Source organism: Cervus elaphus, chromosome 18 (assembly GCF_910594005.1).
Source record: "Cervus elaphus chromosome 18, mCerEla1.1, whole genome shotgun sequence".
Taxonomy (NCBI): Eukaryota; Metazoa; Chordata; class Mammalia; order Artiodactyla; family Cervidae; genus Cervus; species Cervus elaphus.
In genome coordinates, this window is record NC_057832.1 from 24,454,266 (window position 1) to 24,598,444 (window position 144,179).

A 144,179-nucleotide genomic window follows, 5' to 3' on the forward strand; every position below is an offset into this window, starting at 1 on the left:
ATGCAGTATTTGCTTTTAAAATCCTCTTAACCCGTACCATAAAATAGCCCTCTGAGTATGAGTAACATTATTATTATTATTACAACTCTGCAAATACAAAAGAGAAGACCTGCACATATTTAGTGCTTTATCGAAGATGAAAAATGAGCCCTGTCACCTTGTTGATTCTCAGCTTGCTTTATATTATGTGAGCACATGTGGTGTCTCATTTTTCTGCATTTTTCTTAACTATGGGTTTTCAAGGCACTTCCAGGTACCTTGCTATCTTAAAAATCAACACATGTTCATTTATCTGTCTAAAAGCTCCAGTTTTTAAAAAAAAATGTTCTTTATTTTGGAATGGATAACAACTATGTATACATTTTGAATGAGGAAATGGACAGCATATCACAGAAATCAAGACCTTTTCAAAAACCTGCTTGGAAATTCTACTCCTTTTACATCTAGTTTGTCATATTTTGTTCATATTGACAGTAGTTGATGACAATTTTCATGAAAAATGTTTGTTAGGAAAGAAACCAATCATGATTTCTTTTTACCACATTTACTATGTGGAGACTCTACAACTGCAAAAAGACAGATGGCAAAAACTATGTCTGCTCTACTGAAAACATGAGGTTTCTTAGCATTTGTTTAATTAAATACGGCTGCTTCCACAGCTTCTGAGCTGGTGTTTTAAAGAAATAAACTCTCTTTAAAGAAAAACTTATTCATTTCATTTTATTTGCACAGTTGATGCCAAGTTTTCCAACCAACTCTCTTTCCAGAGCTGTAATAATATCCAGGGGAACTCAGGGAAATATGTGAAAAATGGATTGACTACAGAGTGTTTAGAGTAGGGATTTGGGTTCAGCTCTGGGTGCTCACAAGTTCATATTTAGCACTTGCTGGTGGCATTTACAGCTTGCCTGATTTCTTGCCATTGGAATGCACACCCAGAAAGATCCAGTTGCTGAGGTCGTGATGCTTGTTGGAAGGATTTAGTGGATTAGACTAGAGGAAACAGGATTTTGGTTTCTGGCTCTGTTAGTGATTGTCTGTGTTACTTCAGACAAGTTACTTAGCTTCTTTGTGTACCCCTTTCCCACTTTTCACCCCAGCAGTGAAAGGGGCAGTGAAAAATCAAGGGGAAGAATATAACACTAACTTACATTTCAGGGCCAACAAAAGTAAATCTGAACTGATGCTTGGTGATATCTTGTCTCTTTGTGATCAAAACAGAAAAAAGTATGATTAGTCAGACAAAATAAGAAGTCATGTTATGTAGGGTTTCCCGGGTGGTTGCAGTGGTAAAGAATTCACCTGCTAGTGCAGGAGATGCGGGAGACCGGGTTCGGTCCCTGGGTCAGGGAGATCCCCTGGAGGAGGGCATGGCAATACACTTCAGTATTCTTGCCTGGAGACAGAGGGGCCTGGCGGGCTGCAGTCTGTGGGGTCACAAAGAGTGGGACACGCATCTTATGTAACATGGTCCTTTTGTTTACACTTTGAGGGGATTCTTTTATTATATACTTCCCTGCATTGTTGAACAGATTCACATCAGTCAGCTTCTCATGGTTTATATATATCTGAACCCCATAAGCTGGAATGTGTATCTGTTTTCAAGAGATAGTTTTCTATTATTACTTTTTATAAAGGCTTTTTTGTTCACTTTCGTGCCATACAAATTTCACTCAGAGGAAAAGATAATAGTGACTGACGTGTCAAAGGAAGTTTGTCTGGGTGTGCATTAAGGATCCAACTTGATGTTTTCATGAAATACTGTGCACAATAGATCTAGCCCAGTGCTTGCTTTTAGCAGTTGCCTAGTTCTAAAAGAGAGCATTAGCTTTGTCTGTGGGCAGTAAAGCGCTTGGTAATTGATCACCTGCAAGTATATTCTGCCTGTTATAAATGACCACTTGGTGATTATTTGTTCCGCAATTCCCTTTAGCCTAGGAGCATTTACCTAGTTGAAGGCATGGAAAGACACTTGTGCCATGTGCCATGAGGTCTAAAGTTAGGGACTGTGTGATTTTCCTTAGTCCAGCTCAGGGCTATGATGTTTGCTGCTCCCCGCTCAACTGGGTTGACTCCATCCCTTGGCATTATGATTGGCACATGGTCCAGGCCTCACAGATGAAGGTGCCACTCTGTTCCTTACCCATGGTGACTGGCTCTGTGTCTGTCACCCTATCCAGGCCAGTGATAGTCAGCTTGGCAAAGAAAGGCTCTCTGAGCGGGCACTGCTATGCTCGTAGGAGGTAAACCTAAAGCTCATATTGCCCATCTTTGCCATCATAGTCTATTCATTTTTGTAAAGGGACCTAAGTTTTTAAGGTAGAAATTTCAGTAATTTTTTCATACCCAGGACTCATTTATTTTGTAACTGTAAATCTGTACCTCTTAATCTCCCTAATCTATTTTGTTCCCCTCCCCAGCTTCCTCCCCTCTGACCAATCTGTTTGTTCTCTGTATCTGTGACTCTATTTCTGTTTAGTTATGTAGATTTTACAGAGAAGTGAAATCATACAGTATGTCTTTCTAAGACCTTACTTCACTGAACATAATACTCTCCAGGTCCAACCATGTTGTCACAAATGACAGAATTTCATTCTTTTTTATGATTGCATAATATTCCATTGTGTATATTTATAACATCTTCTTTATCCATTCATCTGTTGATGGACACTTAGGTTGCTTCCACTTTTTGACCATTGTAAATAATGCTGCAATAAACATAGGATGCATATATCTTTTTAAATTAGTGTTATTTTCTTTGGATAAATACCTAGGAGTGAAATTGCTGAATCATATACTGTTTTCCATAATGCCTGTTGTAATGTTTTTTGAAAACAGTTGAAAATACTTATTAATATTCTTTGTCAGTATCATATTCTTTGTCTGGGAACAGACAACTGGGAACCTATTCTAAAAAAATAATTCTAAATATTGAAGAATTTTGGGCATAAAACTACACATAACTATTGTCCAAAAATAAGAAACTACTAAGTAAATTAAAGTAAATTACATTTGACATTTTAAGGTCAAGTGAAGAAAGAATAGAAAAATTATAATCTCATAGTCCCTAAGTATCATTTATATTATAGTTATAATTGATTTGCTATAATATGATTTGAGATATTATAATATAATATGAGATGGTTAGAGAGCATCACTGACTCAACAGACATGAATTTGAGTCAACTTCAGGCGATAGTGGAGGACAGAGGAGGCTGGCATGCTACAGTCCATGGGATTGCAGAGTTGGACACAACTTAGCAACTGAACAAATAATATAATTTATCTCTATGATATTTTGCTTTAAAATATATATATTAAACAACTGTTGTACACTTTAAATATCTTTCCCCACATATTCCAAGCTCTAGTATGCTGTCTCAGCCAGTGGTACTTAGTAGAGTCTTAGGCCAAAGGCCTCTAGTCTCAGCTTGCCCACATTCAGCATATTGTGCAGTAGATGATGTTTATTCTTCCAGGGTCTATCTTCTGCCATTCAGTTTGTACTTAGGGAATAGTTTTGCCTTAAAATGGTTGACAAAAGTGTGTACTAGTCATAGTGGAGCAACTGTTCCCAAGCATCAGATCTTAAAACTAAAGTCTTCTGGAAGCTCAAGGAGTCTTCATGGAGATGGGCAGGGGCAGTAATAAATAAAAATAAAGAGGATCAGGAGATTAGTAGTTGGTGGAAATCCTTCAACCTCTTGAAAGCATATGCACGTCACTGCAAGTCAGCAAAATTTTTTAGGACAGCATTCCTCTCTCTGTGGGAAAACAGCTCTTTCTGGTTGTGTAACCTGTAATACATAATAAAAAACAAAACCCATCTATGTAATACATACCTAATATCCTACGTAATAAAAACTCTTTCAGACTGCATACTTTGCAAAATAAAAATGTGGAGCCCTTGTTTAGAAAGCAGGTGGAAAAGTGCTCTTACAGGTATATAAGAAGTATTTTCCTTTTTACCACCCGCTCTCTTGACCTTGCCATGGTGTTTTATTTTTCTTAATTTGCTCTTTTAATGTCATTCTAAGTAGAGAAAAAAGATACTAAATTAGATATTAAGTGAGTATTCCCACTTGTCTTTATATTCAGTGATTGACTTTGCTCAGTCGTGTGCACTCTTTGTGACCCCACGGACTGTAGCCCACCAGGCTGCTCTGTCCATGGAATTCTCCAGGCACGTTTACCGGAGCAGGTTGCCATTCCCTTCTCCAGGGTATCTTCCCACCCAGGGATCAAACCTGTGTCTCCCACATTGCAGGCAGATTCTTTACCATCTGAGCCACTGGGGAAGCCCTCTCTTCATACTGTGCTGTGCCAATTTGAAATACAAATATCAGAGCACAGTATAAAAAGGAAGGGGAAATATTTCCTGGCTCCTAGGGGCCAGAAGAGACAAATACCAGCGGTACTCAGGCAGAGTGGAAGGAGGAAGAGAGGACCCCCAAACAGGAGGTGGGGGTACTTGTGGGGTGAGTGCAGCCCCTCACCGCCTCCCGAGGCCTGACAGTTACCACCTTCTGCTCCTGACAGCCCAGGACGCAGGCTAGTGGCTGCAGTTGGGGGTGGGATCTTGGGCTTCCCTGGCGGCTCAGCTGGTAAAGAATCTGCCTGCAATGTGGGAGACCTGGGTTCAATCCCTGGGTTGGGAAGATCCCTGGGAGAAGAGAACGGCTATCCACTCCAGTATTCTGGCCTGGAGAATCCCATGGATTATATAGTCCATGGGGTGGCAAAGAGTTGGACTGAGCAACCTTGACTTTCAAGAGGGAAGTTGGGGCTTCCCAGGTGGCGCTAGTAGTAAAGAACCTACATGCCAATGCAACAGAAGTAAGAGACAAAAAAAAAAAAGAAGAAGAAGAAGAAGTAAGAGACACAGTTTCGATCTCTGAGTCTGGAAGATCCCCTGGAGAAGGAAATGGCAACCCGTTCCAGTATTCTTGCCTAGAGAATCCCATGGATAGAGGATCCCAGCGGGCTACAGTCCATGGGGTCGCAAAGAGTCGAATATGACTGGAACAACGTAGCACGCTAGGGAAGTTGAGGCCAGAGCAGAAGGATGACCGCCTGAGGTCTTTAAACCACAGGGCCGGCACGTGCCTCGGATCTGCACTGGGGTAGCAAGGAGGCTTGCCTGCGCCCAGACATGGCCTCTGGCGCGCTCACTGCCCAGCAGATGCAATGCCCACCGTCATCGCCTCAGTTCCCCTGCTGAGCCCAGACTCCTGCCAGTGGCGAGGGTGGCAGCCGCCCTGGGGCGCGAAGGGGGAGGTGGGACTGCGTGGTGTGGGGGGTGCGTGTGGGGGACAGCAGACCCCTGAGAACCCGCGCTGGGGAGATGCAGGGAGGCGGGATCACACCGGAGCTGCGGCGCTAAGATCCTGGCGCATGCGCCGTTACCCCACTGGACTTCACTCACCAAACCCACATCCAAAGATAACATTATTAAGAATTTCAAGACAGTAACCACAGAGCGTTAAACCCCAGCTATGGGGCCCTTCCAGCACCTGGTCCTGTGTGACTGCGCTGGTTTCACAGCCGTGACTTTTTGTGGGAGGCACCTGGGCGAGGTAATCTTGCCGCAGCCTTCCAGTTTCAGGATAAGTGGTCCCAGCCTGGGGCACGCTTCTGTCTCTCTGTATGCATATGGCATTCAAGATTCTATAACCTAAGTCAGTACTTATTAAAAAAAATACAGCCCCAGTGAAACCAACTGGACACCAGTTAGACCCTTAGGTGTTCAAGACAGTGTGGATATTACCTGTTCTTTTCTTATACTGAAGGTTCTGTCTCCCCGACTGGCTTGTTAACGCCTCGGAGGACAGAAACCCTGGTTTATACTTCTGTAATCCCCTTGCCTGTCATCATCACCTCCTCATTGCCTAACATGTGACCTGAGCCTTCTATGTATGGTGGTGGCAAGATGGTATGTTTGAAGTTTTCTCTCTCCAAAGGAGGTAGTTCCCTTCTTTAGAACAACAAACACAAGCCTAGTCTTAGAGAAATATTTGTGATTCCTTAAGAAAGGATATTGAGTCTTAGGATTTTAAGGTTGGAAGGAAGATGGGGGATCCCAGTGGATTTGCACTATTGGTCTAGAGTCACACAGCTTATTATTGACAGGTCAGGACTAGAAAACGTCTCAAAATTCCAACTCAGACGCTTTTTATAATATATGATACCTCTTCTGCTGCAAGTTAAATTAGCAACCAACTTTGAATCTTCATAAGCTCCGAGCTAGTTGTACTGTATACAGTGGGGAGATGACTTAGAGTGTATCTGAGAAGAACAGATTATGAGAATTATTTGTGTTAGAATGTGATTTATAAGCAATTACTGAGAAGGATAATGAGAAAAAGGAATGGCTTGTTCACGTAATATAAGTAATACTGCTGTCTGTATTTTTTCTGTTAAACCTCTGTGGCCTCCATGAAGTATATTCTTTGTGGTATAGAAATGGAAAATGTAAATTCCAGATCAGCTTCCTCCATCATTCTCCATCTGGCTGGCAGCCTTCCTTCACCATTTATAATGCTAATGTTAACATTAATTTGCTGCTCCTCGAAAGATATCTCAGCTTATATCCCCCAATTATCCTGTGAATGTAACTGAACATATTTTTGCTGAAAACCTGTACTGTGTTAGATACTGGGCAGGATGTAAAAGTAATTAAACAAACAAACAAATCAAAACAGCCCCAGGGACTTCCATGGTGGTCCAGTGGTTAAGAGTCTGCCTTCCAAAGCAGAGGACATGGGTTCGATCCCTGGTTGGGGAGCTAAGATTCCACATCTGTGGGGCAACTAACCTTGTACACCACAACTGGAGAAGCACCTCCTTGCTGTAACTAGCGACAGCATGAGCCACAGCAAAGACCCAGTGTAGCCAAAAAAAAATTTGAAGGGCCCAGGAACAAGGAAAAGGAACACTGAGTTAATTTGCTATTTTGTTTAATCCAGGTCACTGCTACCTCTTACTAGGACTAATCAAAAGTTGAGATGTAATGGAAAAAACAAACAGCAGATGGGGAAGCTGGAGACATGGAATCTAGTTCTTACTCAACTTCTAATTAGCTGTATGACCTTGGGCAGGTCACTTAATCACAATGGACCTCCGTACTTTTTTTCATCTCTAAAATGACAGGTTTAGATAGGAAATAATTTCAAAGCTCCCTTCAAAGTCTAAAGTCCCAATTTATGATTACAATATATTTATGTGAACCAAGCAATCATCTAATTTATTCCAGATTATGTCAAAATTAACATATAATTAACTGATGTTACCCTGACTTTAATTCAAGAGCTCTGAATAACACTGAAATTACAAATTGAAATCAAAATGAAACAAAGGTTTTAGTGTTAGTGATGTTGGCAAGAAAGTTGATACTTAAGGTTCAAATGACTACTATATTCTTTTTGTTTAGCTTTTGCCCAAGCCATAGTTGCTGAGTGGGAAAGCCTTACTGTCTGATGTCTTTTTATTCTGCTTTAAGGTACAAAGCACATGCATGTACACTCGCGTGCATGCACATACGCGTGCACACACACCCCCTATTTAAGGAAGAGAAAGGTAAAAGAAGGCTTTTGGACCCAGGGCTCACAATTCACCTATTCTTTGCCCCAAGCGAGGGTTTCCTCTCTCGGCTGTGGTTGGCCATGGGTTCTGTGTGGAGCCTTGGGCAGGCTGGTACAGATGCATATACAACTTTGCCCAGATCGTGCCCTCACAGCTAAAAGCTGTGCATTGGTGGTCCTGACCCTTAGGAGCCCTTTTTGACAGGGTACGGTATAGGAGAACTCACATTCTTGCTGGTGCGCTAAAAAAAAAATTTTTTTTTTAACATTTCAGCATATCTTTGCTTTCCTTTGATTCTTCTGAGGTTTAAGGGTGGTCATTGGCAGGATCACACAAATAGAGTGTTCACAGCTCAGCAGTCCTTGGAGCCACATTTGGAGTTCTACGTGGGTGGCATGAGAATAAATGCCAATAAGAAGCCAGGACAGATCTGTTAACAGAAATTAAGTGACTCGGGCTACAGCTCTGAAAGCTTCCATTAAAAAGCCTGAAACACTTAAGGATTATCATCGTAGGAAAAAGGCTGATTTAAAAATTGCTTTGAATCCATTAATCTTTTCAAAAACATATATCTTTTCATATGTCCAACAATTAGTATTTTTAATACTTTTAAAAATGAGAGGCAAAGTAGCCTTTAGCATCGAGTTTTGCTTCACATTAGATTTTTAAAAATTGAAGCCAGAAACAAAATTTCTTTGTGTTCCTCCGCTGGCAAAAAAATGGGGTTGTGGAAAGTGATTTTAAAAATGAGGAAAATGTTACTCAAAACATAGCCTATGAAATACAGCCTGTTTTTCTACCTTTATATCTTTCTATGGGATGTTATCAGTTTATATTCATGCAATCAAAATCAGTTTCTCTGATTCAACATAAGTATTTAATTAAATTTCCAGAATCCTAATTAGTGCAGTATCAATGATCTGTGCCCATCTTTCTTTTTTCAAAAATATTGAGCTTGGCTGGCCTTACTGTTAATAAATAGCTTGTTCAAGAATTTTACTCAAAAATTATAATGATTGAATGATTCATTTTGCATATGTGTAGAAGTATAGACATATATCTTTCAGAAAGTAGTCTCAATTTTAGCTGTTAGGGTAGCAGCTATTTCTGGTTCTGCTTCTGTCTGGGTGCGGGCAGGATAAATATTGAAATATACAGTGAAAATAATTAATTTTCAATATTTTCCTTTAACCATTGAATATTAGAAGCATCCTGCGTTGAGAACTGTCCCCGCAGTTGCTGCCCACCTGGTTGGCTGGCCACCCATGCTGGGAAGCCACAGACCCTGATTTCTATATCAAAGCACTATTTTCCTTCAGTAGTCCCCATTCCATGCTAGGACTGGCATTAAACGATGGCCTCAGACAAGGCTTTCCTGGGACACTGTAATGTGTCCTTCCCTTCCTCATTGGCAGGGTGATTATTCTCAGTGAAAAAGAGCTATTTCCAGAGGGATTATAGGAGACTCGCTGGCTGCCCAAAGAGGAATTTTGAAAAGAAGTGTGATGCTGCTGGAAGAAATGATCCTGACCATGTGTGTTCCCTGAGATCTCACAGGGAGCAAAGTTGAGAAAAAGAGGTCCTTTAGAAAGAAGACTTATTCTACTGTTTCACCCATTGAAAACCCCTGGGGCCTGCTGCCGAAGAGTTTGTGTTGTTGTTTAATGGCTTCCGTCGTCTCTGACTCTTTGCAACTCCATGAACTGTAGCCTGCCAGACTCTTCTGTCATGGAATTCTCCAGGCAAGAATACTGGAGTGGGTTGCCATTTCCTTCTCCAGAGGGTCTTCCCAACCCAGGGATTGAACCCATGTCTCCTGCACTGGCAGGATTCTTCACCACTGAACCACTGCGGAAGCCCCACTGTGGAGATGCAAAATAGAGATTTAGGATGGGAAGCAGCCTTTAGGATGGGAAGGGCTTGTGCCATCCATCTGTAATCAGAAGGTAACTGATATTGAATTGAACTGGGGTCTATTGACTCTATTTGCATCTGTGGAGAAGCACTACAGACAGTTTGCTCATCAAACTGTTTGATGAGATAAGTGGGCATGAGGATATGAAGCCACAGTGACATTTACTGAACACTTGCCTTGGGAGTCTTGTTCCTCCTATGTCCTGTTGATCCTCACAGCCTTCCTGAAAGCTCCTTAGGCTCTTTGTAGATGTGGAATAAAAAAAACTTGGGTGAATTTCTTAAATCCATCCTCTTTAGGCAAGGTGGAGCAAAAAAAGGTAAAGACTAAGCATCTTACCTCCAGACTCTGTGGTCTGTATGTGAAAATTCTCAGGCAGCAAGGCTGCAAGGCTTCTGGTCAGAAAATCTTTTTCCCTCATGGCCCCAGCAGAATCCGGTAGTGAGCGCTGTACTTCTGATGACTGTTCCAGTTATCTATGCTGTGTAACAAACTACCCCAAAACTTGGTGGCTTAAAACAACAACTTATTTTATAATATTTTGTGGGTTTTGTGGGATAGCAATTCAGAAAGGGCTCAGCTAGGTAGTTTCTGGCTCAGAATTTCTCATCTGATTTTAGCTAGACAGTGGTTGGAGCTGGAATAGTAGAAGATTAGAACATCTGGGAGCTAGCCAGTCATCTGCCTCTTTCTATAGTCCTGGAGGCCTTTCCCTGTGGACTCACTGTGGAGGTTTAGTTTGGGCTTCTTTACAACATGGGCACACACAAAGTAGAACTTCTTAACATGGCATCCCAGGGCTTCAGCACACGTGTTTCAGCAAACCGGGTGGGCGCTGTATCTGAAACTGTATCCTCGCTGGAATCTAGGCGTGTGCCTCTCCCTAAGTGTAAGGAGAACTGGACAGTATGATGTCAGCTTGGCAACTAGGTGTTCAGCTAAAATGTGAGATTTCTCAAAGGGAGAAGTGAGGATAGAATTAGGGACAATAAATAGTCTCTGCCACAAAATTATCATGGAGTTACAGAGTCCACATAGAAATGCTAGGAGACGGTGTGCTTACAATGAAGATACTGTGCCCTCTTCATTCACATCTGACCCGCTGCAACCACGTATAATTTGAGTGTATTCAGACTGTAAAGGGGGTCTAGCTGAGGGTCCAAAAGGAGTGAAGCCCGATAGCTGATCAGCTCCAGATTTACAAGGGATAATTTTTTACTTTGTGGTATTTCTTTTTTTTTTTTTTTTTAACTCTATTGAAGTATAATTGATTTACAATGTTGTGTTTAATCTCTGCTGTTAAAGTGACTCAGTTATATATACACGCACAGACACATATTCTTTTCTGTTATGGCTTATCATAGCATATTGAATGCAGTCCCCTGTGCTGTTCAGTAGAACCTTGTTGTTTATCCATTCTGTGTATAATACTTTGCATCTGCTAATCCCCAACTCCCAATCCTTCCCTCCCTGACCCTAACCATCTCGGCAACCACAAGTCTGTTTCCTATGAGTCTGTTTTGTTTTATGTACCTGTTCATTTGTGTCATATTTTAGGTTCAGCATATAAGTGATACATGGTATTTGTCTTTCTCTTTCTGACTTACTTAGCTTAGTATGATAAATCTCTAGGACTGTCCATGTTGCTGCAGCTGGCATGATTTCATTATTTTTAATGGCTGAGTAATATTCCATCACACACACACACACACACATACCCCACATCTTCTTTATACATCCATCTGTTGATGGACATTTAAATTGTTTCTATGCCTTGTCTATTGTAAATAATGCTGGTGTGAGCATAAAGGTACATATATCTTTTAAATTATAGTTTTGTCTGGATATATGCCCAGGAGTGGGATGGCTAGATCATTCAGTTCAGTTCAGTCGCTCAGTCATGTCTGACTCTTTGCGACCCCATGCGCAGCACGCCAGGCCTCCCTGTCCATCACCAACTCCCGGAGTTTACTCAAACTCATGCCCATTGAGTCGGTGATGCCATCTAGCCATCTCATCCTCTGTCGTCCCCTTCTCCTCCTGCCCCCAATCCCTCCCAGCATCAGGGTCTTTTCCAATGAGTCAAGGCTTCACATGAGGTGGCCCAAAGTATTGGAGTTTCAGCTTCAACATCAGTCCTTCCAATGAACACCCAGGACTGATCTCCTTTAGGATGGACTGGTTGCATCTCCTTGCAGTCCAAGGGACTCTCAAGAGTCTTCCAACACCATAGTTCAAAAGCACCAATTCTTCAGCACTCAGCTTTCCTCACAGTCCAACTTTCACATCCATACAATGGCTAGATCATGTGGCAACTCTATTTTTAGTTATCCAAGGAACCTATATACTGGTTTCCATAGTGGCTCCACCAGTTGACATTCCCACCAGTAGTGTGAGAGGGCTCCCTTCTCTCCACACACTCTTCAGCGGTTATTAGACTTTTTGATGATGGCCATTCTGACAGGAGTGAGATGATACCTCCTTGTAGTTTTGATTTGCATTTCTCTAATAATTAGCAGTGATGAGCATCTTTTCCTATTAGCCATCTGTGTGTCTTCTTTGGAGAAACGTCTGTTTAGGTCTTCTGCTCACTTTTTGATTGGGTTTTTTTTTTTCTGGTTATGGAATTGTTTGAGCTGTTTGTATATTTTGGACATTAAGCCCTTGTTGATCACGTTGTTTGCAAATATTTCCTCCCATTCTGTAGGTCGTCTTTTCATTTTGTTTATGATTTCCTTTGCTGTGCAAAAGCTTATAAGTTTGATTATGTCTCATTTGTTTATTTTTGTTTTTATTCTATTGCTTTGGGAGACTGACCTGAGAAAACATCGGTACGATTTATGTCATAGAATGTTCTGCCGGTGTTCTCTTCTTGGAGTTTTATGGAGTCATGTCTTATGTGTAAATCTTCAGGCCATTTTGCAATGACTTTTCTGTATGATGTGAGGAAGTGTTCTGTCTTCATTGATTCACATGTGGCAGTCCAGCTTTTCCCAACATCACTTGCTAAAGAGACTGTCTTTTCTTCATTAAATATTCTTGGCTCCTTTGTCAAAGATTAACTGTCCACAGGTGTGTGAGTTTATTTTTGGTCTCTCTATTCTGATTCATTGTTCCATGTGTGTTTTTGTGCCAATACCACACTTTTGACTGCTGTAACTTTGTAGTGTTGCCTGAAGTTTGGGAGAGTTATGCCTCCTGCTTTGTTCTTTTTCTTCAAAATGGCTTTGGCAATTCTGAGTCTTTCATCAGTTCAGTCACTCAGTCATATCCGACTCTTTGCAACCCCACACACTGCAGCATGCCAGGCTTCCCTGTCCATCACCAATTCCTGGAGCTTGCTCAAACTCATGTCCATCAAGTTGGTGAGGCCATTCAACCAGCTCATCCCCTGTCATCTCCTTCACCTCCTGCCTCCGATCTTTCCCAGCATCAGGGTCTTTTCCAATGAGTCAGCTCTTCACATCAGGTGGCCAAAGTATTGGAGTTTCAGCTTCAGCATCAGTCCTTCCAATGAATTTTCAGGACTGATTTACTTTAGGATGGACTGGTTGGATCTGCTTGCAGTCCAAGGGACTCTCAAGAGTCTTCTCCAACACCACAGTTCAAAAGCATCAATTCTTTGGCACTCAGCTTTCTTTACAGTCCAACTCTCACATCCATACATGACTACTGGAAAAACCATAGCTTTGACTAGATGGACTTTTGTTGGCAAAGTAATGTCTCTGCTTTTTAATATGCTGTCTAGGTTGGTCATAGCTTTTCTTCCAAGGAGCAAGCATCTTTTAATTTCATGGCTTCAGTCACCATCTGCAGTGATTTTGGAGCCCCAAAAAATAAAGTCTGTCACGGTTTCTGTTGTTTTCCCATCTATTTGCCATGAAGTGATGGGACCAAATGCCATGATCTTAGTTTTCTGATTGTTGAGCTTTAAGCCAACTTTTTCACTCTCCTATTTCACTTTCATCAAGAGGCTCTTTAGTTCTTCTTCACTTTCTGCCATAAGTGTGATGTCATCTGCATATCTGAAGTTATTGATATTTCTCCTGGAAGTCTTGATTCCAGCTTGTGCTTCATCCAGCCCGGCATTTCGCATGATGTACTTTGCATATAAGTTAAATAAGTAGAGTGACAATATACAACCTTGACGTAGTCCTTTCCCAATTTGGAACCAGTCTATTGTTCCATGTCCAGTTCTAACTATTGCTTCCTAACCTGCATACAGATTTCTCAGGAGGCAGGTCAGGTGGTCTGGTATTCCCATCTTTCTAAGAATTTTCCACAGTTTGTTGTGATCCACACAGTCAAAGGCTTTGGCATAGTCAATAAAGCAGAAGTAGATGTTTTTCTGGAACTTTCTTGCTTTTTGATGATTCAACAGATGTTGGTAATTTGATCTCTGGTTCCTCTGCCTTTTCTAAATCCAGGTTGGACATCTGGAAGCTCACGGTTCATGCACTGTTGAAACCTGGCTTGTAGAATTTTGAGCATTACTTTGCTAGCGTGTGAGATGAGTGCAATTGTGTGGTAGTTTGAACATTCTTTGGCATTGTCTTTCTTTGGGATTGTAATGAAAAGTGACCTTTTCCAGTCCTGTGGCCACAGCTGAGTTTTCCAAATTTGCTGGCATATTGAGTGCAGTCCTTTCACAGCATCTTTTAGGATTTGAAATAGCTCAACTGGAATTCCGTCACTTCCACTAGCTTTGTGTGTAGTGATGCTTCCTAAGGCCCACTTAACTTCGAATTCCAGGATGTCTGGCTCTAGGTGAGTGATCACACCATTATCGTTATCTGGGTCATTAAGATCTTTTTTGTATAGCTCTGTGTATTCTTGCCACCTTTTCTTAATATCTTCTGCTTCTGTTAGGTCCATACCATTTCTGTCCTTTATTGAGCCCATCTTTGCATGAAATGTCCCCTTGGTATCTCTAATTTTCTTGAAGTGATCTCCAGTATTTCCCATTCTATTGTTTCATTGTTCCATATAAACTTAGTCTTTCAAGGTTCCATATAAACTTTAGGATTAGTTGCTCTTGTTCTGTGGAAAGTGTCATGAGTATTTCTATGGGACAACTTTGTCATTGATAGTATTGAATAAAAACATCAAGAAGCACTTAATCTGTTGAGCACCAAAAATATGCAGAGTGCTGCCTTGGGAACCTGAAAGATAAAAGGAGTTTGAGATGATACTTGTCTCCAAAGAACACGAAGTCTACTTGGATGGGTAGACTCAGTCTTGGAAAGTTAAAGAGGCATGAGTTTATAAAATGATTATTTAACATTTCTTGGGTTACTCGTCACATGCTCTGTAACACAAAAGGACCCTACTTCCCACTGAATATCCATCTAAGCTCTCTATTAGATGGGCTAAAGATAAGCAAAACCAAAACAGCAGCACTGAGTGGTAAGGAGCTGGAGAGAGAAGATGCTCTGAGAGTGTGTGGACCGGGGACTGACCTGACCGTCTCACCCAATCCCAGGTATTTACCCCTGAGTCCCACTCACGGCCTCGTGAGCTCTATAGAGAGAAGCATGGTGGAGTCCAAGGACAGGGGGCAGTCTGGAGGTTCAAGTCCTCTTAGGGAGTTTCTCATTAAGAAATAAATGTCCCCTGAAGAATGGATAGAATGGAGAGAAGAAATTTTTTGAGATTAAGAGACAAGAGAAAGAGAGGGGCATATTCTAGGACTCGCTAGTTACGCCGGTTGACGGGAGTGAAAGGTTTTGCAGACACAGAGTGTGAGGAACAAGAGTTGTCATCAGGGTATGAAGGACCATGAATGCCCGTTCAAGAAATGTTTTTCATATGCTGTCTGTTGTGGAAAGCAGCAGGGTGGGCTTGGCCGCAGATGTTTTTAAATAACACGCTACACCTAGACAGTGAAGGCACACCACTTAGCTACATTAGAATTTAAATGTTAGCTGGAAGTTGTTAATCACAGTGGTTTCTTCTGGAACCTGGGGCATACACAAAAGTTCCATTTTGAAGATCTATATTTAACTAGCTAAGCATCTTTTCCAGACTTTGGTCTTTGAGCGTTTAATCAGTTTTTGTTTATCCTGTTTGATGAGCCTGGTCTCACAGAGCCTTGGTGGGGGCTTCCTAAATGTGAGTGTCTTCAGAAGGGCGAGGGGCAGGGGGTGCACAGGACGTCTCTTCAAGCATGCCCCTGCCTCAGAGGTGTGTGGGGACTACTGTACCACTACTGGTTCTTGGCACAAAGCCACAGAAAGACGAACACGAGGCCTGTGGACCTTTGTGTTTTCATGGCTAAAGGCAGTTACATTGGCAGTATCAAGTGACATTACTGTCACTAAAGATCAGAGCAAAGTGATAAAAAAGTGTTTCCTTAGAGTGAGTCTGCTCTCCATGACAATAAGAAAAGGTGGAGAGGGAGGCTTTAGAGCAAAGGGGTGTATATGTACAGACACACACATACATATGGCTGATTTGCATTGTGGTACAGGAGAAACCAACATAATGATTGTAAAGGAATTATCCTCCAATTAAAAATTAAAAAAATAAAGAATGGTGGAGAATAAGGAGAAATTTATTAGAGGATCAGGTATAACTTGGAGCCTACATTTCTAACACCTTTCTGTAGGTTAGTGAAGAGCATTTGGCTAATACTTGTTTGATAAAAGCATGTATGTATAATAGTACATTCTTACGCCAAGCACAGCACCTGGGACATAGGAGATTCCTAATAAATTGTGTTGAATGACTGAATTAAGTAATCTATATAAAATAGATTCTATATAAAATATAGTAATTTATATATATATAGTAACTTTATATATATTTTATATATATAGTAATTTATATAGTAATCTATATAAAATAGACTTCCCTGGCTGCTCAGACAGTAAAGTGTGTCTACAATGTGGGAGACCCAGGTTCCATCCCTGGGTCGGGAAGATCCCCCGGAGAAGGAAATGGCAACCCACTCCAGTACTCTTGCCTGGAAAATCCCACAGACGGAGGAGCCTGGTAGACCATGCAGTACCCCAACTGACAAAACAAATAAAAGAAAGAGGAACACTACTGCAGGTCTTACAGACACTGTGAAGATAGTTGTGGAACAAGTATCAATAAGAGAAATCATTAATCATGCTTCTGCTTGTGGAATTTTTATATTTGCTTGCTTTTGTTTTAAATGGCTCAGAAATTTAGGGGGAGAGAAGAAACACATAATGAAAAGAATCACCTTTAATTTTACCTTTCAAAGGTAGTCACTTTTATCATCATAAGTATATTTCTTCTCTGGGCTTCCCTGGTGGCTCAGTTGGTAAAGAATCTGCCTGCAATTCAGGAGACCTGGGTTTGATCACTAGATTGGGAAGATCCCCTGGAAAAGAAAATGGCTACCCACTGCAGTATTCTTGCCTGGAGAATTCCATGGACAGAGGAGCCTGGTGGGCTACACTCCACGGGATCACAAAGAGTTGGACGTGACTGAGTGACTAACACTTTCTTGTAGTCTTCTTGTAGTCTTGTAGTATTTCTTCTTTTCTAATATACCTTTGTTCATGTATAAATTCTAATTTGTTTAAACCAAGTGCATAATCTGAAGAACAGAAGCATAAATTAAAGAATACTGTATAGATTTATGGGCTTCCCAGGAGGCACTAGTGGTAAAGAACTCACCTGCCAATGCAGGAGGTGTAAGAGACACGGGTTCAATCCCTTGGGAAGATCTCCTGGAGGAGGGCATGGCAATCCACTCCAGTATTCTTGCCTGGAGAATCCCGTGGACAGAGGAGCCTGGCAGGCTATGGTCCATGGGGTTGCAAAGAGTCTGACACTACTGGAGTGATTTAGCACACACACACACACGCATATAGATTTATTAAGTCTTCTTCTCTGCTGTAGCCTTAAGACATAAACATGATGTGTAAAAACATACCTATATTTTATGAGTCACCATTCACTTAATCACACATTTGGAGCCTGCTATATCAACACACAATTCATATTATACACGTGTTCATTTTTGCTCTCTCTTTTAGCAGTGTTCATATCAAGTCTAATGTTAAAACTCAAAATCCACAACAAAAAGGCAGGCAAAAACTCACTCTGTTTTGAGGCCATTCAGCCTTCTGTTAATAATCCGGCAGCTGTTCAGCGTGTGACCATTTGTCGGACCTTGCCTTCCTGGCTGAGACTTGAACAAAAGAAGTCAGAGTCCTGTGCATTTGCTGAGACGTGATTACAGCCTCTGAAATTGGCCGGCAGAGGAGCCTCCAGGCCAGAGATCTATAGTGAAGATAGCGTGAGGGCCAGTGAAATATTCTAGTACATTGGCACTAGAAAACTGGACACTGTCCTTGTTTTCTATAAGCCTTAGAAGGCTGTTCATGTACTTGATGTTAAGGGTTTTGAGTGTCTCCCATTCTGTCCATATGGTTGGAAAATAATGGACTTTTCTTAGGTGAACTAAGGGGGGTTCCGTGAAGGGCACGTATTGCAGTTGGGAGGTTTTGCCCTCTTTTTTCTCTTGCTTTCCTACTGAGCTGCACAGGAGGGAGGGCCATACGAGGAGGCTGGTATGTGCTCTCCTAACCCTTCACCACAAACCCGGCTGCCTAAGCTGAAGCAGCCACACAGAGAGCTAAGGAAACTTTAAAAACTTAATTAGGGGAAAAAAGCAAACAAAATAATGCTGTAGTGGATTTACTTAGGGCTGTAGCCTTGCCAGGAAAACCACAGAGTCTGCATGTATATGTTTCTTATATAAGACATATCTAATTAAAACGGGAGACGGGACAGCAAGCTTTCTTCTAAGTTCATTTAAATACATGTTTATGTTGTGTTTAAATTCCCTGTGGGGTAATGTAACGCTGATCCAAAGGCATAAGAGCAATTTGATTAGGCAACTGTAGGCCTCTGTGAATACTTTGAGCCCTAAGTACTTAAGACTTAATCTCCTCCGTACCCCGTACCCCATACCAAGGTTACCCACGGAGGCTGGGCCAGCCCCACCCCTGACGGCAGCACGTCTGGTTCATCTTCCATTTGTAATGCCCTTTACTGTCCTGCCTTGGCTCTTTAACTCAAGGTTATCCTACTCAAGCCTTCTTTGTGCTTTTCTCTCCTCTCGATGATTTATGTTATCCTTTCAGATGATATTTTAATTTTAAAAATTTTAAAGAAAAGAGTAATTCTTTCTCTTTGCTTCTCATGCCACTTCTTTCTGAGGGCAATGAAAATATTCTACATAGAACTTCAATTTGCAGAAATGTAAAATGTTTCCAAGTCAACCAAAATCCCCACATTATATATGTCTAAACAAGAAGATGAAATTTGGGGAAGGAAAAGGTCATTCTCTGTTTGCTTGTGATACGGAGAATCTCAGGGCCATCCCCAGGCTGACTGAATCAGAGTCTGCACTTTAATAAGAAACCCAGGTGATTAGTGAGCACGTTATCAATTAGGCACCAATTTAGGCACCACTTTAAGCACCCGCTTAGGATAAATTTGCCTGCTGGACACATCATTCTTCCCTCAGGCCCATCTTCTTGAAATTTTATATAGATTCTCCAACAGGAAGACTATGGAAAATGTTCTGTGTGCTCAGGTTGGATTCTTCCTTGGGCATGTTGAATGGCCTTTTTACGGACTTATTAGAAATGTGGTATGTGGAATAAAAATGAAGAATCACTGCCCAAGGTTTGAAGTCCCCCCTTTAATTGTGTCTGAATTTAATTTATAATAGTTCTGGACTGAAATTAGTATATTAAAAATTGATTTACTATGCATTTATGAATATATTTAAATAGAGTACTTGTGAGCAAAAAATTTTATTTAGTATAACATACCTGGATATACCAAAGTAGATTCTCTGTAGAATAGTTATTCTGCCATAGTTCTTGAAAAAGGCTATAATTCCATCATATATCCATAAAGGAAGGCTAGAGTTATGTTCTTTTTCTATCCTTTCCCTCTTTATATTTTCCCCATTATTTCATTTTTTTTTTGTTTTTCTACTTTTTTTATTGGAGTATAATTGCTTTACAGTGTTATATTAATTTTTGCTGTACATCAAAGTGAATCAGCTGTATACGTATACATTTCTCCTATCTTTTAATTCATTTTTAATTGGAGGATAATTGCTTTACAGTATGTGTTGGTTTCTGATCTGCAACAACATGAATCAACTTTAAGGATACATAACCCCCTCTCTTCTGCGCCTCCCCCCTACCCGCCACAGCCGATCCCCCCGTCTAGGTCATCACGGAGCCGTGAGCTGAGCTTCCTGGGCTGCACGGCGCCTTCCCCCCAGCTCTCTATTTCATGCGTGGTGGTGCATCTATGTCAGTGCGGCTCTCTGCATTCGTCCCGCTCTCTCCTGCCACCCTCCCGTGTCCACAGGACCATTTTCTGTGTCTCTGTTTCTACTCCTGCCCTGCAAATAGGTTCCCACATTGTAAAGTTGCATCTTTCCTTCCTCTGTTAATCTGATTATGTCCCATCAACCATAAGTTTTGGAAGCTCCAGTTCCAGGCCCGTTTGTTTTAAGCCCCTTTCTTATCAAGTCCAAGGACTGAGATTCATACTTCAACACTTACTGTTGTACTCTCTTCCATCTCAAGTTGATTTGGTGGGTGTGTCCTCTGATTTCTCCTTGACAGTCTCCTCTTCCTTCATGTAGTCTCTTAAATGTTCCTTCTTGAGCTTTCCATAGCCTCATATTTTCAGCAGCGGTAGGACCTCGGTTGGAATATGGTATTGATACCTCCTGTGGTTGTTATTGGTTTTTAAAATTTATTTAGTTTTAATTGAAGGATAATTGCTTTACAATATCATGCTTTTTGCCATACATCAGCATGAATCAGCCATAGGTACACACATGTCCCTTCCCTATGTTCTTTTTCTTCTTAAAATTTGTGTTAATATAGACCCTATCTGATCTAACTGAAATGGATATTTCATTACTAACTGAATATGGTGTCACGTTCTTGAAAGAGTCCCCCCCCCCTATAATTCCAGCATTTGTCCATTTTAAATTAATCTCATCTGCTTAAAAACATTATTGTACTATCTGAAAGGCCATTTGGGGTTCAATTAAACAAGTGACTAAAACATGATTTGTTCTAAAACTTGAGTTGAATTCTAACACCTATATGATATTTGCTGTTACATTTTAAAGAAATACAATAACCATTCACTTCCGAAGTCTGGTTTTATGGAGGAAGAACAGATGCTTCTTTGTTTAACCACTCTTATTGCAATCTTGAAATTAATTTTTAAGAAGTTATTGGTTCAGAATTATGTAGTTTCCAGAATTATCCAGCCCCTCACTCTTTATTCTGTAAGTGATCCTCGTTCCTTATCCTCATGGCTACAAAATCATAGTCAGAGACTAAACACTATTTTTCATTTAATTTGTCAGTAAAATAATAGCCATCATGAATAATAGCGATTCAAGTGATTTCAAAACACAGGACTGAACAGTTCTGTTCCCATTGTTGATGCTGAGGGTCTATCAGATACTCATAACGTTGTACAGGAGGTGGTGACCTAAACCATCTCAAAGGAAAAGAAATCAAAGAAGGCAAAGTGGTTGTCTGAGGAAGCTTTGCAAATAACAGAAGAGACGACAAGTGAAAGGCAAAGGAGAAAGGAAAAGATATACCTAACTGAAGGCAGAGTTCCAGAGAACAGCAAGGAGAGATAAGAAAGCCTTCTTAGATTAACAAGGCAAAGACATAGAGGAAAACAATAGAATGGGAAAGACTAGAGATCTCTTCAAGAAAATGGAAGATACCAAGGGAATATTTCATGCAAAGATGGGCTCAATAAAGGACAGAAATGGCAAGGATCTAACAGAAGCAGACGATATTAAGAAGAGGTGGCAAGAATACACAGAACTGTACAGAAAAGGTCTTAATGACCCAGATAACCACGATGGTGTGATCACTCACCTAGAGCCAGACATCCTGGACTGTGAAGTCAAGTGGGCCTTAGAAGCATTACTACGAATCAAGCTAGTGGAGGTGATGGAATTCCAGTTGAGCTATTTCAAATCCTAAAAGATGATGCTGTGAAAGTGCTGCACTCAATATGCCAGCAAATTTGGAAAACTCAGCAGTTGCCACAGGACTGGAAGAAAGTCAGTTTTTATTCCAATCCCAAAGAAGGGTAATGCTGAAGAATGTTCAAACTACCATACAATTGTGCTCATTTCACATGCTAGCAAGGTGGTGCTCAAAATCCTTCAAGCTAGGCTTCAGCAGTATGTGAACCAAGAACTTCCAGATGTTCAAGCTGGATTTAGAACAGGCAGAGGAAACCAGAGATCAAATTGCCAGCATCCATTGGATCATAGAGAAGGCAAGGGAATTCCAGAAAAACATCTACTTCTGATTCAATGACTACACTAAAGCCTTTGACTGTATGGATCACAACAAACTGTGGAAAATTCTTAAAGAGATAGGACCTTACCTGCCTCGTGAGAAACCTGTATGCAGGCCAAGAAGCAACAGTTAGAACCAGACGTGGAACAACAGACTGGTTCCAAACTGAGAAAGGAGTACGTTAGGGCTGTATATTGTCACCCTGCTTATTTAAGTTATATGCAGAGTACATCATGTGAAATGCCCAGCTAAATAAATGAAACAAGCTGGAATCAAGATTGCTGGGAAAAATATCAGCAACCTCAGATACGCAGATGATACAACTGTAATGGCAGAAAGTGAAGAGGAACACAAGAGCCTCTTGAGGAAGGTGAAAGGAGAGTGAAAAAGCTAGCTTAAAACTCAACATTCAGAAAACTAAGATCATGGCAAATAGATGGGAAAAAGTGGAAACAGTGGCAGATTTTATCTCCAAAATCACTGTAGATAATGGCTGCAGCCATGAGATTAAAAGACACTTGCTCCTTGGAAGGAAAGCTATGACAGCTATGCTGTCTATGAACCTAGACAGCATAGTAAAAAGCAGAGAAATCACTTTGCTGACAAAGGTCCATATAGTCAAAGTTATGGTTTCCCCGATAGTCATGTTTGGATGTGAGAGTTGGATCATAAAGAATGCTGAGTGCTGAAGAATTGATGCTTTTTAACTGTGGTGCTGGAGAAGACTCTGAAGAGTCTCTTGGATAGCAAGGAGATCCAACCAGTCCATCCTAAAGGAAATCAGTCCTGAATATTCATTGGAAGGACTGATCCTGAAGCTCCAATACTTTGGCCACCTGATGTGAAGAGCTCACTCATTTGAAAAGACCCTCTTGCTGGGAAACATTGAGGATAGGAGGAGAAGGGGGCAACAGAGGATGAGATGGTCGGATGGCATCATGGACTCAATAGACATGAGTTTGAGCAAGCTCCAGGAGATAAAGGACAGAGAAACCTGCCATGCTGCAGTTCATGGAGTGGCAAAGAGTCAGACGTGACTTAGTGACTGAACAACAGCAGATCCTCGGAATTTATCTTGCATCAGTAAACACTGTCCAGATTTACAGGAGATGCTCACCCCAAGAATGATTGTTCTTGTTGCTCAAAGAAAGCCATCGTGCTTGTAGGAGCTCAGGCACAAACTCGGGTTTAGAATTTTAGATGTCATAGTATAATTGCATTATATAATTTCAGTTCATTTAAGTTTCATATCGCTAAGACTGTTTCATTCTGAAGCAGCAAAAAGTTTAAAAACCTTACTTTTTAAACTAAGATTCACAGTTTTTACTGGCTGTCATTTTACGTCACCATCATTATTCATAACACCTCTTGCACTTTCAATGTGTTGTAGACAAGCTAGTCTAAATCCCTTTTACATATCAAATCACTAAAATACATAAGATATTTAGAGGCATGATATTTTTCTCCTTTTAAAAGAGGGAAACTTGAGACCCAGAGAGCTTAAGCCTCTAGTTCAAGGTCACATAGTTAAGAAACAATAAAGCTGGAACCTAACTGTATATGAATATAGAATTTATTCCTCTTAAATTTGTGAGCATGAAAAACACATAATGTGAAATTATTCCAGTTTGGGGTGGTGGAGAATGCCTTGTCTTGGAGGACAGTTGCTTTTTGCATTTGTTTATATACTTTACTTTTGCTTTCTGCAGGTTAAAAATATAATGGCATTATGAAGTTGAAATCTGTCTGAATTTATCATTAAAAAATTTTTCCTTCAATTTTAAGAAAATTGGATGATATACAATATTATAATGAAAATATACTTTTATACATGTATAATATAATAAAAAAGTGGATTAATAATAGCTGCTAGTCTTGCCTTTGGTTGCAGCGTGATTTTTTAAATCCAGTTTTATATCCTAGTAATATATATTTTACCCCAGAAAAGGACAACGGAAAATCTTTCAAAGATTTTGAACACAGGAAATCCAATTAGAAGACTGTTGCAATCTTTTAAACAAGGGATAGAGTCTGGAAATGTGGAAATGACATGGAAAAAAAGTGACTGATTTTTAAAAAGTCTCAACAGAGTTTCCTCAATAACAAGATATATGAAAAGGGTGAAAGATGTTACAGCTCCTTCGTAAGCCTTGAGTCTAGGTAAATTTAAGAATGGTGGATAGAGAAACATCTTTGGAGGAAAATGATGAGTATAATTTGGGACACAAACTCTGAAAGGTTGACAGAGCATCCAGTTTGAACTTATTCAGTGGTTAGAAAAGGAAGGTTGAAACTGGAGATGTCAGTGGTGTGTGTGAGAGAGATGGGTAAGATGCCCTGGCATTTTTCCAGGTAAGGGTCCTACGAGGGCTTCCGGAATGGTTAGAATGGGGTTGGCCAGGTGGGGGCAGCAGAGCCTCACCGGTTACTGAGGACGGCTGGCCGGGACTAGGGCCCTGACAGTTGATGTTTGGACTGAGCCTTTGGATGTGTTCTCATTTGGAGGCAGGAAGAAGTGCAGGTAGCAGAGGCCGCTGAGACCATGGGCCCTCAGAAGTGGATCACCTGTACAGTACAAACTATGGGAGCTGAAAGATGGACCGATTTCTAGATGGTCGGGGGAGAGTAGATGTGCCATCAGAAGCAAATAACCAGTGACTCTGAAGAAAGTGATTTTAAAGGAGTAGAGGGGCCAATAATAGATTAAAAGGGGTTCAGCAGGGAATGAGAATGGAAATGGAGAAATATCTTTTTCAAGTTTGCAATGAAGGAAGTGGGGTGATAGGATGGTAGTTTGAAGGGGAGGAAGGATAGATGGAGGGTTTTTTTTTTTTTTTTTTTTGAGTTATTTTTGTGAATGTTTGTGAGCTGAATGGACTAATCTGATAAAGGGAATAGTTGAAGATTCCAGTGAGAGAAAGAGTGAGGGATAATTATGAAGCTCCCTCCCAGAGGAGTTGGTATACAATCGGGAGTTCTGGTGGAAGGCCAGGGTTGCAGGAGAGCACAGAGAACAGAGGTTTTGTGACTCTTTATTAAGAGCACCAACTATGGGTAAGAAAGCTGTGTTTCGAATGCTCATTACTTATTTGGAACGCTTACACCATTTCCTTGGGGAAAGGCGGAAGTGTTGTGATTGTGGCATGGGGAAAGTGGGATGACTCTGCCATGAACTCTTCAGACGGCCCTTAAGTTATTAATCCCCTCCTGTCAATAAATGTGCATATAGCCTGGAGTTACATCATTTCTTTTTTCACTCTTACACTCTTTCTCAGAGGCGTTTCAGTTTTTTTTCCTTTCTCTCTGCTTCCCCACCCCCACCCCCCAAAAGGGAGTCTGATGACTTTAGTTTTTAAAAAATTGATTTATTTTAATTAAAGGATAATTGTGTCAATGTTGTGTTGGTTTCTGCCATACATCAACACAAATCAGCCATAGGTATACATATGTCCCCTCCCTCTTTCTCTTTTTGATTATATTTAAAAATTTTTTTATTGGAGTATAGTTCATTTACAATGTTGTGTTAGTTTCAGGTGTCCCGCAAAGTGAATCACTTATAGATATACATAGATCCACTCTTTTTTAGATTCTTTTCTCATATAGGTTATTACAGAGTACTGAGTTCCCTGTGTTATATAGGAGGTCCTTATTATTAACAGTTATTTACTTTATATATAGTAATGTGTATGTATCAACCCCAATTTCCCAGTTTCTCGCTTCCTCCATTTTATTTTTAGGATATTTTTAGCTGTATCAAAATCTTTATCCCCATTATTGCAGGAACAGTTTAGTATTATTAAAGCACTGGATGTTTAGTAACCAATTTTTAACAGTGTCTTAATATCTTGAATACTCTTCCTAGAACCCAAGTGTCTCCACGTTGGAAATTTAGACCACTGGTTCTCAATCCTGGCTGCTCATTAGACTCACTTGGAGGGGCTTCTAAGCAAAAGCAATGCCTCTTCCCACTCGCAGAGTTCTGATTCAAGTGGTTTGTAGTGGGGCCCTATTATCAGATTTTTAAACCATTTCCCCCTAGTAACTGTGATATGCAGCCAAAGTTAAAAAACCACTGACTGAGGCGAATGGCAATTTGTGTGTCTGTGCTTAGTTTCTCAGTGGTGTCTGACTCTTTGCGACCCCTCGGACAGTAGCCTGCCAGGCTCCTCTGTCCATGGGATTTTCCGGGAAAGAATACTGGAGTGGGTTGCCATTTCCTACTGCAGAGGGTCTTCCCCACCTAGGGTTTGAACCCGCATCTCCTGCATTGGCAGGCAGAGTCTTATACCACTGAGCCACTTGGGAAGCCGTAATGGCAAATTACAGTTACTATTAGGTAACTTGTTCAGTGCATCTTTTAACATAGGCTGTCCCTGTGAACTCAGTATGACTAAAGTAAAATGTGTTTCCAAAAGCAATTTCCCCTCCTGATTTTTCTTTGTCAATTACACCTCCATAAAGGAAAATATGGAAACCTCTTTGATTCGAGTTTTGAGGAATTTTGCCTTTGTTTTTAAATAAAAATCTTTTCAACCCAGTTATTTCAGAGTGGGTTACATATCTGCTTCTGTGTGCTGAGTCGCTCAGTCGTGTCCAACTCTTTGTGACCCCATGGACTGTAGCCCACCAGGCTCTTCTGTCCATGGGGATTCTCCAGGCAAGAATACTGGAGTGGGTTGCCATGCCTTCCTCTAGGGGATCTTCCGACCCAGGGATCGAATCCAGGTCTCCTGCATTGCAGGCAGATTCTTTACCATCTGAGCCACCAGGGAAGCCCTATCTGCTTCTACTTTTGCAAAAAAAAATTGGAAGGGAATGGGTAGAAATGATGATTAGAGTAACAGAATTGAAACCTGAGAATTAACCTAACCCCACTTTGACACATGAGAAAATCTAGGCCCAGAGTGGTTGAGTGACTTGCCGAGTAACACAGAGGAAAACGAAATACATGGAGGAAGGATAAGGAAAGGTTTGCATGAAGTGTACTTATCTGGATTAGTGGCCAGGAATAGAACTCAGATCTTAGCTTTAGTTCATGGCTATTTTGACCACAAAAGGAAAACTGGTCAGCCTAAACTGGAAGGTGAAAGAAACAGAAAATTTTGTCCTCAAAACATAACCCACTGTCCAGCCCACCATAAAAATTAAAGGTCATATACCATTATTCTCAGTGTTATTCTGGATTCTTCTCCTCAAGTCCTAACCACACCATTACGTCTTGGCTTCTCTCTTACCCATCATTTGCCATTTTTGAGCATTGATTGCCCAAAGCTTTCTGGACCTTTCCTGCTCCCTTTATGCTGAATTAATTCTTTTATTGTTATTTTTTTATTAATTTATTGGCAGAATTTTCCCCACATTTTTATAAGAGCTTTGGCTCTGATAGAAGTATTTATTATACATGTACTTTAACCCCAAAGGAAACCAGAAAAAAAGTAAACTGGAACAATAAATTAATTTTTAATTTACAGGGATATTAGGAGATGAAGTATGGTTAGAAAAAATTTCCTGAAGTAAAATAACCATGCTGCCATTCAATCCTTGCCATGAATGTGGTTTGTCAAAAAACCAAATTAAATCCATTTAAAATTTTTTTCTGTGCTATTTTAAACAAATATTTTTCCAAAATTTAAGCAAAAGGAAAAAGTCCATTCAAGGTAATAAATGTTAGAGTGCTTACTATTTGTAAGGCACTGCTGCTGTGGGGCCTGAAAAGAATACTAAAATGAGTACACCCTTGCCTTTGGAAGAGAGATGTGCGTCTTTTTGTCTTTCAAAAGTCTTCGCATAAACAAAACTCTGGAATCTGGGAGGGAATCACATAAATTTCCCCCCACTCTTGCCCCTTCATCACCAGCAGGTCATTTAAGTCACTGACACACTCAGAGTCACAAAGTCCCTGCTCTGCTGGAATTTGTAATCTAGTGGGGGCAAGGGGGAGGGCAGGCAATAAGCGAACAAGTAAAATATCTAAGTGTTATAGAGCAAAATAGGGCTTCCCTGGTGGCTCAGTGGTAAGAATCTGTCTGCAAGGCAGGAGACTGGGGTTTGATTCCTGGGTCGGGAAGATCCGCTGGAGGGGAGGGCATGGCAACCCGCTCCAGTATTCTTGCCTAGAGAATCCCCAAGGACAGAGGAGCCTGATGGGCTACAGTCAGACACGACTGAAGTGACTTAGCAGCAGCAGCAGCATAAAGAAAAAATAAAGCCGAGAGGGGCTCAGAGAGGTTTTTGCATGATGTGGTAGCAATATCAAATATGGTTGCCAGGGAGGGTCTCATCAGAACCAGACCTGAAGTAATGAGCTTGTTAGTAGAAGACTATAGAGACCATTTCTCCTGTGGACCTCACTTCTTGGTAGGGAAGCAAAGAAGAATCTAAGGTCTTACCTGTTGCAAGGAAATTTATTAACCATAAGGAAAGAAAGACCAGGTGGCAAGGAGTTGGATATGATTGAGCAACTTGAGCACAGCCAAAGGCGCGAACGACTCAAGAGAGAAGTGGGCCACACCAAGGGAGGCAAATGGCCCCAGAGGTCTGGAGTGAGTCTTTAAGGCACAGTCATTTGCATAATCCAGAGGGGGTCCTTGATTGACAGTCTTGATTGACAGCTGCAGGTTATATAAAAAGATGCGCTATCATGCACGTCCCATAAAGGTCATAATTAAATGTATGCATTCATGGAATACTTATGAGCGGGTAAAGAGTCCAGTGGCCGCCAAAGGTTACTTTAGTACAGGATAGTGTGAGGTGAGCGCATGTGCCAGAGTAGGAAAGTCCCGGCAGTCTCTGGTGAGTTTTTTTTAAATTTTTTACTGGGCCCCTCATGTGACAAGAGTGATAAAGAACCTGCCTGACAATGCAGGAGATGTAAGAGACGCAGGTTCAATCCCTGGGTGGGGAGGATCCCCCTGGAGGAGGGCATGGAAGCCCACTCCAGTATTCTTGCCTGGAGGATCCCATGGATAAAGGAACCTGGTGGGCTACAGTTCATGGGGTCACAAAGAATGGGACACGACTGAAGCTACTTAGGATGCGTTAACTAATTTCGGAGTACTGGTGGGGGTGTAGGAGGGGCCAGGCTGGTAAATTGCTTGGTGAGATCAGGCGGCTATTGGACGGCAAATTGAAGGCGCAACAGGCTCGCTGGTGCCCAGCTAACTTCCTGACTATCAAGTTGAATGAAATAAAGGTGCTAGCCAAGAAGATGCCTGAGGCAGAATGTTCCAAGCAGATGGAAGAGCAAATATCTAGACACTCAGTTGGGATTGTGCCTGGACTGTTCAAAGCTGAATTGGGGGCATAAAGATCATGTGGCTGGAATTGGCCGACTAGGGAGAGAGCAGCAGGAGAAAATTTAGAGAGCTAAGAAGTGTAAAGACTTGGGGTTTTACTCTGATGAAAAGCCACTAGAGGATTTTGGTGAGCAGACGAGTGACATGATTTTTTTTCTTTAACCTAGAAATGTAATAAAAAGCTATGTGAAAAGGTGTGGTCAGAGTGATGGGAACCAGCAAGGGACAGCCAGGTACTACACATAGCAAAGGCCATTACCATTTAGGTGGATTATGACCAAAGATCAAACCAGTCCATCCTAAAGGAAATCAGTCCTGAATATTTATTGGAAGGACTGATGCTGAAGCTGAAACTCCAATACTTTGGCCACCTGATGCAAAGAATTGACTCATTGGAAAAGACCCTGATGTTGGGAACAATTGAAAGCAGGAGGAGAAGGGGAGGACAGAGAATGAGATAGTTGGATAGCATCACCAACTTGATGGACATGAGTTTGAGCAAGCTCCAGGAGTTGGTGATGGACAGGGAAGCCTAGCATGCTGCAGTCCATGGGGTCCCAAAGAGTCAGAAACGACTGAGCAACTGAACTGAACTGACTGATGACCAAAGTTGATCATGGCAGAAGCAGAAACACAAAAAGTGACTACCACACCCAATAAACAGAGACGATAGTGGTGGAGGGACTAGTGAGAAATGATCGAATTCTGCGTACATTTTGTTGGTGGAGCCATCAGTTTGTTGAAGGACCAAACGTGATGGGATAGAAAAAATGAGGCCAAATTTCTGCCAGCTTTGATTAGTCACACTTTACCGCTTTTGTAAAAGGTGAAGATGTGTGTACGTCCTGATTCTACATTTTCCTCTCAGACTATTTAATCATAATCTCCAGTATCATGGCCTTGGAAGCAATACATTGAAAAAGTTCCCTAATGATTCTTCTTCAGCCCACCTGACTTCAGCTAAGGGTTGCTACCTGCTGGCTCAGATCTCACTCGAGTTACAGGAAAGAATCCCCTCCTTTTGGGCACAAATTAGGAGCACAAGACTGTGCACGGTACGTAGAGGTTGGGCTTGTGGAGGAAGAGATTCGCCTGAAGGCAGGAACACTGTAAGACACCGTAAATGGCTTGAATTTAAGGCATGGAAGGCTTCCTGTAGGAGCCCGGTTTTGACGACGGCTTTTAGAGAAAGGGGTAAGATTAATGGAAAAGATGATGGAGTGTAACTGAGGGGTGACAAGCGGTCCAGGTCAGACTCTTGGTGGAGGACCCCTCGGCTCGGGACTCGGTCCTCGAGTGGTAGCACCCCGAGCTCGCCACGAAAGCCACGCCCCTTTGGAAGGAGGACCGGCCCGTATCCCGCCTGCCGGTCCCTCGCGTGTTTCAGGAAGGTCCTCTTATTAGAACGGACCAAACCGGATGAAGGTCGTGCCCTCTTCCGCTTGTGTTCGGGTTACTTATATCCGGCTTGGAAAGGGAGGCAAGAGGGCGCTGACCTTCTGCGCAGGCGCGGCTTGAGGTCCACGCGCGGCGTTATGTCTGCGCTGCACGTCTCGCGTGTCCGGGCCTTGTATCGGCGCATTTTGCTGCTGCACCGGGTTCTGCCCCCAGACCTCAAAGACCTTGGCGACCAGTACGTGAAGGACGAATTTAGGAGGCACAAGACCGCTGGTTCTAAAGAGGCCGAGCGATTCCTGCAGGAATGGGAGGCAAGTAACTCTGGTTTTCATCGCCCCAGACCTTTGGGGTCCCTCAGAGGTGTCCCGGTTTGTAGTTAGGCGAGACCGCCTGACCTGGCTGGTCTCCCGGGCTCCACGCAAGCTCGGACGGAGCGGCAGCCTGTTCCGTTTGAATTGAACAGCGCAGAGCCGTTTAAACAATACCTCCCAAAGTTACAGCCCAAGCCGGTCTCTATATCCCACGGGTCCTTGCAGCAGCACATCCCATACACCAGCGCGTCAAATTCAGTCGACTTTTGCCTGTCGCTGGAGGGGTGAGAATGGAGGTTACAAAATTGCCTAAGTCACCGTCAGGTTTTTAAAGAGCTTCCCGTTTGGCAGCCCTTTGCCCCCTCCAGTGCCTTGTACTTAGCAAGCGCCTGTTGATCATAGTTTTCTCCTTACGAGTTTTCAGAATTTTAGAGGCTTGTTTCTGTAATCACCATTTAAAAAATCCCAGTGCTCTTTGTTGGATCTTAATATTCTCATATCATGACTGATAACAGAAATTGGAAAAGCCTGAGGTGTATTATTACAAGCGGTGGGCAAAAATGCTGGGCAGAGTTAAGTCAGGTGAAAGTTGGTTTCTTCCTAATCATATACTTCGTTTCACGTAGTCACGTTACTTTTTTAATTTGCAGCATTGCACTAGATCTTAAGCAGACAGAGGCATTAGCTCCTTTGATTTCCCTTCCCTTTTTTTTTTTTTTTTTGAGTGAAGTCAGAAGATATCAGAGTATATATTTTTAAATAACTTTATTTTTTTGCCATGCTGGGTCTTCGTTGCTGCGCGGGTGTTTCTGTAGTCGTGGCCAGCGAGGGCTGCTCTCTAGTTGCAGTGCGTGGGCTTGAGTGCCGCGCCTTCTCTTGTTGGGGCCTCGGGCTCCAGGCACGCGGGCTTGGTAGTTGCCCGCAGGTGGGCTCAGTTGTTCCGGCTCCTGGACTCCGGAGCGCAGGCCCAGTAGCTGTGGCCCACTGGGCTTAGCTGCTCCCTGGCATGTGGGATCTTACCTAGTCAGAGATTGAACCGTGTCTCCTGTATTAGCCGGCGGATTCTTTACCACTGAGCTCCCAGGGAAGCCCCCAGAGTATTTACAGTATTTCGTGGGGTTGGGAGCCATGCAGGATTACCCCCAGATACGATTTGCAAATAGCAAGAAAGGAGTGGAATTGACTATTAAAGGGACAGGTATTGGAAAGCAGGTAGGAGGTTGAAGAACCGAGTTAAACAATTTCTTACCCTAAAAAGTTGATGACTACAGAAACTACTGAAGGCTGTTTTTTTTTTTTTTCCAAACAAAATGCCAAAAGGGTGTACGTTAGGGTGAACACAGAACTTTTTAACTGAGTCGCACAATTTTTGGTTGTACAAGCCTCATTGATGCTTTCAAGAGGGACATTTAGGATGAGGGTGAAATGTAGAATTTGCCTAAAAATTATATGTATTAGATGTAATAAGGTCGCCTAGAGCCAGGGAAGTTGAATCTTTTTAAATGCAGACTGCTTTCTTTTAATATGGTAACTTGATGTTGAAGTCAGGAGAACTAGATTCAAATTAAAGTATTGGCATTTATTAAATGTTGTATTGCTTTTCCTAGTTTTATTATCTCATCTGCAGAATAACAACAGTATCTACAATATGCATATCTAAGTTAGGGCCTCCCAAGTGGCTCAGTGGTTTAAAAAAAAAAAACAAACAACCACCTGCCAGTGCAGGCAATGCATGAGAGATGAACTGGATACCTGGGTGGAGAAGATCCCCTAGAGGAGGAGATGGCCACCCGCTCCAGTATTCTTGCCTGGAGAATGCCGTGGACGGAGGAGCCTGGCAGGCTACAGTACTTTGCGTTGCAAAGACTGGGACCCGACTGAGCACACACTCAAACAGCTCTAAATTAGTGTGTGTAAATATAAGTGACATCTTTTAAGCCAGATCAGCTTGTGGCAGGACCAGGAGTTTAGCTCTATGTTGGGAAGAAATAAGGGCATTTTGGGAGGTCCTAAAGCATAAAAACTGGGAAACATTTTAGGGAAAGAATAGGAACCCAGAATACCAATAGGCTGAAAGTGAAAGTTGCTCAGAAGTGTGGGACTCTTTGTGACCCCACGAACTATACAGTCCGTGGAATTCTCCAGGCCAGTACACTGGAGTGGATAGCCTTTCCCTTCTCCAGCAGATCTTCCCAACCCAGGGATCGAACCAGGGTCTCCTGCATTGTAGGTGGATTTTTTTTTTTTTTTTAAAACCAACTGGGCTATCAGGGAAGCCCGATAATAGGCTAGAGACATTAATAAGAATAGACATTTTTAAAAAGCTAAAGTAAAAAAAAAAGCACTGCTGATCAACCCATTAGACTTGGTGTCAGGAATTCAGCTTTAAAAAAAAAATTATTCCAGTGCTGTGTGGCATTTGGTCTCTGGGATTCTTTCGCACACTTCTAAAATTACTTATGAACCGGAATTTGTTTTAAAGAGCAAAGTTGGGTGTGGGTACTACTGGGGAAGAGAAAGGGGAAGGATCAGGAATGCTAGGGGCGCTCAGTATTGGGAGGAGAGTTCTCTACTCCCTTCTCTGATCCCAGAAAACTGTTATAAATATTAGAGCGAGTTCAACTGGGCAAATTTCTGTTCACGGACCATTTGAGGGATGGTAAGAGGAAAGTATTTCATTTTATCTTAAGGATAAAAATGTAAATGCATATTTGTAAAGTAGTGAATTTATGTTAATTCCTTACCATAAAATAAAAAATGTTAAGTTCAGGAGAATATTTTGGGATTCTATGGAGAATGGTAACTGGTTAGTAAAATACCCATTGTAGTCTTACTCCCAAGTCTTTTAAGAGACAACTCTGCAAAGAGTGGAATTGGGGTTGGGTAGATCAGGTGGGTTTCTTATTATAGAACTTTAAAAATTCTACCTATGCTCACTTTTGAAGAATAGCTGATTTAGGTAATACTTCCCATTTTTCTTTCTGTGCTGACCCAGTTGCAGAGAGAACAACTTTTTACCACTTATTTTCCTGGAAATCACTGAACATTAAATAGCAAGTATGACATGTTTGTGTTAGAATGTGAGACATTTCTCAGGAAAGGCTTTGAAAAGTGTATTTAATTTTTCATTTTTTGGGCCCCACTTACTGCTTTCTTGCCAGTTTTCCGTTGTTTTCCTTAAGTAGCTGCTTTGTTCTGTGTCTTTGGGCAAGGTTTACGGTGAAAGTTTCTGGAAAAAGCAAAAATTCTTAAACATTCTTTAGTTATTGATCGCTTAGTGCGAGGCAGAGTGCTAGCATTGTTGGACACAAAAATGAATAATATATGTATTTCACTTTTATGGTATCCAAGTTTCAAGTTAATAGACGTTTACAGTACGGAAGGGTGTCTGTTAAAATGCTGTGGGACCAAAGAAGGAATGGAAGCTGAGGCCACATGAAATGTATGAGAGGACATTTGGGCAAGTCAGAGTTTTCTTGTCAAAAAAAAAGACCCTGGGAAAGTGGAAATAACATATGCAGAGGTATTGAGGTAAGAAACAGTATGACTTTTTCCAGGATCTGCAGTGATCAGAATTTAGTGTATTATAAGGGAGATGAGAAAGAGATTAAAGCTAAAGAGGTGACAAGAAACAGGATATTCTTCTAAGGATTTTAAGTCTTTATTTTGAGTCATTGAAAGATTGTAAGCAGTGGTGGCAAAAATGATTCAAATTATATTCTAGAAAGATCATTTCAACAGGAATAGAAAGGAATGATTGAAGAATTAAGCCAGATTGAAGGCAGGGAGAGCCTTTAGGAGAGATGTAGTAATACCAAATATGAGTTGGAAAAAAAAAGTTCGCTTGAGTTTTTCTGTAAGATTAAAAAAAAAGTTTTACAGAACTTTGTATAAACCTTAATATATATATAATACATATTAATGTAACTTATATATTTATATATAATATATTTATAAATATTAATTTATGCCAAATATTAATATTAATACAATATATTTAAATATGTAGTGTTTATATATTTATTTAAATAAGACAATTTATATTAATATAACTATAATATAAATGTTAATACAATATAATTTAATATATAATATTTATATATAAATATATATATAAGATATATATATATATGATATATATATAAAATGTAACTAACAACCCTAATATATTTATGTAACTGGACCAAGACAGGGCTGTTGAGGATGGAGAGTATGGATTTTTGTGTTACCTTGTTTACAGTAGACTAGAACTTGAGTTTGTGACCAATACAAGATTAGTTAGAGGGGAGGAAATAGAATGGATGACTCTTAAGTTTTGGAATATGATACCAATAACCAGAATAGGGGTGTATGTGTATACACCCCTATTGTATACAGAGGGGGCAGTGTCAGATGACTTCATTATTGTTCATTTTTGTGTTAAAAATTCTGATGGGACAGTCAGGTGAAGATGTTCTGAAATACATATTCCTCTGATACTCAGGTGACAGATTGTGACTGGAGATAGAGAATTAAAATTTATTATTTGTCATCAGTCGGTGGGCCAAGGATGTGAATGAAAGTGCCCAGACTGGGTGTAATGGGAAGGTGGTCAAACATAGACCACTAACCTTGAAGAGAATGAAGGTCGTAGTGTAGTGCTGGAATGTTCTCTGCTTCCCTTTTTCTGTATTCTCTTGTTCCTAGCTACTTCTGCAAAGCAGCGTACTGTTTCCTTTCCTGATGATGTTTAAGTCTTTAGGTTTGTATGATAGTCCTTATTATAATATTTGCTTTTTTTATTTTGTTGTACTCATTTCTGAGACAAGGAAATACTTCAGATTCATGTGATTGTCCATTGGTAACTCACATGAGATATCTTTTTCTTATTTATAACTTTAATTATCAGATTTAACAATGTATGATGAAGTTGCATATCATCTGTATTTAGAGTTTCTTTAACTTCATATAATTAGGGTTAGATGGGTATTTTGCAGTTTTTATAATTGTACAACTCTCTTACCTAATTTGAAAACCTCTTTCTTTTTTTTTTTTTTTTTTGCTTTTGAACATCCTGATTTGTACTTTGTATTTTAGTTTGTGGGAGAAAGGGGGTGAATTACCTCTGTTCAGTGGATGGATTATACATATGGGGAATCATCTTCCAAGTATGAGGCAGTCACCTGGGAGCCTCTTAGCCGCACTGTTTGCCGTGCGTGTTACCCTGCTTTTGTGATGGTTTACTGGATGATGATGGTTGGTTGAATGGTGATGTGTACACATGTGTTTTCAGCATTAAGCTTTACCATTTAAAAAATTTTAGCTGGGCTGTGGTTCTTAACTAATGGTTAAAAAAGGGTTAAAGGAGAGGATTTAAAACAGTATATCCTTGGAATATAATATGTTTCTGTTTTAAATTTCTGAAGCATTTGGAAGTTTTTAAGATAGTGTTTGTTTAGAGAAATACTTTTAATTGGTGGCATGAGATGTGTTGAAACAGTGCTTATCTTATAAAGTAGCTAAAGATGTTTTTAAAAAATAATAGTTTGATCAACATTGCATATATTATCGACTTTATACTATGTTACTGGAACACAGAGGTATGTCTTTTTATTTAAATGATTTTAAATGTATTTGAATTTATAGATTTAAAATAATGATAATAGCATGATAATGTTAATATGCTAGTGGTTATGGTTCTAAAACAAGTCTGTATGTGTGTGTAGAAGTGTGTGTATTTGTATACCACACAGGGTTAAGAATTTGAAAGTTTTGTGTAGAATTTAAAGATTTTGTATGCATAGTATTAATCTTACTGGTTTACTTATTTTATGACATAATTTTACAGTTGCTTAATAAGAGCAAATGCCTGAAATTTTACATAGGGAGAGTATTAGAATTGATTGAAAGGACTTCAGTAAACTTTTTTTTCAGTTAATGCACTTAAGCTTTTTTGCAAAACCGAAAATGTGGTTAAAAAAACTAAGTGTAGAAGGGCTTATAACAAGGACCAATATTCTTTTTTATTCCTTAATTTATCTCTTCTGGGGACAGTTTTCATTTTGGTGTCTTTTTTCAGTTTTCCAATATCTTGTGAATTTTCGTTATCTGTCCAAATTTATAAGTAAAGCAATAAACTAAGAACTCTGCATGTACTGAGGTATGTTGATTAGAAAATTAACATTTATTTCTTTATTCTTAGAAAGTTATTTTTTGAATTGCAGAGTCTCAGTGAGTCTCCCTTGCATTTGCTTCTGACTCTTCTTTACCTCCCTGGTGTTCACGTTCAGCTGATTCTAGCAGTTTGGCTTTATCCTCAGAGCTTTTCTGTTTTGAAGCTGTGACTGCTTTTATCAAGGCTATTTTATTAATTCCACTCCTCAACCTGCTTTCCATCTTGAGAAATTTATTGAACTCTGGCTTCTAATAGCTCCTTTCTTAGTTATTATGGATTGCTCCTTTAAAAGTGTCTTTGTTATCAGATCAGAGGAATTTTGGAAGGGTGAAGAAGTAAGAAATAAGCTTCTGTGATTTCTCTAGTCTGCCGTCTTGAATTGGGGATTCTTAGATTTTTCATTTTAAAGAGGAAGAAACTAAGGCTCGTAGAAGTAAAATGACTTGCGTGGTATAACACAACTAGTTGCAATGAAAAAACCTTGTGCTTTTATCTCATGATAATCAGTTACTTTTGAAATGTTTCCAAAAAACTATTAAACTTTCATTTAATAAATGATTACATATTTTTTTTCTTTGAATTTTTCTTACTACAATTTACTTGTATATTTGGTTTGTTTTCCATTTTGGGTATTTTTCTTAAGGGACAGGGAAGCTTTTTAAAATCATATTTCTATCAAATACACCTCTAGCTTAATAGGGAAATGTTTAGGTGTTGTGTAGGTAATAATTTAATGTTTATTAACCCAAGATGCTAATTGGGACACATTTCTCTCTCAAAGGTTGTTTCCATTAACAAAATGAGAATGGAAGCTACTGCAGTGTAACTAGTGTGGTGCTAGTCAGACAGATGTGTCCTGTGTGATTTTTGGAAAGTTTCTTTGGGTCTCAGCTGTCTTAGTAGGGGAAGTAATATTTTACCCTTGAGGTTAAGGATGGATCGAGAAGTTCTCTTTTCCCTAGGCTATGATTATATTAGGAGATGAGTTAAAACTGTATCAAATGTCTTAACCTACTTTACACCTTTCATTGGCACCACTGATTTTTCTCTTTAATCTTTTCTTTTAGTTTCAGGGCTTTGTATTACTATAGTGATAGAATGGATAATAAAAATGAAACATATATTTTTTGTCTTTGTAATAGTTACCATTAACATAAAATTAATACTTCCTGAATTTAAAAAAATAATAAAAAAGCAAATGAAATATATTTGGGATTAATGTGATAGATGATTGATAGCATTAGTATAAGAAGAGCTTAGCTTGGATTAGGAAAACACTAGTAGCTTTAATAAAGGAATGGGCAAAAGGAACTCTAATTAAAGAGGTCGTTGTGATTTATTTACAAATTTAACTGCTGTGCTTAATGTATATGGTAATAGTGAAAACTTTAAAGCGGCGTAGATGTCCAGTGATGGGAGAAGACTGAAATTATAACATAGCCATATGGTGGATGGAGCTCTTAGCAATGGTGCTTCAGAAGAATTAATGCTGTAGAAAACTGCTCATGATACAATTAAACATAAACAGTGTTTATCTTTGGGTGATAGGATTAAGGATAATTACAATTTTCTTCCTTGTATCTCAAAATTCCAGATCATGTGCTACTTTAGTAATTATAGGAAAGCCAATAAATGTGATTTTTTAAAAACTGCAGTTGAATATGCTCAGTATTTCTGTTTCAGATTATATCACGAAGCACAGGCAATCACATTTAGTGAGTCAACCAGCATGTTATAAATATATTTTGTAATTTTACCCTTTAAATTATTTAGGTTAAACTTAGACTTTTTCATGTTTAATGAATCTCAGTGATATATTTTATATTTCTTGTTGAGCTTTGTAAAATTAAAGCAATCTAATTGTGTAGACTTTGAGTATTGTAAATAGCCACTGAAATAAGACAAGAGAAGAAATAAAAGGCATCCAGATTGAAAAGGAAAAAATAAAACTGCCTTTATTTACAGGTGATATAATTATGTAGACAATTTGATGTAATCTGCAAAGAATCTTCTGGAATTTAGTAAGTCAGTTTAGCAATGTTGTATGATACATGACTAATATATAAGAATTAACTGTACTTTTTTATACTAGCAGTGAAAACTTGGAAAATAAAATTTTAAAATACAGTTTACCTAAAACTATGAAATACGAAAAATAAAAAATTAAAAAAAAAAAAGAAATACGAAGGGAAACTTCAGATAAAGGATGTACAAACCTGTACACTGAAAACTATAAACTGTTGCTGGAAAAGAATAAATGTGTGTGGATTAAAAATTAACCTTTAGTTATTACTCTTTTTTCCCTAACCACTAGAAGATATATTAAGAATTTAGAACCTTGAGAGCTGTAAATTGAGATTAGAAAAGAGTCAGCAGGGCTATCTACCTCGTATAGTTTTATAGGTGTTTTTTGTTTGTTTGTTTGTTTTAGGTGTTTTTAAGCAATGTGAAGAATCTTCTCTTGTTAATTTCTTAGAGATCATGTTTAAATAGTGATAATTCTCCAATAACTTAATTTGATCAAAATTGTTACTTAATAACTTTGAAATCCATTTTAATTTTTTACCTTTTCTTTTTCTAACTATTGTAGAAGGTTGCATGAAGGCTGACAGTGAATTAAACTGGCAGAGGAGGTTGGTTAACTGTTGGTTTGTCTTCTGGCAGGTCAGACAGGGGATGAAAGGTGGCTTGGAAGCCAGTAGGCTTAGGATGGTGATTCTAGGGTGGTGATTTGTGCCACCTGGGATTGTCAGCATAAACCCTGCTAATTTTGTAGATTTGGAATTGGACTTTTATCAGTATTCCCAGAGATGATAACATATTCACACTAACTTCAGTTCAGTTCATTTCAGTCGCTCAGTTGTGTTTGACCCTTTGTGACCCCATGGACTGCAGCATGTCCGGCCTCCCTGTCCATTACCAACTCCCGGAGTTTACTCAAGCTCTTGTCAATTGAGTTGGTGAAGTCATTCAACCATCTCATCCTCTGTCCCTTCTCCTCTTGCCTTCAGTCTTTCCCAGTATCAGGGTCTTTTCCAATGAGTCAGTTTTTCACATCAGGGGGCCAAAGTATTGGAGTTTCAGCTTCAGCATCAGTCCTTCCAATGAATATTCGGGACTTACTTCCTTTAGGATTGACTGGTTGGATCTCCTTGCAGTCCAAGAGACTCTCAAGAGTCTTCTCCAACACCACAGTTAAAAAGCATCAATTCTTTGGTGCTCAGCTTTCTTTATAGTCCAACTTCCACATCCATACATGACTACTGGAAAAACCATAGCTTTGGCTAGACAGACTTTGTTGGCAAAGTAATGTCTCTGCTTTTTAATATGCTGTCTAGGTTGGTCATAACTTATCTTCCAAGGAGCAAGTGTCTTAATTTCATGGCTGCAGTCACCATCTGCGCTAATTTTGGAGCCCAAAAAACTAAAGTCTGTCACTGTTTCCCCATCTATTTGCCATGAAGTAATGGGACCAGATGTCATGATCTTAGTTTTCTGAATGTTGAGTTTTAAGCCAACTTTCTCATTCTCCTCTTTCACTTTTATCAAGAGGCTCTTTAGTTTCTCTCCGCTTTCTGCCATAAGGGTGGTGTCATCTGCATATCTGAGGTTATTGATATTTCTTTCGGCAATCTTGATTCCAGCTTGTGCTTCATTCAGCCCAGTGTTTCTCATGATGTACTCTGCATATAAGTTAAATAAGCAGGGTGACAATATACAGCCTTGATGTACTCCTTTCCTGATTTGGAACCAGTCTATTGTTCCATGTCCAGTTCTAGCTGTTGCTTCCTGACTTGCATACAGATTTCTCAGGAAGCAGGTCAGGTGCTCTGGTATTCCCATCTTTTTCAGAATTTTCCACAGTTTATTGTGATCCACACAGCCAAAGACTTTGGCATAGCCAATAAAGCAGAAGTAGATGTTTTTCTGGAACTCTCTTGCTTTCTCTACAATCCAGCAGATGTTGGCAATTTGATCTCTGGTTCCTCTGCCTTTGCTAAATCCAGCTTGAACATCTGGAAGTTCATGGTTCATGTACTATTGAAGCCTGGCTCAGAGAATTTTTAGCATTACTTTGCTAGAGTGTGAGATGAGTGCAGTTGTGTGGTGGTTTGAGCATTCTTTGTGATTGCCTTTCTTTGGGATTGGAATGAAAAGTGACCATTTCCAGTCCTGTGGCCACTGCTGAGTTTTTCCAATTTGCTGGCATATTGAGTGCAGCACTGTCACAGCATCATCTTTCAGGATGTGAAATAGCTCAACTGGAATTCTATCACCTCCACTAGCTTTGTTCATAGTGATGCTTCGTAAGGCCCACTTGACTTCACATTCCAGGATGTCTGGCTCTAGGTAAGTGATCACACCATCGTGACTATCTGGGTTTTGAAGATCTTTTTTTGTACACTTCTGTGTATTCTTGCCATCTCCTCTTAATCTCTTCTGCTTCTGTTAGGTCCATACCATTTCTGTCCTTTATCACACTAACTAAATTTATATAATACTGAACTATATGGTAGAATGCTGATTTCTCTGGGTAGGGGAATGGGGCTGGTGAAGCCCAGGAGTCAGAATATTTGTATTTAGATCTGGGGACACTGCTTTCAGAGGTGCCTCAGAATTTAGAATTTTTAGATTTTAGAAAGGTAAGGAGTGTGATTAGATTGTAAGAAACAGTCCAGTGGGATCTGGAGTGGCACCCTATAATCAAGTACATTCATACTTCTGAAGCAGAGCTTTCGACTTTTCATATTAAGTGGAGTAAATAAAAGCTGCATGGCCATTTAGGTCAGGGTTTGCCACCAGATGAGTTCTAAAAAGAGCTTTTGTTCTTTGAAACTTCTTTGACTTCAGAATTGCGAGTCAGAGATGGTGGACCTCTGTTAAGCTTTCTGGGAAACTGAATTAGTGTTTAGAAGTTTGCCTGGTAAACATGGAATTAAAATAATGGGAAGCAAGTTGGCATGAGAGATTGCTCACCAGGCCTCACTGTGCTCGTAGTAGAAAACATCCATTTAGTTTACAGGGGAAAACATCGTGGGTCAGCCTGTGTCACTACTCTTCTCCTGGACGCTGCAGAACACAGATTTAGGAAGTTTGCACCCTCTTGTTACTTTATTTTAAGCACCTTTTTCTTGTCAAAGCATTATTATTATTGTGTGTTAATAGATTCAGCTACCTGATTTGTCTTCTGGGCCTCAGAGAACTCAGGTATTTCCCATTGCATGTTGATTTAATTAGCTCAGAACCCAAGGGAGGATCATGTTTATCTTATTTACAAGTCTTTGGTCTTCTTTAGTCCTGAATCAGTAGAACTTGAAGCATTTCTAAATGAAGTTGAATTTTGACTTCCAAGGTTTCAAGCACTAAAATATTTTTGCTCTATCTGAATAGATTTTAAACATGTACACGGTCTTTTTTTTTCCTTCAAAAAAATTATAAACTTAAACATACAAAAAAGTAGACTGTTGTTTGCTGTATGGTTAAGTTGCAAAGGATTCTGGACTTTGCTTTCGTGACGCTTTGGTGAAGATGAAGCTGTCCACAGTTTGTTTAAAACTATCCCATTGAATGAAAAAAATCATGGACTTCTCATAGGAACTTCTCCCTTTTCAAACTAAGACTGGCAGCTTATCACATGACAAAAAGATGCATGTATATACATGTTTATACATGTATGTAAATATAAACCACTGCAGCGACGGCAGCACACAGCAGCAGCGGGTGCGGCTCACGGCGCATGCCCAGAGCGCTGACCCTCCCAGAGGCACCTTGTCACTGCCCCACACTCCCCTCCCCTTACTTATTCTGTAAGGTACACATATGTGCAATTGATGATGCAGGATTTCTAGCCAGTAACCATATTTAACACCGTTCAAAAACACCATGAGGCTTCCCAGGGCACTAGTGGTGAAGAGCTCACCTGCCAATGCAGGAGACAGCAGAGACCCGATTCATTCCCTGGGTCGGGAAGAGCCCCTGGAGGAGGGCATGGCACCCCACTCCAGTATTCTTGCCTTGCCTGGAGAGTCCCACGGACAGGGGAGCCTGGCGGGCTGCAGTCCACAGGGTTGCAGAGAGTTGAACAAAACTTGGGTAACTTAGCACACATGCAAAAATGCCACAAACATTTAAATGCCTTTTAAAGCTAATATAAGCAAGATGCACAGAGTGAGCAAAACTTCTTATTTTAAAATGTTTGGAAATATGTACAATTTTGATATAGTTTCAGGGTGTTCATAACACCCTTGCCTACTTCATGTAAACTACTTAAAATTTCCATTGCACTTTGAGAAACTGCAATAGGATCATAATCTAATTCAATCTAATGCAGGTGGAGCCATCTCAAAGAGGTTTGTCATGGTGTTTTCCCTGCTCTGGAATTCATGTGGCATTAAGATACTCAATTTTATTTCTCTATCCTTTTTCCCAACCCTCTCCTTTATGTCCTCCTCTTCATTGTCCTTTTTTTCAGGCAACAGCTGTCTCTTTTGCACCATCAGATTTTGCTCAGTTGGCTAAATCTTTCTCCTTTTTCTTATTCCTCGTCCGGCCTCACTACCTTAGCATTGGAAGACTGCTCTTTTGCTGTCCACTTACTCCGTGTCTGTCTGGTCTTCAGTGGAGGTGCGGGGTTCGTGGACTTGGCCTCAGGGTGGAGCATTGAACAGGGACTACACCCGGTAGTTGGCCTCTTGGGAGCATTAGGAGTCCTTCCTGCTTCCTTCAGTTGTTCCAAAATGCTCCATTTCTAGAGCATCAAATTTGGATCTCCTTTTCCCAGGCCTTGTCTTCTGTATCTCAGAGCACTTAGAACACTGCAAAAGCGAAACAACAGCTGCAGTGCTGATGGGATCCCTGGATTCTTCTTCCTCTTGTGCCTCTGGCTTGCCTGCACAGTGAAGGCAGGAAAGCCCCTTTGCTCTTTGGCTTTTAGGTTACCTTTAGCCGTATTGACTCACTGTTTGCTGGCCTCTGGATGAAACTTTAAGGAAGAATTGGGTAGTTTCTTGATGATTAGGATAGTCATGCACATATGCATTTAAAAACTATAGTAAATACACCTTTCTGTGCCATTTTAAGCTGTTGTATTTGCTCTTTTTGTGTCCCAGGCTAGATTAGTCAAGCAATTGAGACAAAGTTTGTAATAATAACATATTGGAAGCTTGATACTTTTGTAACTACTTTTATACTATGAGTACATTTCTGAAAAGTTGTTTATAAGTTGATTTTTAAAAATTTTAACTGTATTTTAAGTATACTGGCAGATTAACTATTTAAAGAAATTCTTTTGTTAATCCTTTTGTAAAATGAATAATCAGCCCATAATTTCTTTCTCTGTGTAAACCTGCATTTGCATACATCAAATTTGTTTTAAATAGGGTATGTCTACAAATGTCAAGACATGTGTCTAAAAAGAAGAAAATTTAATTTCTGTTTGATGTGAAGAACAAAATTCAGATTTGGCACTTTTGATAAGTGAGACATACCAGATTATTTTAGTTCTTTTCTTTTCAACTAAATGCTATCAAAATATGCTCTACACCTTTAATTAAGAGGTGGCAAGAAGTTCATATATCAAGATTGAACTGCAGTATATTTTTAAACTATATTTTCTTAAATGGTAATAGGGCTAGTGTAAAGTTATATAAAGTTTAAAAAGTTATTTAGTAGTTTTATCTTTTCTTAAAGCATAATTGGAATCTCACATCTTAATGATTCTTTTCCTTTAAAAATTTTGCTTTGTCTTAGTTATAGAAGTAGATGTATTTGTTGCTTTTAATTATGTTTGTTAGCTTTATACTTAACTGTAGTTTGGTGATAATACTAAGCAGTTTATTGCTCTGCTTAATATTTGGATGGTAATTCATCCTTATTTTAGTATGGGTACTGAAGTCTTATTAACCAGTATTAACCATAAACAGCTATTTAGTCCACAGTATAGCATAAATACAGTAGATTGATCATGAAAAAAATAAAAATGTAGTTCCCACTGTGCAATACTTTAATTGTACTGTGGTTAAATAGACTTTTTCTGCAGGACTGTTTGGAAGCCTAATTACCAGTTGTTACACTGTTTCTCTGGGAAAGTATATACAAATTAAACTCTAGAGTATTGGAAACTTGACCCCATCTCTCAGACCCTCTGCAAAGCCTATTGGATAGTCAGTCAGTCAAAGGAGAGTCTTCTCCTGATTTTAGATGGGTGCTGTTTGATTCCATGGAAAGTAAAGCCTTCCCTCCATAACTGAGAAAGAAGACAGTGGGTTAGAGAACCCTTGGAAATGTTCTGGGATCCAGTACAGACATCTCCCATATACCAGTAAATAAGGCCAACCATTTGTTTGTTCATGGCCTTAACAATTTGAGTGTCGGAGTAATCTCGAAGACATCATTAAGGGCAACAACTGGAAAGCAGAGAAGCAGGAGCAGAGGTTTCAGCAATGAGTTCAAGGTATAGGACATGGAGAAAGTGTTCCAAATGGGGGTCTTGATTGTGTGAGGATGTGGTCACACTCTGCCAGGGAGAACTAGACAGAAGGAATTCAACCGAGTTTGTGTGTTCCCTCATTCATTCAGCACCTACTATTTTTCAGGGGATACAGAAGATTCGTATGTGGTCAGTATATTTAAGGAGTTTGTAAGTCTGGTACAGGTCTGTATAAGATAGAATAAGACTCATCGAATTCTAAAGGATAGTATTTTAGAATGTTTGTCTTTTGGCATCGGGGCAAACTGCTTTGAATACAGGAGGAAACCTCTCTTTCCCTTAGCGATCCAATTTATGATTATGATTTATGATAGTTTTCTACTCAGTACATCTACGCTGTCACTTGCTGTTCCTTCATCTGACTCTGTTGTGCTAGATTTTGAAGATCCTTTTATCTTTGAGTTTCTTTTTAAAATATAACTGTCCTGTGAGAAATTTCATTTTAAATTATTGTCAACTAATACGTTAATGATTAACAGTGACATTGATTAACATCTTAACTACTTCCTATGTGGCTCAGAGGTAAAGCCTCTGCCTGCAATGCAGGAGACCTGGGTTTGATCCCTGGGTCAGGAAGATCCCCTGGAGAAGGAAATGGCAACCCACTCCAGTACTCTTGCCTGGAAAATTCCGTGGGCTGCAATCCATGGGGTCACAAAGAGTTAGACACAACTGAGCAACTTCACTTTCACTTACTATGTGAACTTGGATAGTTAAGCCTCAGTTTCCTCACCAGTAAAATGAGAATACCAACAGTACTTACTTCAGAAGTTAAGGGTTAAATAGGATAATAAATATATGCACAATAGTTGCCTTGCACATAGTAAGTTCTCAATAAATGTTAGCTGTTTTAACTCTAGTGTGTGGAGGAAGGAGATTGCTAGGAAGAAATTTCAAAGGTACTGAAAACAAAGTTTGTAATTTCATTATTTTTAATTCTTCCTTCTCTCCTGTCTCCCATATCCAGTTAATTGTCAAATCTGTTGATTCCTTTTACCATATTAGAACTCTGACCTGTTGTCTCCATTTTCATTGCCTCTGGATGTTTGTAGTAATTTCATGAATAATTTTGCCTTTAGTCCCTTTTAACTAGCAGCTTGTAAAACACAACTTTGATCACAATATTGCCCTTGTCAAAAGCCATCACTGTTTTCCTGTTGACGTCTCTTTAACGTGGAGTTCAAAACTGCACAGTCTGACTTGAGTATGTTTTTCCTGCCTTACATCTCAAAGTTCTTTGTCAAGTCCCCTAAGTTTCAGTCATATTTAACTGAGCGTCGTTTCTAAATGTGGCCTTATGTTGTCTTGGCCTCATTGTTCATTCGGCTAAAGGTTTTCCTGTCTCTTTCTGTATAGCCAAATCCAAAATGTCTTTCCAAACAGCTCCAGTCCTTTGCTATCAACTCTTTCTTGATTAATTCTCCCAATTAAAAGCCAAATTCTATATTTTGTCTTTTTGTTTTCTTACTGAATGCTGTTTACAGTGTATTATAGTTATTTGCTGTACATCTTTTTCTTGTGTTAGTAGAGGGTAAATTCCTTGAGAACAAAAATGATGTTTTACCTATCTTTGTGTGCTTTACAGCTCCTGGGACAGTATTTTGCTTATAATAGATGCTCAGTAGATGTTGTTTTTTTCCTCCAAAAGAAAAAAATGTGTAATTTTTCAGGTGAAGACCAAAAACATGTTGAATTAAGAAGTTAACCATTCAAATATGTGAATTATAGTTTGTAAAAATTAATAATTTAAGCAAAGGCTTTTATCCTGATTACAGGAATTCTTAAATTATATCTTGTAAATACATGAGAATTCAGTGTTATATTTCATAGCGTACTAAGCTTATTCCAAGCACTTTAATCCGTGTTTTTATCTAGATATACTTTCAAGTCATCAGGCATATGAATGTATGAATAGCTGGTTCCTTTTTTAATATATATATATATGATTTTTTTTCTTTTTTTTTTTTTTTTGCTATGTGTAAAACTTGTATCAAGCATCTGTGATTCCTAATGATTTAAGATAAAGTAGCTTACTCTGGTTTTTTTTTTCCCCCATTTAATATAGTGTTTTAAGTGCCTAAGGTTGGAGAGAGATAAGTAGAGTAAGAAATTTATGATCATAAACTGGGAGAGTCCTAGGATAGCCGTAACTGTGAAGAGTCTTGGAAACAGAAGAGGTGGCGTGTCTGTTATCAGTCTACAGTGAACATCATCTTCTCTCCAGAAGAAGAGAGAAGATAGTAACAACTGTGCCTGGTCATTTTCACTAGATTCTTCTAAGAATACTTAACCTTGTTTACAAGTGGAGTCATTCTTGCTAGTGTTGATTGGAATACTCCAGTCAGATAGAGGAATTTTTTGTGTAACTGTAGTTTCAAAAATTTCCACATGATGGCAGAAGATCCTTTTATCTAGAAACACATTATTGAGCGAAATTCAGAAAGCTTTGTATTTCAACTTTATCTAAAATAGTATGTGTCTTTTCATATCTCTACTAGTTCACACTTGTATTATCTGATAGAGATATGTTATTGTCATTTAAAACATTTTAAATGTCTTCATTGATTTAAAATTTTAAAAAGAATTTTCTTTCTGATTTCTTGTGTATAATTTTATTTTTTTAAGTTTTATTTTTTTCCATTTATTTTTACTAGTTGGAGGCTAATTACTTTACAACATTATAGTGGTTTTTTAATTTTAATTTATTTTTGAAGGTTTCACAGGTTTCCCCTAAATAGTGTTTTAAATACTTGTTTTTGTAGATGTCTTTTTTTTTCTTAGTAAGACAGTTTGAGAAAATTGAATGCAGTTATTTATTCTTCATAGATAAAGGTATGAAACAATGTGTGTAGTTTTATTTGACTTTATTTTAGAAATTAAGGAACTGACTCAACATACATTCTTTTGTGTGAATGGCCACCTAATGCTGTCTTAACTGTTTTGTTTTTTGTCTCCCTTCTCTATCACTGTCAGGTCTTCTCTAAAATTATTCCTGTCTTAATTTAAGAAATTCATTCATTCTGGGAGTGAATGGGGGTCCAGTGGTGAAGACTGTGTGCTTGAAATGCAGGGTTTGACTGGCTTCCCTGGTGGCTCAGACAGTAAAGAATCTGCCTGCAGTGCAGGAAACTCGGGTTCAATCCCTGGGTCGGGAAGATCCCCTGAGAAGGGAATGGCAGCCTACTCCATCATCATTTCATTCTTTCATCATTTTCTCTCATTTTCTCCCTCATCCCCTGGAGAAGGGAGTGACAACCCAATCCAGTGTCATTTTTTCCTGGAGAAAACCATGGACAGAGGAGCCTGGCAGTCTACAGTCCATGGGGTCCCAAAGAGTCAGACAGGACTGAGCGACTAACACTTTTCAGTTTCACTTGGGGAACTAAGATCGTGTACATTGCACAGTGTGGCTAAAAGAAAAAAGAAAGAAATTCATTCATTCTGTAAATGTTTATTAAATATTTGGTGTTTCATATACTGCCGTCAACATTGATAATTCATAGTATTAAAGTGACCAGATATAATCCTCATTTTTTGGAGTTCACATCTTACAAGGCAGGTAACTACCGATTAGATTATTGTGTTTGAGTTAATTTTTATGATTCTTACTAAAACAATATTTTTGTTGTTTAGTTGCTAAGTTGTGTCTGATTCTTTGCGGCCCTGTGGACTGTAGCCCATCAGGCTTCTCTGTCCATGGGGTTCTCCAGGCAGGAATACTGGAGTGGGTTGCCGTGCCCTCCTGCAGGGGATCTTCCTGACCCAGGGATCGAACCCGTGTCTCCTGCTTCTGCACTGCGGGCGGATTCTGTACCTGCTGATCCAGCTGGGTAGCCACCTAAAACAATGTACTTTGCTTAAAGTTTTAAGGAGTATGCAGCTTTTACATAAGTATGGTAGATTAATTGTGAAAGCATGAATTAGATGAATGAGGACATGAGAAAGATCAAAATAAAGATTTGGAAATTTTGTGAAAGCTTAGACCAAAGTATTTTGTTTGTTTTTTGAACACTAGATGATAGATTATCTACTTTAAAAAGTGAGGGGGGGATTACATGGCATTTTTTGTTTTGGTTAGTAATATTCTCTCCCCCTTTTTTTTAAAATGATGTATATCAAGAAACTTCTATTTTTAATTTTTGATGTTCATTAAACTTTATTTTTTATTGTAGTTGATCTGGCCTTTTCAGTGTGCAGATGTTTTATATTTGAATTTGACTGTATAATTTGTTAAAACTGGGACACTTGAGAGTTTAGAAATACTAAAATGAAATCATAAACATATATCTGAAATGTTTATTTACTTATAAATTTGGTTTATTGATGGAACTATAAAGTAGTTTTTTATGAAAACTGTTCTCAAAAATAAGTTTTTAAAATGTAAAAACTATATACATATATATATATATATCTGTAAAATAATTGCCTTTTATAATGACTATATGAGCATTACAAAAAGTACATAAATAGAACAGTTACTCTTGGGATATATTACTTTCTTTTTAGCTGTTTATTCCCATAATATTGTCAGTTTTTCCTGAAGAACATAGTTTTGCAGTATGGTTTTATTTAAATTTTTTCCTTAAAATTGCCCACCAGCTTTATCAGAGTTACATTTTATAATGAATACATTTGAATTGTTGACCTCTTTAATTGAGAAAACTATCTTTCTGTAAGTGCTGAGATATCAAAGGAGCTCAGGGCAAATTCTTCTTGATGGAGGATATTTTCAAGTCAATATTTTTTGTATTGTAATTGTGTAAATATTTAAGCCCCAGTATTTTGACAAGTTTTATCTTTGTTTATGGTAGCTTTCAGACTTCTCAGTTGGTCCAGTTGTTAAGACTCTGCACTTGCACTGTAGTGGGCGTGGGCTTGATCTCTGGTCAAGGAACTGAGATCCCATATGCTGTGCAGCCTGGCCAAAAAAAAAATAGAAATTGTTGTATGTAGTAGTTTTCTTTCACAACAAAAAAATTTTTTTGGCTGTGCCATGCAGCATAATGGGATCTTAGTTCCCTGACAAGGATTCGAACCCATGCCCTCTGCAGTGGGAGCTCAGAGCCTTAACTACTGGACTGCCAGGGAAGCCAGGACAAAATATTTTTATGAGACAAAACTTGTCAGGTAAATCGTCTTTTTTATTGGTTGTTTTGAATGTTTTGTCAAAGTCAGATGATCCAAAATCATATGCCTTTTAAATTTTCATCCATTTTTGTATGAATATTGGTGGTGGTGTTCAGTTGCTAAGTCATGTCCGACTCCTTGTGATCCCATGCAGCATGCCAGGCTCCTCTGTTCTCCACTATCTCCTAGAGTTTGCTCAAATTCATGTCCATCGAGTCAGTGATGCTATCTTAACTGTCTCATCCTCTGCTGCCCCCTTCTCATTCTGCCTTCGATTTTTCCCAGCATCAGGTCTTTTATGAGAGGGCTCTTCACATCAGGTGACCAGAGTATTGGAGTTTCAGCTTCAACATCACTCCTTCCAGTGAATATTCAGGATTAATTTCCTTGAGGATTGTCTGGTGTGATCTCCTTGCAGTCCAAGGGACTCTCAAGAGGCTTTTCCAGCACCTCAGTTCAAAAGTGTCAGTTCTTTGGCACTCAGCCTTCTTTCTGGTCCGACTCTCACATCTGTACATGACTGTTGGAAAAACCATAGCTTTGACAGTACGAACCTTGATCAGCAAAGTGATGTCTCTGCTTTTTCAGATGGTATACATATAAATACAGTTCAGTTCAGTTCAGTTGCTCAGTCGTGTCCGACTATTTGTGACCCTGTGAATCGCAGCATGCCAGGCCTCCCTGTCCATCACCAACTCCCGGAGTCCACCCAAACCCATGTCCATTGAGTTGGTGATGCCATCCAACCATCTCATCCTCTGTCGTCCCCTTCTCCTCCTGCCCTCAATCTTTCCCAGCATCAGAGTCTTTTCCAGTGAGTCAGCTCTTCACATCAGGTGGCCAAGTATTGGAGTTTCAGCTTCAACATCAGTCCTTCCAATGAACACCCAGGACTGATCTCCTTTAGGATGGACTGGTTGGATCTCCTTGCAGCCCAAGGGACTCTCAAGAGTCTTCTCCAACACCACAGTTCAAAAGCATCAATTCTTCGACACTCAGCTTTCTTCACAGTCCAACTCTCACATCCATATGTGACTACTGGAAAAACCATAGCCTTGACTAGACGAACCTTTATTGGCAAAGTAACGTCTCTGCTTTTTAATATGCTGTCTACATTGGTCATAACTTTCCTTCCAAGAAGTAAGCGTCTTTTAATTTCATGGCTGCAATCACCATCAGCAGTGATTTTGGAGCCCCAAAAAATAAAGTCAGCCTCTATTTCCCCATCTATTTGCCGTGAAGTGATGGGACCAAATGCCATGATCTTAATTTTCTGAATGTTGACGTTTAAACCAACTTTTTCACTCTCCTCTTTCACTTTCATCAAGAGGCTTTTTAGTTCCTCTTCACTTTCTGCCATAAGGTGGTGTCATCTGCATATGTGAGGTTATTGATATTTCTCCCGGCAGTCTTGATTCCAGCTTGTGCTTCCTCCAGCCCAGCATTTCTCATGATGTACTCTGCATATAAGTTAAATAAGCAGGGTGACAATATACAGTCTTGACGTACTCCTTTTCCTATTTGGAACCAGTCTGTTGTTCTATGTCCAGTTCTAACTGTTGCTTCCTGACCTACATACAGGTTTCTCAAGAGGTAGGTCAGGTGGTCTGGTATTCCCATCTCTTTCAGAATTTTCCAGAGTTTATTGTGATCCACACAGTCAAAGGCTATGGCATAGTCAATAAAGCAGAAATAGATGTTTTTCAGAACCTCTCCTGCTTTTTCGATGATCCAGTGGATGTTGGCAATTTGATCTCTGGTTCCTCTGCCTTTTCTAAAACCAGCTTAAACATCTGGAAAGTCACAGTTCACGTATTGCTGAAGCCTGGCTTGGAGAATTTTGAGCTTTACCTTACTAGCATGTGAGATGAGCGCAATTGTGCGGTAGTTTGAGCATTGTTTGGCATTGCCTTTCTTTGGGATTGGAATATTGGCATATTGATTGCAGCACTTTCACAGCATCGTCTTTCAGGATTTGAAATAGGTCAACTGGAATTCCATCACCTCCACTAGCTTTGTTCATTAGTGATGCTTCCTAAGGCCCACTTGACTTCACATTCCAGGATGTCTGGCTCTAGGTGAGTGATCACATCATCGTGATTATCTGGGTCGTGAAGAGCTTTTTTGTATTGTTCTTCTGTGTATTCTTGCCACCTTTTCTTAATATCTTCTGCTTCTGTTATGTCCATACCATTTCTGTCCTTTATTGAGCCCATCTTTGCATGAAATGTTCCCTTGGTATCTCTAATTTTCTTGAAGAGATCTCTAGTCTTTCCCATTCTGTTGTTTTCCTCTATTTCTTTGCACTGATCACTGAGGAAGGCTTTCTTATCTCTCCTTGCTATTCTTTGGAACTCTGCATTCAAATGGGTATATCTTTCCTTTTCTCCTTTGTTTTTGGCTTCTCTTCTTTTCACAGCTATTTGTAAGGCCTCCTCAGACAGCTGTTTTGCTTTTTTGCATTTTTCTTGGGGATGGTCTTGATTCCTGTCTCCTGTACAGTGTCACGAACCTCCATCCATAGTTCATCAGGCACTCTGTCTATCAGATCCAGTCCCTTAAATCTATTTCTCACTTCCACTGAATAGTCATAAGGGATTTGATTTAGGTCATACCTGAATGGTCCAGTGGTTTTCTCCACTTTCTTCAATTTCAGTCTGAATTTGGCAATAAGGAGTTCATGATCTGAGCCACAGTCAGCTCCCGGTCTTGTTTTTGCTGACTGTATAGAGCTTCTCCATCTTTGGCTGCAAAGAATATAATCAATCTGATTTCGGTGCCAACCATTTGGTGATGTCCATGTGTAGAGTCTTCTCTTGTGTTGTTGGAAGAGGGTGTTTGCTATGAACAGTACTTTCTCTTGGCAGAACTCTATTAGCCTTTGCCCTGCTTCATTCTGTACTCCAAGGCCAAATTTGCCTGTTACTCCAGGTGTTTCTTGACTTCCTACTTTTGCATTTCAGTCCCCTATAAAGAAAAGGATGTCTGTTTTGAGTGTTAGTTCTAGATCTTGTAGGTCTTCATAGCACTGATCAACTTCAGCTTTTTCAGTGCTACTGGTCAGGGCATAGACTTGGATTACCATGATATTGAGTAGTTTGCCTTGGAAACGAACAGAGATCATTCTGTCGTTTTTGAGATTGCATCCAAGTAGTGCATTTCGGACTCTCTTGTTGACTATGATGGCTACTCCACTTCTTCTAAGGGATTCCTGCTCACAGTAGTAGATATAATGGTCATCTGAGTTAAATTCACCCATTCCAGTCCATCTTTGTTTGCTGATTCCTGGAATGTCGACCTTCACTCTTGCCATCTCCTGTTTGACCACTTCCAGTTTGCCTTGATTCATGAACCTAACATTCCAGGTTCCTATGCAATATTGCTCTTTACAGCATTGTACCTTGCTTCCATCACCAGTCACATCCACAACTCGGTGTTGGTTTTGCTTTGGCTCCATCCCTTCATTCTTTCTGGAGTTATGTCTCCACTGATCTCCAGTAGCATATTGGGCACCTACTGACCTAGGGAGTTCATCTTTCAGTGTCCTATGTTTTTGCCTTTTCATACTGTTCATGGGGTTCTATAGGCAAGAATACTGAAGTGGTTTGCCATTTCCTTCTCCAGTGGACCACATCCAACTATAAATATTGGCACTCCTTCAAAAATTGTTCCTAGAAGTTGAGATCAATAAGCAATGATAAAATTTCAAGGTTAAATCTTATATACCATCTGTGCTCTTTAATTTTATGTATTCTTTCTTTCTTGTCTTTTAAATATATTTTGATTGGAGGATAATTACTTTACAATATGGTGATGGTTTTTGCCATACATCAACATGAATTGGCCACAGGTATACATGTGTCCCCCCATCTTAAACCCTCTCCCACCATCCTCCCCACCCCATCCCTCTGGGTTGTCCCAGATAACTGGCTTTGGGTGCCCTGCTTCTTTATTGAACTTGCATTGGTCATCTGTTTTACACATGATAATGTACATGTTTCAATGCTATTCTCTCAAATCATCCCACCCTCACCTTCTCCCACTGAGACTAAAAGTCTGTCCTTTTTTTTTAAATTAATTTATTTAAATGAAACAAAGATGAATAGTTTTAATGATAAAAGGTACAATTCACAAAGAAGATAGACATCATAAACCATTAGACACTTCAATAACAAAGAAACAAAGATACATAAAGCAAAAATCAGAAGAAATATAAGGGAAAAGAAAAAACATATAATCAGACATATTGAAATTTCTCTGAGAATATTTTATCAAGGGCAGAAAAAGAATAGGAACATCTTGAATTTTGTCATTAATAATTTAAATATAATAGGTTTATATTTAATTTGTATTAATCATATCCTACATAAATGTATGTAAAATTTTGTATCTCATACACTGTTGTTAGATGTCCATAGGACATTTGGAAAAACTGGCAAAAAGATAAACATTACTAAATTTCAAAAAGTAGAATTCTTTTTTTTGTATGTTATTCAGTTATACATATACTCATGTTATTTTTGAAATTATTTTGCATTAAAAGTTATTACAAGATATTGACAGTAGTTCCCTGTGCTATACAGTAAACCTTTGTTTATTGTTGCAGATCTATCTATTTATTTATTTATTTTCATTTATTTTTATTAGTTGGAGGCTAATTACTTTACAGTATTGTAGTGGTTTTTGCCATCCATTGACATGAATCAGCCATGGATTTACATGTGTTCCCCATCCTGAACCCCCCTCCCACCTCCCTCTCTACCCGATCCCTCTGGGTCTTCCCAGTGCACCAGGCCTGATCTATTTTTTTAAATTAGAAATCTAGCATTCTATTCATACTATGTCACATAAAATTAAAAATGTCATAAATTTTTTAGTTAGGCAAAATTTTGTAAGTTTTCTAAAATATGTATTTTATATGTATTATATATATGTATACAAAAGCTTTTCTACTATGCTTGATAAAAGTTTGAGAAAGAGCATTTAAAAAAAGAGATGGAGAAGTTGGAAAACATAAACTAAATGAAGTGGGAGCACTGAAAAATAGAAAAAGAGAAACAAACGAGATAAAAGTACAAGATCCTCATATAGTCCTGTTGTTTTTAAACATGGCTGCTCATTAGAAATATGTCTGGAGCTTTGGCAAAAAAAAAAAAAGCAATACCTGGGCATTTGTGTTTTTCAAAAAATTCTGAGATAATTCTGATATGCATCTGGATTTTAAAAAGTGGTTATAGGTTTTTCTATTAAATGGTAGTTTTGGTGATATAGAGGGCTTCCCTGATAGCTCAGTTGGTAAAGAATTCACCTGCATTGTGGAAGACCCCAGTTCAATTCCTGGGTCAGGAAGATCCACTGGAGAAGGGATAGGCTACCCACTCCAGTATTCTTGGGATTCCCTTGTGGCTCAGCTGGTAAGAATTGCCTGCAATGCGGGAGACTTGGGTTCAATCCCTGGGTTGGGGAGATCCTGTGGAGAAGGGAAAGGCTACCCACTCAAATATTCTGGCCTGGAGAATTCCATGGACTGAATAGTCCATGGGGTTGCAAAGAGTCAGACATGACTGAGCAACTTTCACTTTCAATTTGGTGATACAGAATTCTATAATTTTCCTATTGACCAATCATGATACAGTGGTATTAAGTGAGTAATAGTTACATAATCACAATAGTAAAAAGACATTTATCAGTTTTCACAATCAATAACCAGGTGAAAAATAAAACATAATTACAGTTGCAGGCCATAATGGGAACATGATTAACCAAGCAATATAAAATAATTACAATTTGAGGGGTCAAGCAGAGTGATGTGGTACGTGGAAGTGCATACCATGCATGTGTTTTCAGCCAGTCTGTGTCTTTTTAGTTGGTGCATTTAATCCATTTACATTTAAGGAAACTATATAATATATATGTCCAAGATATGTATGATTCTATTACCATTTTCTTAATTGTTTTGGGTTTATTTTCTCTAGGTAGGGCTTTTCATTTTCTTGTTTTCTGCCTAGAGAAGTTCCTTTTTGTTGTAAAGCTGTTATGGTGGTGCTGAATCCTCTTAAGTTTTGATTTTCCATCAAATCTGAAGGAGAGTTTTGCTGGCTAGAGTATTCTTGGTTGTAGGTTCTTCCCTTTCAGCACTTTAAATATGTCATGCCATTCCCTTCTGGCATGTAGAGTTTCTGTTGAGAAATCAGCTGATAGCCTGATGAAATTTCCCTTGTATGTTATTTGTCATTTTCCCCTTGTTTTAAATTTTGTCTCTGTCTTTAATTTTTGTCAGTTTGATTTCTGTGTGTCTCAGTGTGTTCCTCCTTGGGTTTATTCTTCCTGGGGTTTTCTGGGCTTCCTGGACTTGGTTGACTGTTTCCTTTCCCATGTTTTCAGCTATTTCTTCAAATATTTTCTCAGTTCCTTTTTCTCTCTTTCCTTCTTCTGGGGTCCCTGTAGTGCAAATATTCGTGCATTTAATGTTGTCCCAGAGGTCTCTTGGGCTTTCATTTCTTTTCATTCTTTTTTCTGTATTCTGTTCTGCAACAGTGATTTCCACCATTCTGCCCTCCAGGTCATTTATCCGTGTTTCTGCCTCAGTTATTCTGCTATGGATTCCTTCTAGTGTACTATTCATCTCTGCTTGTTCTTAGTTCTTGTTGGTCTTTGGTAAACATTTCTTGCATTTTCTCAATCTTTGTCTTCATTCTTTTTCCGAGATCCTGAATCATATTCACTATCATTATTCTGATTTCTTTTTATGGAATATTGCCTATCTCCACTTCATTTAGTTGTTTTTCTGGGGTTTTATCTTGTCCCTTCTTCTGGGACGTAACTTTCTGCTTTATCATGCTGATTAATTTTCTGTAATGTGGTTTTGTTTTAGTTGCTGTGGGATTGTGATTCTTGCTTCTTCTGTCTGCCCTCTGATGGAGGACGCCAAGAGGCTTGTGTAAGCTACCTGATGGGAGGGACTGGTGGTGGGAAAAACTGGGTGTTGGTTCTGCTGGGCAGGGCGTTGCTCAGTAAAGCTTTAGTCCAGTTATCTGCTGATTGGTGGGGTTGTGCTCTCTCCCTGGTAGTTTTTTGGCCTGAGGTGACTCATCGCTGTGGTTGGGTTAATGGCGACCTCTGGAGCTGCAGTCCATGTATTTGCAGAGTTGGACAGGTTTGAGTGACTGGACAGCAAGTGTTTACACCAAGGGCAACTTTTTTAGACAGCTGCCACCAGGCGCCCCCCACCGCCCCCCGCCGCCCATGGAAGTCTTGTCATCAAAGCCCTCTGGGCTTCAAGGTCAGATTCCCTGGAGATTTCCATTTGATTTTATCATGATTGTGCCCCTCCTACCATCTCACTGTGGCTTCTTCTTTGTCTTTGGATGTGGGATACATTTTTTTGGTAAGTTCCAGTGTCCTATCAATGGTTGTTCAGTAGCTAGTTGTGATTTAGGTCTCTTAAAGAAGATGAGTGCACATCCTTCTATTCCACCATCCTGAACTGGAAGGAAAACCCCCACATCTGTTCTTTACATCTGTGTATCGTTTGCATGTAAAATCGTCAGTACCATTTATATGCATTACTATACCATATTTGTCTTTCTAACTTACTTCACTCCATATAATAGGCTCCAGGTTCATCCACCTTATTAGAACTGACTCAAATGCATTCCTTTTTATAGCTGAGTAATATTCCATTGTGTATGTTTACCACAAGTTCCTCGTCTATTCATCTGCCAGTGGACACCTAGGTGGCTTCCATGTCCTGGCTGTTGAAAATAGTGCTGCAATGAACGTTGGGCTGCGTGTTTCTCTTTCAGTTCTGGTGTCCTCAGGGTGTATGCCCAGCAGTGAGATTGCTGGCTTGTATGGCAGTTCTGGTCTCCGTTTTTCAAGGAGTCTCCACACCACTGTCCATAGTGGCTGTACCAGTTTGCATTTCCAGTGTGAGAGGGTTCCCTTTTCTCCACACACTTTCCAGCATTTATTGTTTATTGAATTTTTGATGATGGCTGTTCTGACCATTGTGAGATGATACCTCATTGTGGTGTTGATTTGTGTTTCTCTAATAATGAGTGACGTTGAGCATCTTTTCATGTATTTATTAGCCATCTGTATGTGTTGCTTGGAGAAATACCTGTTTAGGTCTTTTGCCCACTTTTTCATTGGGTTGTTCATTTTTCTGGTATTGAGCTGCATGTATATTTTGGATTTTAATTCTTTGTCAGTTGTTTCATTTGCTATTATTTTCTCCCATTCTGAAAGCTGTCTTTTCACCTTGCTTATAGTTTCCTTCATTGTGCAAAAGCTTCTTTCTTGTTTTTGTAGTAGTAAATTTCAGTCTTTCTGTTTATAAGCTTTACTTTAAAAAAATGCCATTTAAGAGTTAAAAGCTTAAGCTTTTTGCCTGTATCTCATATTTTAAGAATTCCTACTGATTTGAACAAATGCAACCAAAACGTAAGAAATTCCTTTACAAAAATTCAGTATCATTGTGGGACATTTAGGTTAATCTATAAATTAGTTTTTTAAAAGTTCCAATGTTTCTAAAATTTGTTCATGATAGGCAGCACAAAGAGAAAGTTCCACAGCCATGCTGAATAATTGTGTTCAGTGTCAGCCTTGTTATAAAATTTGTAGATTATTCTTTCTGTATAAAAAGAATTTTATTTTTTTTAACTGTCAGTTTTGACAACAGATTTTTTTTTTTTTTTGAGTAGTAGAATGCATAAATTTGATGTAGCTATAAATCAGGTACACAACACAGTCAATGCCAAGTACCTTCCTTCTCTAAGGGTCTCTAAATTTAATAATAATATTTCTTCTTGGCATTCTGTTCTACCAAGATTTATATTCCTGTTACCACTTTAAAAACAAATAATTTTGCCTTTCACGCTGAACTTTTAGACAGAATTTATAGTAGCACTCAATAATGTCAGATGTGGCACCTTTAAGGGTGAATTTCTAACAGCTTTACTTTGATTCCATGAGCTGGATTAAAGAAATAAAGCTGTTATTGGACTCAGTGTAATTGGTTTTTTATTTGAAGCATCTGGTATCACTGATACCAAGCTAGTATCATTTAACTTTTTGCAAAATTGTTGTTTTGCAAATAATTTTACGATTGCTTTATATTTAAGCATAAGATAATTTAGGATAAAAATGAGGAAAATTAGACAGGGATTTGAGCTAATTGAGACAAATGCTCTTAGTATAATGTATAAACATTCTGTCTGTAGCTATGTGTGTTAGATTGTTTCCATGTACAGCCTTCTTAAAATAATTTAAAATATCTTAGATACTGGTGCTGAATCAATGAATTTGTATTGTCTGCTTTTCATGTGGTCAGTGATACTACAATACTGTCCATGTTGCATATTTATTATCAAATTATTTTAGAAATGGAAAATCCATACTTAATTTTTTATTTAAGATACATTTTTAAACACTGGTGTCAAAAGTTTATGGCAAAATGAAAACGCATTACCAGACAATATACATAAATAGTTGTAAACAGAGATTTGTGCTGTATGTTAAATGACAGAACTGCTCTGGTAGGATGGAGCTCTCATATACTGTGTGCTCTGTTTCCCTTCCTTATTTCACGTGAACCTAACCTATAATTTCCCGTATCTCCTGCTGAGCCTGCGGAATGGCCGCTTTGTATTTGGCTGAAGCACAGACCGGAGCAGAACCGCCTGGTCGATTAAGTATCTGGTGAGGGAAGTAGAGTCAAGAACATTGACTGTTCTGGTCCAGACCAGAAGGAGTTGTATCTCTGGACCAGTGTTCTTGCTTTTATTTGTTACATAGCTGGCCAAAGCTACAAGCTCAGGTCTTGTTAAAAATTGTTTACATTTTTTTTTGTTTGACATATAATTGATTTAAGGTAACTGATTTTATCAGTTCTTTAACTTTTGAGAGGAATCTTATCAAGATCACTGTTTACTAAAAATATCTCTTCAGATTTTCTGTTATCTTTAAAATACTTTTCTACAGGACTGGGACCAGTCAGGAGGGGAAACCACACAGTACTTTGAATAGGAAAGTGTAATATAAAGCATTAGTAGTTATAACTGGAGATGGGAATAACAGATTGGCCAGGAAGAAATGAAGAGAACAGGATTAACATAAACGGAACCACCACTCCCTTCAGGGCTCAGAGAGTGGACACAGCTGAGATCCAGACCTTTTTGGAGAGGGCACAGGCACGGTTGTCGGGATAGCGGAGAAGTTGCTGTGGTACTACGCTGGCGGGTCTTGCCAGAAGTGAACACCTAAGTGTGCTAGGAAAGCGTGTGCAGGGCCGTGTCTCACTGCGGGCGTCTGAGGGGGGTGGCCAGGGGAGTGTGGGTTGCTGGTGGTTGTTGGCCGCCGGTTACTGCAGGGGATGCGAGTGCCACAGGAGAGGGTCTGGAGAAGACTGCGTGCTCCAGGGCTCCAGGTAAGGGGCAGAATCTTCCTCCTGCACGCTCAGCTGTGCCCGCTCCTGGCTAGGCTTTATGTCAGACCTGCTGGCAAAGGAACACATCCATTTCACAGAGCTGGCTTTGGGTGAGTTTGGGGCTGTGGCTATAAATTAATAACTGGCACAAAAACTCATTTTGTTGTGCTCTAGTAAATTTCAGTTTCAAATATCAATGTGAAGTTTGTAATGCCTTCTTCCAGTTTTTTTTTTTTTTAATATTTTGGTCATAGTACTAGCTTTTGTATCTGCTCGATTTTGCATCAGTATGTCTGTCTATTAAATTTAAAAAATTGTCCATACTATTTTTTAAGCTTAAAAATTATATTTTAACTTAATCATACTTAATTAACTTAAAACTATATTTTAACAAGTATTTTGACTTAATTACCAATTAATGGATATCACTATGTCATTCTGTCTTATATAAAATATTCTAATATACCTTACATACCACTTGAGCTGAACCAGTCCACGCACGCTAACTGGGTTGGAGGTATGCTTGTGTGTAATACTAGAAGTAATGGCTGTAGTCCCCTATCCTTAGTATAATACAATAGCGATATCTTATACAAAGCAACTGTTATGCTGAAATCAAAACAAAGTTGTATTTACTGGAAGATACTTTATGCAGGTCGTTTTTTCTAAAAACTTTATTTTGAAGTCATTATAGATTCATAGGAAGTTGCAAAGAAATGTACAGGGGTCTTGACTTGTTTTTGCCCAGTGTTAACATTATGTGTAGCTTGCAGTACCATATCAAAACCAAGTCATTGGCATTGTTTACAATCCAGAGAACTTATTCATATTTCCCTAGTTATAAATGCACTTGTGTGTGTGTGTGTAGATCTCTGCAATTTTAAATGGATAGGTAAGCATCACCACAATGAAGATACAGATCTGTACCATCACTATAGGGCTTTTTTGTACTATCCCTTTGTAGCCACATTTACCCCATCCCTAATTTCTGGCCAGTAATCTGGTCTCCATTTTCATAATTTTGTTATTCAGAAATGTTGTATAAATAGAATCTTAGAACTTTTTGAGGTTTATCTTTTTACTTAGCACAGTTCTCTTGAGGTTCATCCAGACTGCTTTGTGTATCACCAGTTCTTTTTTATTGCTGAATAATATTCCCTGGGATAGCTGTACCACAGTTGGTTTAACTACTATTCATTGAAAGACATTTAGGTAGTTTGCAGTTTTTAGATATTCTGAATAAAACTGTTATGACCATTTGTATATAAGCTCCTATATGAAATGTCTTGATTTTTCTGAGCTAAATCCCCAACAGTACAATTGTTGGGATGTATGGTAAGTCTGTTTGAAAGGAATTTCCAGGCTGTATTCCAGAGTGACTACCATTTTATATATCTACCTACAATATATAATTGTCTGATTTCTCTCTATCCTCATTAGTGTTTATTGTCACTGTTTTTAATTTTAGCCATTTTGATGTGTGTATTGATGTCTCATTGTGTTTTCATTTGCATTTTCCTAGAGACTAAGATGGTGAATATCTTTTCATATGCTTATTTGCCATTTGGTAAAATGTCTATTCATGGCTTTTGCCTATTTTCTTTCTCTTGAGTTTTGAGAATTCTTTTTATATTCTAGTTCTAGGCTTTTGTCAGATACATGGGTTGTACATATTTCTTCCGTAGTATCTTTTTTAAAAATTGGGATATAGTTGCTTTACAACATTTTGTTAGTTTTTGCTGTACAGTGAAGTGAACCAGCTGTATGTATACATATGTCCGCTCCCTCTTAGCCCTCCCTCCCACCCCGACTTCCGTCCCACCCTCTAGATCATCACAGGGCATGGCACTGCGCTCCCTGTGACATGCAGCAGGTTCACACTGGCCATCTGTTTTATACATTGCAGTGCATATATGCCAGTCCCAATTCATGCCACCCCCTTCCCCCTCACCTCCCATGCCTACACATCTGTTCTCTACATCTGCATCTCTGTTCCTGCCCGGCAGATAGGTTCAACTGTAGCATTTTTCTAGATTCCACATGTATGCGTTAATATACAATACTTGTTTTTCTCTTTCTGACTTCACTCCGTGTGACAAACACTACGTTCATCCACCTCACTACAGCTCACCCAGTTTTGCTCCTTTCAGTGGCTGAAGAATATTCCATTGTGGGTGTGTACCACATCTTTATCCATTCATCTGATCAGTGGACACTTAGATTGCCTCCATGTCCTGGCTGTTGTAAATAGTGCTGCAGTGAACATTGGGATGAATGTCTTTTAGTTTTTTAAGGAACCTCCATACAGTTTTCCATAGTGGCTATGTCAAATTACATTCCCAGCAATGGTGCAAATACTGCTGTGCTCAATCACTTCAGTTGTGTCCAACTCTTTGTGACCCTGTGGACTGTAGCCCGCCAGGCTCCTCTGTTCATGGGATTCTCCAGGCAAGACTACCGGAGTGGGTGGCCATGCCCTCCTCCAGGGGATCTTCCCAACCCAGGGATCAAACCTGCATCTCTTATGTCTCCTGCATTGGCAGGCGGGTTCTTTACCACTGGCTCCACCTGGGAAGCCCAGTAGTGCAAGAGAGTTTCCTCTTTTCCTCTCCCTCTCCAGCATTTATTCATTGAACTTCTCTTCTAAATTATCCTCTAAATTGGAGGATAATTACTTCACAGTGTTGTGTTGGTCTCTCTGTGCGACAACGTGAATCAGCTGTAAGTATACGTATATGTCCTCTCTCTCGAGCCTCCCTCCCACCCTCCCGTCCCACCTTTCTAGGTCATCACGGAGCACCAGGCTGAGCGCCCTCATTACCCACCTGCTTCCCACGAGCTGTCTGTTTTACACACAGTAGTGTATATGTGTCAGCGCTACTCGCTGTATTTGTCCCACCCTCTCCTTCCCCTGCTGCATCCTCGAGTCCATTCTCTATGTCTGCATCTCTAGTCCTGCCCTGCAAATGGGTTCATCAGTACCATTTTTCTAGATTCCACATATGTGTTAATACAAGGTATTTTTTTTTTCTCTTTCTGTCTTACTTCACTCTGTATGACACACACTAGATTCATCCACCTCATTCCAACTGGCTCAATTTTGTTTCTTTTTATGACTAATATTCCATGTACATATGTACCACAACTTCTTTATCCATTCATCTGTGGATGGACATGTAGGTTGCTTCCATGTCCTGGCTATTGTAAATAGTGCTGCAATGAACACTGGGGTACATGTGTCTTTTTATGGTTTTTTCAGGGTATATGCCCAGAAATGGAGTTGCTGGGTCATACAGTAATTTTATTCCTACTTTTTAAAAGAATCTCCATACTGTTCTCCATAGTTGCTGTATCAATTTACATTCCCACCAGCAGTGCAAGAGGGTTCTCTTTTCTCCATATCCTCTCCAGCATTTATTGTTTGTAGATTTTTTAAAATAATTTTATTTATTTGGCTTTGCTGGGTCTTCGTTGCTTTAAGGCCATTCCCTAGTTGCGGCACGCAGGGGCTACTCTATCTGTGGTGCTTAGGCTTCCTGTTGGGGTGGCGTCTTTTGTTGCAGAGCACAGGTTCTAGAGCATTTGGACTTCAGTATGTGCGGGTCCCAGGCTCCAGAGCACAGGCTCAGTAGTTGTGGCCCACAACTAAGCACACAGGCCTAGCGCCCTGTGGCACGTGGGCTCTCCCAGGGGTTGGATCTGTGTCTCCTTCATTGGCAGGCAGATTCTCTATATCTGAGTCACCAGGGAAGCCCTGTTGTTTGTAGATTTTTTGATAATGGCCATTCTGACCACTGTGAAGTGACACCTCATTGAAGTTCTGATTTGCACTTCTCTAGTAATGAGTGATGTCGAGCATCTTTTCATGTTTGTTGGCTGTATCTGTATGTCCTCTTTGGAGAAATGTCTGTTTAGGTCTCCCAACCATTTTTTGATTTGGGTTGTTTGTTTTTCTGATATTGAGTTGCATGAACTACTTGTATATTTTGGAGAGTAATCCTTTGTCAGTTGCAATTATTTTCTTCCATTCTGAGGTTTGTCTTTTCATCTTGTTTATGGTTTCCTTTGCTTTGCTAAGGCTTTCAAGTTTAATTAGGTCCTGTTTGTTTGTTTTTACTCACTTTAGGAGATAGGTCAGAAAAGGTCTTGCTGTGATTTATGTCAGAGTTTTCTGCCTGTATTTTCCTGTAAGAGTTTTACAGTGTCCAGTTTTACATTTAGCTCCTTAATCCATTTTGAGTTTATTTTTGTGTATGGTGTTAGAGAATGTTCTAATTTCATTCTTTTACATGGAGCTGTCCAGTTTTAGCAGCACCACTTGTTGAGGAGACTCTTTTTCTCCTTACTGTATATTATTGCTTCTTTTGTCATAGATTAGGTGGCCATAGTTGTGTGGGTTCACCTGTGGGCCTTCTGTACTCTTCCATTGACCCTGTATAGATTCTGTATAGATGCTATGTACATCCTGTCCCATTGGTCTATGTTTCTGTTTTTGTGCCAGTACAGTACTGTCTTGATTGCTGTAGCTTTGTTTGTAATACAGTCTGAAACCGGGACCCTGATTCCTCCAGCTCCATTTTCCTTTCTCAAGATTCCTCTGGCTATTTGAGGCCTTTTGTGTTTCCATAGACACTTTAAAAATGTTTTGTCCTAATTTTGTGAAAAATGCCATTGGTAATTTGATAGGGATTCCATTCATTGAATCTGTAGATTGCTTTGGGTAGTATAGTCATTTTCACAGTTTTGATTCTGCCAATCCAAGAACATGGTTTATCTCTTCATCTAGTTGTGTGGTCTTCGATTTCTTACAGTTCTCTGGGTACAGGTCTTTTGCCTCCTTAGGTAGGTGTATTCCTAGGTATTTTTTGTTTTTGTTGTGATGGTAAATGAGATTGTTTCCTTAATTTCTCTTCCTGATCTTTCATTGTTAGTGTATAGGAATACAAGAGATTTCTGTGCATTAATTTTGTATCTTGTAACTTTACCGAATTCATTGATTAACTCTAGTAGTTTTATGGTGGTGCCTTTAGGATTTTCAATGTATAGTACCACGTCATCTGCAAACAGTGATAGTTTTACCTCTTTTCCAATTTGGATTCCTTTTATTTCTTTTTCTGCTCTGATTGCCATGGCTAGGACTTCTAAACCTATGTTGAATAATAGTGGCAAGCATGGACATCCTTGTCTTGTTCTTGATCTTAAATGCTTTCTGTTTTCCTTCATTCAGAATGATGTTTGCTGTGGGTTTGTCTTATATGGCTTTTACTGTGTTGAGATAGGTTCCTTCTAAGCTAACTTTCTGGAGAACTTTTATCATACATTGGTGTTGAATATTTGTCAAAAGCTTTTTCTGCATCTATTGAGATGATCATATGGTTTTTATTCTTCAGTTTGTTAATATAATCACATTGATTTGCATATATTGAATCCTACTTGATCATGGTGTATGATTCTTTTAATGTGTTGTTGGATTCTGTTTGCTAGTATTTTGTTGAGGATTTTTGCATTTATGTTCATCAGTGATACTGGCCTCTAGTTTTCTTTTTGTGTGATATTTTTGTTTGGTTTTGGTATCAAGGTGATGTTGGCCTCATAGAATGAGCTTGGGAGCCTTCCTTACTCTGCAGTTGTTTGGAAGCATTTGAGAAGGATGGGTGTTGATTCTTCTCTAAATGTTTGATAGAATTTTCCATCTGGTCCTGGATTTTTGTTCATTGGAAGATTTTTAATCACAGTTTTAATTTCACTATTTGTGATTAGTCTATGTTTTCTGTTTCTTCCTGGTTCAGTCTTAGAAGGTTGTACTTTTCTAAGAATTTGTCCATTTCTTCTAGGTTGTCCATTTTATCTGCATATAGTTGGTTGAAGTAGTCTCTTGTGATCCTTTGTATTTCTGTGACATCTGTTTTAATACCTCTTGTTTCATTTCTAATATTATTGACTTGAATCCTCATTTTCTTGATGAGTCTGGCTAAAGGTTTATCGATTTTGTTTATCTTAAAGAACCAGCTTTTAGTTTCATTGATTTTTGCTATTGTTTTCTTAATTTTTATTTCATCTATTTCTGCTCTGATTTTTATTATTTATTTCCTTCTACTAACTTTTGGTTTTCTTTTTTCTTACTCTGGTTGCTTTAGGTGCAAAGTTAGGTTGATTGTTTGAGATTTTTCTTGTTTCTTAAGGTAGGGTCATACTGTATATAGACTTCCCTGTGAGAACTGCTTTTGCTGCATCCCATAGACTTTGGGTGGTCATGTTTTTGTCATTGCTTTTTATGTATTTTTTTATTTCCTCTGATTTCCTCAGTGATCTCTAATTAGATTTTCTTTCTCTTGAGCTTTGAGAATCCTTTATATATTCTAATATTAGTCTTCTATCAGATATGTGGTTTGTACATATTTCTTCTAGTCTGTAGTTTGTTTTTCATCCTCTTAACAGAGCTTCTCTTAGAGCAGAAGTTTTAAATTTTGATGAAGTCCAATTTATTGTTTACTTTTATGGGTCATGTTTTTGATGTCAAGTCCAAGAACTGCTCATTTACTCACAGGTCTGAATATTTGCTACATTTTTTTTTAATGTAAAGTTTTATAGTTTAAAACTATTTATAGTTTCAGGCAGTGAATCATTTTGAACTAACTTTTGCATATGGTGTGAGGTTTAACTCAGGGTTCATTTTTTTGGCCTTTGGGTGTCCGGTAGCTTCAGCACCATTGGAATTAGTTTCCATTGAAGTACTTTTGTACCTAAAAAATCAAGTAGGTATGTTTATGTGAGTCTGCTTCTGGGTTCTCTGTGTAACACTGATCTTTGTGTATATGCTTCAACATACATACTGTCTTGTTTGCTGTGGCTGCAGAGTGAGGCCTGACATCAGGAAGTGTCGCTGATGCAAAACTGTTTTGGCCATTCTAGGACCTTTCCTTTTCCATATACATTTTCAGATAAGTTTGTCTGTCTAAAAGAAAAATAATTTGTAGGCTTTTAACAGCAATCTTGTCAAACTTTGGAAAATCATCTTTACCATGCTGAATTACTTCAGTTTTTAAATTTAAGTGAAATAAAACTAAGAATTCAGATTCTCAGTAATCCTACTTCAGGTACTCAGTAAGTCATGCTGGCTTTTGGCCACTCTGTTAGACAGTGTAGTTCTAGGCTCCTGTACATGCTCTTCCCTGTTTCTGGAATGCCTTTCTCCTATTCAAGAAGCTTTAATCAACTTCTTACTCTTTTAGACTCAGCTTAGATGGCACCTTGTCCTAGACATGTTCTCTGTCCCATGTCTCATTTCTCAGCCCAAGTCTTCCCATCCAACTGCATGTTCATTTCTAGTTATGGTGATTATTATGTACTCACTCCTGTTCAGTGTTGCATTGTATGCTGATTACGTTCTTACTTGTCTGCTTCATCACTAAATTATAAGCTACTTTGAATCAAATTGTGTGATTATCCTTGTATCTGTAGTACTTCACATGTAAATAATTGGGGAGACATGAATAGTAGTATCACATCTAGTTAATTTGCTTACCATTTTCTAGAATTGTGGCCCCTCAGCTTTTGGAGCATGTATTACCTGTGGTATATATATTTATTATAAAATCTGAGCCTGTGTTATGATTAGCTAATACCTGCAGCATATTACAATTTAGACTGGTGCATTTATCATTAACAGCAGTGGCTATAAATCTGTGTTTCAAATAGTCTTGATACTTTTGAAAATTTGTGGCTGAGGTTTTTTTTTTTTTTTTTTTAAGATCTGATTGTATTTCCACTTTTAAAAAGTATGGTGCCTCTGTCACAACTAATAAACCAGTATTGATATACTGTTACTTACTGAAGTCCATTCTTTATTAATATTTGCTTAGATTTTACCTAAGGACCTCTTTCTGATTTAGGATCCCATTCAGGAAACCATATTACATTTAGTTGTCATATCTCTTTAGCCTTTTCTAGCCTTTTTACACCCTGTTGTTGATTAACTTAACAGTTTGAGGAGTCACAGTATTTTGTGTGATATCCTCCAAATGGAATTTAATGTTTTCTTCATGAATAAACTGGAATTACAGGTTTTGGGGGGAAGATCACAGAACAAGTAAATGCCATTATTGCCATTGTTTTTGCCTCATTAATGTGACTGTTAATGTACTAGTCATTGGAAAAGTGTCCATTCTCCATCATCATCTTTGCTTGTGCTTGCATTATTAATACCATATTCAATGAGAAGTTTCTCTGTAGGTGTCATTTAAAGCCATTGTTCGTTTTGTGTTAGTTTACTTAAACTTGGTAATATAAGCTATACATCTGTTTAACTTGCCTGTCACAGTCAAGCACATCCAAATACAGCACCCCAGGAGCCGATGCACCCGTTGTAGGGCGCGGTCTCTGTCAGCTGGGTGACCTGGAGGTACTGGAGAGCTCACCTCACGTTATTTTTTTGTCTGAATTTTACATGACTTTGACTATATTTTACAGTTAGGAGGATGCCAGTGACAGCCTGTAGTTTAAATACCAATAGAATAAAATTTCTCTTGTATTTTAAATGAGAAATAGAAGTTCTCATGTTTTCTTCCATTGACCCCAGTGGATTGCCTTGCTGTAATCCCTGTATCCCTGAAGTGCTCACATCTGACTCTGGAGACCAATGATCTAGAGAACTGGAAGAATTTCAAAGATCATTTTACTGCCTCCTTAAATTGATTCTTTTCTGCATCCTCCAGGCTTCCTCACATTATTATTCATTTGTGCACAGTATCCTTGTTATGACATTTCCTTCTGTTTTCTGATAACAAGACTTGATGTACATTGCTATGTTCCAGTTAGTTAGAACTTGGAATCCATGTAGAAATCTAGCCATCGCTAGATTACTTGTCTTAAAATTTTTCTTTTGGGAAATGGGTTAATTAGGAGGGCACTTCTAGGAGGCTGACATTTTTATATTCTCTAGGAATATAGAATTTGAATGCTTTCACCCTTTTGCCTGTCTTCATTTCTTTTCATCTTATAAACACCTTCCTATTTCCCCAATGGTTGTGAGTAATTCTTTGAAATGGGAAGGTGCATGTGTATAACACTGGGAAAAATTAGCAAATAATACAGACCAGGACCATTTTAAGGAAATGCAGTATACAGGATATGAACCTAAATCATGATTAGGACTGATTGTTTTATCTCCAAAGGGATTTTTTAACATTAACAAAGTATTTAGGAGAGAAACCCATTCATTCAATTCATTCTGTAGTTCATTTAACATAATTCAACTTGTCAAAATTTGATTCATGAAACTTTTTCAGAATTTTCTGCTATACAGTGAGGCATATGTCTCTAGGCATTTATGATTGATTCCTGTTGTTAGTGAAAGTTGCTCAGTTGTGTCCGACTCTTTGCGACCCCTTGGACTGTAGCCTGCCCTGCTCCTCTGTCCATGGAATTCTCCAGGCAGGAATACTGGAGTGGGTAGCCTTTCCCTTCTCCAGGGAATCTTCCCAAACCAGGGCTCGAACCCAGGTTTCCCACATTGCAGGCAGATTCTTTACTGTCTGAGCTACCAGGGAAACCCTGTTAAGAATTTCCAGTTAATGGATGCTGTATAAGGCAACACTTGGACAATCTATACTACTATATATTATTGTACTTCACAAAAGTATTATCAGTAGTTAATGATACACACTTGATTGGGGGGGTCTTGATTATCTACAATCTTTGTAAGGAAAATAAGTATAATTTATTTTGTTTTACTTTATATAATATTATATAATATTTCTATGTGACTTTCACTTATTTTAGCTTTTGTGGCCTATGTAATAATCAGAAAATTCAGCTTAACACTAACTACATAATACTAAAATCTAAGTCTCTAAATATGATAGGTAAGTGACGAAATTTAGAAATTGGCATTTTGATGCAACAGTAAGGAAAAGAAATTCATGATACTTTCTAAGTATGGTGTAATGACAGCATGCTCAAGGAAGTTAGTATTTTATGTCTGTTTGACATTTTTGAGATGCTGCTTCCTGAATTCTTTTTTTTTTTTTAGTGCGTGTGTGTACATTTTAACAAATTTTGTGAGACTTGTTAAATTTTTTGTTTAAAAATATTTATTCAAGTTAATGTAGATTTTGGTCATTTCTGGTAAACTGTTAACAATTGCATGTTTTTTCATTTGTTACTTTGCCTTCCCATTGTTTCAAATGATTCTCTTTTTATTATTGAGAGTTATTCTCTTATCATATGTTCCTCATCTGAAGCATTATCATTCAGAAGAATAATTGAATGAATTTGAATACACTCTGAATAGATTTATGTTGACTGTGTTACTCTACAACTTTAGCTCAGAACTAGTCATGGTTATTATTTTCACAGTTATTTCTCCCAGTTGCTATTACTGAAACTCTGACTCACGTGAAACTTTCCTTGTAAGACAGATTCTAGCAAAGTTAACTTTGAGCATATATAATTCCATTTACCTAATGATTTATATTGCAAAATATAAGATTTGGTGGTGGTGGACAACATACACTGTTTTAACTTACTGAAAAGTATATCTGTATACACATTTAAATGGCGTTCTTTTTTTTTAAACGTTTTTTTCCTTTTGATGTTTTTGTTAATGAGTAAACAATATAAATATAATTGATGAGAGCCTAAATAAACAGGAACATAGTATAAAGAATCAGTCATTTTTCTTTAAGCAAGTTCTTTTCTAACAGTATATAGCATGTATATCTTCTAGGTTCTTTAGATTCTAGGTCTATATTACTCATATAATTAACATCAACTTCTGAAGCAAATAATCCCTGGATCTTAGTGGCTTAATATAAAAATTTATGTCTTGGTCTTGAGAAGTGTTATGTAGATGTTTCTGTTCAGACAGCTTTTCCGGAAGGGTCTCCTCTAAGCAGCGACTCTGAAGTCTAAACTCCTTCAGCATTTTACACTTATGGCCATTCATGTGACCTTTTAAAGTCTCAGAAATATGTGGGTGTTTTTCAAAACTCTTTTATTTTTTTTGAACATGAAAATATTTTCTATTTGGGTATAGCCAATTAACAATGTTGTGATAGTTTCAGGTGAACTATGTAGGGACTCAGCCATATATATACATGTATCCATTCTCCCCCAAACTTCTCAACCATCCAGGCTGGCACATAACATTGAGCAGAGTTCCATGTGCTATGCAGTAGATTTTTGCTGGTTATCCATTTTAAATATACCGGTGTGAACATGACTTTCCCAAAGTCCTTAACTATCCCTTCCCCGTGGCAACCATGAGTTTGTTTTCTCAGTCTATGAATCTCTTTCTGTTTTGAAAGTAAGTTCGTTTGTATCATTTATTTTTAGATTCCAGATATAAGGGATGTCATATGATAGTTCTCTTTCTCTGACTTACATCACTCGGTATGACACTCTTTGGGGCCATCCATGTTTCTGCAAATGGCCTTATTTCCTTCTTTTTACTGGCTAGGTAATATTTCATTGTTAATCCCCAAGGCATCTCATTCAACAGCCTTTTCTTCTGGGCTTTCAGTTATTCTGTTGTTTGCCTCAGCTGTTATCCCTTGTCCCAGGTATCACTGTGCATTTACATGTTTCTGACAGATGTGTCTTGGAGGCACTGGGCAGGTTCCAAGTAGGAGGAGATAAAGGAATGCTGCTCCTCCAGGGAGTCACCAAACAGGTCACAGCAATCCCAGTTGTTCAAGGCTAAGGTTTGTTCTGTTCTCTCTGATACGGGTTACCTGTACTGGGACCAGGAGCTGTTGTCTTTAAGACCAGCCCCCCATCTGGAGAGCATGGGACAGGACCAGACTTAGTTAGAGAGCTCTGCGTATTTTAACTGAGATTCAACTTTTTTCCCTTGAGTTTCCTTAACATTTATCTGATTATCACAAACTTTTCATTAGTTTCTAGAGTTCTGAAAAAGTTGGTTTTGACAGTTTTGATTATCACAAACTTTTCATTAGTTTCTAGAGTTCTGAAAAAGTTGGTTTTGACAGTTTTTGCCAGTGTATCTGTTACTTTTGTGGAGGAGTTAATTATTGGGGAAGTCCCTATTTCACCATTTTTGCTGACATCTGGTTCTACAATTTTTATTGTTCAAGAATGATTCTATCTTGGGACATTCGGAAACAAGAGGTGTTAATGACAAGGAGATGTTACACATTGGATACAGATGGAAGAGTATCCAAATGGAGATACACTGTAGGCAGTTGTAAATGTGGGACAGTAGTAAAAGGCAGAGGTGTCAGGGTTTGAGATCAGACTTTGGATTTGGTGATGTTGAACCCTTGGAACTTAGAAGTGAATTTGTAGAAAGAATAGTAAAGGGCTGATAAGGCCTTAGATTTGGAGAATGGCCCATAGTATAGTTGTGTAAAAGGAAATAAATTAGTGTGGTGCAATAGAACTTTTTCAAAAATTATTTTTGGGAAAATCATTTTTGGAATTTGATGTAAACGAGCACATCAATTTCTACTTATGTCAATTTCTGTCATTTCTGAAAAAGATAAGTAGTCTGCATAGTCTTTGGGACTCTACTTCACAATTAACTGCTATCGGTTGGGATTGGAAGAAGGAATTATTCCAATTGTAGTATATCTCTGCTTAGTTTTGAATCAGAGGACTGCTAATTTGTTATTTTTCTTTCACTTTGTCAATTCTTTACCCCTTTTCAAGCTCAGGTGGACTGTTTATAGTTACCATTAATATCAGAACTTTAAAAATCTCTGCTGAATCATTTTGAACAACCAATTTAGTGAAACTAACAACGGAAATCCACTCCAGTATTCTTGCTGGGAAAATCCCATGGACAGAAGAGCCTAGCACACTACAGCCCATGGGGTCACAAAAAGTCAGACACAGCTGAGCATACACACAAAACTTTCTGTTATCTAGCCAGTCCTTCAAATATTCAGACCAGTCTTACCCTGTTTTCCACTTCTTCCTATTCTTTCCCTTCCAGTCTTTATTTCTCTCATATTTAATTACAGGCATTTATGAAAAGGCAGTGAGATAAAATTGATAAGAATTCCAGTATACTTCACCAATTTCCGGAATAAAATACTGGAGGTTTTAATTATTTGCAACTGTCAAAAATCCCATTAAATTTCAAGATTGTAGTTCATAAATATAACATAGATTGAATCATAACCTCTTGGGAATTTCAAAGTAATTTCTCTCTAGTGACTTGTAAGTTATTTGTCTTTTAAAAATCAATCCATAATTAGACTGTAAGAGAAAGGATATGATCAGGGAAGTTTTAATTGCTCCCTATGTGTATTTTACCAAAGTAGTAACATTTTAGAAAAATTGGAATAGGACAGTATAATAGACTGGGTTTTAGAAACACCAAAAGCATTGGCCCGTGCATATTGGTTTAGATCATGTTAACAATTTGTAAATGGTCAAATAAAATGTACAGGTTTTAAGGAAAATTCTGTTTATAGTTGAATATTCACTTTTGTGAATATGTGTATTCTTACACTAGTCTGTAGGAGTACTATAAAAATACGTTGTCTCTATGCACCGGAGATCATGTGCACTCCTTGGAAGCTCTTCTTGTAAGGTCGGGGCCTAGCTCAGTGAAATGGGGAAACTTGTAAAGGACGTAAGGACAAGAATCCTGTGGCCTGCAAGTGCAGCGTCTCCACTTTTCTGCGTTTTCTTACTGTCCTAACATGATCTTACAAAACTGGGGAGTGAGGACGGTGACAATCAGAGCGTGCGGGCGGGGCCCCCTTTACTCGGCAGCCTGGGAGACAGGCCCAGCCTACTCAGGCATTGTCTCATTCCTCTTGGAACATGTAGTGCTGAGAGCTTGTTTAAAATTGTGGTCTAGCAGGGCAGACTGCCTTTGGAAGAAGATCCTAAGAGAAGTATATATCGAACTGAGTGGAGTGTACATCGAATTTAACCCTGTGTGATCTGTATCTCTCTATGATAATTGAGAATTGCTTGTTATGGAAATTAATAATATTTACATTTTACTGGGATTTTGTAGTTAAGTTATATTTGAGTCTTTTAAAAGATAAGTTCTGAATTCTGTTTAAGTATTTTTTAAAAAAAAGATTGGATAAGACTGTATGAAATGGCACATTTGTTTTGTAAAAGAATTACTTTTCTTAAGCTGATTTTACTGCAGTACGTAAGCCAGAACTTACAGTTGAACTTGTAACTTAGAATAGGCACATGCATTATAAATGATCAGAAACTTTTTCGTGTTTTTCATTTTGAGTCATTGTAATGACTGACCATCATGCAAACGTGTCTAGTTTCTCCTTATTATGATTTAAGTCTAGAATTTCTCCTTAATAATGGTGGGATTATTTGATATACGTAACATAACATGCACTACTTAGTTTCTCTTAAGTCTAAGCTCATGTGTTTATGTCCATGAATATCCTAGGAGCTTTCCTGTGTAAATGATATATAGGAAGCTGTATATTGTAGAATATTTTTCTTATGTTAATAATGAACTATAAGTCTCTTATTTTCATCCTGAGATCATATTGAATACGTTAAATTTCCATTTTAACATATTGAATAAAGATTTTATTGAAGAAAGTAACCCCCCTCTAAGCCCTTGATAACATCTGAATGTTAATATTTTTGTGTTTGTTTAAAATTTGAAATTTAAGATGTACTAGAGTAGAATAAAATTACAAAAACATATTACTAAGTAAAACTCTGGCCTTTATAGTCACTTTAATTTTATACTGATAATTTTTTAGAAACTAAAACTAGTGAAGAATTATGATTTCAGTACCTCTATTGAAACTTACTTTGGTACTAAGTTAAACTCCTTTTAACGCTATTACTTTCTTTTCCAACAGACATTCAGTTGTTTCAGTAACATTCCAGGGTCCACGTTAGCTTTTTATCTTTAGAATGGGAGTTGATTTTTCCAAGTATTTTTAGGTGTGACGTATTTAAGACACGTGATGTGACTTTAAAAATAGTAGTATTTTTATTTGAATTATTTATTAAATTTAAGCTTTGCTATTATAAAGTTTTTAAAGTTTAAAAAATAATCCTTAGAAGCTATGTCTTGATTTATTAGCATTTATGAACATGTGCTACAGAATATGTTCTGTGGTTTTATTTGATTATAAGAATTAGAAGGTAAGTCAAAGTGGTAAAAAGTGTGATGTTTAAAGTAAACCCACTTTTTTAGTGTTAGAGTATTGATAGTTGTCTTCATACCTTACAGTTAAGGAGGATACTTTTATTTGGTGTAAAGATCTCTAGGGCATCCTTTTCATTAAACACTTAAGACGTTTCAGATTGTGACTAAATACCTGTCAGTTCCTGGATGTGAGAGGGCAGAATAAAGAGCGGGATTTATCACAGTTGGTGCCTTCTCCCTGGTGTTTCTGTTACGCAGAACTCAGCTTCTGTGTGGACTGTGCGCTTACGTATGTGCTTGTATGGAAATTGACAGGCTGCAGCCTCTGTGAAGGAAGGAGTCAGGAAGAGAGTGTCAAGCCATTCGAGCAGTTGTTCTCAAACTGTAGGGTTACCTGAGAGTCGTCTGGAGGGCTGCTTAAGCACACGTTGCTCGATCCCGATTGAAGTTTCTGATTTTGAAGATCTGGGATGAGATACGAATATTTGTGTATTTAACACAAATCATCAGGTGATGCCAACGCTGTTTTCTGTTTCAGAAACTTAAGACAGATAAAGTTGACAGGGAAATCAGGGGGAAGACTTCACTTTACAAATGAAGGCAGGTTGGAAATCTAAGAGGCAGTTAGGTAACAGGGTTATGGAAAAATTGGTTCTAATTCACAAACACCTGCCCTACCTGCCAGAGAGACAATATCATCAGATGCTCTCTTAAATTTTTTTTTAAAGGTTTTAGGCTTGCATAGTTTCAGAACTCAATTTTTTCAAAACATTTGTTTTTAAATCAAAACATTAATAATAAAAAAAATCACTACCCTATCTTCTCCTTTTTCATTCCTACATTTTTGCTTCCTAGAGGCAACCACGTTTCATTCTTAAGTCCTAAGTCATATAATTATTAATGTTCAGTTGATAGATCTCACTCGTGAACACAAAAATGCCTTTTTACTATATGTATATTACCTGTGCTGAAGAATTGATAAGCATATGGTTGAAGTACAGAAAAGGGAAAGCATAAACATTTCTACTATTACAAATAAATAGAACTGAGTAAATAATACTGATTTAATATGTATAAAATATCATTGATACTGACTTTGCTGTCTAGGAGTATTGTTCTTTTTATAACATGAACCCCAAAATATGAAGGGCTTTTGTAGCTACAGTTTCAGCCTTGGTCCCCCTATTATCCCTATAAAGTTTTAGATTAATAAACAAGGAAATAAAGGGCATTTTAGGTGGAGAGAATAGCTGGAGTAGAAGTTTAGAGGCAGGATAAAGCAGATAGAACGATTCAATGAGAAAGGTGATTTGGTATTTATCTGCTTGCTTAGTTCATTCATTGATGGTTCATTGTCTATTACGTGAATTAAAAAACATCTTTCCTTCCAAGGAGGCAATTTAGGCTCAATAGCTGTGATAGATATAGAAATGAAAAGTGAATAAAACTGTGATAAAAGCCAGAGCAGAGTTGGGGAGATATATCTATATCTATATCCATATATATGTATGTATGTATGTATTACATTACTGTGGGAATAGGGAATACCAATTAAATTTAAGTTGAAAATAATTTTGGATTGGTTGTCTAGGTTTGGTTGATAGAATTTAAATTTGATCCAGTGGGAACTGGAACACCATTGTGGTTTATAACGTAAAAGAATAACTGTGTTGATGTTATTGTTTCTGAATGCGTTGTGGCAAAGTAACTTTTCCAGGCAAGAGTACTGGAGTGGGTTGCTATTTCCTTCTCCAGGGGATCTTCCCGACCCAGGGATCGAACCCCGGTCTCCCGCATTTTAGGCAGATGCTTTACCATCTGAGCCACCAGGGAAGTCCATAAGGCAAAGGAATAATTACCTCCAAACTAAACACAAGGTGATTGATGGTTCTTTTACATTGCTCTGACTGTTAACACCATCAGCCATCTTGATGAATTGTTTGAGTTGTTCACAGTGAATCACTAGGGGTGATGTTTCAGAGTGAAACTAGCCTATAATTTGGAGAAGGAGGGAGGATAGGATAGACTAACATAATTTCTCATAATTTTGCTGCATGCTGAAGCCAATATATTATTATCATATGAATAACTATATAGTGAACTTAAACTACAGGAAAGACAGCAAATAAGTATGTTAGGAACATAGTTTAAAATGATGCATTGTGGCTCTGAAGAAGTTCTAGTGGAAAGCAGTAGCTTGGAGTTGCTTGATCAGTGGAGTAACTCACTTTTTAAAAGATTAAATAGTAGCTGTGAAAAGCAAAGACACAGTGTCTTCATGGGAATCACCTCTGAAAACAATGGTTTTTGTTAAGTAGTCAAGGATTTATCATCAATTGAAAAATTTACACATAAATAAAGTGGCTACATTGATAAAGTGAAATTGCTCAGTCTTGTCTGACTTTTTGCAACCCCGTGGTCTGTATAGCCTGCCAGGCTTCTCTGTCTATGGAATTCTTTAGGCAAGAATACTGGAGTGGATTAACATTCCCTTCTCCAGGGGATCTTCCTGACCCAGGGATAGAACCTGGGTCTCCTGCATTGCAGGCAGATTCTTTACTGTCCAAGCCACAAGGGAAGCCTCATCGATACTAACTACCCTTTAAATAAAAATAAAACAAAAGCTAAAGGAAACTGATGTGATAAATTATTTGCTACGGAGACTATTATTTTTAGTGATGCAGGTTTCACATGTATAGAGAGAAAAGAGAAGAGAAAGGCATGGACATTCTTAGAACTGTTTTGAGATTGAATTTTTAAGAGGTCAAGCTACAATTGTACTTATACAACTGTATAAATGTATACATTAAATTGTATTTATACAGTTGTATAAATGGCAAAATTAATTTCTTGACTTCAAATTAGAATATCTGAAACTTTTTTCCTGTTTTTGTTTTGTAGCTTATTTTGCTTTTATTTTGGTTGCTGTTTAGTATTTTATTAGTATTTTTTTTTAAGTATTTTATTTATTTGAAAGCTAACAGTTGACTTTCAAATATAGGATTAAAGAGACCTTTCTGCCTCTTTAATAATATTTTTTGATTAAAAAAAATAAAGTGATCTTACGGGAGATTTTGTAAAACAGTATAAAGGAAAATTTAAAACCACCCTCAAATAATCATGTTTATATTAATCTTCACTGAATAGCCTTTTTATTGGGATAAATCAGGATCTGAAGTCTGATTTTAAATTTGCAAGTTTATTCAGATTGATGTGTCAAGTTCCCTGTGTTCTTGTGGTAATTTAGACTACAGTGCTGAATTGGCAATTTCCTTTGTGAAGACTCCAAAGTCCGACACAAACAACATAATAACATAAATGAACTGCCTGCCTTAAGATGAGTGCTGTAAGAAATATGTACAGAGTGCCCACAGAGCACTAGAAGCAAATCTAGGGCTAGGGTACAGTCATCACAGAAAAGAACGTGACATTTGAGCTGAATCTCAAAGTTTTCTGCCCTGAAATATAAGGACAGTTCACACAGAGGGAATACGTGGCTATTGATACATGAATGAGCAGGAATATATCTGGGAACTACAGGCAGTTTGTTATGAGGCTGGTGATGTCAGCAGGGGCCAGATGATGAAGGATCTTATTAGTAGAAATAATAGTTACCATCCTCAAAGTTTGAAGAATCAAATGCATATCTGAAAGTTATTCATTAAGCATACTCATTTTCTTGGGCTCCAGAATCACTGCAGATGGTGACAGCAGCCATGAAATTAAAAGATGCTTGCTCCTTGGAAGAATAGCTATGTCAAACCTAGACAGTGTTTTAAAAAGCAGAGATATCACTTTGCCAACAAAGGTCCATATAGTCAAAGCTATGGTTTTTCCAGTAGTCATGTGCAGATGTGAGAGTTGGACCAGAAAGAAGGCTGAGTCCTGAAAAATTGATGCTTTCTAACTGTGGTGCTGGAGAAGACTCTTGAGAGTCCCTTGGACAACAAGGAGATCAAACCAGTCGATACTAAAGGAGATCAACCCTGAATATTAATTGGAACGACTGATGCTAAAGCTGAAGCTCCAATACTTTGCCCACCTGAGGCAAAGAACCAACTCATTTGAAAAAAACTCTGATGCTGGGAAAAATTGAGGGCAGGAGGAGAAAGGGGTGACAGAATGAGATGGTTGGATGGCATCATCGACTCAGTGGACATGAGTTTTGAGGAAACTTGGGGAGACTGTGAAGGACAAAGAAGTCTGGCATGTTGCAGTTCATTGGGTTTTAAAGAGTCAGACACGACTTGGTGACTGAACAACAGCAGCGACTATGTAAGGGCTTTTACAACTAAGCTTTTCCAGTGATACACCTTTTCTACTCTAAGGTTGTGCTCAAGGATCAAAACACTCATTTCTGGTCTCTCATTTGAAAATGCTTGCTGCTGCTGCTGCTAAGTCGCTTCAGCCGTGTCCGACTCTCTGCGGCCCCACAGACGGCAGCCCACCAGGCTCCCCCGACCCTGGGATTCTTCAGGCAAGGACACTGGAGTGGGTTGCCATTTCCTTCTCCACTGCATGAAAGTGAAAAGTGAAAGTGAAGTTGCTTAGTCGTGTCCGACTCCTAGCAACCCCATGGACTGCAGCCCACCAGGCTCCTCCATCCATGGGGTTTTCCAGGCAAGAGTACTGGAGTGGGTTGCCATTGTCTTCTCCGTGAAAATGCTTGATAACATCTTACAACATTCAGTGCCTTTTTTCACACCAGGGCAGTGAAAGAGGGCTGTATTCAGATGGATTTACACTTGGGCTTTTTGTTTTCCTCATGCCTTTTACTAGTTTTAAAATCATTGCTCTATAAACTGATTTTTGTTTCTTTGTCCTGTTATTTTTCTTTTTAAACCCATGAAGAAATATTCTAAAGTTCATTTTTTGTATTCTTCATCATGCAGTCCTCTTTAGTGATTGAGTTATTTTTTGTTTGCTTGTTTCTGTTTTAGTTGTAGTTATGTGTTTTCTGGGTAGCTCGTGTAACATAATTGAGATGATGATAATGCTACACTCCCTCATCTGGTTCATTCAAATAATATTTAAGTGTAGAAAAATAACTGTTAAGACATAATATATTTTAATTTTCTGTTAAAGTTTGTCTTTCAGAAACAAAGTGGTATTTAATGTAATAATAGTCTGTTTTGGATTGTGGCATACAACCCAAAATTGGAAGTGTGAAATTACTGCCAATTTCATATGTGATCTTTAAAATACATTTTTAATTTGATAAAGTAACTCACTTGGTCTTTTAATAGATAGCTTTGGAGAGTGTCTGAGAATTTTGTGGGTTAATATGGGTTTTTTTCATGTACCTCGGAATATTAAACAGTAATTAGTTAGAAAACATACTGCTCATTTTATTTTCTTGATAAAATCTTGAAGATTTTCTTAAAAAGTTTACATGAAAATATGATTTGAATGCATCATTTTTCTTAGTTTATGTAATAGTTTTATTCTTTCTTTTTTAAAATACAGAATTATCCTGTGCTGTAGATAAACAGGTAACAGTAAAAAAAAAATTTCTCTATTGGTAAATGAAACAAATTGAGTTTAGGAAAATGTGCAGAACTTATAAGCTTTTCATCTACAAAATATGTGGCTGTAGAGTGAAAAAAAGTGAATTATAAAAATTTTATCATTTTATTTCTTGTATATTTTTGTGATCCGCCACCACCTCTTGTGTAAATGAAATAACTGTGGGCGGCGGGGGGAGCATGGTGGTTATGTCAATTTGAAAAGAAAAAGTATAATGTTGAATTCTGTGTAGTAGTATTGTCCCTTTTTTTTTCTATTTTCTTGTTTATTATTCAACTAGTTGTTTTTGATGCTTAAAAATTCTAATGGTTAATACGTATTTGATAAGGAAAGGATTTTTTTTAATGCCTTTTGAATTTTGTCTTTGATCAGTGTATCAGCAATGAAAGCTAGTCTATTCCATCAGTTACGTATATGCACTCTTACTTCACCGTGTTCTCGCCGTCTTTAGCTGTTACAGCTAATTTCATCTCCTTGCTAATTTTCTGGTCTCTCCTCCCCTTCAGTGGTGTCAAGTTGTGAAATAGGGAGAAGGTGAGGAGGGGGTTGGCTAGTTCCTTTTTCAAAAAGCTTTATTGTGGTACCATCGATGTATGGTGAGTTGCACATGTTAAAGTGTAAAATGGGGCGAATTTTGGCCTATGTGGACACCCATGAAACCATCACCACTACCACAGTAACAAAATACCACCACTCCAAAAAGATTCCATGAGCCTTACTTTATTCTGTTCTCTGTTGCACCCCTCCCCTTACTCATGGCCCAGGACAGCCCTGTTTGTTTCTCTCTTTTTTTTTGGTCGCTATAGATAAGTTTATATTTTCTAAAATTTTACATAAACAGTATTATTCCGTAAGTAGTTGTTTTTGTCTGACTCTCACTCAGTATACTTATTTTGGGGATTTATCAGTGTTGTGGCCGACTAATGTGCTGTGTGTGCTCAGCCATGTCTGACTCCCTGAAACCCCATGAACCGTAGATCGCCAGGCTCCTCTGTCCATGGAGTTTTCCAGGCAAGAATACTGGAGTGGACATTTCTTACTCCAAGGGATCTTCCTGACCTAGGGATTGAACCCCCAGCTGAGTAATAATGCACTGTATGGCCCTAACAATATTTCTTTATTCATTTATCCCTTGTTGAACAATTTGGGTTGTTTCTAATTTTGGTTATTATAAAGAAATCTGCCATGAGCATATGTGCTCAGCTCTTTGTGTGGGCATATGCTTTTATGTCTCTTGAGTAAATATCTAAGACTGAAATAGCTGGATCATTTTTTTCTTTCACATTTTAAGAAACTACCCTACTGTTTTCCAAAGTGGCTGTACCATTTTTCATTGCCACCAGTGGTGTCTGAGAGTTCTAGTTGCTCTGCATCCTTGCTAACACTTCATGTGGTAAGTCCTTCTAATTTTAGCCATTCTATTAGGTGTGTTAATATCACTCACTGTGGTTTTAACTTGCATTTCTTTAAAAAATTTTTAAGTAATGTGTGGCTGCATTGGGTCTTTGTTACTGCACCCAGGCTTTCTCCAGTTGTGGTGCATGGGCTTCTCATTGCAGTGGCTTCCTCTGTTGCAGAGTGCAGCTTCCAGAGCTCGTGGTCTTCAGCAGTTGCGGCGCATAGGCTTAGTTGCTCTGCCCACTGGACTACCAAGGCAGTTGTGCAGTTTCTTGATAACTAATGATTTTGAGCATCTTTTCATGGTTTATTGTGGTCCCTATATTTTTGGTGAAGTGTCTGTTCAAATTTTTTGTTTTCTTCCACTCCTTTTAAAATTGAAGCATAGTTGACTTATAGTATTGTGTTAGTTTCAGGTGTAGCACAGTGATTCAGTTACATGTGTTCTTTTTTAGGTTATTTTCCATTGTAGGTTATTACAACATCTTGAATATTATTGCCTGTGTTATACAGTAAATCCTTGCTGCTTATCTATTTTGTATATAGTACTGTATCATCTATTAATCCCATGCTCCTATTTATCCCTCCCCACCATCTGCTTTGGTAACCATACATTTGTCTTCTATGTCTGTGAGTCTGTTTGTGTTTTGTAAATAGACTCATTTGTATTAATTTTTTTAGATTTCGCATGTAAATGATATCATAACAATACTTGCCTTTGTCTAACTTCACTCAGGATATACACTAGGTTTATCCATGTTGCTGAAAATGGCAGTCTTCTTTTTTATGGCTAATATTCTATTGTATATATGTACCACATTGTCTTTATCCATTCATCTATTGATGGACACTTCTGTTGCTTCCATGTCTTGGCTGTTGTAAATAGTGCTGCTGTGAACACTGGAGTCTGTGTATCTTTTCAAGTTAGAGTTTTTGTCCTTTCCAGATATATGCCTAGGGGCGGGATTGCTAGATCGTATGGTAGCTCAATTTTTAGTTTTTTAAGGAACCTCCATGCTGTTCTCCATAGGGACTGTACCAATTTACATTCCCACCAACTGTAGCAGGGTGTTGCTTTCCTGCACACCTTCTCCAGCATTTGTTGTTTGTAGATTTTTTGATGATGACCATTCTGATCTGTGTGAAGTGATACCTCATTGTGGTTTTGATTTTCATTTCTCTAATAATCAATGTTGAGCATCTTTTCATGTGCCTGCTGGCCAGCTTCTTTGGCGAAATGTCTATTTAGATCTTTTGTCCATTTTTTGATTGGGTGGTTTATTTTTTTGGTACTGAGCTGTATGAGCTGTTTGTAAATTAACCCTTGTCAGTCTCAAGGGTTTTTTTGAATTGATTGTCTCTATTGAATTGGTTGTCTCTTTATTATTGAGTTACTAGTATAAGTCCTTTGTCAGATATGCTTTGATAAATATATTCATCCAATCTATGCCTTGCCTTTTCATTTTTCTAAGTGTCTTTTTTTTTTTTTTTACATTTCTTTTCATTTATTTTTATTAGTTGGAGGCTAATTACTTTACAGTATTGTAGTGGTTTTTGCCATCCATTGACATGAATCAGCCATGGATTTACATGTGATCCCCATCCTGAATCCCCCTCCCACCTCCCTCTCCATCCCATCTCTCTGGGTCTTCCCAGTGCACCAGCCCTGAGCACCTGTCTCATGCATCCAACCTGGGCTGGTGATCTGTTTCACCCTTGATAGTATACTTGTTTCAATGCTGTTCTCTCAGAACATCCCACCCTCGCCTTCTCCCACAGAGTCCAAAAGTCTGTTCTGTACATCTGTGTCTCTTTTTCTGTTTTGTATACAGAGTTATTGTTACCATCATTTTAAATTCCATATATATGCATTAGTATACTGTATTGGTCTTAATCTTTCTGGCTTACTTCACTCTGTATAGTGGGCTCCAGTTTCATCCATCTCATTAGAACTGATTCAGATGAATTCTTTTTAATGGCTGAGTAATATTCCATGGTGTATATGTACCACAGCTTCCTTATCCATTCGTCTGCTGATGAGCATCTAGGTTGCTTCCATGTCCTGGCTATTATAAACAGTGCTACGATGAACATTGGGGTGCACGTGTCTCTTTCAGATCTGGTTTCCTTAGTGTGTATGCCCAGGAGTGGGATTGCTGGGTCATATGGCAGTTCTATTTTCAGTTTTTTAAGCAATCTCCACACTGTTCTCCATAGCGGCTGTACTAGTTTGCATTCCCACCAACAGTGTAAGAGGGTTCCCTTTTCTCCACACCCTCTCCAGCATTTATTGCTTGTAGACTTTTGGATAGCAGCCATTCTGACTGGCGTGTAATGGTACCTCATTGAGGTTTTGATTTGCATTTCTCTGATAATGAGTGATGTTGAGCATCTTTTCATGTGTTTGTTAGCCATCTGTATGTCTTCTTTGGAGAAATGTCTGTTTAGATCTTTGGCCCATTTTTTGATTGGGTCATTTATTTTTCTGGAATTGAGCTGCAGGAGTTGCTTGTATATTTTTGAGATTAATCCTTTGTCTGTTGCTTTGTTTGCTATTGTGTTCTCCCATTCTGAAGGCTGTCTTTTCACCTTGCTTATAGTTTCCTTTGTTATGCAAAAACTTTTAAGTTTAATTAGGTCCCTTTTGTTTATTTTTGCTTTTATTTCCAATATTCTGGGAGGTGGGTCATAGAGGATCTTGCTGTGATTTATGTTGGAGAGTGTTTTGCCTGTGTTCTCCTCTAGGAGTTTTATAGTTTCTGATCTTACATTTAGATCTTTAATCCATTTTGAGTTTATTTTTGTGTATGGTGTTAGAAAGTGTTCTAGTTTCATTCTTTTACAAGTGGTTGGCCAGTTTTCCCAGCACCACTTGTTAAAGAGGTTGTCTGTTTTCCATTGTATATTCTTGCCTCCTTTGTCGAAGATAAGGTGTCCATAGGTATGTGAATTTATCTCTAGGCTTTCTATTTTGTTCCATTGATCTATATTTCTGTCTTTGTGCCAGTACCATACTGTCCTGATGACTAACAGTGTCTTTAGAAAAGCAAATGCTTAAAATGTTTACTAAACCCAGTTTACCAATTTTTTTCTATATGGATTTTCTAGTGTCATGTTTAAGAAGGATTTGTATACCTAAAGGTCACAAAAATCTTCCCTGATTTTTTTTCCTAGAGGTTTTAACTTTTGGATACATGATCAATTTTGAGTTAATTTTTGTTAATTAATTGTGTGCTGTATGGATTGAGTTTCACTTTTTTGCATATGAATCTCCAGTTGTGCCAGTATATTTTATTGAAAAGATGACCCTTTTCCATTGAGTTGTTTTTGTACCTTATAAAAAGTCATTTGGCTGTGGGGGCTAGATCTGGGTTCTCTATTTCATTTTGTTCTCTGTGTCTGCCTTGTTTTGCCAGTATCACACTATATGGATTATTGTAGTTTTACAGTAAAATCTTTAAATCAAGTAAGCAAATCTTTCAACTTTGTTACTGTTTTCCAAAACTGTACTCATCTAGTTCCTTTGGCTTTAAATATATGTTTTAGAATCAACATGTCAGTTCCTATACAAACATCCTACTGTAATTCTTGATTGTGACTACACTGAACCTGTGAATCAGTTTGGGCAGAATTGACATAGGTATGTTCTAATTTTTCTGTGCATTTTGACACTGACTCCTTTTTCCTGAGTGCCTGCATTTATCCTAATAGTTTTAGTCAATTTTTTAAAGTTTTGTTAGTAACTATATTATATGCAAATCATTTTCTCTTTTCCAGGAGTTTTATCTCACTTATTTTATATCTTACTGAGTTGCCCATACATCTCATTTTGACTTGTGTTTTCTCCTAAATAGAAGTCAAAAAGATTTGTTTTTTAATAGATTGTATTTTTGTTAAATCCTTACATCAGTTAGATAATTGACATCTGAAGTAAGCATTTAATGTAAGAAAAATGCAGAATCAGGAAAGAATAGTGGCTCTTCTCTGAGGCAAGGTGGAATCTTCATTTTAGAGTTTCTAGTCATAGTGATGTGTTTGCAGATGTGTTCTTTGAGATCTTTTTAATCTCTTCATTAAAGAGGTTCTGTAGACATGTTTTTGGAACAATGTAGTTTTTATTATTATTTTTTTTTTTACCTTGGTACTTTTCAAACCCTTAATAATGGCATATAATGTGCAGCATTTTCCAGATACACCTAAACAGAGAATTCTGTTTTCTAAGGGAGAGTGGTATTAGAGATCCACGGAAGACACCTTGGGAAAGAGTGTAACTGACGGTGCAAAACCAGTGTTGGGTGGAACTGCTGGCACCTGAGCAGAAACTGAGGCTGGCACAGGTAGTATTCTGTTCATCTCTGCCTTGCACTGGGCACTTTTTAAAAGCCCATTTTGTTTAATACTTGCCTTAACAAAACAGTAAACATTAACAATTTTGTTAAACCCTAATCTTTGAGTACATGTCTTTTTAATTTTCTCGGTAAAGAAATGGAAGCACCCATAAAGCAGTTTGGTTTTGCTAGGTAGTTAGAATAGGAAAAAAAGAGTTCAGAATGGTGGTGGCTAAAAGACAAGGAAGGGAAAAGCCCACGAAAATAGAACAAAGGAAGGTCTGAGGACCGGAATGAGGACCTCAGGTAGAACAAACAGCGCCCCTGGCTAGCCCAATTTACATAGGGCAGGTCCAGCAGGGAGGAAAATCTTATAAATAGAGGAGCCAAAGAGGCGGGGCTCGCTCTCTCCTCTTTGCGTCTTTAGGTCAGCATGCCCTCATGCCTCAAGGATGTATTTTCCTGCTATTTTCTAAATAAAACTGAGCTGTAACACGGAGCTGTGACACTGATCTGTCTAAGAGCTACAACACAGTCTGTTCAAGACCCCAGAGCTATATATAACACGGTCTGTCTGAGACCCAAGAGCTATAACACGGTCTGTCTGAGAGCTGTGACGCGCTGAGGGCTTTAATGCCCGTCGCTTCGAATTTTTGTTGAGACGAGACAGAACCAAGGAGGTTACACTCGCCTAACAGTTTCATACCAAAGTATCGTGACTGTCACGAGTAAAAGCATTTGTGCATGTATTTGAGTTGCATGTCAGTTACTTAAAACTTGTGCAACATTTTTATCTAAAAAATACAACTGGCAAATAATCATTATTCAAACTTAGGTATTTGCATTTTCTCAAAAACTAGTGGAATGAGCTTGTCACTTCATGGAAAATAACTGACATATACTGCCAAAGATAAAGTTTGAGCTTTCAAGAAAAAAAGTTAGGATTTTTTAAGCTTATATTTACCACTGTAAGCTTGACAGTTCCCACACTTAAAGATCTCTCTCATTTTTATCAGTGGTGATATTAACAAGTATATATTATATTGTATAATACAATGTCAGGATTTGGGAGATCAGCAAAACCCAGTGAGCCAGTGGTTTTCAAATGACCAATGCATGATATTACAAGATTATGTATGGATTAAAAAATTTATTCAGAAGGTGAAATACAGCAATGAATTTTTATGCAATAGAGTAAAAAAAGTTCATTGATATATTGCAACTAACATTTCAGAAACTAGCATTGTCCAGGTTTGCTGTAGTGTCAAGAAATTCTATCTACAGTTATCAGAAAAAAGTATTAAAATACTCCCTTTTCCAACTATTACATCATTGTGAGTCTGTCTTTATATATACTTCAACCAAAATCATATATCCCAACAGATAAGAGAATCCAGCTGTCTTTAACAAGCCAGACATTATATTTGCAGAACTAGAAAACAGTGCCATTCTTCTAAGAAGATTTTTGTTTCTGAAAATTTTTTAATAGAAATGTGCTGTTTTGGGAGTATATTTGTCAAGCTTATGAAGTCATGGGTAATACCTATATTATTTTTAGTGAATTAATTTAAAATCTTTTAATTTCTAATATGATAAGTGTTGATAAATGTTTAGATAAAATATGTAAAATCCACATAATAAAAATTCTTTGCTTTTTTAGAAGAGTACAAAGGAATTCTGAGACCAAAATGTTTGAGAACCACTGAGCAGAGAAGGTAACCTTTGAAAATGTCATCAGTAAGAAATAGGATATTAAGGGGAGTATCACTGTTTCCATAAAGTGAAAATATCAAAATCTTATATTATGAATTCTTTTAAAAAACTAGAGTGTATTTGAAGATTAGACATTTAACATTGTGCCTGGAAGAGTAGTTTCTAGTAGATGTTTGGACAGCATTCATTTATTCATCTTTAAGATGATAATTACTGAACATTTATTTTTTTTGATCCAGGCACCATGCGAGATCAAGGAAATTCAGTAGTGAGAAAGACAGATGTGTTCCTATTTTTTGTGGATCTTTTCATTCCAGTGAGGGAAGTAATGTACTAGAGTAAGTGCCAAGCAGGAAATTTAGGGTACTGAGAAAGAGAGTAATGGTTACATAAGGTGAATAAGGAAGTGCTTGCTGAGGAAGTGACGTTTAAGCTGTGACCTGAGGGAGTAGCAGCAGCCAGCTACAAGAAGAGCATTTCAAGCGAGTACTCCCAAAGACACATAACCACCAAGAGGATTCTAGAGTATTTTGCAGCCTGGATACAAACATCTTTTAAAAAATAATTTCCCATTTAATTCTCACAACAGTATTGTACAGTACACATTTGGTGGGTCTAATAAGAATGTCCAGTTAATTGGAATGCTTGGTAACATTTAAAAATTATTTTTCAATATCCTGTGTTAATGGGTCACAGTATTATTGCTTGATTCTATTATCTATAACATAATTGAATATTGCAAAACTTTGTTGTTGTTGTTTAGTTGCTAAGTTGTGTCTGACTCTGCTACCCCATGGACTGTATCCCGCCAGGCTCCTCTGTCCATGGGATTTCCCAGGCAAGAATACTGGAGTGGGTTGCCATTTCCCTCTCCAGGGGATCCTCCCGATCTAAAGAACCATATCTCCTGTGTTAGACAGGAGGATTCTTCAGTGCTGACCCATTAGGGAAGCCCCTATTGTAAAACTTAGGCAAATTATATAAAGTTACAAAAAGAATAAAGTTATTATATAAATATAAAATGTACATATAATCCATTTAATTTCATAGTTCTCTAATGATCAGTAAAATGACCATCAAATTACTTTTATGAATATATTTTTAGGTGGTGGGGGGCTTCCCTAGTGTCTCAGACAGTAAAGAATCTGCCTGTAATTCAGGAAACCTGGGTTTGATCATCATCAAAGTACTTTATGAATATATTTTTAGGTGGCAGAGTTGCCTTTAAGTAAAATGCTACATAGTACAGTCTGTTGTTAATAGGCTTCTAGCAACTTGTAGATGAATTTCATCAATAGGAATGTGCTTATTTATTTGTGCTGACTTCCCATTTCTGCCATCATGACATACTTGATTTGTATATGTCTATAGAATTCATAGTAAGTGTACAGAGCATTTGTGAACTAGATGGTCTACATTTCCTTACTATCTCCCTAACCAGGAACTCTTCATGCTCTTATTTTTAGTCTCCTTTTTTCCTGCTTTAAGTACAGTTGCAACCAATACCCTTTTTTGTTCATCTCTGGAGTCACGTGGTGAGTCCTCAGTCTGGTTTACCGCAGTGGGCAGGCGAGCCCGGGGAGCTGGATTCCAGAGGGCCCAGCTTCACGGCCAGCTGAGAAATACACTGGCGACACTCACGCTGCTTTCTGTTCCTGTTTCTTTGTGTTCCGTGAGTCAGTGTGATGTATTAGAAGTCTTTGGGGCCTAAGAGATTGCATAGGTGGCCATGTGATGTGTGTGTGTGTGTGTGGTATAAAAATGGATACTCTGTCATCTTTGACTTGACAATCATAAAACCTAAATAAAGAGAACCAAGAAATCAAATTTATTATCATTGTCAACATAGATTCCTTTTTCCTGTAATGTAAAATACTCTGTATTAATGACTTGGGCAGCTGTGCTTCAAATCCCCAAGGTGTCTTTGAATTTAGTCATTGTAATTCAGGTAACTTTAAGGTTTCTTAAGAGTGGGTGTTTTTGTTGTTTTTGTTCCGTGAGGAGAAGGCATGGCATTTTTAATCAGTTCTCTGGGGGAAAGCTTGACTACATGCTCCAAACTTAAGTTTGTTGATTCAATGTTGCTAAATAAAATTTTAGAATAATTGAATAATTTGGGCAGAAAGAACTTTGTCCTTTTAGATCTAACAGCTGTCATCCAGTTTGTGAGTTTACATTAAGGAATATAAATAATTTGGTTCTCCAAAACTGAAAAATTATTGTCATTTTAGCCTTTCAGGAAATTGTGAGTGTGGCAGCACTCCATAAATTATTATAATGGAACTAATAATAATTTATGTAGTTCAAAAGAAAGATAGGCATCTTAAACCATTTGGTTTCATTAAAGGGGTCTGATAAATGCATTTCTAAGTATGAATATTTTGGGGGGATAAAAATTGTCCTTTTATTTACAGAGTTTGACAGTTTCAATTTTCATGTGTCGTGGTTCTTTACAGGATCCAAAGTGTTTCTTACTGTACTTTTGGGATATTTAGTTGTAATTTTCTTTTAAGGAACAAAGAAGGACAAATGTGATTAAACACAATAATGGAATTTGAGTTTCCTTTTGTTAATCTTTATCGCCAAGTTAATTAAGTACAATAGGCAACTTGTACAAATGATGAAAAAGCAGTTATAAATTTCCTCCATTCTAAAATTTCTCCTATAAGCTTCTCTCCTCTTTGCTTTCTTTCCTTCCCACTTAACTACTTAAATAATGTTAACTATTGAAATAATATTCATTTGTAAACAGTCAAAATGGTACAGAGATAAGATGTCCAGAAAAAAACATGAGAGACCATGCCCCAAACTTTTGTGGGCATTCTGTCAGCTTCTCTATTTACATAAATAAATATATAAACATCTAGCACTTAAATTTGTATGTATTTAAAAATAAACATATAAATGGCATCGTGTTTACATAGTATTCTGCAAGTTGCCTTTTTCACTTGTCTTGGGAAGTGATGTCAGTACATTTTTTTACTTTATTCTTTTTAACTGTTGCATACAATTCTATGGTATAGATGTACCATAGTTAATTTGACCAATCCTTATATCTCTTTCTATATACATATATTTCTTCAAGATACGACTGTATCAGTAGCTTTTCGGCCCTAATGTTCCGGTTGTTTAATTGCTAAATCTTGTTTGACTCTTTTGCAACCCCTAAGACTATAGCCCACCAGGCTCCTCTGTCCGTGGGATTTCCCAGGCAAGAATGCTGGAGTGAGTTGCTGTTTCCTTCTCCAGAGGATCTTCCTGACCCAGGGATTGTACCTGGGTTTCCTGCATTGCAGGAGGATTCTTACTACTTAGCCACCAGGGAAGCCAATCTTCCTATCGCTTGCACTTAAAGTCTCCGTTTTCTGAAATCTATATTGGCTTTCTGAGACTCCATCACCATCTCATATTCAATTTCATTCTCTTCTCTTCTTGCCAGTGGTATTTCTTATTGGCATCTTAAAAAGTTGTGGCCCAGATATGTCTGTAAGAACCAATCAGTCTCAAGTTTTATATGTCAGGTGTATAAGGAATTTTATTGCACTTTGATGGTAGCCTGTGGGACAGGTAGCACAAATCCAGTGGTTTGCATTAATTATAAATACAGATGGTAATTAAATGGTGCACACAGTGAATTTATTCAGCAGTCAAAAGTGTGTGTTAAAGTAACTATTAAAAATTCTGTTCTTTTGGTGAGGAAATTGTTGTGAAGTCTATTTTTAAATGATTTTGATATGTTTTATTTAGATTTAAAAATGTCTGTCTTAAAAAATAATATTATTTCTAAGCTATTTAAGAATATTTCCAGAAACAAAAAAAAGAAAAACTGATGGTAAGTGTAGGGTTTTTTTTTAAACTAAAGAACCTTAATGTGCTCTCCAGTGAACACTTAATAGAGAGGAAGGACAAGCCTAAAGAAATGGTAAATTGGCATCAGGAGAGAATGAGGCTCAAGTAAGAGTAACAGCAATAACTAAAAGAGACTAAAATTTGTTACCCAGGTAATCACTACGGCCTCATTGGAAACAGAGTTCTCAAGATTGAGAAAAGATACCCTCGAAGCTAACTAGTTTTCTTATTTGAGCCCTGACGAATTCACAAACCAAAAAGCACTGAAGAGTTTTAGAAGTTGAGATAGCAAAGAACAGATTATATTTGAATCTGAATAAAAGTTTGCTTTTTTCTGTGCTGATTCATAAAAATTAAATTTAGCATTGAAGACACTTAATATTTCTCACTCATTGAAACGAGAAGAATTGAGGGCTGTGATTTTCGGTTTGAGAAGTTAAAGCAATACGACAGAACTCTCTAGAATCTTGAGGTTAGATTAGGCCAAAGGTAGCATTTCAGTGTTTGGGAAGCTTTTTTAGGCAAGTTAAATTTCAAACTCATAGTTTAAATTTACACGTGATTGAGATAGTTTTAGTTGAATGCTGTTTGTACATAGTTAATTCTGTTTATGTGTTGTGTGTGTGTGTGTGTGTATGCACACATAGTTAATTCTATTTAAGTTGTGTGTCTGTATACATACACACACATTTTTTTAGTTAATGGAAAAGTTTTCAGACATGGACAAGTGTAGAGAGAATATCATGAACCACCATCATGTACCTATCACTTGGTTTCCAACATTTATCAATTTAAGGCCAACCTTGTCTCTTCTGTACTCCCACCTACTTTTCCTCTCGACCCTAGGTTATTTTAAAACAAATCACAAGCGTATAATTTTAATCACAAATATTTCAGTATTTCTCTAGGAGACTTTAAAATAATGACCGTAATACCATGGTCATTAATAATAATGACCACAACACCTCCAAAACTAGAAATAATTCCTAATAACATGTATCATCAAACATCTAATCAGCTTTTTAAATTTCCTGGTTGTCTTTTTGTTATGTTTGACTCTTTGCAACCCCATAGACTGTAGCCCAGCAGGCTCTTCTGTCCATGGGATTTCCCAGGCAAGAATACTGGAGTGGGGTGCCATTTCCTTCTCCAGGAGACCTTCCCAACCCAGGGACTGAACCTGCACCTCCTGCATTGGCAGGCAGATTCTTTATCACTGTACCACCCGGGAATCCTTGTTTCAGTAAGAATCCAAATAAACTGATGCATTGTAATTTGTTGATATATCCATTAAATCTCTTTTTGAAAAAAACATTTTCTTTTAGCTTTATATTTTCAGTTAATGTTTTGTGGGTTTTTTTATTTTGGCCATGTTGCTTGGCATGAGGGATCTCAGTTTCCCAAGCAGAGATTGAACCTGTGCCCGTTGCAGCGGAAGCATGGAGTTCTAATCACTGGCCCATCAGGGAATTCCCTTGAGTTAATTTTACAGAAGCGTTGCAAAAATAGTACAGCTTCCCTACCTGTTAACATCTTACGTATAGTACAGTTACCAGAACTAAGAAATTAACATTGGTGCAATATTAGTTACTAAGGGTATTGTATTTCCCCAGTGTTTACACTGATACTCCTTTTCTGTTCCAGGACCTGATGTAGTATTCCACATTGCATTTGGTTGTCATGCTGCCTTCGTTTCTTCTAATCTGATAGTTCTGTAGTTCTTTCTTATCTCTTGGGACATTAAAACTTTTGAAGGCTCCTGGTCTGTTATTTTGTAGAGTGTCTGTTACGATTAGGTTGAGGTTGTACATTATTGTGAAGAATATTACAGAGACAACATACCCGTCTCAGTGTGTACCCATCTGAGGGTACATATTAGTATCACCTGTTGTTTTTTATTTTTCTTTGTTGAGGTAGCATTGGTTTATGACTTTGTTTTACAGGTACTTTATAATTTCACTCCTGTTTACAGTACAGTGTGCTCACCACCGAAAATTTAATGTCCACTGTCACCAGACAGTCAATCCTCTTCACCCGTTTCACTCTGCCCTGCCCACCCTTTCCCTTCTGGCAACTACTACTCTGTTCTCTGTGCCTATCTGTTTATTTCTGTGTTTTTGTTCGGCTTGTTTTGTTCACTTATTTTGTTTTTTATATTCCACACAAGTGAATCATATGGTGTTCATCTTTCTCTGTCTGACTTATTTCACTTAGAGTAATACCATCAAGGTCTACTTCTTTTGTCACAAGGCAAGATTTCATCTCTTTTGTGACTGTTTATAGACACACACAAACACATACACACACCCCATTTCTTCTTTAGCTATTCATCTGATAATGAGCATTTGTTTTTTTCCATCTTTTGGCTGTTGTATAATATGCTGCCATTAATATAGGGATGCACATATCTTTTTGAATTAGTGTTTTCGTATTCTTTGGATAAATTCCCAGAAGAGGACTAGCTGGATCATTTGTCATTATTCAATTGCCGAGTCCTGCCTGACTCTTTGCAACCCCACGGACTGCAGCATGCCGGGCTTTCCTGTCCTCCACTGTCTTCCAGAGTTTGCTCAAATTCACGTCCATTAAGTCAGTGATGCTGTCTAACCATTGCATCCTGTGCTGCTCCCTTCTGTTGCCTTTAGTCATTCCCAGCATCGGGGTCTTTTCCAGTGAGTGGACTCTTCACGTCAGATGGCCAAAGTATTGGAGTTTCAGTTTCAGCTGCAGTCCTTCCAGTGAATATTCAGGGTTGATTTTCTTTAGGTGTGACTGGTTTGATCTCCTTGCAGTCCAAGGGACTCTCAAGAGTCTTCTCCAACACCACAATTCAAAAGCATCAATTCTTTGGCATTCAGCCTTCTTTATGGTCCAGTTCTCACTTCTGTACATGACTGCTGGAAAAACTATGGACTTTTGTCAACAAAGTGATGTCTATGCTTTTTAATACTCTAAGTTTGTTGTAGCTTTTCTTCTAAGGAGCAAGCTTCTTTTAATTTCATGGCTGTAGTCACCATCTGCGGTGATTTTGGAGCCCCAGAAAATAAAATCTGTCACTGGTTCCACTTTTTCCCCTTCTATTTGCCATGAAGTGATGGGACCAGATGCCATGATCTTAGTTTTTTTAATATTAAGTTTTTTTTTTTTCTAAACTGTATCCAGCTTTATTAAAGATACTTTTCATAAACAATCATGGTATTTCAGGCAGGACATGGGCAGACAATCATTAACAGTATACAACTTTCAAACTCCCTTTTTCATGGACTACCAAAATCAGAAAGCCACTATAAAACCCAATGAAATCTTCATGTGATGCTCTGAACAGGGAAAGTTTAGAGTGAGGGTTGACATGTTACATTTAGCATGTTGTTTAACAACTTTTCACAAGCTGACCCTAACTTTCAGGAAATGGAAATGGAAATGGCAGAAGTACCACTCTGAGGAGCCACAGTCTAAAAAAGGAACCGCAGCTCTTTTGAAGGACGCCATCTCAATGGTGACACTAGGAAGTCCAGATTGCCTGACATACTGGTCATCAATTTTGGGGGGGCGTGGGGTTCAGGTTCCAACAGGTCTCTGGGTTTAGGGGAGTCAAGTCTATGCTGAGGTGGAGAGGAAGAGAGGACATAAAAACTAAATTTTAGTTTCTCCACACCACAAGGCATTTGTGCCAAGGTGGCTAATGTGTGTCAACATCAAGGAATCCCTCCTTCCTGGGAACCAAGAGGAAGTATCTCAAAACTAGACGGGAAAGGTATTTTTCCCCCACGTCAATTCAGCTTCGGAGACATTCTGTTAGTGATGTGCCCTTCCCCCAAAAACAACAATGAAGTGTTCTGTGTGCTAACAATATAGCTTAAAAAAAAAAAAGTAAAACAAAATTCTGCATTTTTATAAAACTTGATAAAAAAAATAGTATTTCAAACTGTACAGTCACCAGAAGTACACAGTTATCAAAAATGCACACACTTCACTTGGCATCTTCAGCACCTTCAGCTTTCTGCGCCTGGTCTGTTTTGGCATCTCCATTTTCTGCAGGGTTATTCCCATCCTTGCCAGCATCAGCTTTCCCCTTTTTCCCTTTGGGTACCTTCTCTCCCTTCTTTGCAGGGGCCTTTTTAGGCTTGGGCTCTGGCTTTGGAGGAGCAGGTTTAGCAGATAACCTTGCAGATCTTCTCTGTGGTTCATCCTTCACCTTGGCTTTATCTCCTTTAGCATCCCTTCAGCCTTTCTCTTGGGCATGGTGGCTGTGGCGGCGGGACGTAGGCGCTGGACGCGGGGATGCAGTGGCGCGCGGGCTTTAAGTCGGCCCAGGGGTCGCTCTTGCCTCTTCTTCACACTGCTCGAATATTGGGTTTTAAGCCAGCTTTTTCACTCTCCTCTTCAGCTGGATTATATGGTAGTTCTTTTTTTTTTTTTTTTTTTTTTTTTGAGGACTCTCCATATTGTTTTCCAAAGTGATTGTACCGATTTAAATACCTGCCAATAGTGTAGTGTTTTCTCCAGATCCTTGCCAATGCTTGTTTTTGGCAATAGCCATTCTGATGTGTAAGAGGTAATGTATCATTGTGGGTTTGACTTGCCTATCCCCAATAGTTAGTGATGTTGAACATCTTTTCATATGTCTGTTGGCCATCTGTATGTCTTCTTTTGAAAAATGTCTATTCAGTTCCTCTGCCTGTTTTTTAGTTTGATGTCCCATTCTGTCATTTTTACTTTTGCTGCTTCTTGCCTGAGGAGGCATACCCAGAAACATATTACTAAGACTGGTGTCAGAGGGTGCCGCCTATAGTTTCTGTTTAGGAGTTTTATGGTGTCAGGTCTTACATTCATTTTGAGTTAGTTTTGTGTATGGTATAAGATGAGGGTCTAGTTTCATTCTTTCGCATGTGAGTACCCAGTTTTGCCAACACCATCTGTTCAAGAGACTGTCCTATTTCTGTTGTGTGGTTTTGACTCCTTTGTCATAAGTGAGTTGGCCACATATAAGTGTGTTTAGTTCTGGGCTCTCATTTCTGCTCCACTGATCTGTGTATCTGTGGTGTTTTTTTTTTCCCCTCAGTTTCCTTTTTTTTTTTTTCCTGTAGTTTTTGCCTCTGCGCTGGATTTGTGTTTTACAGTTACAATGAGGTTTGTATAGAATGTCTCATAGGTTAAAATAGGCTTTCCTCTGATGATGGCATCTTGATAGCATTTGCCTCTATGGGTTCTGGCCTTTCCCTCTCCTCTGCCACCCTTGCTTTTGTTGTCTCAGATTATCCTTTTTTATGTTGTGAGTTTATTACCAAGTTGAAGTAGTTATAATTACTGTTACTGCATTTTTTTCCCGCTTTAACATTTATGTTTCAATGTTTTTTATTTTGTGAAAAAGACCTATTTTGAGGCTTGAAACTTCTGATCCAATTCTGAGAATATAAAGAAATACTATATTGTTTAAAAAAAAACAAACAGGAAAGTAGCGTGTAATATAGTATTATTAACTAAAGTATAGATTTTGTTCAGATTTCACAAAATTTTATGCTTGTGTCCATTATTTGTTTTCATATCTTATTCAAAATTCTACACTATAGTTAGTTGCATTGAGCAATTCAGTTGCATGCAACAAGTTCTGATAAATTCTCTTTTCACTTTCATTCTGTTACAGATATTTTCTAATTTTATGTGTTATGGCTGCTTAGATACACCCATCATTTAAAAATGGACATTTAATTTCCAAATATGGGATTTTTAAAGTATCTTTATTAATTTTTCATTTAAATACGGTCTTCTTGGCAATCGCCTGCTGTGTTTTTTCAGTCTTTTAACTTTATTGAGGCTTCCAGGGGCTCAGGCAAAGATCTCTCTTGATAAATGTCACATTGCACTTGAAAATATGTGAGTTACTTTTGAATATCTTTTGATGTTGATTTCTAACATAATTCAGTGATAAGAGAACAGACTCAATATGATTCCAATACCTTTAGACCATGAAACTTTCGCACCTTGTGTTACATCCCTGGATATGCTCCGGTGTCTCCTGATTTATAGCCTCTTGAGTAGAATTTATGCCCTGCTGCTGAGTGGAGATTGTGCAGTCTCAGTCGTGTTGCGTTGGTTCACAGTGCCTCTCGGGCTTGCTGTGTCCTGCTTCTCTGTGTGTTCATTCTGTTAGTTTCTGAAAGTTTGACACTGAAACTCCAACTAAACATCTTGATTTTCTTCTTAAAAATAATTATAATATATTGTAGAACTGTATATAACTTTGTTCTGTATTTTGCAAGTCTCCTATAAATGTGTTATCATACTTTCATAATTTAAAAGAGAAAAAAGCAAAGACACCTGATACAGAGTTGATGTTTTTGACTTCTGCCTACTCATCACTTTATTCAGAGTCCTCTGTCCTCTTGCCTTTTGTTTCTGGTAGGAGAGCTCCTTTCTACATTTCTTGCAGGCAGGTCTGATGTTGAACTCCTTCAGCTTTTGTTTCGTGGGAAAGTATTTGCCCTTCATACCTGCATAACTTTCCTGGCTATAGGGTCTTTGGCTGACAGTGCTTATCTTTGAGAATTTTGAGCTTTTCATTTCACTATCGCCTGGGCTGAAGCATCTGCTCATTTCCTAGTGGTGGTGCCTTTGTCGGTTACCATATGTTTTTTTCCTGGCTGCCTCTAAATTTCGTCGTTGACTTTTGACAGTTTTAATATCTCCAGTGTGTCTTGGAGAAGTCTTTTTGCACTGAGGTGATTATGTGTTCTCATAGCTTCATGGACTTGTATATCCAACTCGTTTTGGGGATTGGGAAGTTTTCAGCTATCATTTCTTTCTTTTTTTTTTTTTTCATTTATTTTAATTAGTTGGAGGCTAATTACTTTACAGTATTGTAGTGGTTTTTGTCATACATTGACATGAATCAGCCATGGATTTACATGTATTCCCCATCCCGATCCCCCCTCCCACCTCCCTCTCCACCCGATCCCTCTGGGTCTTCCCAGTGCACCAGCCCCGAGCACTTGTCTCATGCATCCAACCTGGGCTGGTGATCTGTTTCACCCCTGATAATATACATGTTTTGATGCTGTTCTCTCGAAACATCCCACCCTCGCCTTCTCCCACAGAGTCCAAAAGTCTGTTCTGTACATCTGTGTCTCTTTTTCTGTTTTGCATATAGGGTTATCATTACCATCTTTATAAATTCTATATATATGTGTTAGTATACTGTAATGTTCTTTATCTTTCTGGCTTACCTCACTCTGTATAATGGGCTCCAGTTTCATCCATCTCATTAGAACTGATTCAAATGAATTCTTTTTAATGGCTGAGTAATATTCCATGGTGTATATGTACCACAGCTTCCTTATCCATTCGTCTGCTGATGGGCATCTAGGTTGCTTCCATGTCCTGGATATTATAAACAATGCTGTGATGAACATTGGGGTGCATGTGTCTCTTTCAGATCTGGTTTCCTTGGTGTGTATGCCCAGAAGTGGTATAGATAAACTATGATTCCTTCTCCTTCCCTCCTCCTTCTGGGATGCTTGTTATGCTAATGTTGCCTTCCTAAAAGAGTCAGATAGTTCTTGAAGAATTTCTTCTTTTTAAAAAATATTTTACTTATTTATTATTGAAGAGTATTTGATTTACAGTGTTAGTTTCTGCTGTGTAGCAGTGTGAATCAGCTATACATATGTCCACACTTTTTTAGATTATTTCCTCTTATAGGTCATTACAGAGTATCAAGTACAGTTCCCTGTGCTATATGTTATAGTCAGGTCCTTATATATACACCACTGTGTATAAAATAATTACTAATATCAGTCCCAATCCCACAGTTTATCCCTGCCCTCCCGCTTTCTCTCTCGGTAAATCATGTTTGTTTTTTACATCTGTGACTCTGTTGCTGTGTGTGAATAAGTTCATTTATGCTTTTTTTTTTTAGATGCCACATACAAGCAATATCATGATATTTGTCTTTCTCTGACAGTCACTAGGTCCATCCATGTTGCTGGGCAGTATTTCTTTTTTTTCTCTTTTCCTTTTTTGATGACCTGTTCCTCTGCTGGTGCATTTGAAGTAGCAAACGTCTGTCTTCTTGAGGTAGTTTTTGGTTTGGTTTGGTTTCTTTTTTTTTAAATTTGATTCTAAGGATTCAGCAGATTAGAAATTAGAGCCCTTTCTTTTGTTTGCCAGTGGGTGGTACTATAACACAAGCCTTTTGTTTTCCTTAACCTCAGCTGCCTCTGGTTATGTTTGAGACTTGGCGCTTTGCACCTGTCATAGGTGTTGCCCATTGACCTTACTGATGTGTTGCTGCTGTGGGTTGCTGGCGTTGCCACCTGGGACACTGGGATGGTGACTGCTTCTGCTGTGTCCAGGAGCGCTCAAGCCACAGGCCCTGCCGCAGGCGGGAGGAGCGGGGGCAAGGTTGCCCTTGCTGTGTCTGGGATTGTCGTCTTTGCAGGGCCTCTGCTCTGGGCAAGGGGTCAGAGCTGCCGGTGCCTCCGTACCTGAAGGAATGGAGTCACAGGCCCCTCTGCCGCCGCTCTCTACTGTCTGTGACGGTGAGAGCCACTGCGGCCAGGAGGCTGGGGTCACCTGGCCACCTCCTCTGCTGCTGCCGGCTTCCCTCGGGCTGTGGCTCAGCTGCTGCCACCAATAGCTGGAACGGCAGGCGCTGCCTTCGTATTCCTCTGGGCTGTTTCCCCTGTGTTCCAGTCTGCCCTCCTTAGGTGTACACATGTGTGAGACTCTGGCATCACGGTGTGTTGGGCAGAGGTGCCTTTGTTGAGTGCAGATGTTTAGTGGTTGCAGATTAAAGGGGAGAGACAAAGGGAGCATCTCAGTGCATCACGGTGCTTTCAGGATCACTTAGTACTGGTGGTGCTAATCTTGATCATTTGCTTAGTCTTCTAGGTTTCTCCACTGTTAAGTTGATTTTTCTTTATTGACTCTAAGACTGGGGTCATTTGTCTTAGTCGTTTCAGAGTCAGTTTCTTTAATTGAATTTCCAGAGTGGTATTTCACATATTCTGTAAGTTGTCTTAAAAGTAGAGGCTTATTCAGTGCAGACTGATTTTCATGTAGGTGGTTAAGTACTTCCATGAGGAGGTGGTGGTTTAGTCACTAAGTTGTGTCCTACTCTTGTGACCCCCAAGCTCCTCTGTCCATGGAATCTTCCAGGCAGGAATACTGGCGTGGATTGCCATTTCCTTCTCTATGGGATATTCCCAACCCATGGATTGAACCTGGGTCTCTTGCATTGCAGGCAGATTCTTTACTGACTGAGCCACCAGGGAAGGTACTTCTATCAGGAGGCCATAATATCTGATTATTTCTCTTGTTGTGTTATTCCTTTAGTTTTTTAGGTCTCAAATCTGGTTTAAAAAAAAAAATCAGTACAGTTTATTCATTAAAAAATCTTTGCCAGCATTTTGCTGATATTTTTTTGATGTGATTTTATTACACTGGTAGCTTATTTTTAAATCTTTTAAGCCCATATTATAAAAGATTCTGTCTAGTTTGTTCTCAGTAATTCAGTGGTATCAGTTGATTTCAGACTATAGACAAGTTTAATACATAGGTAAAGAATAAAAGTACAGTGAAATCATAACTAGTCTCTCAAAGTATTCCTAATTATTATCGCTAATAAGACTAGGTACCCTGGTACTCTAGGTCCTCTGCTTTTTCAAAAACTCTAGTGAGAAGCAGAACTAGCAAGCCACACTTAATTTGCCTTTTTGATAACGATTTGTTATCATAGCGTGAAGGGTGGTTTTTCTTGTTACGAAACTTTCCTGAGGTGTTTCTGTAGTTTACTGCTGTATTAGTTTCCCGGGACTACTGTAACAAATTAGCACAACTTGGTGTCTTAACAACGGCATTTTATTCTCTCACACAGTTCTGGAGGCTGTGTGTCCTAATCAAGATGTTGGAGGTTCTAAGGGTTCTCAGGGAGAATCCACTTTGCTACTGTTAGCTTCTGGAGGGTGGAGGCATTCCTTGACTTGTGGCGATACCATTCCATCCCGTCTCCATGTTCACAACACTTTCTCCTCTGGTGTATCTAATTTCTCTCAGCCTGTCTCCTTTAAAAACATGTATGATGATATTTAGAGCCCACCAGGATAATCTCCTCAGTGCAGAGATCCTTAATTTAAATACATCTGCAGACTGTGTACTGTATAAAGTAACACTCACTGGTTTCAGAACTTGTTATCTTTGGAGGACACCGTTCAGCCCCCTACATCTTCTCTCACTATACTCAAAGACTCTTTGTTTGATGGCTTTCCTTATGTCATTTTTAGTCTTTGTCTTAAAGTCAGTCTTATCTGATATAAGTATAGCTACCCTAGCTTTGTTTTGGTTTCCACTTGCATGGAATATCTTTTTCCATGTGTCTTTGTGTGTCCTTAAAGCTGAATTGAGTTTCTTGTAGGCAGCATATAGTTAAGTCCATTTTTTAATCCATTCAGCCCTCGGTATCTTTGATTGAGTAATTCAGTTCATTTACATTTAAAATAACTATTGATAGATATGGAGTTAGTATTGACACTTTGTTAATTGTTTTCTGTTTTGTGGTTACTTTCTTTTCATGCTGTCTTCGTTTGTAATTTGATTTTCTGTAGTGGTATTGTTAGATTTCCTTTGTCTTTTGTAAATCTCATAGATTTTTGCTTTGTGTTTACTATGAAGCTTATATGAAACATTAATTTCAGTTTATTTTAAGCTGATAACATCAAATGCACACTAGAACTCCACATTTTTCACTCCTCTACTCCATGTTTTCTATTTTTAATTTCACAGTTTGCACCATTTTACCATCTGTAACCATTAATAATTTTTACATACTTTTGTGTTTCAACTTCATACTAGATTTATAACTGATTTATCTGCCATCATTATAACATTAGAGTATTCTGAATTTGGTGGCACTGATGGTAAAGAATCCAGCTGCCAATGCAGGAGACACAAGACATGCAGTTTCAATCCCCAGTCCCCTTGGGGTTGGGAAGAGCCCCAAGAGAAGGAAATGGCAACACGCTCCAGGAGAATTCCACGGACAGAGGAACCTGGCGGGCTACAGTCCATGGGGCTGCAAGGAGTCGGACGCAACTGAGCACTCTATACTACTACACTGCTTACCTTGACCAGTGACATTTGTGTTTCTGTGTTTTCCTGTTATTAATTAGCATCCTTTTGTTTCAGCCGGATAGGTCTTTTATCAGCTCTTGTGAGGCTGATCTAATACTCGTGAACTCTTTCAGCTTTCATGTCTCTGGAAAACTTTTTCTCTCTCCTTCAATTCTGAGCTGGGTAGAATATTATGAGTTGACTTTTTTTTTTCTCTTCCTTTTAGCACTTTGCAGGCAAGAGGAAAGTAACACAGCGTAGTCAAAGTTATTGCTGAAAAATCTGCTTAAAGTCTTATGTTTGGTGTTCCCTTGTACATAGCCAGTTTTTCTTTTGTTGCTCTTAAGATTCTGCCCTTTAATTTTTGATAATGCTGACTTTAAAAAATACATAATGTGACAGTTACGAGTTAAGTTTTACTGGCAATATGAGGACTATAGCCCAGGAGACAGCGTTTCAGATAGCTCTGAGAAACTGCTCCAAAGAGGTAGGGGGAAGGTCAGTATGTATGTGATCTTGGTGAAGAGGGAATTCTTGTAATCAAGCATATATTTTTTGCAGAAGAGGTTTCTCCTAGTCACGAGGAGCAAACATCATCATGAAGGAATTTAGTGCTTTTCTGGATATGAGGAGATGCAAGAATTGGACTCCTGAAACTATCTAACTATGTGAAGACCTGTTCTGCCAGCTTTTCCAGAGCACAGAGTGCCTCATTTCTGCCCTCCACCTTGAACTCTCTTCAGGGGTGTTGAAGGTCAGCAGCTGCAGTGGCCTTTTTTAGTCTTTGTAGAGGTAGATGGCAAGTGCCCATGGTAGGTGCAGTTTGTAGTTGACAATAAGTTAATCATAGTGTGTCTTTGTCTCTTTGGATTCATCTTATGGAACTTTCTGGGATTCCTGGCTCTGGACATTTGTTTTCTTTTCCATGTTAGGTAAGTTTTCAGGCATTATTTCTTTAAATATACTTTCTCCCCCTTTTCTGTCTTTTCTCCTTCAAGTATCCCTGGTAATGCAACTATTGATTCAGTTGATGTGCCATAAGTCCCTTAAGCTATCTTCACTATTTTTTATTTTGTTCCTCTGATTGGATGAATTTCACTGTCCTCTTGAAGAGTTAGTTCACTCATCTTTTCTTCCCTCTGTATTGTCTAATCTGTTTCTGAACCTCTCTGTGGAGCTTTTCATTTGTTACTGTATTCTTCAGCTCTGTGATTTCTGTTTAGTATTTTCTTGTATTTTTTTCTTTGTTGAAATTCACTTTATTCATGCATCATTCTCCTGACCTTGATAAGTATCTTTATTGTCATCATTTTGAGCTCTTCATAAGGTAAATCACTTATCTCAATTTTATTAATAAGGCTTTTTCCCTGGGGTTTTATCTTGTTTTTTATTTGGAACCTGTTTCTTCATTTTCTTGGACTCTATGTTGGTTTCTGTGCATTAGATAAAACAGTTAACTTCCTCCACTCCTGAACGAGTGGCCTTGTGTGGGAGATGAAGCTTATTGTTCAAACTTTGTCTCTGAAACCTTTGTGATTGTCTAAGGAGCCCTCTGCGTCTTAATGGCTCTGGGTACTTGGGGTGTGCCAACGCATGTCAGTGTCCCAAAGTGGGATCTCAGTCAGTACCTCGATGCAGACTGATTAGAACTTGGGCCATCAGGCAGGGGTTTAAGTATGCAGATATATCTCTTTCAGGGGGAGAGTGGGAGGTGGGCATTTCTGTCTACTCTGTCTGCACGGAAGCCCTGGATGATGGTTACCGACCGTTCCCTCTTTTACTAATGCCCTTCTGAAACAGTGAAAACAAGCCTAAGTGGCCACCAGAACCAGGTTGTCAAGAGATGTGTCGTCTTGGCAGCAGCCACAAAAGCTGGGACACCAGGCCTGTGCACAGAGCTTTCATGGAGTTACTGATAACCTGGGAGCGTGGGACAAGCTGGGAGTGTGCCAAGATGGTGCCCACCTATTTGCACATCCTCAGGGCTGGGTTGGGGTTTATGGGGAGGATGTCTCAGTGTTTCAGTGTGGATTTTTTTCTTATTTATCCAGTGTGTAAGAGTCATGCAGCTAGTTTCTGGATTTTTTTCAAAGGTAATTGTTCCATGTGTAACTGTGGATTTGGTGTGTTTGTGGGAAGAGAGGCATTCAGGAGCCTTCTTTGTTACCTATCATCTTTAACTGGGACCCCCTCTTCACACTTCTTTGTGAAATGCATTTCTACCTTTCTCAAGAAACACAGAGTTGCACTGAAATATATACATAACCATGTGTAAGACAGGTAGTGGGAAGTTGCTGTGTATCACAGGGGCTCAGCCCGGTGCTCTGTGACAACCTAGAGGGGTGGGATTGGGGGCGGGGGTTCGGAAGGGGGGGAAGGAGGTTCAAGAGGGAGGGGACATACTTATGGCAGTGCAGAGCCACAGGAGACGTGGGTTCGATCCCTGGGTCTGGAAGCTCCCCTGGAGGAGGGACGGCAACCTACTCCAGAATCCCATGGACAGAGGAGCCTGGTGGGCTACAGTCCCATAGGGTTGCAAAGAGTCGGACACGACCAAAGTGACTTAGCATGCACACGTGGCTGCTTCATGTTGTAACGCAGAAACCAACACAAGAATGTTAAACAATTATCCTCCAGTTAAAATTAAAAAAATTTTAGACAAGCATTAGTTTGTTATCTTATTATAAATTATACCCCAGTGAAAATATTCTGGTATTTTACATTTTTAAATTACCAAGTGTAAAATTAGGAAAAATTCCAAAACATATAGGAAGAAGAAAATTATATAATATACATGTGTGTAACCACCACCCAGTCTTAATACTGACATTTTACAGTATTTGCTTTAGGTTAGCCTTTTAAAAAGCAAATCAAATGCTAAAAGTACAGCTAAAACTTTATCCCAGTCTTTGCCTCTACAGAATAAGGAAGGAGGAAATCAGTATCCTGACTTTGGTATCTGTTTCCATACTTGTTTTCATTATTTTGAGCTTATGTATGTATCTACAAAGAATATGTATTTTCTATACATGTGGTCATACTGTTTATAAATTTCTTTATGATTTTTATTTCATGGTTCCTTTGCAGCACTCTGACTATTATATGCCTGGGTGTGTCTTCATTTGGATCTGTCTTGTTTGGAGCTTGCTAAGCTCAATGGGTATGAGTGTGAGTAAACTCCGGGAGTTGGTGATGGACAGGGAGGCCTGGCGTGCTGCAATTCATGGGGTCGCAAAGAGTTGGACACAACTGAGCAAGTGAACTGAACTGAAGCTTTATGAACGTATACACTTATATTTCAGAGATTCATTTTCCACAAAAATTTTTTCCTCATTTTCTTGTAGGATTCCACTTAAGCATATGGTTTTTTTGATAATAAGATAATTGATGTTAAGTTCATTTTTTAATAACTTTTCAGACTGGACAACTTCTACTGTTATACTTTCAAGTTCATTGGATCTTGTCTCAATGCTAGTATGCTATTAACGTTCAGTGATAATGTATAACATTCAGTGTATAAACAACAGGAGACTTGTCTGTGGGTGTCCGGGAGTCTCCGGCAAAGGCCTGGGTCTGTGGTGGCCTGCTGCAGGGTTGGGGGCAAGGACTGTAGCAGTACATGCATGGGATCTTTTGAGGTCACCATTATATAATCTTCATCACCTCCACTATAGTTTAGCCCCAGGTCAATAGCAGGGAGGGAACACAGCTCCACCCATCAACAGAAAATTGGATTAAAGATTTACTGAGTGTGGCTCCCAGCTCATCAGAACAAGACCCAGTTTCCCCCTCAGTCAGTCTCTCCCATCAGGAAGCTTTCTTAAGCCTCTTATCCTTCTCCATAAGACTGAAAGCCACAGTCACAGAAAACTAACCAATCTAATCACATGGACCACAGCCTTGTCTAACTCAATGAAACTATGAGCCATGCCGTGTAGGACCACCCAAGATGGACGGGTTATGGTGGGGAGTTCTGACAAAATGTGGTCCACTGGAGAAGGGAATGGCAAACCACTTCAGTATTCCTTCCTTGAGAACCCCATGAACAGTATGAAAAGGCAAAAAGATAGGACACTGAAAGATAAACTCCCCAGGTCAGTAAGTCAGTGAAGTCGCTCAGTTGTGTCTGACTCTTTGCGACCTCGTGGACTGTAACCCACCAGGCTCCTCTGTCCATGGGATTCTCCAGGCAAGAATACTGGAGTGGGGTTACCATTTCCTTCTCCAGGGGACCTTCCCGACCCAGGGATGGAACCCAGGTCTCCCGCATTGGAGGCAGACACTTTAACCTCTGAGCCACAAGGGAAGACCCTCCCCAGGTCGGTAGGTGCCCAATATGCTACTGGAGATCAGTGGAGAAATAACTCCAGAAAGAATGAAGAGACGGAGCCAGAGCAAAAACAACACCCAATAGTGGACGTGACTGGTGATAGGGGCAAGGTCCAATGCTGTAAAGAGCAATATTTCATAGGAACCTGGAATGTTAGGTCCATGAATCAAGGCAAATTGGAAGTGGTCAAACAGGAGATGGCAAGAGTGAAGGTAGACATCTTAGGAATCAGCAAACTAAAATGGACTGGAATGGGTGAATTTAACTCAGATGACCATTATATCTACTGCTGTGGGAAAGAATCCCTTAGAAAAAATGGAGTAGCCACCATAGTCAACAAAAGAGTCTGACATGCAGTACTTGGGTGCAGTCTCAAAAACAGAATGATCTCTGTTAGTTTCCAAGGCAAACCACTCAATATCACAGTAATCCAACTCTGTGCCCCAACCAGTAATGCTGAAGAAGCTGAAGTTGAATGGTTATATGAAGACCTACAAGACCTTTTGGAACTAACACCCAAAAAAGATATCCTTTTCATTATAGGGGACTGGAATGCAAAAGTAGGAAGTCAAGAAACAGCTGGAGTAACAGGCAAATTTGGCCTTGGAGTACAGAATGAAGCAGGGCAAAGGCTAATAGAGTTCTGCCGAGAGAACGCACTGGTCATAGCAAACACCCTCTTCCAACACAAGAGAAGACTCTACACATGGACATCACCAGATGGTCGACACTGAAATCAGATTGATTATATTCTTTGCATCCAAAGATGGAGAAGCTCTATACAGTCAGCAAAAACAAGACCAGGAGCTGACTGTGGCTCAGATCATGAACTCCTTATTGCCAAATTCAAACTGAAATTGGAGAAAATCACTAGACCATTCAGGTATAACCTAAATCAAATCTCTAACAAATGTGGAATAATACAGTGGAAGTGAGAAATAGATTTAAGGGACTAGATCTGATAGACAGAGAGCCTGATGAACTATGGACAGAGGTTCATGAGATTGTACAGGAGACAGGGATCAAGACCATCCCCATGGAAAAGAAATGCAAAAAAGCAAAACGGCTGTCTGAGGAGGCCTTACAAATAGCTGTGAAAAGAAGAGAAGCCAAAAGCAAAGGAGAGAAGGAAAGATATTTCCATTTGAATGCAGAGTTCCAAAGAATAGCAAGGAGAGATAAGAAAGCCTTCCTCAGCGATCAATGCAAAGAAATAGAGGAAACAATAGAATGGGAAAGACTAGAGATCTCTTCAAGAAAATTAAAGATACCAAGGGAATATTTCATGCAAAGATGGGCTCAATAAAGGACAGAAATGGTATGGCCCTAACAGAAACAGAAGATGTTAATAAGAGGTGGCAAGAATACACAGAAGAACTGTGCAAAAAAAATCTTCATGACCCGGATAATCATGATGGTGTGCTCACTCACCTAGAGCCAGACATCCTGGAATGTGAAGTCAGGTGGGCCTTAGAAAGCATCACTACGAACAAAACTAGTGGAGGTGATAGAATTCTAGTTGACCTATTTCAAATCCTAAAAGATGTTCTGTGAAAGTGCTGCACTCAATATGCCAGCAAATTTGGAAAACTCAGCAGTGGTCACAGGACAGGAAAAGGTTTTCATTCCAGTCCCAAAGAAGTGAAGTGAAGTTGCTCAGTCATGTCCGGCTCTTTGCGACCCCATGGAGGGTAGCCTACCAGGCTCCGCGGTCCATGGAATTTTCCAGGCAAGAATACTGGAGTGGGCTGCCATTTCCTTCTCCAGGGGATCTTCCCAATCCAGGGATCGAACTTGGGTCTCCTGCATTGCAGACAGACGCTTTACTGTCTGAGCCACTAGGGAAGCCCAAAGAAAGGCAATGCCAAAGAATGCTCAAACTACCACACAATCGCACTCATCTCACATGCTAGCAAAGTAATGCTCAAAATTCTCCAAGCCAGGCTTCAACAACACATGAACCATGAACTTCCAGATGTTCAAGCTGGTTTTAGAAAAGGCAGAGGAACCAGAGATCATATTTCCAACATCTGCTGGATCATTGAAAAAGCAAGAGAGTTCCAGAAAAACATCTATTCCTGCTTTATTGACTATGCCAAAGCCTTTGACTGTGTGGATCACAATAAACTGTGGAAAATTCTGAAAGAGATGGGAATACCAGACCACCTGACCTGCCTCTTGAGAAATCTGTATGCAGGTCAGGAAGCAACAGTTAGAACTGGACATGGAACAACAGACTGGGTTCAAATAAGAAAAGGAGTATTTCAAGGCTGTATATTGTCACCACGCTTATTTAACTTATATGCAGAGTACATCATGAGAAACGCTGGGCTGGAGGAAGCACAAGCTGGAATCAAGATTGCCGGGGAGAAATATCAATAACCTCAGATATGCAGATGACACCACCCTTACGGCAGACAGTGAAGAGGAACTAAAGAGCCTCTTGATGAAAGTGAAAGAGGAGAGTGAAAAAGTTGGCTTAAAGCTCAACATTCAGAAAACTAAGATCATGGTATCTGGTCCCATCACTTCATAGCAAATAGATGGGGAAACAGTGGCTGACTATTTTTTTGGGCTCCAGAATCAGTGCAGATGGTGATTGCAGCCATGAAATTAAAAGACGCTTCCTCCTTGAAAGGAAAGATATGACCAACCTAGGCAGCATATTAAAAAGCAGAGACATTTTCTTTGCCAACAAAATCTGTCTAGTCAAGACTATGGTGTTTCCAGGAGTCATGTAGGGATGTGAGAGTTGGACTATAAAGAAAGTTGAGTGCCGAAGAATTGATGCTTTTGAACTGTGGTGTTGGAGAAGACTCTTGAGAGTCCCTTGGACTGCAAGGAGATCCAACCAGTCTATCCTAAAGGAAAGCAGTCCTGAATGTTCATTGGAAGGACTGATGCTGAAGCTGAAATTCCAATACTTTGACCGCCTGATGCAAAGAGCCTACTCATTTGAAAAGACCGTGATGCTGGGAAAGATTGAAGGCAAGAGAAGGGGATGACAGAGGATGAGATAGTTGGATGGCATCACTGACTCAATGGACATGAATTTGAGTAATATCCGGGAGTTGGTGATGGACAGGGGGGCCTGGCGTGTTGCAGTCCATGGGGTCTCAAAGAGTCGGACATGAGTGAGTGACTGAAGTGAACTGAACGTTCAGTGAAGATTTTTAAGTTTCAGACACTGCATTTAAGAGTTCTAGAGTTCATTTGGTTCTTATAGTTTCTTACTTTCTGCTGAGATTTCTCATCTGTGAATTTATTATGACCATATTTTCTTTTATGTATTTAAACATATTTATAATAGCTACTTTAGAATCCTTTGCAGCTAATTTTAATGTCTGAATCATTTCAGGCATTGTTTTTTCCCTTGATTATCGGTCACATTTTCTGTTTCTTCATGTTTCTTGTGATTTTGGATGTTTTTCTGGACATTGTTGATCATATGTATATTGTAGAGACATTCTTCCACTATATTCTTTCAAAGTGTGTTGAGTTTCGTTTCATCAAGCAGTTAACTTGGTGGAACTCGGTTTCCAAGTTCTGTGTTCACTCCTTGACAGGAACCAGTTAAGAATTATGTTAGTTCTTTTTTGCCTTAGCTGAGCTTTGTCTTGAACATGCGTAGTTAAGGGGTTAGCTAGAGATTTTGGCTGTTTATTTGTAGAATTTGGGGTTCTTCTTTTGCGGTTCTTTTTCTGAGATTTCCCTTTCTCATTTTTCAACTCCTGCTGTTCTCCCACACTGCTGTGAGTCCTCAGTCACCTTGCAGTACCAACTGGCATCTTCCCTCAGGAAAAAAGTCATATAAATGGCAGTCTGACCCAGTGTTCTCTGCCGTTCTCCATTCTGTGAGATCCTTTCTACTTTCTGACTGGTTGCTCTCCAGCGTCTTTGGATTGCTGTTTGATTGTGTTTCGTCTGGACTTCACGTTACCTGCAGGAGGGTTGGTCTGATAGAAGGCACTCCTCACTGTTAATGGAAGAACTCCTTGCATAACTTTTCTTTCTAGTGTGGTAAAAATACATTTAAAATTTGCCTTTTAGCCTTTTAAGTGTACATTCAGGGGCCTTAATTGAGTTTACAGTCTTGTTCATCAGTTCTTACTGTCTTTACCCGGAACTTTTTCTTATCCAAATAGTGACTCTGTGTCCCAGAAGCAGTACATCCCACTCCCTCTCCCCCACCCTCTGGTAACCTCTAATGTACTTTCTGTCTCAATAAAACTCCCTATTCTACGTATTTCACCTGAGTGAATCCTGCAATATTTGTTCTTTTGTGTCTGGCTTATTTCAGTTTTAGCATGGTGTTTTCAAGTTTCATCCATGTTGTAGAATGTATCAGAACTCTTTTTAAGCCTGAATATTGTCCCATTGTATGGATATGTTTTATGTATCCATTTGTCTGTTGATATCCACCTGGGTTGTTGCCACATACTTGCTGTTGTAAATAATGGATGCTGTAATGAATATGGATGTAAAAGTGTCTGTTCGAGTTCCTGCTTTCATTTATTTAGGGTATATACCTATAAATAGTGCTGGATTGTATGGTAATTCTTCAACTTCTTGAAGAACTGCCAAACTGTTTTCCACAGTGGCTGTACTATTTTATATTCCTACGAGTAATTACAAGTTTCCAATTTCTTCAGATTCTCACCGACATGTATTTTCCTTTTATTTATTTATTATTATAGTCATCCTAGTGGGTATGAAGTGGTGTCTCACTGTGATTTTGATTTTTGTGTCTCTAATGACTATGTTGAGTGTCTTTTCATGTTCTTGTTGATGGTTTATGTGTGTCTGGAGAAATGTCTATTCAAGTTTTCTGCCCATTTTTTGAGTGGTCTTTTTATTGTTGACTTGTAGGAATTCTTTATATATTCTGGTTATTAAATGCATATCAGACATGATTTGCAAATGTTTTTTCCCATTCTGTAGTTTTTCCACTTTGAGCGTCTTCTGACGCACAAAAGTTTTTATTTTGATGAATCCAATTTATCTAGCTTTTCTTTCTTCATTTATGCTTTTGGTATCATATTTTAGACTCCACTGCCAAATCCAAGGTAATGAAAATTTACCCATTTTTTTCTAGGAGTTTTGTGGTTTTAGCTCGTTTGTTTATGTTCTTCATCCATCTTACAGCGTTAATTTCTGTATATTTGCAGGAGGTAGGGATGCAGCTTTACTCCTTTGCATGTGGAAATCCAGTTTTCCCAGCATTATCTGTTGAAGAGATATTCTTTCCCCCCATTGATGGACTTGATGCCTTTGTCAGAAGTCAGTTTACCATATGTGTAAGGGTTTATTTCTGAACTCTCAGTTCTATTCCATTGGTCTATATATCTACCCTAAAGCCAGTATCACACTATTTTGATTATTTAGTGTAACTTTGTAGTAAGTTTTAAAATTGAGAACTGAATACTCCAACTTTGTTCTTTTTCAAGATTGTCTTGGCAATTCAAGGCTTCACATTTTCATATGAATTTGAGTTTTGGTTTTTCCATTTCTACAAATCAACAACTTTTTAAAAAACTTGCTCTTTGGATTCTGATTACTTTAGAGAGTTAATCAGGTCAATACAGACATTTAATTCACATAATGGATTATAAAGAAGTGTCTAAACACTTGTCCTTTCTTCTGTTGAAGTACAATTGAATTGTTTCTAGTGTTTTGCTTTTATAAACAATGCCATAATGAACATTCTTTGTTTGATACTTGTCCATGTGTTGGAAAGTGTCGTTAGGAGAGTAGTTCTCAACCTGGGCAGTTTAGTCTGCAAGAGAACATTTGGCAGTGTTTGGAGACATTTTTGACTATCAAGACTGAGGAGGAGCGCTACAGGCACCTAGCAGGTGGAGAGACCAGAGGTGCTGCTAAATGCTGCAGTGGTGGAGCAGATTCCCACCCACCCAGCTACAAGTATGATCCAAATTACACAATTTGTAAATAGTACCGAGGTTAAGAAACTCTGCTCTGGGGCATATACTTAGAAGTGGGATTTATAAAGCCCTAGAATGCTTCCATGGTGGCTCAGATGGTAAAGAATCTGCCTGCAAAGTTTAAGACCCAGGTTTGATCCCTGGGTTGGGAAGATCCCCTGGAGGAGGGAATGGCAACCCACTGCAGTATTCTTGCCTGGAGAATTCCATGTTCAGAGGAGCCTGGTGGGCTATGGTCCATGGGGTCACAAAGAGTTGGACATGACTGCATGACTAACACTTTCACTTTCAGGATGTGTACAGTCTTTTTTTGTTATTATATTAATGGATTTCTATAAAACATGAAGAAGATATTTCCAATTCAGGTAAAGGTTTTATTTGAAATACCTGGAATTAAAATGAAGGTTTCTTTGGTGATGCTGGTAATCCAGCAGCTATAAGCAATTTAATTGTCTTAAACCAGATAAAATAGCAGCATTATTCAGAGTTCACTAATTTGTTGACTCACCCAGAGGGGGCACGTGACTTTTTAACCTTTGTGCACTGTTACTTCCTGCCTGATGATAATATTGATTTTAGAGTGAGAATCTGCTGTTAATCTGCGCTGAGGAATGGTGGTTGTAATATCAAGTTGACTGAATGAGAGAAAAATTACAGTGTGAAAAATGTAGAATTTTTTTTTTTTTCTGAGAAAGATGTTTGTTAAATATTGAACGCTTAAAGTTTGAAAAGTTTCTAAATGTGATTTAAATTGGTGTTTAAATTGAAGACAGAGGAATGAACCTTAAGAATTTCAAGACTCACTTTTAAGCCTATAAAGACCCATAGTTCCCGATTTGAAAATGTGATGAAGTTTATTCCTGGGAACTGTGTGTTTTTGTGTACATACCATTTTGCATATGATTTTTGGGTAGTTTATGCATGCTCCTGAAGCCTACTCATGGACCACTCCTACTCCCTTTGAACCTTCTAGATTTTCAGATTCAGGACTTTGGTAAAATTCTTAAAATGCTAATAATAAGATACAGGGTATTTGAAATTATCACTGAGTAGTGAAGACACAGCTATATTTTGTTCATGTCTGATTTTGCAAATGCATAAGACTCAGTGGTAGAATTAAGTCCTTCAATGTTAAATGAATGAATACAGATCTTGTTTTAATACCTATAACCTTCATTTTTTTTTCTTTTTACTAGGCATATGCAGCAGTGCTGTGGCAACAAGCTAATGAAAACAGACAAAATTCAACTGAAAAAGCATGTTTTGGAATCTCCCTACCAGAAGAAAAACTTGATGACTTTCGTGATGAACAGATTGGACAATTGCAGGAACTGATGCAAGAAGCCACTAAACCCAACAGGCAATTTAATATTACTGAGTCTAGGAAACCAAAGTTTTAGTCTACACAATAACGTTTAAGAAAGGATTTCAAGTTCAGAGCCCTTTAACTATCATTGGTTTTTAAAATTTGTTTCTTAAGGTTTTAGATTTGAAAATGCCTGGTGTTAATGAAATATTCTTTTTGGGGATATTTTGAATGTTGTCTGTAATATACAGATCAGGATCATGAGTGGATGAAACTACATTTATTGAAGTAGTAACAGTTGCTGGATAGGATTTGTGTTTTGGACTACATAAGAAAGAACGGTTCTAAACTGGACAAGCTTGTGAAATTGTCCCCAAAATTTTATATGTAAATTTGTTTTAATGCTATTCATGTTTAAGCATTAGTCTCATGGCTCTAGCTATACCAGATAAGTATTTCATGATCATGATAGATACAGAATTCCAAGGTCATTACTTAATTTCTATTTGCATGGAGTACTTTTTAGTATCCTCTCACTTTCATTCAGTATCCCTAGATCTGAAGTGGGTCTCTTGTAAACAGCATTTATAGGGATCTTGTTTTTGTATCCATTCAGCCAGTCTGTTTTTCGGTTGGAGCATTTAATCCATTTAGATTTAAGGTAATTATAAATATGTATGTTCTTATTGCCATTTTGTTAATTATTTTGAATTTGTTTTTGTAGGTCTTTTTTTTTTTGGTTTATGGTTACCATGAATTTTTAATATAGCAGTCTACATTTTAAGTTGCTGGTCTCAAATGCATTTCCAACATCCTGCATTTGTATTCTCTTCTCTTCTCACAGTCACTGGTTTTGATGTTTGTGTGTGGATGATTGCCTACTTTTACTGTATGTTTGCCTTTATGGGTGAGCTTTCCCATTTGTAATTTTCTTATTTCTAGTTGTAGCCTTTTCTTTTCTGTCTATAGAGAAGTTCTTTAGTATTTGTTGTAAAACTGGTTTAGTGGTGCTGAATTCTCTTAGCTCTTGATTGTCTATAAAACTTCTGATTTCTCTGTCAAATCTGAACGAGAGCTTTGCTGGGTAGAGTATTATTAGTTGTAGGTTTTTCCCTTTCATTACTTCAAATAAATATATCATGCCACCCCCTTCTGGCCTGCAGAGTTTCAGCTGAAAAATCAACTGATAACTTTATGGGGATTCCCTTATATGTTAATCGTTGCTTTTCCCTTGTTGCTTTTAATATTCTCTCTCTGTCGTTAATTTTTAATCAGATATTAATATGTATTTTGGTGTGTTCCTCCTTGTGTTTATCCTCTCGGGTGGGGCCAGGTCTCCGTGTCGCAATGGCGACCTCCAGGAGAGCTCACACCAGCAGGTATCTCCTGGGGCCGCCCCTGCCTGAGCCACGAGAGAGCCTCAGGAGCGGCAGGTCCGTCTGGCCCAGGCGCCCTTGGAGCCGCGACTCCGCCCCGGGTCCCAGTGCGCGTGGAACCTCGGGTGCGCCCTCCCAGAGTGGAGTCTCTGTTTCCTGCAGTCCTGTGGGGCTCCTGCACGCAGGCCCTGCTGGCCTTCAGAACCCTGGGGGCTCCTCCCCCCAGTGACAGACCCCGGAGGCCGGGGAGCCTGCCGTGGGGCCCGGAACCCTCACTCCTGTGGGAGAGCATCTGTGATGTAATTATTTTCCAGATACGAGTTGCCCGCCAGCAGGTATGGGATTTGATTATGTTGTGAAAGTGCCCCTCCTCATCTCACTGTGACTTCTTTTTTTGTCTGTGGGTACAGAAAGTCTTTGGGGGTGAATTCAAATCTAATTTGTCAATGGTTCTTCAGCAGTCAGTTGTGAGTTTGGTGTTTTCATGAGAGGTGGTGACCTGAAGTCCTACAAGGTTATTATTTAAATTCATTGCTATCCTGAAAACTTCATCATTTCTGCTTTTAATAATACATAAGATTACTCATTTAAGTGTTCCTTCTTCCTGAGTCATTGTTTATTTACAATGAAAGGTTAAAAAGTAGCTTTAGAATTCAGTACTTTACATATTATCATTTGTCTAATAGATTATACAATGTAACAGATGACCCCTTAAATAATTTGTAGTTACCTGGAGAATCTCATGGCCTAGTTCATGGGGAGATAAAAACACTTTCATTATTTTTTTTTCTTATACTTAAGTTGATTTATAAACTGAAAAAAATCAAATGAAAATCCCATTCACATTCTAAAATGCTTATGAATTTTAAAAATATATTACACACTAAAATGACTTGGATATTTAATTATGTATGTTTACTCTGAGATTTAAGTGATTATTTTCAGATGCAGTTGTTTATATCAGCTTTTTAAAAAATTAATTCTATTTGCTCTGTGTTGCTGTCTTGTCCTCGTTCGTCCAAACTTTCACCTGTCTTACTTGGAATATTAAGAACTTACTGCTAATCATTTTCTCTACATCCTCTGTGACCACCTACAGAGTGATATTTTAAAATGTACATTTGTGGCTGCCAGGTCCCTCAGTCCTTTCTTCCATCTCTCTTGGAGTCAGTCTGTAGATGGATGGGTGAGGCTTTCCTCATAACATAAGCGTAATTAGTCTTTACATTATAACAGGCTCTAGGAATAAACAGTGAACAAGATAAAACTCTTACCCTGAAGTTTAAATCTCAACTGCATTGACGAATGCTGTTCCATCATAAACATACACTGCTCCCTCAAAACCGTATAGCACTATTTTCAGTTTGGTTACACTTCGTTTTTCTTGTTCTTTGGTTCCTGACTCATACCTCTTCATCTCATGTCTTGCCATCATTTTGGTGACCTTAGTATTAATCCATGTGGCCGACTTACCAGTAACCAGATGATTCTCTGTTGGTTTCACTAATGCAGCCACCCATTTTCTTGGCTACACTTAAAATTGCTTTATTCAAGACTGAATAATGCTTCAGTTTTGAAATTATTAATTGCAGCATTCCGTGCTTTTGTCATTGCTCTTTAAAGTGATCAGATTTTTTCTCCTACTGTACCTGGCCATTCTTTCAACAAATATCTGTTGTCCTCATGAACCTGTGTGCAGAGCAGCAGTGGAGACAGACATGGAGAACAGACTTCTGGACGTGGTTGGCAGGGAGGAAGGAGAGAGGAACAAGGAAACCACGTGACCATGTGTGAAGCAGATGCCAGTGACTCAGGGAAGTCCGGCTGGGGCTCGGCAACCTAGAGGGGTGGGATGGGGGGAGGGTCAAGTGGGAGGGGACATGGGTGAACCTGTGGCTGATTCTTGTTGATGTTTGGTAGGAACCAACACAATAGTGTAAAGCAATTATCCTTCAATTAAAAATAAATAAATACCTATTGAGAACCTTCATATGCCAGGCATCATTTTAGAGACTGGAAGAGAACACTTGTCAAAGACAAAATGTCTGTCCCTACGGAATCTACATCCTAAAGGAGAGGAACGAAATGCACAAAATAGGTAGGTGGTAAGACTCATGAAGAAAAATAAAGCAGGGGTAGGGGACAGGGCTGTGGTTCCCACACTGTGAGCTCTGAACCCCAGGGCGCCACAGAGAGCCTGCAGAGGGGTTACAGGGGATGTCAGATCTTTCAGGAGATCACAGCTCTGTTTATTGGATATCACACAGTTACTTGCTTGAGGTAGCTCACAGTTTTACTGTTGTATTGCAGCGTGCTTTTGGATGACGTATCTTTGTAAGCTTGGGCTTCAGCAATTGCTGTGAGAAAAGCAAATACCACACAAAATCTAGTGACAGAAAATGTTCGGTATGATTACAATATTGGAGAAGCTGTGGAGTCCAACAGGTGCTAAATTGTTAGGCCTTTAATACCTACTGAGCTGTTTGAACTGGGTTCTGAAACTGCTGTGGAATTCTGTTTCATGTATGTGTACGTGCAAACTGATGAAATCAGCAGGGTTGGAGAATGGTCTGTAACTGAACTCATTAGGCTTCTTACCACTCAATTTGTTCACTGTCATTCCTTTATTACCTTCATTTCCATCCCAATCTGCCCCAGTTTCTGTGATCTCTCACTTTGGCCATGTAGCAATACCCTTGATGTCATTGTCTGCTTTTCCCTCATCTGCTGCTCCACCAAGGTAACCGCTCACTTGCCAGAATTAATAGTGTATTAATCAGTGTAAGATTGATATGTTCCCTGTGAGACTTGAGAATGTTATTTACTCTCTCCTGCTTTTGGATCACTACTGCCTGGTTTGTATACTGCCCAACTCTCCTTTAGGTTGTTTTTCTCTTTTTTAAAATAGTGGTCTTCTCTGGGATTTCATGTTTAGGACTCCCACTTTATACAGATATATTCAGGTATTAGCTATACTCAAATCTATAGCACCAACCTAAACCTCATTTCTGAGCTCCAGATCTGTGTTTGAAATTCTGTTTGGCATTTCCACCGCATATTTAAAACTAAACTTATTTTCTTCCCTCCTCAGGGAATGAATGATATTAACGTGTACTCAGTCCAGAATTCTGTAACTTAGCCTCGATCTTCACGATTTGCCTGGAGTTCTCCTCCTCATTATTCAGTTCTGACAACTCCAAGGTGGTGGATTGCAAAATAGCTGTAGTTCTCTATCGTTCCTGGTACCCATGGGCTTTGCACTGTGACTTTGCAGCTCCTCCCATCGGGAATTCCATCCATTTTACAATCTCCTAAACCTGGAACTGGTCTTGTTTCTTGATTTGCTAGAAAGAATGTGGGCAGTGTGACATTAGGGAATCTTAGGCTCTAGGCTGTGGAGCATGTGGAGCAGAGGCAGAGCCATCGTGCACCAGCCAGACCACAGCCAGGACTGTGTGAAGGACTGCCTGACTGATGCCGCCAGCCCAGACTGCCAAGTGTAAGTTACGTAAATGAGAGTTCCTTTAAATCCCTATGTTTTGTTATATAGGAAAAATACTAATTTTAAAATCATTACTTTTTCTCTACCTGAGATTTTAGACTTAGAATTTTTTTTTTCCTATAGTAACTTACATGTAGTTTCCTTGTCTTTGGCCTACTTCTTAATATATTCTCTATGTGGCTGTAAACATTGCCTTATTGACATGCAAATCTGATCGGAAAATGGTACAGTTAGCCTCCTACCATGGTGGTGATGGTTGAGGGGAAGCTAACACAGGTTCAGTTCAGTTGCTCAGTCGTGTCCGACTCTTTGCGACCCCATGAACCACAGCACGCCAGGCCTCCTTGTCCATCACCAACTCCCAGAGTCTACCCAAATCCATTGAGTCGGTGATGCCATCCAACCATCTCATCCTCTGTCGTCCCCTTCTCCTCCTGCCCTCAATCTTTCCCAGCATCAGGGGCTTTTCAGATGAGTCAGCTCTTCGCATCAGGTGGCCCAAGTGTTGGAGTTTCAGCTTCAGCATCAGTCCTTCCAATGAACACCCAGGACTGATCTCCTTTAGGATGGACTGGTTGGATCTCTTTGCAGTCCAAGGGACTCTCAAGAGTTTTCTCCAACACCACAGCTCAAAAGCATCAATTCTTCAGCACTCAGCTTTCTTTATAGTCCAACTCTCACATCCATACATGACTCCTGGAAACACCATAGCCTTGACTAGACGGACCGTTGTTGGCAAAGTAACGTCTCTGCTTTTTAATATCCTACCTAGGTTAGTCATAACTTTCTTTTCAAGGAGTAAGCGTCTTTTAATTTCATGGCTGCAATCACCATCTGCAGTATTTTGGAGCCCAAAAAAATAAAGTCAGCCACTGTTTCCAGTGTTTCCCCATCTATTTCCCATGAAGTGATGGGACCAGATGCCATGATCTTAGTTTTCTGAATGTTGAGCTTTAAGCCAACTTTTTCACTCTCCTCTTTCACTTTCATCGAGAGGCTTTTTAGTTCCTCTCCACTTTCTGCCATAAGGGTGGTGTCATCTGCATATGTGAGGTTATTGATATTTCTCCCAGCAATCTTGATTCCAGCTTGTGTTTCTTCCAGCCCAGTGTTTCTCATGATGTACTCTGCATATAAGTTAAATAAGCAGGGTGACAATATACAGTCTTGACATACTCCTTTTCCTATTTGGAACCAGTCTGTTGTTCCATGTCCAGTTCTAACTGTTGCTTCCTGACTTGCATACAGGTTTCTCAAGAGGCAGGTCAGGTGGTCTAGTATTCCCATCTCTTTCAGAATTTTCCACAGTTTATTGTGATCCACACAGTCAAAGGCTTTGGCATAGTCAATAAAGCAGGAATAGATGTTTTTCTGGAACTCTCTTGCTTTTTTGATGATCCAGCAGATGTTGGCAATTTGATCTCTTGTTCCTCTGCCTTTTCTAAATCCAGGTTGGACATCTGGAAGCTCATAGTTCATGCACTGTTGAAGCCCAGCTTGGAGAATCTTGAGCATTACTTTACTAGTGTGTGAGATGAGTGCAATTGTGTGGTAGTTTGAGCATTCTTTGGCATTGCCTTTCTTTGGGATTGGAATGAAAACTGACCTTTTCCAGTCCTGTGGCCACTGCTGAGTTTTCCAAATTTGCTGGCATATTGAATGCAGCACTTTCACAGCATCAACTTCCAGGATTTTAAATAGCTCAACTGGAATTGCATCACCTCCACTAGCTTTGTTCGTAGTGATGCTTCCTAAGGCCCACTTGACTTCACATTCCAGGATGCCTGGCTCTAGGTGAGTGATCACACAGTTGTGATTATCTGGGTTGTGAAGATCTTTTTTGTACAGTTCTGTGTATTCTTGCCACCTCTTCTTAATATCTTCTGCTTTTGTTAGGTCCCTACCATTTCTGTCCTTTATTTAGCCCATCTTTGCATGAAATATTCCCTTGGTATCTCTAATTTTCTTGAAGAGATCTCTAGTCTTTCCCATTCTGTTGTTTTCCTCTATTTCTTTGCACTGATCACTGAGGAAGGCTTTCTTATCTCTCCTTGCTATTCTTTGGAACTCTGCATTCAATGGGAATATCTTTCCTTTTCTCCTTTGCTTTTTGGCTTCTCTTCTTTTCACAGCTATTTGTAAGGCCTCCTCAGACAGCTGTTTTGCTTTTTTGCATTTCTTTTCCATGGGGATGGTCTTGATCCCTGTCTCCTGTACAATCTCATGAACCTCTGTCCGTAGTTCATCAGGCTCTCTGTCTATCAGATCTAGTCCCTTGAATCTATTTCTCACTTCCACTGTATAATTCCACATTTGTTAGGGATTTGATTTAGGTCATACCTGAGTGGTCTAGTGATTTTCTCCAATTTCAGTTTGAATTTGGCAATAAGGAGTTCACGATCTGAGCCACAGTCAGCTCCTGGTCTTGTTTTTGCTGACTGTATAGGGCTTCTCCATCTTTGGCTGCAAAGAATATAATCAATCTGATTTCAGTACGACCATCTGGTGATATCCATGTGTAGAGTCTTCTCTTGTGTTGTTGGAAGAGGGTGTTTGCTATGACCAGTGCGTTCTCTTGGCAGAACTCTATTAGCCTTTGCCCTGCTTCATTCTGTACTCCAAGGCCAAATGGGCCTGTTACTCCATGTGTTTCTTGACTTCCTATTTTTGCATTCCAGTCCCCTGTAATGAAAAGGACATCTTTTTTGGGTGTTAGTTCCAAAAGGTCTTGTAGGTCTTCATAGAACCATTCAACTTCGGCTTCTTCAGTGTTACTGTTCGGGGTGTAGACTTGGATTACTGTGATATTGAATGGTTTGCCTTGGAAACGAACAGAGATCATTCCGTCGTTTTTGAGATTGCATCCAAGTATTGCATTTCAGACTCTTTCATTGACCATGATGGCTACTCCATTTCTTCTAAGGGACTCCTGCTCACAGTAGTAGATATAATGGTCATCTGAATTAAATTTATCCATTCCAGTCCATCTTAGTTTGCCAATTCCTAGAATGTTGACGTTCACTCTTGCCATCTCCTGTTTGACCACTTCCAATTTGCCTTGATTCATGGACCTAACGTTCCAGGTTGCTATGCAATATTGCTCTTTACAGCATTGCACCTTGCCCCTGTCACCAGTCACATCCACAGCTGGGTGTTGTTTTTGCTTTGGCTCCATCCCTTCATTCCTTCTGGAGTTATTTCTCCACTGATCTCCAGTGACATATTGGGAACCTGCTGACCTGGGGAGTTCAATTTTCAGTGTCCTATCTTTTTGCCTTTTCATACTGTTCATGGGGTTCTCAAGGCAAGAATACTGAAGTGGTTTGCCATTCCCATCTCCAGTGGACCCCGTTCTGTCAGACCTCTCCACCATGACCTGTCCATCTTGGGTGGCCCCACACGGCATGGCTTAGTTTCATTGAGTTAGACAAGACTGTGGTCCTGTGATCAGATTGGCTAGTTTTCTGTGATTGTGGTTTCAGTCTGTCTGCCCTCTGATGTCCTCTCTCAGTGCCTACTGTCTTACTTGGGTTTCTCTTACCTTGGACGTGGGGTATCTCTTCACGGCTGCTCCAGCAAAGCACAGCCGCTGCTCCTTACGTTGGACGTGGGGTAGCTCCTCTCCGCCGTGGAAATCAATTGGCAATGTGTATTGATAACTAAAAATTATCATACCTTTTTGGACCTAGTAACTCTTTCTAGAATCCTATCCTAAGGGGGGAAAAAATCCTATCCTGGACAAAGTTTTTGATTTAAACACCAATTCTAAGAACATGTTTAAAAGAGTCAAAATTTGAGAACAAAAATTTCCCACATGTCAAAAGATTGAGTTGTAATTACTTGATAATTGAAGAATTTAAATTTAGGTTTACAAAGGGTTTTTAAGGACATGGGAAATTTCTTGACATTAATAAGCATGGGAAGGATGCTATGAAATAGAGAATATTTTCAACAAAGATGTTAGATTTACTTTTAAGTACTGTGGCAGACTTTGTCAATCTGAACAGTTCTCATGAAAATGAACTTTTAGGCAGAATATAAAAGCATTTTTGAGAAGCATTTAGAGTTGGCAGTATCCTAAGAGATTACATTATTATAAGGTCAATATCTAAGTGAAACTGCTGAAGCCTCTTTTGCCCCAAGGGTGAATTTCAGCTTTGGTTTTGATGGTCCTTTCGAACCCAGTAGGCAGAAGACAAAATGTACAGCTCACCAGCGATGGGGAGAGCCAGCCCCTAAGGACTACACCCTCAAGGTAAGAGTGAGCCAGAAGTGAACCAGCTCCAGTGTTGCTGCAGAATTGGTCACCCCAAATTCAAATTGTCTGGGTGCTAAAACAACTTAAGCTGTGAATTTAGTAGCCCCAGAATGAATACCTGGCAGATGTAGACAAATCTTTGGAGGATGCTAGGTTCACAGTTTTCCTAGGAAGTGAATTCCTTTTAAGTTTAACAAAGTCCGTAAGGAAGAGACTTAGCATCATGAATGAAAGGCAGCAAAGACCACAAGAAAACAACTTTGGAATTAGCACACGTATAGTACAAAACATCTGTGTTCATATGTTTAAAAAATAAAAATCAAGTTTTAAAATATCTACAGGGAACAAGGAATTATAAAAACTGACTTAGCATATGTGAAAAAGAACCAAGTAGAAATTCAAGAAATGGAAAATAGAATTAAAATTAAAAATAAGCCAATGAGGAGGTTTAGCTCAGGATTAGATGGGCCTGAAAGGAGAACCAGTGAGTAGAAAGTAGAACAGAAGTGATCCAGGATGTGACACTGAAGAGAAACTTGAAAATGAAAGTGGAGAATAAAGCTAAAGGGTCTAATGTCTGGCTGATAATAGTCTTAAATAGATAAATGGGGCAGAAGCAATATTTGAAGAAATAACTGGTGAGAATTTTTAAATCAATGAAAAACATCAGTCCACAGATTTATCCCAAGTAGGATAAAGATGAAATGCTCACTTGGGTAAACAGTAGTGAAACAGTAGGATGCTAAAGACAAAAAGTTGTGAAAGCAGCTAAACAGAAGTCGTGTATAACCTCCGGAGCAGCGTCAGCTAGACCTTCTTTAGCTGACTTCTCAAGAGCAGCAGTGGAAGCCAGAAACCAGTTGGATATCTATCTACAATGTATGAGAGAAAAATAATTTTCAACTTAAAATTCTACACTCAGCAAATTTATCTCAAGAATGATGGTTGAATACAGTTTCAGACGGCAAAGCGTGAGCATGGTTGCCCCCTGCAGGTTCGTTCTTATTAAAGGAAATGCTTTATATAGTATATAGAAAGATGATGAAAGAAGGAATAAAGGACCAAGATTGTTATATAGATTAACCTAAAGGAACATTTACCATATGGAATAGTAATGATGTTTCCTGGGGTTAAGAACTGAGGGATTTAAAAACACAAGAATAATATATAAGTTGGTAGCATAGTGATTGGAACAAAATCCATGTTACTTTTTTTTTTTCATTAAAAGGAGTAAAGAGTGCAAATGCAAGCCTCAGAGTATGAAGAAATGGTTGCACCTCAGATAACAGCTAAAGAAATAATATTCAGAACATCTAAATTCCTACATGTCAGTGAGAAAGATGTAAAATCCAATAGAAAATAGGCAAAAAAACTTGAACAAGAAATTCACAAATAGGAAACCCGCATGATCAGTAAACATAAAAGATATCCTTTGCCTCATTTGTAATAGAGAAATGAAAATATAAATCAGTGATACTACATCACACAACTTCCAGATTAAAATAAGGAAGCTGACAAATAACAAGTGCTGTCAAAGATAGGAAGTAATGGAAACTCTCTTATCCTACTAATGGGAGTATAACCTCTTTGGAAAACATTTTGACATTCTCTTACAAATTTGAAGATGTTTGTAGTAATGGCAACCCACTCAAGCACTCTTGCCTGGAAAATTCCATGGATGGAGGAGCCTGGTAGGCTACAGCCATGGAGTTGCAAAGACTCAGACACGACTGAGCGACTGTCCTTTCCTTGCTACAGTCTATGCTTACTGTTGCATTATGATGTGGTAATTGAGTAAAGACTTTACTGCCCACTATATGGACTTGATTCCCATCTTTCTAGTTCTGTGACCTTGAGCATATGACTTTATACATAAAAAGAGTAAGATTTTTGTCTCTCCTACCCTAGCCCCTTCCTGCAAGAATCAGTTTTTGCCCTCTAAGATTTTTGTGAGGGTTAAGTGAGTTAATCTATGTGAACTACTCAGAAGAGTACCTGGAAAATAATAAACACTATAAAGTGTTTGCTATCATTGTTACTTGCTAGTCCTATTGTTATTAATATTACTTTACCACCAACAAAACCACTCCTGCATATACTTGTGGAAGATTAGGATGCTATACAAGAATGTTCATGTGAAGTGAGAATTATTTTAGCAACTACAAGTTAGAAACAGTCCTAATGTCCTTCAGCAATAGAATGGAGAAGAAGTTATGGTATAGTCATGTAGAAATGAAACTGAACTGTATACCTTCTCATAATACTAATGGAAAGAAGTCGGATACAATACATATAGTATGAGTTCATTTGCACAAGTTCAAAAGCAGGCCAAATGAAAGTTGTAAGAGATGCAGATATTAATGGTAAAATTGTCAACAAAAGCAGGTAAACAAGTCATAAAAACTGGGAGAATGATTATTTGCATGGGATCAAGGTTGTGTGACTAGGAATGGACCCGTGGGGTCTTCTGTGGTCCTGGGAGGCAGTGTTTTATGTTTTGACTGGGAGATGTTCATGTGAATATTATCATTATTCTTTAATTATGTTTTATACATTCTCCTGTATATGTGGTATATCTCTTTCATTTTTTAAACTAGTAAAAACTTTGGAAGTGGGAAAGATAGCTATTGTTCAAAATAACAGCAAAGGAAAGAGAGAAATAATCAAAAATCTCTAAATAAACTGAAAGACTTTTGGAGACATTTGCTTAAGGTCATAGAAAAAAGGTAAGATCGTTGAAGAAGATATCAATAACCTCCTTCCCTGCCCAATACCCAGCATAGTGGGCCTTTGTTTAAAGAGCATTTCACCATTGACTATGGTGTTAGAGTTTTTAAATGCCCTCTAGGAAATTTTGACAAATTTCTGAGATTGAGTTTTACTGCTTTACAAAAACAACAGTCCATGATTAAATAAAACCAATAAAGCAGGGAAATAATTATTTTATTTCAATTAAGAAGCAACCACAAGTTTTCTTTCCTTCAGCTTAGTTAGCTCCCCTCTTTCTTTTAGCATAAACCAACTCGCCACAATTTTGATGTATTCATAACATTTCATGAAGTTGGTCAAAATGGTGATGTAAGAACTTACCCGTTTGTGAGAGAAATAAAGTGTTAGCTCTGTGTCTGCACTCGCTGCTTTAATTCATCTGTTGTAAAGGTCTTTGCTTTCTAGCCCTGGCACCATTTTATATTGATACGTTTCAAATAAACTTGGCTTTGCAGTGAACACCACTTGGGGTTGTTTGCATTTCCTCTTTGGTTTCTAATTTTGTTCTTTCATTGAGAGACCTGGTAGAGAAAAGACTAGAGGATCTTTGTCATGTCAGTTAGATTCATACACAATTATTGACTTTGAAGATGGTAAGTTTATCTAGTCTAATGTCATTTTTCATCCTTTCATTCTCAGAAATTATTTGGAAATACATTTTGGCACTCCAGATTAGTGAATTTGAAACAGAATCTCACTTGTTCCAACTGATTTTGTGTTCTGGATATCTGACAGAAACATACAGAAATGCTGGGTTCAGTTGGCAATTATCATGAGCTTTAACAGATGTATCATTTTTGTACAAATTTTAAGATTAACTCGTGCTGTTTTAGCAAAGAAATAATAGAATTCAGTGCTATATACCTGAAATAGTACACTCTCTTCAGGGTTTAAAACATCTTAGTGCAAAAGCTGATAAAAGTTGAATATTGAATCATTGTTGCTAAGCAACTTTGAAGTAATTACCTGCATAGTAATAGCGTATCTAATGATACTGCCACTCACCCTAGATGACTGAAAGGGGAACCAACCACCAGGATACTAAAGAATAGTAAAATTTTAAACTTAAAATATATATTATTAATGAACTTATAAGACAAGCTCACTCAAAAGCATTTTTAAATATGATTAAACAAAAAGGTTATGGTAAAAACAGTTGAATGAACTGGATTTGAATTTGTCAGTATTTTAAACCAACTTTTCTAACATATTTGGAGGAGATGAGTCTCCAGGTCAAATCTATTTTTCTTGAGCACTATATCTCTGAATCCAACCACCCCCAAATGTCCTAAGACCTAAAGAAAGAAAGAAAGTGAAGTCGCTCAGTCATGTCCGACTCTTTGCAACCCTGTGGACTGTAGCCTACCAGGCTCCTCCATCCATGGGATTCTCCAGGCGAGGATACTGGAGTGGGTTGCCATTTCCTTCTCCAAAGACCTAAAGACCACAGTTCAAAACTGAATTGATGCAACTGCCCTAAACCTGATTACCCTTCAGCGTTGGGGCTTTTTTCTGAACTGACTCACCAGAGTCTGCATATCATCCTCGATGGTGTCCTTTCTCACCTCCAAGTAAAACAAATTCCTTTTCCTCCTTCCCACTTTGGTTCCATTCATCACCAGCCAATTCCTATTGATTCTAACAGCTTACATTCATTCATTTTTTTCTGTCAACACTTTCACTTCACTTAGGCCAGTATCTCATCTGTATTTCTGCCACACCTGCTTAACTGTCTCTAGTCTTGTCCCCTCCAACCTATTCTGAGTGCAGCCAGGATAATTTTTCTCCAAGTCAAATCTGATTATGTCACTTTGCTTCTTTAAAAACTCTCAAACCATCTTATTGAGGATAAGTCCAAACTTCTTACCAGGTTTTGTAGGATGCTTTGTGATGCAGTCTGTGTTTTTTGAATCAGGGGCCACGCAGGAGACAGAAGCCATACCAGGCACTTTTACTGGGCTAATTTAATACACAGAATTGTTAAGTAGTTACTGAAGAACTGAGAAAGCAAAGAGAACACTAAGATACCAGAGAGGTTCCAGAAAGCAGCTCTCAGTTCTAGGGCTGGGAGTAAAAATGGAGAGGTTGAATGATTAAGCTCTAGAAGCTCAGAGAGAGTGATTTGAGCAGCTGAAGCCCAGACCTTTGAGGAGAGGGCAGTGGACAGCTGGTGCTTGTGTCTCTGAGATGGGCTGAGGAGGCTAGTTTGCAAATGTCAGAGAATGAGTTGCCACTTTTAAAGTGAGTGAGGCGACATTGATAGAAATGGAGAACAAATAGGCAAGCAATAAGTAACAGGTGAGAGTAGGCCTCTTCGTCCCCACCTTTCCAGCAGGTTTCCTCTGGCGCCCCCTGGTGGCAGAGACTAACAGCCTTCTGGCAAAGCAGAGGGATCTGTGGAGTTCCAAACCCAACATCACAAAACAGGGTGGGTTTAAAGCTAAGGGACAATTAATTACCTAGTAACTGACAAACTCCATTCCTTTGACTACTAGCACACATCCATATCCTTTCTGTGCCTATCTTTCTTCAAACAATGACAAAAACAACTCATAACGTTTCACCCAGAAATGCAAGTATCCTTTGTTCAAATATAGTCTCACCCTTTTCTGAAAATAAATGAATCTACCTTCGTTGTTAGGCACACTATTTATCTCTGGGTTGTATTAATTATTCCAGAACTTCAGTCCCAGTTCTGTCTGAATATTTGGTCACCTAAATTGTAAACTTGTATAAAATAATAAGTGGAAGGATGTGAAAGAAAAATAAAGTTGTATTTACAAATACACAGACATACACCCATTCATACAACAAGCAAAGAGCCATTTAGTCACTGATTCTGCAACTAGTCACCGGAGGTAACTTCCTTCTTCCACTCCCATCTCCTGTTTCCTAGCCTCTCAGCCGTAACTTCAGACGGCCATGGTTTCATGCCTGGTGGGATGTTCTGAACCTTCATTCCTGAAGGGTCAGAATCTTCAGTGGACTTGCTTTTGGGGGGGGTAAAGGAATTCCTGGAATCCAAATAATCCTCTCTGTTCCATGTAGAGCAGCAACCCAGTTTCCTTTCAGTAATCAGGGTCAGTCAGCTCAGCAGTGGATTCAGCCCACCGCTACCTAGAGGAGCATGAGGCGTCAGGAGCTCCCTTCTGCCTCCAAGTCACACGTGGCCAGAACCTTACTGCCTGGTTATCAGAGTGTTTCTCGTTTGGATTGTTACCCAGACTGTCAAGGCACAGTAGGCTTACCCAGCACAATGATTGGGCTTCCCAGGTGGTGCTCGTGGTAAAGAAGCAGCCTGCCAGTACAGGAGGTGTAAGAGACTCGGGTTCGATCCCTGGGTCAGGAAGATCCCCTGGGGGAGGAAACAGCAACCCACTGCAGGATTCTTGCCTGGAGAATCCCATGAACAGAGGAGCCTGGCGGGCTGTGGCCCATGGGATTGGGCCACAAGGAGCGGGCCGTGATGGAAGTGGTTAGCACACAGCACGGCACAGTGGTTACTTCGCTTTAAGAAAGGGTCCAGGAGAGAGAGCATTCAGAGCTGCAGCATCACAGGAGCCCTGCACGCAGCCTTGGATGTCCCCAGTCAGATGCTCCAGGTATATTTTGGTTACGGAAAATGAAATTGAAGTGAGTGTGGATCCTATCAGCACAGGGACACCGCAGAGTTTAGGTTCCCTGAACTTAAATACTGTGACGAGGTCCCACACTTTACTGCAGCCGCAGTCCATAAATTACAGGTTATACAATACAGAACCCTGATAACCAGATACAGCCTACTTAGCAACAGCTTTGGGTTCCTCAATTAACCACAGTAGATACTTACAGAAGTTTGACTAAATTGTGCTCAAGCATCAGTAACATTTATAGTCCAGCTATGAATTTCTTCTTTCTACCACGTCACATGTAGAACCCCGGCTGAAAGTCTGGGTGGTGCAGTTTAGCTTTTCCAGCATCTATAGTCCCAGAAGCCAAACGAGAAGAAAGTCGGACAGATGTCTGTGTGGACCAGAACCCAGTAGTACCACACTGTTCAGTTCAGTCGCTCAGTCATGTCCGACTTTGTGACCCCATGGACTGCAGCATGCCAGGCTTCCCTGTCCGTCACCAAAGGCTAAAACCCCCTAGTTCAGGAGTCTGGCAGCAAGCCTCTGAAACCATCTGCCCTGCGTTGTGACTTTGGACAATGCACATACACTGGGTTTCTACTTCATTTGCCACAAGAGGTATTTGAGCTGCATTGCTTTAGCAAGTAGGCTAGTTGTAACACTGTAAATTCCATAATTTGGGGCAAATCTATTCCAAATTCACTGAGCTTCAGCTCCACTGAGGACACACAAATAGGCAAGCTGTGCATAACTGATGCCTTTAAATTAAAAATCCATCCCATATCAGAACCTTAGCTCTTATATTTTATCCTGCCATTTTCAGGTTTGTGAAAATGACTTAGCTTTCCTCACAAATCTGCTTCTTAAGTGCTTTTGCCACAGGAATGGTAGAGCTCTATTCATTTCATTATCTTTTTAGAATGAGAAAACTTCTTATTCAAAGGGTGTAATGACTACAGAAGCAGAACTGAGAGATATGCTATGAATAAATTAACTTAGAAATGAAAAACCCTCTCACCACAAGTGATAATGCCCCTCACTGCACTGGTCACCAAACCACATCTCTCGCCCCAAGTTGGCTATTTTTACGAGTTTAATGGACTGAAACCTAATTGTGCCCAGTCACTTAGCACAGATAGTAGGGATAACTATGAAGATATGAAAAACATTAACATATTTTGGCAAATTCTTTTGAGTACTTCGCAGGGGCATTATCTTTTGCCTTTGAGGGTGTGATTGATTTTGGAAAATAGTCAAGTGTAGTAAATACAGTGGATGAGTTATCTGATGCTACACCTGGCATATTATACAAAATGTTCACGATAAACAGGCTGACTTCCTGGGCAGGTGAGAACCAGTTCTGTTGAGGAATTGGACACACAGTTGATATGGTTCATACGTGGAGGATTTTGTGTTCCGATAATTCACTTGCACAGTTCTTCATCCTAATTCCCAACCCTCTCAATTTTTAAACTTGGAGGCTAGGTTATAGGTCTTAAATTACTTACTTCTCAAAATGACCTCCAACTCTTCTGGCTTTTTCCTCCTAGTTTTAGAGCAAGTCTATAATGGAAGAGACCAGAATGTGCTTTTACCTGAAAAGGTCTGAAATCCTTTATTGACTGGGGAATTTAGAGAGTGGGCAGGCCAGAAGAGCCACTGGAAAGTTAGCAACCTCTGAGGGAAATAAATATAAAATGAGTCCCTTCACTTATCCACCTCTGTGACATAAAAACAAATCACCAGGACTTTGTGAGGTCTTCATGTCTATCCCTTTTACACTCAAAGTGCTCAGAGATCCACTTGCCATGGCTTCATTAAGTTTAGAGTTGGGGAAATATTTTATATTTCATATCTTTGTCTTTAGAAATGTTTTCATCACAAAACTAATCCTAGTATATAAAAGAGCAAGCTTGTAACCACATACTATCCTGTCCCTAATAAAGAACTGAAAGGGGACACTTCAAAATTGTATCAAATAAAAAGAGTGGAGTGAGTAGCAACACAAAAATGTGCCAAATAAAGTTGGGGAAAAAAGACTTTGAAGTGCAACCCAGGTTGTTCCTGGGAAGATGGTGGTGCCAAGGAAGGATTCATAGGAAGAACATTCCTTTACCAATTTATTTCTGTTTCAGGATTGTCCTAATGTATGCCTTGGTGACAGGGAAAAGACAGAAAGGAGTGAAAATTAGTAGAGGTCTACTAGTACTGTCACATCAGAAAAATTGGACAGGACGCTTCGTTTTTCAACTAGGACGTTAGAGTGGAAACAGGGGCACTGACTCAAGATAGTGGGTTCACTTGGGAGGGAACACTGAGCAGATAGGTCCTAGCAAAAGAGGACTCAGTCTCCGGGAGGAGACTGTGAGCAGGCAGGAAGGTATCTTCGAGGCAGCGCTGACAGATCTGGTAACAAAATGAAACAAAACATGCAACACAAGAACAAAGACAAACCGGACACTCAGTCACATTTGAACTTCAAAGAAAAAACTGTGTGTAGTAGTTTTTGTCAGTCCCAACGGACACACTGATTAATCCAATGAATACACTCAGTTCAAATTTAACCGGGCATTTCTTTCATTTCAAAGGAACCCGAGACAGTCTCCTAGAGGAGGCATGGACGCAGGGCTGCAGAGAGGCGGGACCTGACGCTGTGCTGTTTCTGGCAGGGAAGGGCAGGAAGCTGCTGTGAAAGACGGCTGCAGGAGGGGCCGAACCAGTGCCTCGGGAACGCGCTGGGCGTCCCGAAGTGTCCGTCCCCCTCTGTCGTAACTATCCTACCTGGCTGGAGGCATGAAGGACAAAGCCGAGGACAGAGGAGTTCTCCTCTGAGCATCTCAAACTCGCTGGACCGTACAGTTGACCGGTGCACGTGAAGCTACGTGTTGCCCTCTCATCTACTTTCTGGGAACAGGAAGCTTTTCCTGGTCTTTCATTTTCTTATGTTTGGTATCGACATGAGTACCAAAAGTGCTTTTGTTTCATAAGAAAAATGACATAGCACACACACATGATCAATGGAAGATGTCGGGGAGGCAGAGGGTATGGTGAGGAGCCCATCCACAGGATCGCCGACGTCTGGGTCCTGTCTGAGACGGCAGAATCCAAACCCAGGGAAGGCACAACCCAAAGACGGAACCCTAATGTGAACTGTGACTTCAGTTAATAAGAGTGCATCAATATAGACCCCGCTGTACAGTGTCCCACATTAATGCAAGATGCTAATAAAACAGAATGCTGAGTGTGCGTGTGGGGTTTCCCTGATGGCTCACAGGGTAAAGAATCTGCCTGCTGTGTAGGAGACACAGGTTCCGTCCTTGGGTCGGGAAGATTCCCTGGAGAAGGAAAGGCAACCCACTCCGGTATCCTTGCCTGGGAAGTCCCATGGACAGAGGAGCCTGGTGGGCTGCAATCCACGGGGTCATTAAGAGTTGGATATGATTGAGCAATTAACACACACAAGTGTGTGGAGAGAGGAGAGGGTGTATATGGGACTCTACTATGCAAACTTCTGTAAACAGAAACTATTCTAAAATATAAAGTATAATAATTTTAAAAAGAATTTTTGCAGCTAGGAAAAAAATGGGATTCTTGCTCTTCTGAAAGAATAGATCCCAATGCCAGCAAATAGCCTCACCTTGCTGGGGGGTAGGGGGGGGTGGTGGCAGACCAGTATCACCTGGAGCTCGTTAGAATTTAGGCCTCCCAGGCCCCAGGCTCCCAAGGGGAGGAGTCAGAATCTGCATTTTAACAAGATCCTGGAGAGGTTTCCAGGCAGGATAAGAAGCCCTAGCAGAGAGGTCAGAAACACGGGGTATGGTATCAGGTGGCCTTGGTTCTGAGTTCGACTTACCACATGCTTTCTTCTAAGTGGGCCCCTGTGGTTACCTAAATGTCTTTAAGTCTCAGTTTTTGAATTTCCAATACAAGGGGAGTGAGAGTACCTATGTCAATGGGTTATGAGGAGGATAAAGTGAGGTCATGCTTGTAAAGCTCTTAGCATGGTGCTTAGCAACCCCCTCAAACACAAACGAAAATAGTCAGCGAAGGTTAAAGGTTGATATTGCTAATAACGTCAATGATAGCAAATGGCTAGGAAGAATTTGAATTTCTCATGTTAGAGTTTTGCTTTTTAACTTCTAATAGTTTCCACACCCCCCTCCCCCACCAAGGAAAGAAGGAAGAAAGCGGGTGACTAAAGGAAAAAAGGAAGAAAGTTATTTTTTAAAGGAATCAGCATGCTAAAGTTACTCCTCAGATAATTGTTCATTTCTGTCTCTGGACATGATGGGCCTGGTTCTCTTGGTATTCTGCATAAAAAACTAATGATTCAATTTGCTGCAGTCTGATACCATGTAAATAGACTCACTTACCTCTCATTTAGTCCAAATGATTCCGTCCTAGCTACTCATCTGACTTTCCTTTCACACAGAAAGAAATACAAGGGTCCCCTTCTAGTCCTCGGCTTCCTTGATGGGTTAGACGGCAAAGAATGTGCCTGCAATGCCGGAGACCTGGGTTCAATCCCGGGGTTGGTAAGATCCCTTGGAGAAGGTAAATGGCAACTCACTCCAGTATTTTTGACTGGGAAATTCCATAGACAGAGGAGCCTGGCAAGCTACATACCTTGGGGTCACAGAGTCAGACACGACTGAGCTCACACACACACACACACACGTCCTAGCAAAAGTCCTAATATGACTCACCTAGAAGACATAGTCCCATGAGATGCCACGCTGGGACAGCACTGGAACCTGGAGCCTACCACTGGTATTTGTTTTGGATCCTACCATTCAATAAAAAGATGTTTAATGCTAAAATAATTTCTTTAAGGTGGGCAACTTAGGAAGTACAATTGCATTTGATCTACACTGGTCTCAGTGGGAGTAAAGGTGTGTGTCCATCACGCCTTCTTATCTTCTTCATTTCAGATGCTTTGACTCTGGGGGCCTTGCTGACCCTAGAGAGTCTGTCCCTCCCAGGGCTGCCAAGTCCTGGAGGCAGTAAACTCAGTGAAGCCAGGAGCGTAACTTTCATACACAAACTAACCAGTCCAGACATGGACACCATATATCCTCTATCTGGCTCTCACACTCTGGACCACTCTTCACCCACCCTGCTCACGCTGGCACCAGACAACCAGAGACAGCCCTCACACCCCAGAGCCCTCTGAAATGATCCAAACCAGCCAGCCTGAGCCTGCTTACCTTGCTGCTCCTGTTCCTTCCCACAGAAACCACAACAAAGATCGTTATTGTTATGTTCTCCAACTACCTCTGCCTCCTGACTAACCCCACTGCTTCCCCCTGTGACATCCATGCTATGCTGTGCCCTCTTGAGGAATGAAACAGATTTTGTGCACCAAACAAAGGGATACCTTAGGGTAACTCCTTGTAATCTCAGAAGGTATACAGTTGAGAGTCCCTAGGGCTGCAAGGAGATCCGACCACTCCATCCTAAAGGAAATCAGCCCTAAATACTCATTGGAAGGACTGATGCTGAAGCTGAAACTGCAATACTTGGCCACCTGATGTGAAGAACTGACTCATTTGAAAAGACCCTGATGCTGGGAAGGATTGAGGGCAGGAGGAGAAGGGGACGACAGAGGATGAGATGGTTGGATGGCATCACCGACTCGATGGACATGGGTTTGGGTGGACTCTGGGAGTTGGTGATGGACAGGGAGGCCTGGCGTGCTGTGGTTCATGGGGTCGCAAAGAGTCGGATATGACTGAGTGACTGAACTGAACTGAATTGATACAGTTTATTTGAATGAATAGGAGGTCATCGCGGTGTTTGAACACGGACAATGATTCAGCTATAAAGTGAAGTGGTAGTTGCTCAGTTGTGTCTGACTCTTTGCGACCCCCTGGACTGTGTCTGACTCTTTGCAGCTCCATGGACTGTAGCCCTGCCAGGCTCTTCTGTCCATGGGATTCTCCAGGCAAGAATACTGGAGTGGGTTTGCATGCACTTCTCCAAGGGATCTTCCCAACAGCCACCAGGGAAGTCCCACAGTAAAATATTACTGTGGGGGCCTTTCCTAATACTATTCCATTTCAAAAGTCCTTGTCCCTTCCATTTCCTTAGACTTCCTATGTGTTCCTTCCATCTGGCCTAAAAGCACCACCTCTGTGACGCCCGCCCAGCTCATGTGTTTGCACTGATTGTCTCTGGTGCTCGCTTCTGTCTGATTCTGGGCAGCCCTCTGCTTAGGTTGGTTGTTGGTGTGTCTGCCTCCCCCAGCCCTGCTCCCCTGGAAATGGGGCTCATGCCATTAATTTATGAATTCCTAGCACACGGTGTAGAGACAGCAGTGGATGCCTGAATACTAAGTGAAGTAGGAGCAGAGCCGTCTCTTGGATGGTGTATTAGTTTGCTCGGGCTGCTGTAATGAAGTGACCCACGCTGAGTGTCTTCAAACGATAGAAATCTATTCTCTCTCAGTTCTGAAGGCTGTAGGTCTGGAGTTAATATGTCAGTGAGCCATACCTGCTACAAAACGTCCAGGAAAGAATCTCTTCTGGCCTCTGCTGGCTTCTGGGAGCCCCAGATGTTCCCTGGCTTGGACAGCACAAGTCCAGTTTGCCTCAGCCTTCACGTGGCCCTCTCTTCCCTTTGTGTCTTTGTCCAAGTCTCTCTCTTCTTACACGGACACCAGGCATATTGGATTCAAAGCCCACGCCACTCCAACATGACCTCATCTTAACTTCTGACATCTGCAACAACCCCATTTCCAAATAAAGTCACATTGTGAGGTACACGGGGGTTATGTATCTTTTGTGGGGATGCCATTCAAGCCATAACAGATAGTAAGGATCTTATGGGAAACTCCTTGGAAGGTGTGGTCTGTGCCTTCCTCACCATCTTTCACAGGTGAATTCTGATGCAGAATTCAGATCACAGGCAGCTGTAATAAATAGCATTGTGGAAATTGAATGTTACAGAAAATCTTAAATGAATGAAAATTAATTTATAATGATCACAGGCCTGATCCAGGTATTAGAATCATAAATACTCACTGTTATTTTATGCTAACCAAACTATACTTGACAATTTATCAAAAGTGTCGGCAGCTCAATTTGAATAACTTTAGACAATGACAAGAGAAAAGCTGGTGAATTAATTCTTGAGGATGGCATTAGGAATACTGAAAAGGAGGTTGTGATGTTACAAGCCTAAGATGCTAGCAGCGTGGGTGTTGGCATCAATGGCAGGTGGCACCCTGGGCAGATGTCCGCACCTTTAACCTTCAGTCACTGGCAGCCGTGCCCTGAGGAGAAGCGATGGCGGGGACGACTCGCACACCCTGTCACGGGGGTCCCAGCAGTGCTAGAAACCACCGCCACGCTGAGTTGGGACCACCGAGAAGGTGAACAGCAGGTGCCAACAGGCAGCAGAGAGGCCTTGACGTAATACACATCAGATGCCCTCTTCAGGTCCAAGAACCACTGGAGAGGAATTAGATGAAGCACGGGGTTCTAAGGTTTCGGCAGAACACTGAGGCAGTGGTGACAGCCAGTGACATTGTTTTACTCCCAGACTTGTCTGGCTTTAAGCTCCTGATTCTACAGAGAAAGCAAGTAACAAAGATCAGAGAGCCTGAGGGGGCAAAAAAAAAAAAAAAAGAGCAGAGGGCGAGAGAGAGAGAGAGGTGACAAGAAGGGAAGAGATAGAATGAGGAAAGGGAGAGCAGGAAGGCCTGATATCCATCAGGGATGCTCTGAGCACAGAGCACGCGTGTGGCAGGGCTTGAGGCTGGGAAGATGTCTCCAGGCTTTCTATCTAAGAGGGAGGGAAGTGATGGGTGAGGAAGCTTTTCATGCAGAAGATGGGAAGGGCGTGGAGAGTATCTAGTGTGACTCTTGAGGGTACAGTGGTGGGAGAGTAACTGGGGGCCTGGGGCAACTGGTGTGTGGAGAAGGGGGTGACAAAAGCAGGTTGAAAGGACCCACAGGAGGGCTATTGACACGCTGTCCGATTGTCTGCATACGCCGGGGCAGGGCGGTTACACACTGTTGTGCAGGTGGGGCTGTGTACACGGCAGATGGCTGAGGGGATGAGTGGGGTTTACAAGATGGCACCCCATTAGAAGAAGGGGGGACGGTTTTAAAGATTCACAAACCCTGTGTGGACCAGCGCCGCCTTGGCCACTGGCACTGTCTCTGGTCATTTTTGACACCTGAACCACTGACACAGGAGCTTCCTCCTTCATCATTTCCCCTATTTGGAGACACCTCGTGCTAAAGAACCCACCTGCTAATGAAGGAGACATAAGGGAATTGGGTTTGATCCCTGGGTCGGGAAGATTCCCTGGCAGGAGGGAATGGCAACCCACTCCAGTACTCTTGCCTGGAGAATCCCATGGAGGGAGGAGCTGGGTGGGCTGCAGTCCATGGGGTCGCACAGAGTTGGACACGACTGAAGTGACTTAGCGTGCATGCATGCCCTTTACCTCCCCCCACCCGTTCTGTAAACCTCTGGGCCTCTGCTCATTTTCCCAGTTGGCTCTGATGGAAGTCCTGACACAAACTGGAGAAAGTGTTATGCTTCAGCGCCATCTCGAGCTCCCTCATCAGTTACTCCTGAAAACCCTGCTGCCTCAACACGCCCATCTCCTTGTCTCCACTGGAAAGAATCTTCATAGTAACTGAGCATGTTCAGGGCTCAGTCATTCTTCATCCTCAACAAACTCTTCCTACCATTCACTCAGGGCTGACCTACGTGCCTCCCTGAGAGGGGGTGGCATTTCTCTCTGCCTTCCTTAGGCTAAAGCTTTCTCTCTTGGGTCTTGTACCTGTTTGAATATTTATGAAGCTATGAATTCTCTCTCCACAAAAGTGCACACAATTACATATCAGACGGGAAAGAATCTGTCTGCAGTGCAGGAGACATAGGTTCAGTCCCTGCGTTGGGAAGATCGCCTGGAGAAGGAGACAGCTACCTACTCCAGTATTCTGGCCTGGAGAATGCCATGGACAGAGGAGCCTGGCAGGCTACAGCCCATGGGGTCCCAAAGAGTAGGACATGACTGAGCAACTATCACTGACACTTTCAGTAGTTTCTGAATTCTGTAAAATTTATTCACAGCGCTCACTGAGAATATAAGTTCTAGCTCTAGAGACCATTTCAGGTAATTGTTGACTCCTGTATGCTGTATACTGTATTTTACTTTTTTTTTTATAGAACTCAACCTCAAATGCAAAACAAAATCCTAACATCACCATATGTCTATGGTGCTTAAGGCATCTGCATTCACAGCCATTGCTCTGAGACTCCTGTATTACTATGATTTTGCTTAGGTCCATGGCCTGGTCTCCAACTTCATTCCCTGGGTTTAGGCCTTAGTAATTTCTCACCTGGTTTACTATGTATGTCCTCCTCATTTATTATCTTGATTCTTACTCTTCCTCATTCCATGTTCCATTTTGACTTCTAGAGTGCTCCTTCTAAAATAAAATTCAGATGTCATTCCCTTGATTAAAACCATTCAAGGAACCATCCCTGGTGGTCCAGTGGCTTAGACTTCCAAGTTCCAAAAGCAAGGGCCCAGGTTTGATTCCTCATCAGGGAACTAGGTCTTATATGCCACAACTAAGAGTTCATCTGTCACAACCACAGATCCTGCATGCCACAACTAAGAGCCGGTGCAGCCAGATAAATAAATGTTAACAAACCATTCAAGGATGTATTGTACACTTGTGACCATCAGTCCTTCACAGATCAAAGTGTAGGGATGTGATCAATGTGTAAAATCTGTTTTTGCTCCAACTGAGAGCGCATGGTGGGGTCAGCCAGAACGTGGAGCTGAGAGCGTCATGTAATTCAGTGGAGCTGGGGGAGACCTTGCTGTGACCCTAACATCAAACCAGGATAAGTGAAAGGTCATGTGTTTCCTGAAACTGCAGTTTCTTTGAGTGAAACATTCTACCTTTATGGGCCATACGGTGCTGACAGATGATCAGAGTTAGGGTCTGGTAAAGGAAATCATTTGAATGCAGAGTTCCAAAGAATAGCAAGGAGAGATATGAAAGCCTTCCTCAGCGATCAATGCAAAGAAATAGAGGAAAATAACAGAATGGGAAAGACTAGAGATCTCTACAAGAAAATTAAAGATACTAAGGGAACATTTCATGCAAAGATGGGCTCAATAAAGGACAGAAATGGTATGGACCTAACAGAAGCCGAAGAAGAACTGTACAAAAAAGATCTTTACGACTCAGATAATCACGACGGTGTGATCACTCACCTAGAGCCAGACATCCTGGAATGTGAAGTCAAGTGGACCTTAGAAAGCATCACTACGAACAAAGCCAGTGGAGGTGATGCAATTCCAGTTGAGCTATTTAAAATCCTGAAAGATGATGCTGTGAAAGTGCTGCATTCAATATGCCAGCAAATTTGGAAAACTCAGCAGTGGCCACAGGACTGGAAAAGGTCAGTTTTCATTCCAATCCCAAAGAAAGGCAATGCCAAAGAATGCTCAAACTACCACACAATTGCACTCATCTCACACACTAGTAAGTTAATGCTCAAAATTCTCCAAGCCGGGCTTTAGCAATACATGAACCGTGAACTTCCAGATGTTCAAGCTGGTTTTAGAAAAGGCAGAGGAACAAGAGATCAAATTGCCAACATCCGCTGGATCACCAAAAAAGCAAGAGAGTTCCAGAAAAACATCTATTCCTGCTTTATTGACTATGCCAAAGCCTTTGACTGTGTGGATCACAATAAACTGTGGAAAATTCTGAAAGAGATGGGAATACTAGACCACCTGACCTGCCTCTTGAGAAACCTGTATGCAAGTCAGGAAGCAACAGTTAGAACTGGACATGGAACAACAGACTGGTTCCAAATAGGAAAAGGAGTATGTCAAGACTGTATATTGTCACCCTGCTTATTTAACTTATATGCAGAGTACATCATGAGAAACACTGGGCTGGAAGAAACACAAGCTGGAATCAAGATTGCTGGGAGAAATATCAATAACCTCAGATATGCAGATGACACCACCCTTATGGCAGAAAGTGGAGAGGAACTAAAAAGCCTCTTGATGAAAGTGAAAGAGGAGAGTGAAAAAGTTGGCTTAAAGCTCAACATTCAGAAAACTAAGATCATGGCATCTGGTCCCATCACTTCATGGCAAATAGATGGGGAAACACTGGAAACAGTGGCTGACTTTATTTTTTTGGGCTCCAAAATACTGCAGATGGTGATTGCAGCCATGAAATTAAAAGACGCTTACTCCTTGAAAAGAAAGTTATGACCAACCTAGGTAGGATATTAAAAAGCAGAGACGTTACTTTGCCAACAACGGTCCGTCTAGTCAAGGCTATGGTTTTTCCAGTGGTCATGTATGTTTGTAAGAGTTGGACTGTGAAGAAAGCTGAGTGCTGAAGAATTGATGCTTTTGAACTGTGGTATTGAAGAAGACTCTTGAGAGTCCCTTGGACTGCAAGGAGATCCAACCAGTCCATCCTAAAGGAGATCAGTCCTCGGTGTTCATTGGAAGGACTGATGCTGAAACTGAAACTCCAATACTTTGGCCACCTCATGCGAAGAGTTGACTCATTGGAAAAGACCCTGATGCTGGGAGGGATTGGGGGCAGGAGGAGAAGGGGATGACAGAGGATGAGATGGCTGGATGGCATCACCAACTCGATGGACATGAGTTTGAGTAAACTCTGGGAGTTGGTGATGGATGGGGAGGCCTGGCATGCTGTGATTCATGGGGTCACAAAGAGTCGGACACGACTGAGCAACTGAACTGAACTGAACTGAAAGGAAATCAACCCTGAATATTCATTGGAAGAACTGATGCTAAAGCTCCAATACTTTGACCACCTGATGCAAAGAGCTGACTCATTGGGAAAGATTCTGATGCTGGGAAAGATTGAGGGCAGGAGGAGAAGGGGGCAACAGAGGTTGAGATGGTTGGATGGCATCACCAATTCAGTGGACATGAGTTTGAGCAGATAGTGAAGGACAGGGAAGGCTAGCATGCTGCAGTCCATGGGATCACAAAGAGTTGGACCCGAAATAGTTTTCTGTCCAAATCTCTGCACATTGGGATTGTTCATTCTTATAATAATCTTCTGTACTCTTCTAATGGATGAGAACAAGGAAAAACTTGAGTTCTCTTGAACCTGAAACAAGGCTTACATTTTTTTCCTCCTAACGTTTTTTTTTTTTTTCCTCCTAACATTTCTAAAATACATGTATATCTTAGACCCCAAGACAAGAACTTATTTGGGGAGTGATGGGAGGAAGCATGGCTGGGGAGGGGGAGTGAGATGGAGGGCCACTCGGTACATTGGTGAGCGGGCAGCTGCTGTGGGCACCTGGACTGTCTGCTGTGGCCTCTCTGGGAGGAACAGAAGGACACCTGAGAACCATCTCTCTGAGCGTCTGTGGAAGCAGGAGTATTTTCTCAACAACACCCTTCCTTCACTGTTGCAGAGGTGCCTCAGGGCACTCCTTGGCACTTTTGAGCTGGTACTTGCTGGTCCGTTTGGCAGGCAGAAGAAGATGTTTTCACTACCAGCAAAAGCCCTCAGTCAGACAAAACCCACTTTAAAATGTAAACTAATTTCCAATTGCGATTTTGAATAATTACGGTTATTTCCTTAGAATATGGGCCTCCCAGGTGGCGTTAGTGGTACAGAACCCTCCTGGCAAAGCAGGAAACATAAGAGACGTGAGTTCAATCCCTGGGTTGGGAAGATCACTTGAAGGAGGAAATGGGAACCCACTCCAGTATCCTTGCCTGGAGAATTCCATGGACAGAGGAGCTTGGCGGGCTACAGTCCACAGATAGGGTCACAAAGAGTCAGACACAATTGGAGCGAGCACCACAGAATATAAATGCTGGTTTCTTTATATATTAACACACACAATACTGTATATCTTCATGTATTTTTTAAACATGATGTCGCCATATTGTTTTCCATTCAGATCGCTACCATAGACTCATGGATTATTGAAAAGCAT

General features: G+C 39.4%; 1 protein-coding gene and 1 pseudogene across 1 annotated transcript; one reads left to right on the forward strand and one right to left on the reverse strand.

Annotated features, from left to right (window-relative positions):
* The first annotated feature begins 30,607 nt into the window (after positions 1-30,607).
* Positions 30,608-116,819, forward strand: SDHAF3 (succinate dehydrogenase complex assembly factor 3). Its single transcript, XM_043872298.1, has 2 exons — positions 30,608-30,859; positions 115,564-116,819. The coding sequence occupies exons 1-2, from the start codon at positions 30,686-30,688 to the stop codon at positions 115,765-115,767; spliced, it is 378 nt and encodes a 125-aa protein (XP_043728233.1). The 5' UTR covers positions 30,608-30,685; the 3' UTR covers positions 115,768-116,819.
* Positions 96,369-97,231, reverse strand: LOC122674167 (annotated as a pseudogene).
* Positions 116,820-144,179: the final 27,360 nt, after the last annotated feature.

What these genes read in the sequence shown, in the direction of transcription:
- SDHAF3 (XM_043872298.1), top strand. Translation starts at nt 30,686, where the DNA reads ATGTCTGCGCTGCACGTCTCGCGTGTCCGGGCCTTGTATCGGCGCATT. An exon ending in GATTCCTGCAGGAATGGGAG is followed by an intron (nt 30,860 to 115,563) that starts GCAAGTAACTCT and finishes TCTTTTTACTAG; the next exon opens with GCATATGCAGCAGTGCTGTG.